At 60.0% G+C, this 121896-nt stretch overlaps 9 protein-coding genes across 14 annotated transcripts; 5 read left to right on the top strand and 4 right to left on the bottom strand.

Annotated features, from left to right (window-relative positions):
* Positions 1-346: 346 nt before the first annotated feature.
* NPLOC4 (NPL4 homolog, ubiquitin recognition factor) lies at positions 347-55204 on the bottom strand. 2 transcript variants are annotated; one of them, XM_044247230.1, is made up of 17 exons: positions 55125-55204; positions 51356-51436; positions 41543-41655; positions 37972-38148; positions 35621-35669; positions 34762-34856; positions 32927-33050; positions 31917-32096; positions 28737-28823; positions 26106-26177; positions 25385-25511; positions 19886-20046; positions 8438-8509; positions 5689-5784; positions 4142-4258; positions 2719-2821; positions 347-1093 (listed from the first exon to the last, which is right to left on the bottom strand). In XM_044247230.1, the coding sequence occupies exons 1-17, from the start codon at positions 55137-55139 to the stop codon at positions 936-938; spliced, it is 1827 nt and encodes a 608-aa protein (XP_044103165.1). In that variant the 5' UTR covers positions 55140-55204; the 3' UTR covers positions 347-935. The 2 variants fall into 2 exon arrangements, with proteins under 2 accessions (XP_044103165.1, XP_044103164.1); XM_044247229.1 differs by lacking the exon at positions 55125-55204 and adding an exon at positions 53783-54034.
* On the top strand, positions 55138-64636 carry TSPAN10 (tetraspanin 10). Its single transcript, XM_044250194.1, has 3 exons — positions 55138-55660; positions 61747-62443; positions 63790-64636. The coding sequence occupies exons 1-3, from the start codon at positions 55138-55140 to the stop codon at positions 64145-64147; spliced, it is 1578 nt and encodes a 525-aa protein (XP_044106129.1). The 3' UTR covers positions 64148-64636.
* An 838-nt stretch (positions 64637-65474) lies between these two features.
* Positions 65475-68520, bottom strand: PDE6G (phosphodiesterase 6G). Its single transcript, XM_044250328.1, has 4 exons — positions 68484-68520; positions 66902-67193; positions 66507-66547; positions 65475-66076 (listed from the first exon to the last, which is right to left on the bottom strand). Exons 2-4 carry the CDS (start codon positions 67045-67047, stop codon positions 66000-66002), a joined length of 264 nt encoding a protein of 87 aa, XP_044106263.1. The 5' UTR covers positions 67048-67193; positions 68484-68520; the 3' UTR covers positions 65475-65999.
* A 2037-nt stretch (positions 68521-70557) lies between these two features.
* OXLD1 (oxidoreductase like domain containing 1) lies at positions 70558-71951 on the bottom strand. The gene is made up of 2 exons (XM_044247224.1): positions 71867-71951; positions 70558-71136 (listed from the first exon to the last, which is right to left on the bottom strand). Exons 1-2 carry the CDS (start codon positions 71924-71926, stop codon positions 70717-70719), a joined length of 480 nt encoding a protein of 159 aa, XP_044103159.1. The 5' UTR covers positions 71927-71951; the 3' UTR covers positions 70558-70716.
* A 144-nt stretch (positions 71952-72095) lies between these two features.
* Positions 72096-77097, top strand: CCDC137 (coiled-coil domain containing 137). Its single transcript, XM_044250193.1, has 7 exons — positions 72096-72295; positions 72627-72760; positions 74027-74249; positions 75604-75686; positions 75786-75865; positions 76032-76256; positions 76554-77097. The coding sequence occupies exons 1-7, from the start codon at positions 72096-72098 to the stop codon at positions 76557-76559; spliced, it is 951 nt and encodes a 316-aa protein (XP_044106128.1). The 3' UTR covers positions 76560-77097.
* A 2120-nt stretch (positions 77098-79217) lies between these two features.
* On the bottom strand, positions 79218-81386 carry ARL16 (ADP ribosylation factor like GTPase 16). 2 transcript variants are annotated; one of them, XM_044247222.1, is made up of 5 exons: positions 81311-81386; positions 81087-81145; positions 80574-80687; positions 79953-80074; positions 79218-79817 (listed from the first exon to the last, which is right to left on the bottom strand). In XM_044247222.1, exons 1-5 carry the CDS (start codon positions 81369-81371, stop codon positions 79646-79648), a joined length of 528 nt encoding a protein of 175 aa, XP_044103157.1. In that variant the 5' UTR covers positions 81372-81386; the 3' UTR covers positions 79218-79645. The 2 variants fall into 2 exon arrangements, with proteins under 2 accessions (XP_044103157.1, XP_044103158.1); XM_044247223.1 differs by having other exon boundaries at positions 79959-80074.
* Positions 81387-81591: 205 nt separating this feature from the next.
* Positions 81592-95835, top strand: HGS (hepatocyte growth factor-regulated tyrosine kinase substrate). 3 transcript variants are annotated; one of them, XM_044247220.1, is made up of 22 exons: positions 81592-81696; positions 83101-83185; positions 83508-83583; positions 83980-84072; positions 85666-85789; positions 86813-86865; positions 87361-87429; positions 88143-88267; positions 89316-89394; positions 89462-89560; positions 89687-89788; positions 90367-90405; positions 90481-90624; positions 90724-90783; positions 91271-91481; positions 91835-92007; positions 92084-92224; positions 92351-92528; positions 93931-94064; positions 94139-94258; positions 94657-94746; positions 95145-95835. In XM_044247220.1, the coding sequence occupies exons 1-22, from the start codon at positions 81660-81662 to the stop codon at positions 95253-95255; spliced, it is 2343 nt and encodes a 780-aa protein (XP_044103155.1). In that variant the 5' UTR covers positions 81592-81659; the 3' UTR covers positions 95256-95835. The 3 variants fall into 3 exon arrangements, with proteins under 3 accessions (XP_044103155.1, XP_044103156.1, XP_044103154.1); XM_044247221.1 differs by having other exon boundaries at positions 91268-91481; positions 94154-94258; XM_044247219.1 differs by having other exon boundaries at positions 91268-91481.
* A 1634-nt stretch (positions 95836-97469) lies between these two features.
* Positions 97470-100879, top strand: MRPL12 (mitochondrial ribosomal protein L12). The gene is made up of 5 exons (XM_044247218.1): positions 97470-97609; positions 98195-98381; positions 98516-98602; positions 100242-100376; positions 100504-100879. The coding sequence occupies exons 1-5, from the start codon at positions 97536-97538 to the stop codon at positions 100618-100620; spliced, it is 600 nt and encodes a 199-aa protein (XP_044103153.1). The 5' UTR covers positions 97470-97535; the 3' UTR covers positions 100621-100879.
* A 2053-nt stretch (positions 100880-102932) lies between these two features.
* Positions 102933-110272, top strand: SLC25A10 (solute carrier family 25 member 10). Of its 2 annotated transcripts, none has more exons than XM_044247217.1 (11): positions 102933-103166; positions 106804-106923; positions 107179-107293; positions 107379-107427; positions 107677-107718; positions 108357-108400; positions 108530-108600; positions 108892-108984; positions 109116-109193; positions 109932-109988; positions 110072-110272. In XM_044247217.1, the coding sequence occupies exons 2-11, from the start codon at positions 106840-106842 to the stop codon at positions 110171-110173; spliced, it is 735 nt and encodes a 244-aa protein (XP_044103152.1). In that variant the 5' UTR covers positions 102933-103166; positions 106804-106839; the 3' UTR covers positions 110174-110272. The 2 variants fall into 2 exon arrangements, with proteins under 2 accessions (XP_044103152.1, XP_044103151.1); XM_044247216.1 differs by lacking the exon at positions 102933-103166 and adding an exon at positions 103842-103978.
* Positions 110273-121896: the final 11624 nt, after the last annotated feature.

Raw genomic sequence — 121896 nt, 5'->3', positions numbered from 1 at the left:
CAGGGCAAAAGGGGCCAGAGCTTCGGGTCCCAGGCAACCCAGCTCACCGCAGGCCGGCCTGGCCCTTTCGCAGGGGCCGATGCTTGCCAGCAGCGACCACCGCCCTCCTGCTGGACCACCAAGTGTGCCGCTGCGGCAGGCGTGTGGCTTGGCAGGAAGTCTCAGGCACTGAGGTTTACTTCCAAGAAGAACTGACTGCGGGTCCCCGTCCACCTTCGCCCACCCCGTGTCCACCCTGCAGCCACTCCCAGGGACTCACTAGGGGAGGGAAGGAAGTGGGAACTAGTGTCTCTCAGTCCCCCTTGTATGGAGTTTTTACCTTACAAAGAAATAAATAAGTCTCCTGGGCAGAAGTTACTGATAACTGTTATTACAACCAACGCAGACTTGAAAAATCCCACCTAGATGTCGGGTGAGAGCAAGGAGGAGGGCGGGCAGCAAATTAACCTGCAGGTCAAGCAGAAGGGAGGCCAGCAACCCTGGGCCCACTGTGATTCCGCCAGATGATGGCCACTGGCAGGGGAAAAGGCGGCCCTCACAGGCAGGGTCTGCCCAGAGCAACAGGGTACGCCGATGCTCCCACCCACAACCACGGGAAGGGGAAGAACAAGAACCAAGAGAAAGGGAAGAGAAAGCGGATGGCGGCAGTCAGCCCTCTCTGCCCCCCACCCCGGGAGATGGCTCCGGGGTGCCCAGGTCCTTCCAGCACCTCGGAGGCTGGCCCCAGGCGTGCGGGGGGACCGTATGCCGCCCCATTAGGAGGCTGATGTGCGCCCGCAGAGCACCAGCCTGGCTCTCCCTCCAGGTCAGCCTGGTGCTGAGAAGCTTTGTGGGCCAGTGACCCGAGGGCAGCCACCCTGCCCCGCCCTCCAGGGCTGCCCAGCATGGGGCCGTGGTGACAATGACCCCAGCTTCAGGGAGGGCTGGGCGGGCCCCTAGGTCCTCGGGAGGCTACACATCTCGCAGTGGCCGGTGCCCGGCTGGTTCATGAAGGTGCAGTGCTGACATGCCCACACGGCCGCCGTGGCGGTGTGCGTGGAGCCCCCGACAGCTCCGTACTCCTGGAGGCCCGGAAGCTGCACTCCAACGGTGCCTGCGGGACGGCAAGAGAGGCTGTTGGCGGCCATTCGTGGCTCCTACCCTGCCCCCGAGAGCTCAACCTTACTGTGCGGCCGAGGACAAGGCGGCTCGAAGACGAGCAGCCACAGGCACGGACAGACGGGGCTCTCGGAACACACGGAGCCCCCCACGCGCACCCACGCCTGCGCGCAGAGCTGCTGCACAAGCGTGAGCAGCTAAGCCCCAGCGCCGCGCTCAGGCGTGCCGGGAGGAGTATGGGTGCCCGGCGAGAGCAGCGCCTCTGGCTGCCCGTCAGGGTGGCTGGCAGTTTGGAGCCGTCAGCGGCACAGCTGCCACCGACACGCCCGCACAGATCTCCGCGTGGCCTGTTTTCACGTCTCGGGGAAAAGCCCAGGAGCCGGCTTCCTGGACCGAGAGGAAGCGGCTGTTTCTACAAGGCCGCCGGCAGCTGTCACGCGGTCAATGGTGCGTGTGAGGGCACGAAGGTGTGCGGGGTTCTCGCCGAGGGTAAATTCCACGTCCTGCTCACGGACGCTGCTCTCTTTGCGTCAACAGTCTAAGTCACCAGGTTCTTTTTAATCCAAGTGCAGCTGACACAGGATGCTTAACTCTGGGGACCGGTCAGTCCTGGCCGGGGCCCAGCGCCCCTCAGCCTGCACTGCTGCAGCCGGCATCCCTGCAGGGAGAAGGCGGCACGGGGCACACCGCACCCCCGGCCACCCGAGGACGCGAGGTTGCGGTCTTCCTCTTAGGGAACTGGGCGGCCACGACCAGTCCGCTGCGTTAGAACGGACAGGCCCGCCGAACGTGAGGGCAAGAGCACGCAGCACGTCGGCCAGCCCCATCACCGCTCGGCTGGCAGCCGTGCAGAAAGGAAAATGTGACCCGAAGCACAACCAACACCGAGGCGCTTCAGACCACAGGCCCTGGGGGACGGGCACCCCCCCCCCCGAGAGAACGACGTGTCCCCTCGGCTCCCTCGCGGCTTAGGCTGCACCGAGGTTTTCCTTGGCTAGTTCTGGCTCTAGCATCTAACTCACTAGTTTGACAAAATGGTGTAAACACTTTTTGTATGTATTTTAAAGCTGTCTGAAGAGGGCATTCCAGTATTTCTCAAAGCCACAGGGAAAGGGGCCGCGCCCGCAGCCTGCCACCTGGAGCTCCTGGGACTGAAGACCAAGGCTCCGTTTGGGCAACAAGGGGACTCGGGGTCCTGGGCAGTCTGTTCTGTAGGGTCTGTCCTCCCTACCCTTCACGGAAGCTCTGAGGGCCAGTACAAAGAAGGGACAAAGAAAAACCTGAGGAGACCAAAGGTTTCTGACTTTTTGGCGCTGCGGCGAACGTAAGGTTTCTGTTTCCCTAAAACAAGGACGTTCAAATTGCCCCTATGACGCCGGAGGACTGGCGTACCCTCCACGTCCTCGAAGCTGCGGAGCTGTGCCCACAGATCTGTGTGGCCTCGAGAGCACGCCTGGCGCAGCGGAGAGAAAGTGTGTGTCCCCGAAGGGCCGCCCGCAACACCCCCGGAACGCGTCTGGGGTCTGAGAGGCTCTGCAGAGCACGTGTCTGGCTCCCTGCGCTCCGGCGGTGGGGTGCGAGGGCAGGACCCTCAGGGCCGAGGAAGGGGAGGACACTTACTGCACAGCTGCTCGATGGTGGCCCACTGCTCAGACTTCTTCCACGTCTGGGCAAGCTCCTCGTTCCCAGTCCTCACGGCCTCCAGCAGCAAGCTGATGCTGTCCTGCAAGAGGCCAAGCGTGAGCCCCGTGCGCCGCACGCCGGGACAGAGTCTCCCCTTCCCGCAGCAGCACACATGCCTCACAAGTAAGTGAACCACCTCACAGACCGCCCCCTTGAAACACCAAACGCCACACACTTCGGTCTACAAAACCAAGTGCTAAATTTTAGAGCTGAGCTGAAGTTCTTCCCAGATAGCCATTCCGCGCGGCTGTCGCGAGCGGACCCGTGTGCTCAACCGCCAAGCACCAGAGGGCTGGGTGCACGGACAGGGCCTGCGCTCCTGGGGCCCGTCCCCCGCCTCACGCTCTCCCTGCTCTCGACCACGTCTCTAGGTGTGAGGCCTCCACGGTCAAAGTGCAGGGAATTAAAAGAGTTTATCTAATGAGAAACTAAGCCTTCGGGGGCTGTCAGGGGCTCCCCAGAACACGTTTTCTACCAGGTGACTGTCAGTGCGTGGCCACCGGTGCGGAGGCCTCGTGTGAAGAGCCCAGGTGCCAGTCACCTGTCCCACTGGACGGGCAGCGGCTGCACTGGGGCCGAGGGGCCACCCTCTGGGCTTAACAAGGCAGGTGAGGCCAGACGGAAGTCTCAGGATGCCTGATGTCAGACGCCAAAAGTGGGTAGTCTGGGGACGAAACACAGACAGCAGCTAAACGCAGCGGGATGCGAGAACAGGCACAGGCCGCCGGCGCGGGGCCGCAGTGGGGTCGGAGGGACCTCTCCCCTCGATTCGGTCACCTTCAAGAACGTGTCGAGCCAGAGGCTCAGAAAGAAGTCATTCCCCTCTCTCTGCTGCCTCCTTGGGTCTCAGGCAGGAAAAAAAGGCACAAAGTGAGAGCGTCCTGGCTGGACCAGTGGCCCCCACACGGCTCGGGGACAGCCGCTGTCAGTGACACCTGGCCTTTTCTCCCCAACGGCGCATCTTAAAAACGCCCACTCTGCAGCCGAGCACTCCGGGCCTGCTGCGCTACGGCGGTAAACGGAGGCGGATTCGGGAGGGAAGAGATGGGAATGCGCAGAGGCTGTGGCGCTCGCCCGCAGGCAGCTCTGTGCATCGCGGGGTGCTGACGCCCCGTGCCGGAGGGCTCCGAGCTCCCTATGAACTGAAACAAACGCCACCGTCCTGGTCCTGGGGACAGACACTGACGAAGCGGTGTCAGTGCAAACTCCATCTCCTATCGATAACCTCGCGGAAGAGCCACTGCCCGGCTCCGCAGCCCTGCTCTGACCTGTGAGGAAAGGCAGCATCTCTCTGCAGGGAACCCCCACCCGGGGCCCACCAAAGCCAGGGGCGCAGCGGCCAACACACTCAGGCCTGTACCTGCAGGGGCATGACCTCATTGGTGACCAGAAACAGCAGGAGGTGGAAATCCGAGATGGTGTCCAGGAACACGGATGAGGTATTCTGGGACAGATAGGTGGCCAAACTGTGGAAGTCCTACAGGGGCGGAGCAGAAGGAAGTGAGTGAGCACGAGCGTCCCAGGACAGCCCCCGTGCTGAGCCCAGAGAGCCATCTGTCCCCTCCTGAGTCCCGGCTGGATGCAGAGTGCGGACACACATCTCTCTCCAGCTGCTTCTCAGGCACCAACGGGGACCCGGGCCAGAGGAACACGCAGCTACAACACGTGCTCTGGCCTGTCCTCCCGGAAGGTGCTCTCCACACGTGTGACTCATGGACGTGTGTGTGTGTGAGAGAGAGAGAGAGAGGGTGTAGGTAAAGCTGGGCCTGCTGCAGACACACTCAGAAAGCCCAAAAATGCCCCCGCCGCTCCAGGAGGAGAGTGGGCTGTGAGAAGGCCTCATTCTGGGGCTAGAAAACCTGTGTGAACTCACTGTCCCGCTGCGCTGCTGGTGTGTGTGTGTGTGTGTGTGTGTTGGGGGGAAGATGGAACACACCCACCTTCAGCAAAACGAACCCAGGAGGTCAAGAGCCCCGCCCAGGAAGTGAGTGGCTCTGCACCTCTACAAGCACCCCGAGGCCCCGCACAGAGGGGCCGTGAGGACAGCAAAGCATCAGAGTGCACCACACTTCCCAAGAACTCTCTACTCGTTCCTGCAACACCTGTAACAACTAGAACCGAAGACGAAATGCGTGTCCCAGACGGCCCGTGCGGCAGTGTGAGGCAAGTGGGCAGCCGTGAGCAGGGCCCGCCACAAAGGACGTGCTGCGTGGGGTCCGCACTGCGCGCTGGAAAGCCCAAGTGTCCAGGCCGCACGAGGCCCACGGCCCAGTCCACGCATGAGAAATGCAGCAGCAAGTGGGTGCCTCGGGGACTTCGTTGATAAGTGTCTGCCTTCGGCTCAGGTCATGGTCCCAGGGTCCTGGGATCAAGCCCCGCACTGGGCTCCCTGCCAAGCGGGGAGCCTGCTTCTCCCTCCCTCTCTCCCCCTGCTCCTGTTCCCTCTCTCACTGTGTTTCTCTCTATCAAATAAACACATAAAATCTTAAAAAAAAAAAAAAAAAACTATGCAGAAGGTGACAGGGCGGGAAGCCAAATCAAACATCAAGGTGCAACGTCTCCACAAGGAGATGATGCTTGTTAACGAACAAACACTAAAGAAGTTGTTGGCAGAGGACACAAGTGACAAACACATTTGAGTAAGGAAGACGTCAGCTGAGAACAGCCCGTTGGCAGATCCACGGCCCCGAGGCCTTACGGGGGTTTGCCGCTGCGGTTATCTGTCAGCCCCGGCCCGGAGAGGATGTCACGGTGGCCAACTGAGTGTCAGAAAATGTCCTAGCTGGGCTTCGTCAACAAGAATCCATCAGGAGAGTTTGAAAGCTTGGTACTTTCTAGAAAAACATCACTGACACTAGATAAACAAGCAGGAGTCATGTTAAATCACATCTGTAAAGACGAGCTTACCTGTGTCTCACCCAGGACGTCCCGGTTTTCAATAGGAAACGGACTTTGTGAAATGGAGAAAGTATGAACTGGGTCCTTGGGGAAGGTTGTTGTGATCTAGCGAACAAACACAAGCCTTGATAAATCGTGCTGCAAGCAGGGGAGAGGGCAGCCCCGAGCGCGGTACCCTCCCCGAGCTCCGGCCTCAGAGTCCTGTTCCCCACTGGACATCCACGTTGTGAATGACACCCACAACGAAAGCCCTGACACTGGTCCCGGAAGCCAACAGAAGGATCACTGTTCACACGCTCGAGGACGGGGCCATCCGCAGGCCATCCGAGTGTGCGGGCCTCCGCAACACCTAACTCGGGGCTCCGTCGGCCGAGCCGCTCCCACGGAGGCCCTCGCCCGGGGAGGAGCCAGAGGGTGAGCCGTGGGGACACGACGGATGAGGCCAGAACTCTCAGGTCAGCCGGGACAGTCTGGGAGATGCAGCGACCTCCAGAGAGCCTGCTGAGGCCCCTCGGGACGTCCGGCCCCACCACGTGGACGCAGCAAGAGAAGCCACGCTTCTGACGTGCGGCTCAGGGCACGCCTGCTCTCCCCGCAGACGGGCTGCGGTCAAGAGCTTGAGTCCAAAGGGGCACCTAAGCCCTTCACCTGGCTCAGACGCGCTTTAGGAACAAGAGAAGGCGTTTTACATCGAACGCTGCACCAACAGAAACCACAGGGGCAGTGGCAAGTGTGCAAGAACCCATGCGGGTACAGGTCTGCTCCCCGGCAGACGCGCCTCCCCACAGAGGCACCCAAGCGTGAGCCGTCAACAGCCTTGGGCTGACCCAGCCTCTCCTCCCCGGCAGGACACTAGCGCCAGCAGATCACACCTCGTCCACACTTAGCAGAGCTATTCCGGTTCCTCTGGGACTATGGGTAAGAGTGAAGACGCGCTGTCCCGGTCTGTTCTCTGCATCAGCGACGGCCGCGGGCCGCGTCGGGCCGACTGGCCCGGGATCCGGGCAACTGCACCAGCACGCTGGGGGACGGCTGAGCCGGCAGCGGCGTGGGACACCTGACCCTGCTGCTCTTCTAAAGGTGTTATTTTTAAGTCCTGTCTGCACCCAGTGTGGAGCTTGAACTCACAACCCCGAGATCGAGTCACACACTCCAGCGACTGAGGCCGTAGCCAGGCGCCGCTCCCGCTGGTGTTTACTGACGAGACCGTGCAGCCCGCAGACTCCGGCCACCATGCCGTGTACGGCTGTGTGGCCTCTGTCAGCCACAGAGCCTAAGCCTCTGCCTGTTCCTTTAGAGCCAGAGCCGCCCCGGGGAGCCAGCATCCACCGAGGCTCAGACGCACACGCCCTTACCGGGGCCAGCGGCTGCCACGGTTCCACACAGGGCGGGAGAGCGACCCGCGCCGGGGAGACGAAGGCCTGTGGACGGCACAGCACCTCCACTCCGGGAAGGCAGACTCGGCCGGGGGCCAGCAGCAGCAGACACCCAGCGGGCAATCGGTGTGGAACGAAGAGACGTCTCTGCCCGGCCGGTAACCTCCCCTTCACGCAGGACAGCGCGAGGTCACCAGGCAGACTGTGACTGCCGCAGACCCCACGGAGGGGCGCAGGGCGCCCGGCACCTAAACCACAGCCCCCAAGCCTGTCTCAGGTCATGTAGCCGATGCCCAGACACCCCCAACCGCACCACCACAGCTGCCCAGGGACAGCGGCTCACGCCTTCTCCTGCCGGAGCCTGCTCACGAGGCTCGACGAGGGGCTGAGCACACCGGGCCGGACAGCTGCTCTCAAGGACCGCTCCAAGCTCGTTCCGCAACGGAGCGCGTGGCCGTCACGAGGCGGGATGTTCCTTCACGACCAAACTCTACTGACCCAGCACACTAAGCAAGAACTCGGCTCTTTTGTGAAAAGAAAGGGGTGGGGAGGCCACGGGGAGAGAAGACCTCAGAAAGCTGCCTTTAAATCACGCCGACTCCTCCTAAGTGCACGTTCCATCAATCTGTTTTCATCTTAATTACACCCTGGGTAGTCTAAAACACAGATGCCTTCACGGCCGAGGTAATAAATATGTTCTCAGAAGCTGCCAACTGGAATGGCGCACCGATGGGCTTGGCTCCCGGGGACCCGTTGCTCCAAACGCAAAGATATTTTACAGCCTGAATCATGTGCCCTTCCTGAGCCCAAACGTGGCCCGGAGAGAACCGGGCAGGTCACAGTTAGGAAATGAGCAGCCGCCCGTCCCCGTGGGACAGAGCTGACTTCTGCGAATGGGCTGCGTTCACGCTGGAGCCCGCTGCCACCCTCTGGCCTGGGGCCGCACCTCCACGCGCAGAGCACGCCTCCAGAAAGGAGACGAGACTGGGACGGGGCCTCGCAGCCAGCTGCCTGCAAGCGAGCACACAATCCCTTCACTCAAAGACGGTCGTGGCTGCCCCACGGCGAGCCCGGCTCTGGCAGATGAGCTGTGACCAGGGTGGCACCTGCACATCTGACCTGCGGAGACTGCCTGACCAGGTCGGTGGTCCTGCACTTTAGTTCGGAAGAAGGTAAACCCTAAGTTGTTTTTAAGGAGATAAACTGAAACTAGAAGAAAAAGCCCCTAGAATCGCCCACTCTTCAGGGATGACAGGAGCTCAATGAGGCACCTACTTCCAGGGTGCCTGTCCCGGGCCAAGCAGAGGAGCAACTGTCCAAGCCACCGCCGCCCACACCCTGCATCTGGATGCCCAGGGAGGTGGTGTGTGTCGCACACTTACGTCTATGATCAGATACTCCACGGGCAGGGGCCGGGCCAGCTGGGTGATCTCATTGCCGAACTTGTCTATGTCCTGAAACGGAATCAGAAGTGAGCGGGGTGAGGGAAGGTGTGCCGACCAGAGACGCGCTTCGTCTTTCGCAGGCTTGTCGTCCTACCTTCTCAACGATTCTAAGTCTCGCTGAAGTGCAGGGAAGGCAGAGAGGAGCAGTGCGTGTTTTTGCCACAAAGCCACCTGCCGTCACTTCCCAAGGCTCGGCACGGTGGCCACACCATGAAAAGCGGCCCTGCTCTGGGCTAATGGGACGTCTCCACTGGGAGCGAGCGTCACGGCCCCTGACCCAGCACACTCTCCCGCCCAGGGCTCCTCCCGCTGCCGCCCACTACACCCACCCGCTGCCTCCCACCCACGCGGCCCTCCCTCGGTCTTGGGTCTGAGCCAGTGATCCCACGCGCACCCCTGAAGCCCGACTTCATCCCGAACATCAGGAAAACAAATAATACGCAAATGAGCGTGCACATAAATGCGCAGGCGGGGAAACCCCCACCACCAATCTGTCAAAGTCTGAACTTGTTTTGCTTTGTCAGATGCACAGAACATAAAGTTTAATTATGGGGGAAAACGGCCAGCATATGTTCATTAATCATAAAATGACAATTATATCTGATTTATGTCAAACACGCTGAGTTCAAACAGAGCTCTAGAAATAAATTCATAAGAACCCACACTTTTCATTAAAGATTCTGTGAGAGGGGGTCATATTTTCTATCTAAATCATCACTTAACATCATATAAATCATTCACGGAGTCATATATAAATCATACATCCATAACTTCCAATTATGGGGCCTTCCATAAAAGTTTACATTTATTAGAGCCCTCAGACCCAATGGATGCCAAGCAGACCCCCCTGAGGCTCACGGGCCACTGCCAGGCTGCCGCAGCACATCCCACCCTGCCGGGGACCGCAGAGACGCACACCGTCTTTCGAAACAACCTGCACAGGCGTTCCTAAGTTGAAGCACGTCCGTCACCCCCACGGCAAGCCCAGAGGTCTTATCTGGCCCAGACTCTACGGTTGAGAAATTAAGACTCCGGGGCGCCTGGGTGGCTCCGTGGGTTGGGCCGCTGCCTTCGGCTCAGGTCATGATCTCGGGGTCCTGGGATCGAGTCCTGCATCGGGCTCTCTGCTCCGCAGGGAGCCTGCTTCCCTCTCTCTCTCTCTGCCTGCCTCTCTGCCTACTTATGATTTCTCTCTGTAAATAAATAAAATCTTAAAAAAAAAAAAAAAGAAATTAAGATTCCTGGTCTGCAATATATCTGTTTACCCGTGCCTTCCGGACCTTTCCTTGATTCACAACGTAAGGGAGCTGCCAACCAGAACCTGCTCCTCTGCTCTCCCAGAAAGCGGTCCGAATCTGCTAACCAGCTAGCCGCACAGGCAGCATTCCGCGTCCCCATCAAAGGACGCATTCCTGGAAAACAACACACTGCTTTGTCTGTCTGCCTTCCTTTGAAGTTGGAATTAATTTCCAGTCCATGTGACAGGTGGCCGCCCTGCGCTGCTTTCTGCGGCCATCAGGCTGGGCCCAGCTTTCTCAGGCTCTACCGGCTTGGATGGGGACAGCCCGACACACAGGCCGGCTGAGTGGGTCCTGGGGCCCCGGAAGTGGCGTTGCCCAGTGGAGGAGATACGGTAGGAGGCAGGAGCCAAATCCAATCCAACTAAATCACCACTTCCAAAAGTACACGCTTGCCCCTACCAGAAACAACCTGCAACAACTCATCCATAATTAGCCGTCTGGAATTCATCTTCCGATCTAACCCAGCTCGAACATGCAGACCCATTCTTCCAGCACCTGTTCGCTTTCATCTTCCCCTCTAGGGAACTTCCTTGTTGAACGCCCCTCTACTTTTCTCTGTATCATGCTATTCTCTTTCAAATTTAACTACCCAACTGTACCTTTCTGCTCCCCAAGAAAATAAAGGTGTTGTATCCCTCTCTGTTCCCCAGGGGGCAAACAGGGAACTTCTATCTCTCCCCCTGCCTCCACACCGACGTTTCTGCCAGCCAGACCCGGCCCTACACAGCATCTCAAAAGCAATTACTTTTTACGGGCGTCAGCAGATGTCGGGCTGGGAGAGGCGGCCCCTTAATTCCCAGGGTGGCAGCTGACAAAGTGTCAGCGGATTCATTTCCACAGGGAGAGGCGGAGGCTGAGGTCCCCGGTGCCCCGGCCCCTGCCTCGGCCATGCCTGCAGACCACGGCACCACCGCCACGTTACCGCGGAGTCGTCCAGGGAGCTCCGTGCTCGCGCCAGGACAAGGGCAAGTGCCACTGACCAGAGCGCCATCTTGCCTGGAAAAGGCAAACGAGGGGCGCCTGGGTGGCTCAGTGGGTTGAGCGGCTGCCTTCGGTGCAGGTCATGACCTCAAGGTCCTGGGATCGAGCCCCGCATTGGGCTCTCTGCTCAGTAGGGAGCTGCTTCACCTTCTGCCTGCTCTGCCTGCCTCTCCCTCCCTCACTCTCTCTGTGTCAAATAAATCTTAAAAAACCTTTAAAAAAGAAAAAAAAAGGCAAATGGAATCTCTACTGTGTGACTCTTCTCTTGAAAGAACTGGCAGCACCCCATTCTCGACTTGTCAGCGCCACGGGACAAGGAAACGCTTTCTCTGCTTGGCTTCCAGGTGCCGCCCGGCACCCTGAGGGGCACAGTCAGTCTGCTGCGGCCCACCGGTCCGCGCCGAAGGCCCTTCTGGCCCTGGACGCTCCTCTCCACTTTATGCCCCGGGGACTACAGCCAGGCCACAGCGCCGAACACCGCACACCACCCCTGCACACCCACCTCCGAGTACACCCCACTCTCCGAGCTACGCACTCGGCCACCCCCAAGCGTGGGGGCACCGGCGCACGCCAGGAGCCTCCCCAAACCAGGGACAGACGGCCGCAGTGGCTGTCAGTCCTCAAACACGCTGCGGTTCCGCCGCATCCGCAGCAGCGTGCTCCACGGTCTCTACAATCACCATTCACACAACCGACCGAAAACGACAGGAAAGAAGGAGGTATGCCAGATGCAAACAGGGCTCACGCTCACCAGGCCTGCCTCGTACCTTTCCGCAGGGATCAAGTGTGCGACCACAAACGCAGAAACTCTTGCTCTAAATTATAAAAGGAACCCACGGTAGAGCAACGCAGCGCAGAGAGAAAGGAGAAGCCACGGTCCCCCCCGCCCCCGCATTCCCCCAAGATAACCCGCGCCAAACGCTGACTCGGGAAAAGCACCTTTACAAGCAGCAGGCCCCAGCTGTCCCTGCGGGCCTCCCGTCCGCTCCTTCCCCAGTGTCACAGCGTCTCTAGGTGACATCTCAGCCCTCTCTCCCCTGCCATGCTTTTATGGCTGCACAGGACCCAGAAGGACATAGAATCCAGAGCTGTGGACAAGCACCGACCCCCCTCCCAAGGACCCCCAAGCTCTGCAGGCCCGTCCTCCGTACACGCGCACAGCAGAGTGCACATCCGCAGCCACACGCAGATCTCTGCGCTGCATACGCAGGTGTATGTATGCTTTTACGTTATGAGTTTTATCCCAGACCTTTTTTAACTTAAATTCAATTAATTTACACCGAGTGAACTGTTAGTTTCAGGGACAGAGGTGAGTGACGCGTCGGCTGCTCACGACGCACGGTGCTCGTCACATCCCGAGTCCCCCTCGGTGCCCGTCACCAGTGCCCCCGGCCCCCAGCCCCGGCCCCCCAGCCACCCTCGGTCTGTTTCCAATGGGTAAAGGTCTCTTACGGTTTGTCTCCCCCTGATTTCGTCTTGTTTTGTTTTTCCGTCCCTTCCCCTCGGCTGCTCTGTCTCGTTTCTCGAACTCCCCGTGTCAGTAAGGTCGTGTGGTAACTGTCTTTCTCTGACTGACTGACTTCGCTCAGCCTAACAGCCTCTAGTTCCATCTGCGTCTTTGCAAATGGCAAGATTTCGTCTGTGTCGATGGCTGCGTAGTAGTCCACGTGCAGATATACCACATCTTCTCTATCCTTCCATCTGCCGAAGGACATCTGGCTACGGGGGCTTCGCGGCTATAAATCCTGGGGTGCAGGTGCTGCTTCGGATCACTACGTTTGTATGTTTGTATCCCAGATCTCTGAGTAATTTTCAAGCTCACAGCTTCAGTGACCACGTACTGTTCTACCCCAGAGGTGTATTCTAACTTGGTGCCCCATCACCGAACTTTTAGAGAGTTTCCCGGTCTTGCTTTCACAGACGACATGACAGGTAGCCTTCGATGAACCTCGGGGCGCGTCCCATTTGCAAGGCGGACTCTCAGCCTAGCCACAGCCCACAGGAGGACCAGGAGGATTACTTCCATGTTTGCCTTCAGAGGTCTCTTTGCTCAAACTGGTTTTCCCAAAACGTGTGAGAAATGATTGTCTCAAATCCCACAAGGCTACAAAGACGACAGGAAGCACTGCTAGCTGCAACAGGGGAGCAAGCGGTCCCAGAAAGCCACAGCCCGCCTAGCGCAACAGCACAAGCTCCGTGACCACGGGGGCGGCTCAGCGGGCTAAGGGTCTGGCTGCAGCTCAGGCTGTCATCTCCGGGTCCTGGGGTCAAATCCTGCGATGGGCTCCCTGCTGAGCAGGGAGTTTGCTGAATCTCTCTCTACCCCTCTCCCCCCCTCTTGTACGCTCTCCCTGGCAAATAAATAAAGTCTTAAAAAAAAGGGAGGGGGGGAAGCTCACTTCTTCAGTGCCAGAAATTGACAAGACATGGAAGACGCAAACTGCCAACGTGATGAAGGGTATTAGCAAACACACCCTCCACACTCAGAGCTAACGATGAACTCCTGAAAGCACTTCCTTTATAGCTAAAAATAAGAGACGGCGCTGGTCAATGGACACGGTTCTGGAAGGCCTACCCGCGGGAGCCGAGGTGAGCAGGGAGAGAAAGACAGCTGCCATCCCTGCACGACACGCTCACGCGTGCGAAAACCCAGAAGAACACACGTGTACATAACAGACAGCAAAGTTGCCAAACAACAGTCTGAAAACGTCATTTTAAAAAGACACTATTTACGTTACACAGAGATAATAAAGGACCTAGGAACCACCTGACAGGTGACTGACTGACAGGACCCCGACGCAGACGACCCTAACCCCTGAGAGACACCGGGGGACCCGGAACAGGTGCGGCACCCCCACATTCGCAGGGGAACTCAGTGCAGAAAAGAGGCAATGAAATCCTTGCAACACAACGACGGAGCACGTGAAGTCCGAGGCGCGGCGGACACCTGCACGCAGTGGGGGGACCATCCTGGGGGCGGGGGCAGCAAGTCTCTGCCAACCGCAACAGCACACAAGTCGCCTGGTTTAGGAAAACAAGCACAGGGGGAACAGCTAGGGAGAGAAACAGGAAGTCGCAGCTCAACACCACAGTGGTCCCCTTTAGAGAAAGAGGAGGAGGGACCCGGGAATGTTCCGGTCCTTAAACTCTATGTTGGAGGCTTGATATTATGTGATGTTTTAGTTCTTTTTCTTTTCTTTTTTTTTAAAGATTTTATTATATTTATTTGGCAGACAGAGATCACAAGCAGGCGGAGAGGCAGGCAGAGAGAGAGGAGGAAGCAGGCTCCCTGCTGAGCAGAGAGCCCGATGCGGGGCTCGATCCCAGGACCCTGAGATCATGACCTGAGCCGAAGGCCGAGGCTTAACCCTCTGAGCCACCCAGGTGCCCCGTGATGTTTTATTTCTTAAACACATTTTACAAATAATCTTTCCTATTTGGTATTTAATTTCAAGAACTTCAAAAAAAGAAACAGATGGCAGTCTGATCATCTCATGCACTTAAGGGCTTCTTGTGCGGGGGCGGGGCCAGGGGTCAGCACCAGCGCTAAAGGCACAGAGAGCCTGGGTGAGGAAGCTCCAATGCAGGACACCCCGAGCTCTTCAATGAGGACAGCAGGTGCTGCTGTCGCCCACAGAGCCACCAGCTTTCCTAAAAAGGGTTAAATGAAGTTACTGTCCAAATGCTCAAAACGGCAGCCTCAGTCCTAAAAATGAGTCAAAACGCTGATTCTTCATGATAAAACATCACAGCACAAATGCATCTTTGTACAGTACGAACTTTAAGGCAGGCCAATAACGAACACTCCGATTCTCCATATGGGATCCCAGCACATGCGGTCTCGTGCGAACATTTAGTTACGGTTTAAAACTGAAGGACCTGCTCCACACACAGGGGCTAAGGGCGAGGTCTATGCAGTCGAGGCTGACGGTTTATTAACCAACATGGGACAGGGCACCTGGGGGGCTCAGTGGTTAAGTGTTTGCCTTCGGCTCAGGTCATGATCCCAGGGTCCTGGGATCCAGTCCCACATCCGGCTCCCTGCTCGGCGGGAAGCCTGCTTCTCCCTCTCCCACTCCCCCTGCTTGTGTTCCCTCTCGCTGTTTCTGTCAAATAAATAAAATCTTTTAAAAAAGAAATAAAACTAAATAAAGAAACAAACACCATACGGGACGGGGAGGAAGAGGAGAGGAAGCCCTACACAGGGGCTAGGGGCCTCTTGCTCGCTCCTGTCCCCTGGTAAGGGACAGGCCCTCCCCACGAGTTCTCTTAGGCCCAGACCTGAGAGGCGGCCCAGTGCGCAGTCGCTCAGTCGCGGCAGTCTGGAAGGGGCATTCTGGAAGGGGCATTCTGGAAGGGGCCGGAGCAGCAGAGCCAATGTCCTGGGCACCGCAGGCCTTTGCAGAGAGCAGTGGATGTGAGCACACCTCAGGCGTCTGCCGGCCGCCCCAGGACTCCCGCGGACCCTGCAGCACCTTCAGCCGCAGCCGCGGAGCTGAGCCAGAGTCAGAAGGGACAGAGCCGAGCAGGGGCCAGGAGGCAGCACTTGGGCACGGCTGGGCGACCCCCACTCGCTGCCCCGTCCCGTCCCCCCCCCCCACCCCCCCCCCCCCCCGCTGGCCCCTGCCCGTCAGCCATTAACACAGACGATGCAATTCTGAGCCGCACCCCCGGCCTCTACTTTTCCTGACAGGTGAGGAAGTGAATCCTTTGTTACGAGGGCGTCATCCCCAGCTTCAAAAGTTCCTCTTCAGGGCGAGGCCCAAAGCCTCCTGGCTTCTGGGCATCCAGCCCGCCCTGGGAGTCAGCACCCTCCGCACCAAATGACGTCCAGAAGACAGACTGAAGACACGGCCACGGACGTGGCTAGACCCAAAGACCTCAGGAAAGTGGCAAACAGGCCCGTCACAGCCGAGCCCACGGGGCGAGATCGCGTCAGGCACTCGCACAGACAGAAAGCGGATGCATGAGCGCCAGGAGGCCCGGGACGGGCGGCGAAGGCGCGCGGGGTCTCCGTTTGGGGGACGAAAGTGTTCTAAAATCAGACGCGGGCTCGTGAACATGGGTGAGTCGTACCGGACGTTTGAGTCACACCTCAGAAACCACTGAAAGGTCACACCTCACACCACTGAAACACCTGCCTCGAGGGGCACCTGGGCGGCAGAGTCGGCTGAGCGTGCAGCTCAGTCACGGTCTCGGGGCCATGGCATCAAGCCCCGAATGGGGTTCCAACTCGGGAGGCGGAGTCTGCTTGGGATTCTCTCTCCCTCTGCCTCCAGTCCCTCCCTCAAATAAATAAACCTTTAAAAAAATATTTAGCCTGATTGTTGATTGAAGAAGTCCGTGAAAAAGGCACCACGTGACCATACCTGGTGAGGGTGAGGGCATGGGAACACGGACACTCCCTGACTGCATCTGGTGGGAAGAAACCCCCAGGTCCCACCGCCTCCCAGTTCCACGCCTTGGCGCCTGCCCGCCTTCCAGGACCCAAAGGTGTTCACACACGCACACCAGGATTCGGGGACCAGAGCTTGACAGCTGAGCGACTCGCAGAAGCAAAACCCTGCAGACCACCGGGGGCCCCAGCAAGGGGCGCAGCTTCCCATCGGCGGAAACAAACACGCTCGGACTGTGCACTGCCAGGGGCGCAGCGCGGGAACGTGAGGGGCAGCCGCACACCCTGCCGGCCCCACTGCCACACGCCGACACAGGGGCACATGAGGAGACGCACAAGCGGTAGGAGTAAGAAAAACCAAAGGATGATGAGCCTGTCAGGGGGGCTCCCTAGGACTCCTATAGCACTGATAATTGCCTCTTTTCTCCTTCTGTCGGATTTTATTTATTTGAGAGACTGTGCGCGCCCACGCATGTGCACTAGCCTGGGGAGGGGCTGAAGGAGACGGACAAACAGGCCCCCCACTACAGGGAAGTCAGACTCGCGGACTCAGGGCTCAACCCAGGACCCGGGGATCCTGACCTGAGCCGCCCAGGCGCCCTACCAGCTGCATTTTAAAAGCTGTTAGAGGGCGTCTGGGTGCTCCGTCCATGAAGCGTCTGTTTTCACCTCAGGTCATGATCCCAGAATTCTGGGGTCGAGCCCCGCATCGGGCTCTCTGCTCAGCGGGGAGTCTGCTTCCCCCCTCCCCCTGCTTATGTTCCCTCTCTCAGTGTCTCTGTCAAATAAGTAAATAACATCTTTAAAAAATAAAAAAATATATGGGGCACCTCGGTGGCTCCGTGGGTTGAGCCTCTGCCTTCGGCTCAGGTTATGATCCCAGAGTCGAGCCCCGCATCGGGCTCTCTGCTCAGCGGGGAGCCTGCTTCCTCCTCTCTCTGCCTGCCTCTCTGCCTACTTGTGATCTCTGTCAAATTCATGAATAAAATCTTTAAAATAAATAAAGCAAACAAAAGCCACGGAGAACTGTGGGTGTGAGGGCCGCAAGGCTGCAGCGCCGAAACCCCAGGGGCTGTCTTCGGGCACCCACCTCGGAGTGGAGCCACCGTGGGAGGGCGCGGGTGGAGCCTCGCTCGCGGGCATGCGCGGGGCCGCCCCACAGGCGCGGGGCATGCAGCGGCCTGCGGTCTCCCGGAGCAGGCGCCCCGGTTGTGCAGCCTTGCTGGGGCTTCTCGAGCGCGAGCAATCCCAGGCACGGGCTCGTGCGGCCCAGTGGAACGTGGCGACGTGGTGCCGCTTTCACAACGGCGCGTGCTTACTGCGGGTCGGGTCTCTGGGCCCCGTGCTGGGGATTCCTGCATCATTTCCACCTTGTTACGACCCTCGCCGGGTGGCCTGGGAGCAGCGATCTCTGATGTTCCGTAGACCGGCCGACGAGGGAGCAGCAGGGCTGGAGGACGGATTCTGGAAGAAGCTCTCCAGCGGGTGCCCTGCCCTCCGCGCCCAAGGCTACAGAGGACTCCGTGGTGAAAGGAACAGGCGATGCAGCAAACGTCACCACCGTCGCAGTGTAAGAGCCTGCCGGGGCCACGCCAGCCTTCCGCGGGAGCCGCGCCGCTCAGTCAGCAGTCGCCCACGGCGAGGCCAAAAAACGGACATCCTGAAAGCTCAGATGACGCGTAACGTTTCTCGGCACTGAAGTATTTTTACGTGAAGGCACGCACGTGGCTGCTCAGACATCCCTACGGCACGCGTGGCTTCTGCCGGCCCTGGGAAACCAAACAAATGCACCGGACCCGCTGCACTGCCGTATCCGCGTCCTGGTGGCCTGGAAGGGAGCCTGCGGCATCTCTAGAGCAGGCCTGCACCTCGGGCACAAAGCAGTGTGGGCAGAAGGGCCTAGAAGCCACAGGGCTGGGCAGCGAAAACCCAGACTGAGTGCCGAGTGACACTGAGGCTCTTCCCCACTGCAGAGAGCATGAGGGGCTGCGAGTACCAGGTCCCTCCCTGGTGGGGCCACTGCTGCAGACACAGACCCCTCTGCACAGGGCTGGGGTTTCAAACACACAGCCACTCTCCCTGTCGGAGGATGCACAATTCCTGCGGTACACGGGGTGGAACGTCCACGTGTTTCAACTGCACGGGGCGGCAGTCAAGCCGGAGACTTCTTAAGACAAACAATGAATCTCCCAGCCTTTCAGGGACAAGGAGACAAAAGTGCAAAGTCTGGAGGCTACACTCTAGAGAAAGGCAAGAGTCAGCAGCAGACAGAGTCCCACACAGACGTGAGTCAGACCTGACCCAGCTAAGTAACCCGCCGATGCAGCGGGCATCCCATCAACCATGGCCCCACCGAAGAAGGGGTGGCCCGCTCTGGCCGCAAGGTCCTCCCAGGCCTGTGGCTTTTTAATATGCCATGACCAGCACACACCAAAAACTTCCCAAAGCCGCCCCCCCCAAAAAAAACACAAAAACTTCCCAAACCCCTGAAGAAAAGACAAACAATACAAAGGGAAAACAGGCAATAGCTGCAAACCCACAGATGATCCAAGTGCTGGACACAAGGGTCTCGAAACACCAGGAGCACAGACCGTCGTCAGAAGGGAACAAATTGACCCATCGAAACTGACCCAGATATGACGGACCGACCTACAGAGGGGGACGTTCATCTTAACCGACCCGCACATGTGCTCGCGGTCGAGTGCAGACACGTGAGCACCGGGTAAAAGCCACGGCAGCGACAGCCTCAGCGCCCAGGCCACAAGGGCCCAGGGCCAGCAGCGGTCACAGCCCAGACCGCACACAAGTCAGGACCACACAAGTCGGGACGTACAGGCTGCAAACCTCCGCGATGCAGACTACTCAAAAAAGAAAAAAAAAAATGACAAGAAGCCAGAGCGGCTTCAGTGAAGCGTCTGCCTTCGGCTAAGTCATGACCCAGCATCCTGGGATCCAGCCCTGCGCTGGGTCCCCTGCTCAGTGGAGAGCCTGCTTCTCTCCCTCTGCTGCTCCCCTGCTTCTGCTCTCTCTTCTCTCAAATACATACACAAAATCTTTTTTTTTTTTTTTTAAAGATTTTATTTATTTATTTGACAGACAGAGATCACAAGTAGGCAGAGAGGCAGGCAGAGAGAGAGGAGGAAGCACGCTCCGTGCTGAGCAGAGAGCCCGATGCGGGACTCGATCCCAGGACCCTGAGATCATGACCTGAGCCGAAGGCAGCGGCCCAACCCACTGAGCCACCCAGGTGCTCCATACACAAAATCTTAAAAACAGCACCACCACACACAGACTGAAGCCAAGTGGACGGACCATCAGCGAGCGGCAGGACAGCCTCAAGCAGCCGAACACACGGAGTCCCCGGAGGAGGAGGAGGAGGACAAGCCCACCGAAACCAAACACCAAAAAGATACTGAACCCGGCACCCTCAGAATTCGAAACACGGTCCTGGAACACCTCCCGGCCTCCTCCCTAGGACCGGGGGTAAGACGGGAACTCATGAGAAAACCACCGGAAACGGTGTCTGTGCCGCAACGGCCGAGCCGGCGTCCCAGCCCCAGCCCCAGCCCCGCGGCCGCTGCGGGGGAGAAGCCGCACACACGCGCTGGAAGGACCTCGCCCGTGAGGCGTGCTCGGAGCCGCAGAGCCGCACCCCGGTCAGCGCTGGCTCCATTCTCCGGCCGCGGCTCTCGCCCCGCGGCGTCTCACCTTATAGAACACGTCGGGCACGTACTGCTCGCTGCTGGACTCCTTGGCGTAGCCGAGCTCGGGGGCGTCCTTGCAGGGCAGCAGGCACTCGTCGCGGACCAGCGCCATGCACTGATTGGACACCTGGTACCCCTCGAAGTGCACCTGGTTGTCGGGACCACCTGCGCGAGAGAGACCTTCATGGAGGGAGGCCGCCAGAGGAGGTTCGAGTCAGGTCTGTCTGTTACTCGTCCCCTCGGACCCACAGAACAAAGGACCTCGCAGGAGTCTGCCCTGGGTAAGAGCTCGAAGGCCTCCGACGGCCGCCTGACGAGTGGCCTCAGCACCCAGCCGGGGGGGGGCGGGGCAGGGGGACGCGCCTGCGGCCCCGCCAGCGCCGGACACCAGCCCTGCCAGCGCGCCGAGCAGCGGAGCACCAGGGGCGGAGTGGCAGGCAGAGCCACACGTCCCAACAACCTCTGTTCTGGAGCGGATGGAGCGGGGCGATGGCGATGCGCGGGACAAATGGCGAAAAGGAGGCCAGCCTTTGCACCGCGGCCTCTACCCCGCAGCCGCCCCACGGCCGCCGCCCCCCCCCCCGACCCGGGCGCTGCAGACTCTGTCCAGAGCGCCTTTCACCCCAAGCTCTGTCGTCGCGCCACAAAAGCTCCAACGGGACTTCAGATGAGGGACACGGACAGGGCCAAAGCTGCTAAGAGGGAACCACCCAGAAAGTTCAACGGAGCAGGCACCCGGCTGAGACGGGTCCTGAGAGGAGGGCGGCCCCTGGGGACCGCGGGCCCCGAGCCTCCGCAAGAGGGAAGACCACACGGTGCGGGCGGACGGCGGACTTCCTCCGCCACCTGCGCCGACAACGCTAACGGCTGCCATCATCTCCGCCCTGAGAGAAGGAAGAAAACCTCACGTCTCGACTTGAGCTTCTTTAACAAAAACAAAACACTGATCAGGGAATAGACATTTCTTCTGGCTTTCAAACACGTACCAGAAAGCAGACCTGGCGGCCACACAGAGAATGTGGAAGACGGGGACAGAAGAGCCCAAGAGGGGACAAGCCAGAGGCCTGCCCTCTGCTTCGCGCACTGGGGACCAACCGTGGCCGGCTTCCAGAAGCGCAAGCGGGCTCCAGAGACTCACTGGACAAGCAAGCTCAGGGTCTCTGGCCCTCACGCACATGCTCAGGGGAGCTGGCCACGACCACTGTCTAACGTAGAAGCTGCGGATGCAGGGGGCCTCTCTCTGCTGTGCTTGGGGTTAGGGACATGTCACGTACCACAGAGGAGCACACTGGGTGCGAAGGAGCAGGGGAAGTGGGGGGAAGGAGTCCTGTGGGGCTGCCCATCCCTCCAAGTGTACATCTGGCTCTTGTTTGACTTTAGGTGTTGTAAATTTGCACCGGCTTTTATTTTTTTAAGAGATTTTATTTATTCAGTTGACAGAGACACCGTGAAAGAAGGAACACAGCAGAGGAAGTGGGAGAGGGAGAAGCAGGCCTCCTGCCAAGCAGAGAGCCCGATGCAGGGCCCCATCCCAGGACCCTGGAATCATGACCTGAGCCGAAGGCAGACGCTTACAACTGAGCCCTCCAGGCGCCCCTGCCCTGGCTTTTAGATTTAGCATTAAAGTGTGATGGGTCATAAGAGAAAAACACTCGGCCTTTGAAAAACAGAGAAAAACAGAAAACAGTAACTGTAAAATAGAAGGCTGGTTTAAAAAAAACAACAACAAACCAGTAGGGGTCCCTGAGGGAAGTGTCTGACTCTTGGTTTCAGCGCAGGTCATGATCGCAGGGCCGTGGAATCCGCTGGAATTTCGCTCTCTTCCCTCTGCCCGTCCCCACACGTGCTCTCTCACTCTCTCAAATGTTTTTTTTTTAGAGCAAAATTAATCCAAATGGATAGTCTCCAGAGGTAGATTCAGTGGGAGGAACCGTAAGCCGCCCTTTCCTGGTGGAGAAGCAGGACAGCAAGCCGTCCTGGGTTTCTTTATCCTTTCCAGAAACCCCACACTGGCCGGGCTGTCGAGGCAGTGGGACAAGCTAACAACAGGACTGTTCCCTTCTCAAGTCGTCAATCTGCCGAGGAAAGCCACACGTGGGAGGAAAGGGCCTGTGGCAGAAGCACATGGGGCCTGGGACGCCGCCTCAGGAGGGGATGCTCTGGGCCCAGAGACGCGGGTGGCCCGCCCGCCGAGACAGAGAGGCCAGCTCCAGGGCAGGGAATTTAAACGTAGGCTCCATAATGCACTCCCCTTCCCCCGACCCTTCCAGCTCCTCCTCCACAGGTCTCAGGCTAGAGCTGCCCTTGGCAGGGAGAGGCGGGGCTGCGGCTCCCGCAGCAGCTCAGGGAGCTGTGCGCACGGCGCCTGCAGAAGTACCGTAAACCCCGCATGCAGCAGTCAGTCTCCTGGGAGCGGGCCACACACACGCAGGCCTGCTCCCTCCCAGCCCAGCAGGGACTCAGGGACGGCACGGCAAGCACAGTTCAAACAGCTCCGTGGGGCAGGGGCACGCTCCTGGCCAAGAACCACTGACACAGGGGCAGCACACTGTGTCTGGAAGTTCAAGATGTGCGACGCTGTGGACGGCCGCCCCTCCTCTGGCCGCCCCCGGGAGCCCAGGAGAACTGCGAGCCTGAGCTCATCACAGGCCTCCATGAGGGGGGACGTCAGCAGAGAAACGCAGGGACCCCAATGGCACATCTTACGGTAAATTAATCACTGTCTGTGGTTCTGAAGCCTTTCAGTGAAGTGGCGACTCTGAAGGAAAAACTTCACAGATGATCTACACTCTCCAACCTCCCAGCAAGAGGTATGAATCAGTGACTGACGGAATGGGCAGCCCCAAGCAGAAACTATTTATAATCCTAAAAACGTGCCAGTTCCTTTGGCCCCACAGACAAAGTACTTAAAAGGTCTAGGTCACCATGCGAGCCCAACCCAAGACAGCAGTTCAGGAATCCGTGGAAGTAATTTTTGATTGCCCTCAATGATGGGGCCCTGGGCCACGGGTGTGGGAGGGAGCTGCCAGCCGGACTGCAAGAGGTCAGACTCCACTGTGTTTGGGGGAATCCCATACAACGAAGGACCATTCCACGTCCCACACAACCTTGAATGTGCCTGCATGCTCTTATGGGCAAAACCCCCCATTTGTGAACTCGGATTAGAATCAACTGTGTTTTAGGGACACCTGGGTGGCTCAGCGAAGCGTCTGCCTTTGGCTCGGGTCACAATCCCAGAGTCCTGGGACTGAGCCCCACATCAGGCTCCATGCTCAGTGTACAGCCTGTTTCTCCTTCTCCCTCTGCCTGCCACTCCCCCTACCTGGGCTCCCTCTCTCTTAAATTAATAAATAAAATCTTGGGACGCCTGGGTGGCTCAGTTGGTTGGACGACTGCCTTCGGCTCAGGGCGTGATCCTGGAGTCCCGGGATCGAGTCCCACATCGGGCTCCCAGCTCCATGGGGAGTCTGCTTCGCTCTCTGACCTTCTCCTCGCTCGTGCTCTCTCTCACTGTCTCTCTCTCTCAAATAAATAAATAAAATCTTTTTAATAAATAAATAAATAAATAAATAAAATCTTTAAAACAAAAACAAGGGGCGCCTGGGCGGCTCAGTGGGTTAAAGCCTCTGCCTTCAGCTCAGGTCGTGATCTCAGGGTCCTGGGATCGAGCCCCACATCGGTCTCTCCGCCCAGCAGGGAGCCTGTTTCCCTTCCTCTCTCTCTGCCTGCCTCTCTGCCTACTTGTGATCTCTCTCTGTCAAATAAATAAACAAAATCTTTAAAAAAACAAAACAAAACAAAAACAAAAAAGGATTGTGATCTCAGGGTCCTGGGATCAGTCCTGTGTCATCGGGGAGGCTGCTTCTCCCTCTCCCTCATGAGTTCTCTCTAATAAGTAAAATCGTTACAACAAAGAAGAAGAATCAGCCATTTTTCCTACGTGAGCACAAACACCAGTGCACAGTTTGAATCCGCAGTTTGAAGTCTCTAGGAGATACCAAGCTGGCGGACGGAAGGAGGCATGTTGACCTCAGAGATTCCCGGAGGCTCGATACGCGTCTCAGGAAAGCCTGGCACTGGCCCCAGGGAGGCCGGCACGCAGCTGGCCGCTCCAGGCGGCCTGTCTGTCCCAGTGGGCTTCAGTCCCCGGGCCCTGGTGAGCGGAAGCAGGCTGGTCTGTGCTGCGGCTGGGTGGCCCCTCTGTTCCGCTGCTCCGTTCACACAAGCAGGGAGGCGTGTCATCTGTGAGTTTCCCTCTCCAGACAGTAAAGGGCACATCCCCAACAAGGGGGGTTCTGAAGGGGGCGTCTGACAGGTTTGAGCACCGCCAGTCTAAACAACCGTACCCAGAACATGTGCCTCCTGGGCTGCAGGAAGTAAAAAGGGAACGCGTTTCTCCCTCCGTCACGTACAGAGCAGGTGCAGCGAATTCCGAACGCCGCGACAAGCACTCTTCCCTGTCCCCTCCCCGACGTCCAGGCCAAGCTGCTCTCCCCAGCTGACCTCACAGAACGACCCCACGCCGAGGAACTACTTTCCCGGAACCCTGGTCAACACTCCTATCCACTCCCCTAAGGACTGGGCCCGACAGCGGTGCCAGGAAAACCGACCGACGCGATGGCCTCACACGGGCCCGGGAGAGATGCTGCCGCCGCCTCTCCCGCCTCAGAAGTGCGCGCGTTTCAAAACGAAAGGGACCGACCGTCCGAGTGGGTCTTGTGAATTCAGGCGGTGTTTCTCTTCCTGGTTCTCATGACAGTCCCCTCGACGGCATGGAGGGGGATCCAGGCTCTTACTGACGTGTCTGGGCTCCCTGCGGACTAGTGTTAAAGCGGGGGAGCTTTCTACAGACCTGGGGAAGGACAGCGACCGTGAACACACTAGATCTCCGGCTCAGTGGGAGCAGAAACCAGGTCCTCACAGGACCCAAGTTAGTGTTTACTTTAAAAAAATAGCAAATAGACAATGATTTCACAAGTTGGTTCTCTGAGTTGAAAACTGTAAAGTCCTACAACCAGTGTATTTCTAGGATAACAGGCCAAGCATATTATGAATGATTTGATGGCACCTTCTTACAGGCCACAATTTTTTACGATGTATTTATAACGTACATGACATGGAATCCAAAACAGTGTCCTCTCTCCCCACACACACACACTCAGAAATGGTCTTAAAAGGACTCCCACTCATAATGTCAAAAATAAGGAACAAACAGTGAATCCTTTCCTCCTACAGAGCCAGAGAGTCGTCTTCAGTTCCTGGAAAGGGAGAAGACAGCCCCGAGCTAAGATCCAGAATCAAGCTGACTTCGACTTAGAACGTGAATGGATGAGGGAAGGGCTATACTGAGCCCGATTCTAGTGGTTTTGCGGGCGATACAGCGAGTTCCGGATTTTTACCGTAAAACAGAAAGAGGAATCCGTGTCCCAGGGCACGGATTTTAAGAAAATCTCTAGTAGCTAAGTTCAGAATGAAACTACCAAAAGAGGACCAGAGCGCATACCTGTAGCCACCGCAGTGACGAACTTGGAGCCGAAATGTCCGTCTGGAGAGAGTCGACATATGTTAGGGTGCTTATTCTGGAAGTCTCCTGCAGTGATACATTCTTCCGAACTCAGGAAATAGGTGTCCTAGGAAAAGAGAGCGGGCCTGTCAAGTTTTACAGCATCACGTGGAGACAGACTCCTATTTCTTCTTTAGAAAACACCAAGGACTGAACTGTGCCCTGTCGACACCGCACGAAACAGACTCCTACCGTGCCTAGCTGTCCCGGGCCCTCCTCGCCCACCACAAATAACAAGACCAGAACCACCCGGCATCCACCCCCATGGGCTGACCTCCAAAAAACACCAGCGGGAGAAGGCCAGGGGGTGAGGGTTGCTGCTCTACGAGTCGCAATCAACAGACCCACCCTTTATTTATCAAGAACCCAGTGTAGAAAATAATTCCACCTAAAAGCCAGGATGAGGGACACCTGGGTGGCTCAGTCGTTAAGCGTCTGCCTTCGGCTCAGGTCATGATCCCAGGGTCCTGGGATCGAGCCCCGCACTGGGCTCCCTTTGCTGCTCCCCTTACTTGTGCGTGCACGCATGCTCTCCCTCCCTCCCTCTGTGTCAAATAAATAAATAAAATCTTTAAAAAAAAAAAAAAAAAAGCCAGGTTGAGCTTTAGAACCAAGCTGCAGGCTGAGCTAAGTGGGCACTGGGCACTCCGTCCGATCTAACCTTATTGCGGCTGTATCTGACGGTGCCCTTCCGGGTGTCTTCTGAGACGAGGTCTGTAAATATCCAGCCAACCTGCAGGAAAAGGAAAGCATCCTCTGGCCTCTCTCTGAAGCAGGTGATGAACACTTTCTGGCCTCTGCTCAGAGGCCTTAAGAGCATTTCTGTACGAGACTCCTGTGACCCAATTCTTTCTAGGCGAGTCAGATCCTCTGCTAAGCCACCAGGGCTTTCAAAGTCCACGGGGCTGCAAACGGCCACCGGCCTCCTGCGCTGCTGGACGCCGGCGCTGGTGCACGAGCGGAGCTCCTCACATTGTTAGAAGCCCCATGGCAGCCACTCTGTAGCCAGCAGTGGGGTTCAGGGGGAACCCCAGGGCGAACAAGATTAACAGAATCCCTACACCCCAAAGAGGAAGACAGACAACGAGCAAGCCAAGAGAGACGATCTATTTCAGACGCTAAGATCTTACCCATGAGGTAAGAAAACGGACTCCCTAGAAGACACGGAAAATAAGGACGACGGCCACGGAGTCCTCACCCAGTGGCTCCTCTGCGCTCCACTACAGGACTGAGGAGAGCAGGCGCGGGCACAAGGAGCTGAAAGCCCATCGCTACGGCACCCTTAATGCCAGGCCCCGGCAGCCGTCTCTCTGGCGCTCTGCGGCCCTAGCCCTCCTGAACCAGGACCGGGCTGCGAGGTCGATGAGGGGGGCTGGACCCCAGGGACACGTCCTTTGGAGAAGCGACGTGCTTCCCATGACCTGTCCGGCATAACCTTGATACAAAAGTCTTCAAATCCATCTGTGGCACACAAGACCACCCCAACCACGCCAAAAATACCCAAGCAAACAAAAAGCCCACAGAGGATGCAGCGAAGAAACAGAGACCTGCGGCGTGAACGGGCGGAAGCGGCGAGCAGAGCAGAGCCAGGCCTCACCCACGTGGAGATCTAGAACAACTACAGCGATCGTAAACCGTACGTTTAAAACGAAGGTCCAAAAGTTATACTGACTTCCCTTTTGAACAACAGAAACATCAAAAACTTAAACCAAAATATGACCCTAAATCAAGACACTGACTCCTGGGGCACCTGGTGGCTCAGTCGGTTAAGTCTCTGACTCTTGACCTCAGCTCAGGTCATGACCTCATGGAGTGTGAATCCAACCCCCACGATGGGCTCCGCCTCGGGCTCCCAGTGTGGCACCTACTTTAAAAAAAAAAAGATGCTGATTCCTTACTAGAAACAATAGGACTGTGTTTCTTAAATCTTTTGTTAAAATGACTTTTCTCTACAAGCCCCCAGGCTTACAAACACATTCCCTATTTTCCGTGTTTATCTGTAGGGAGTTCATTTCTCACTAAGCTGATTAACAAGTAAAGGATAAAACTCATGGGGCACCTGGGTGGCTCAGTCAGTTAAGCGTCTGCCTTCACTTCTCTCTCTCCCTCTGCCTGCTGCTCCCCCGGCTTTTGCTCTCTCTGTCCAATAAATAAATAAAATCTTCTGTTAAAAATAGGATAAAACTTGCATAGGGGGTGCCGGGGTGGCTCAGTGGGTTAAGCCTCTGCCCTCGGCTCAGGTCATGATCAGGGTCCCGGGATCAAGCCCCACATCGGCTCTCTCTGCTCAGCAAGGAGCCTGCTTCCCCCTCTCTGCCTACTTGTAATCTCTGTCAAATAAACAAACAAAATCTTAAAAAAAAAAAAAAAACCTTGCATAGCTATGAACATCGAAATTTTAAGAGGTATTCAAATTCACATTCCAGGGGCGCCTGGGTGGCTCAGTGGGTTAAGCCTCTGCCTTCGGCTGTCATGATCTCGGGGTCCTGGAATCGAGCCCCACATGGGGCTCTGCTCAGCGGGGAGCCTGCTTCCGCCCACCCATGCCTGCCTCTCTACTTGTGATCTATTTGTCAAACACATAAATAAAATCTTAAAAAAAAAAAAAAAAAAAACCAAATTCACATTCCGTATTTACCTGTAGAAACCCTTCTGTGAAGTTCCTGGGAGCTCCACCAAGGACATGACACAAACCAGATCAACAGACTCAAAACAAAAGGTCTTCCCTGTCTCCTAACTGCCCAGTAAAACTAGGAAACCTCCCAGGCTCAGACACCTAAATTAGCAACAGGAAATCCAGAGTTGATGGAAGAGGGAGCGCCAGAGGTTCCAAGCACCTGAAGCTAAAAAATGACGGGGCGACAAGGACACATGAAGGGAGGCTCCCACTAAGAGGCTGCGCCTGGTCCTGTGGGCAGGACACACGACCCAGCAGCAAGGCTCCTTCCTGGACAGGACAAAGGGGTCTGGCTCCTGCTGCCTCTTTCTTTCACCCGCTGAAGCCATCCTCAGGAAGTGTGCCCAGCAGATTTCAACACTACAGCCCCAGCACAGGGATCATTTGTTTTCATTTTACTTTGAATCAGAGAAATATTTGAGTTCAAATCCGAGGAACCTAAGAGCTATGGCATCCAGAAAACACAAGCAGGCTTTACAATATGCTGGGCCTGCACCTGACCTCAAGCAGCTGGGAGTTCAGTCGCAGGCGAGGCCTGGCCATGCCACCCACCTGGATGTCCCCAAGAGAGAGCCCTGGTCCCCCCCTTCAAAGGCCAGCAGAATGCCTCAGTACCTTCCTCAGGCCAAGCTTGGCAGCAATTTCATCCACCACCTCGGCTTTCGGGTCTTCCAGAAGCTCCAGGCTGTTCTGTGTGCCAATCTGTTAGGGCAGGAAAGGAAGAAGACTCAGAGGAGCCCAGAGCCACCCCACTCCAATTCTGGCACGGCTCTACCCCTTGCTAAAAAGGAGAGTGATGCCAGCAGAAAAAGGCTGACATCCGGATAAAACACAGCCGAGCCCTGCAAGCTTTGCCCCTCCTCAGGCTGCCTCATGCTTTCCAATCAAGACTCAGAGGACCCGGGGCGCCTGGGTGGCTCAGTGGGTTAAACCTCTGCCTTCGGCTCAGGTCATGATCCCAGGATCCTGGGATCGAGCCCCTTGTCGAGCTCTCTGCTGGGCGGGGAGCCTGCTTCCCTTCCTCTCTCTCTGCCTGCCTCTCTGCCTCCTTGTGATCTCTGTCAAATAAATAAATAAAATCTTTAAAAAAAAAAGACTCAGAGAACTGAACGTTGGTGACGCTCAGGCCGGCTCACATCAGAGTCTCTCGTCAGGTGTATGGTCGCTCTCAAAACTGAGGAAGGCCGTTCACACAATTTTTTGGTGGGTTGCTTCACTGGGGAAAGTCCGTTTCAAAACACCTTTGAGTAAACAGTTCCTTCCAAAGAGGTTCGGGTACGTGAGGCAAGAGTCCAGGGGCGAGGTGAGCCCAGTCTCCGGGAAACAGGCTATCGGAGCACGCATGCGGCTCCCATGGGGGGAGCGCCAGGCTTCCCAGGCGAGGCACTGAGCGGGGGACAGGGGGGTGCAGAGGAACGGAAAAGGCCCCTGCGGTCAGCCTCCTTCGTGCAAGTTGGCGGGCAGAGCACGATGCTCAGGGCGGCAGGTGGGCTTGGACTCTGGCTCGTCTGCGGCCTAAACCGGCCCCAGGGCCCCGACTCCCCGCAGCGGACGGAGCAGGCTGGAGTCCTTCACCTGCCCCGAAACGCAGCTCGAGGGTCACTGACAGAACCCCCCCGGCAGAAACCCCAGCCACAGGGACAGGAAGACGAAGGTAATCCCAAACCAAGCTATCCTAATTGGGTATATCCTCACAAATGAGTCAAATTCTGGCAAAACAACCCGAGAACTTTCTGCTGTGGGGTATTGGCGCTATGCAGATGGGCAGAGCTCAGGTCGCATCATGAACGGAGAACCAGTCTAAGGGTCTGCTTTCAGGACCGGCAGCGGCAGGAGCCTCAACTCCGAATAACCTGTGGGTTCCTCAGGTCAGTGGTTTCAACCTTCAGGAGGCCCGTGTCGGGAGCTCCGGGGATGCTGTTTGCAGTCTGGATGCCAGAGGTTTCTGCCTCCGCGTTTCATTCGCTCATGCTCCGGACACGACCGCTGAAACCCCTCCTGAGAGACCCCCTCTCCAAAACTGAATCCGAACACACTGCGCGGGGGCCGAGAGCCGCCCCCCCGCTTACCGAGTGCACCCGGCGCCCCTGGCTCATGGGGTCTCCATCAACACCTGGTGTCTCCGTTTCAATGAACCCCCACAGGAGGCCCCCCGCCCCGCAGACACCTCCCCGCAGCTCTCGGGCAATACGGAAACTGGCAGAGGGCCGCACGCTGCGCTCAGAGTCCGCACAAAGGCGGCCAGAGAGACCGCAGCACGCGGGAGAGCCACGGACCGGCAGACCCTGGCTTTCCTAAGAAGGCGGCTACTCAGGGGCTGAGTCGCCACGGGCAGTGGGCAGGGCACACAGCCAAAGCAAGAAGGGGAGGGGTGTGACCACCTGTGTATCTGCTTATACTTTGAAAGCTCAAACTTCTGACGTCCACCCAAAGGTGCCGGAAGAGAGGGAGAGGAGAAAGGGGGCACCTTATTCGGAGATCCGACTTTGGAAGCATGCCAATTCTTTTTTCTTTTCCAATTTTAACTACAAATTTCAAACACAGCAAAATTTAAAGAATTTCACAGTGATGACCCACATACCTGCTATCTAGTTTCGGCCCAAACACTTACTCAACTCTCTCCGCCTCCCTCATCGACTCACGCGCTCTTGGTTCTCTGCTGTCCGTCACAGTGAACTGCACACCCAAGCACCCCTCCCGGGTATGTCACCCCCACATCACCGACCAGAAATCGGTGCTTATGGGGATGCCCGGCGGGGGGCTCAGTCATTAAGCGCCTGCCTTCGGCTCAGGTCATGATCCCAGGGTGCTGGGATCGAGCCCCGCATCTGGCTCCCTGCTCAGCGGGGAGCCTGCTTCTCCCTCTCCCTCTGCTGCTCCCCCTGCTTGTGTTCCCTCCCTTGCTCTCTGTCAAACAAAAAAAATCTTAAAAAAAACGAATCATACTGTATAAATATTTCACAGAATCATACAACAAAAATCCATATAGAAAATCAAGCCTGGGACACGTGAGGGCTCAGTCGGCTAGAGAGTCTGCCTTTGGCTCAGGTCATGATGCCAGACTCCTGGGATCAAGTCCGTGTGGGGACTCCTTGCTCAGTGGAGAGGCTCTTCTCCCTGCCTGCAACTCCCCCTGCTTGTGCATGCGCTCTCTCTCCCTCTGTATCAAATATATAAATAAAATCTTAAAAAAAAATCGTTAAATGCCGAAAATAAAACATAAACGTGTTCCCCAGGTAGCAGCACCGCCCTAGGAGCCCCTTCTGAGTGGCTCTCACAGCAGGGCCGCTGGTCACTCATCAGACACAGCCCAAGGATCCTCCTTTTTCCACCAAAGACCCCCCAGAACGCCTGAACTGTTCCCAGTCCTACCTGGTGGCCGTTCTAAGACGGCTGTGTGTGGCGCGGGTAAAGGACATGAGCGACCCTATGACCCTCTGGCTCCATTATTTCTGGGCCAGCTGACCACAGATGTGGCTGAAGGAGACACTGCAAGGGAGGGCGCGCTGGGCAACGGCCAGCGGTGGGACGCAGCCGACAGATTGGGTTCAATTTACTGACACTGACGGAGTCCTTACTGGCAGGTGAGACAACGTCCTTCTGCTCTGGAGATGCACACGGAAATACGCAGGGGCTTACCCTCCAAGAATGTGCGTGTGTGCGCCCATGTGGACAGAGACAGACAGACACGGCAAATGACAAAGCAGAGGAAGGGAAATGAAGTCTGAAAGCAGAGGCCCGCACGACCTTCGGCGCTGGGCAACACAAAGGCCCGCGAGGCCGGTGCTCGCCTACCTGCGGAGGCTCGTAAATGGCGGCTACTTCGGCCCTGATGCCGAGAGGAATGTCTTTGTGCTCGGTATACCGTCCGTACAGATACCCGAAATGCTGGTTCCCGGTCTTCCTCCAGAAGTCAAGGAAGCGATCGGCAACCGTGTGGTTCTCAAACATGATATTGTCCACGTGTCTGTATTTCTGTCGAGCAAGCAACAGGCTGATGAGCGTACTGTCGGGAATAACGCGTTTCTCTAGCATAAGCCTCTCGTTGGTCTGCACCTAGCTCTTCACACGCTCACACACTCATTTTAAAATGTGCTCTGCCCTTAAGACCGTGTCAGATTCTGGGGGGGAGTGGCGGTGGGAGTCCTCAATAAATTAATTGAAATTAATCTTACAGGACTTCACCTAAAATGCAGGTTTTCACAATCTCTGGCACAAAAATTAGATCTCAAAAAGAGCGAGCAGGAAGAGAAGAGAAAGGGAACAGTTCCCAAGCAGTCCCACGATGGCGGAGAGCAGCCTACAGAGCCGGCGCGGGCCGGCGAGCCAGAGGTGGTGAGCGGACGGACCCTCAAGGGCACAGAGGGCAGAGGGGAAGAGGCCAGAGTACTGCACGCGCCTTTCCCTGGTCTCCCCCTCCTTGCAGAGCCCAGCTTCCTTCTCTACCTGGCCTGGACAGGTGCTCTGAGGGGCTCCAGGACACTGTGGCTGCCAGTTTCCAGGGCCACTTAGAAGGAGAAGTGTAAACCCCGGAGCATTTTCAACAGTCACCAAGAAAGTCCTGCCTCCACAGAACCGACAAAAGTGAAAACCAAAGACCCCCCTCCACACGGGCAACACCTAGTGATCTCAGCAGCAGCGTCTCCAGCACACGATCTGGAAACACACTCGGACGCACCACACCCAGGGCACTTGGCCAGCGGCAGCGCCCCCCAAGGAGGGCCTTGTCTGCAGATGTTCATTTCTGAGCCACGAGCCAAGTGTACGGCTCCCCGCGGTCTGGACGGCCACAGCGAACGTCTCACCTGTCTGTTGAGTGTGATGGCACTCGGCTGGCACTTGGTGCAGATGCCGTTAGGCCACGGAAGGTGACCCTCGCACCCTGATTTAATCTTGCAACTGATGTTCTCCAGGGCGACAAACTTCCCCCTGAATAGAAGAGGCAGCTTAATTAACTCAATATTCCAACAGTGAAAACTTCAGCAGGAGACTGGAAATCGCATGTGAAACGTCTTCTACCTCCAGAACAGAGCTCTGGAGAGCTAAGCACGTGGAGGACAGCAGCGGGGGGACGTGCTGAGAACCGCTGTCACAGAGTCCCAGCTTCTGTCCTGCACGCAGAGACTACAGAAATACCTAACTGCTTCCCTATAAAAAGTCTCCATGTTCGATGTCTGTCGCTAACACCCATGAAAATTTTCAAGGATACTATTAAACACCTATTAATCTAACCTGAGCCACTGACAGGAAACAAAATCTTGTTTTTAAGTTTCATTAACTTATCAGCCAACACCTGCATCGCGAGTCCAGGACTTAGCTGTCTGTAAGAAACTCTGAATCAAGGTAGAAAGCCTGAGGAGGTCACTGCACAAAGGCATCCTCCCTGGCTTCTGGCTGAAATTCAGTCGGTCCAGCAAGGAAGCCGGGGCCCCACCAACGTGTGGGCTGGGTGCGCACAGGCGCCTTCAGCCTCTGCCAGTTTCCCACTCAAACGATAGTCCAGGAACTCGATTCTGTCTTCACAGGCCACTAGCACGCCGGCCTGAGGGCCCCTGGCAAGCAGTGACGGCCACCAGCCCACACGGGACCAAGAGCTGCCAATGTGGCCCCATGGGATACTGCAGACTAGACCCAGACTGCTGGAAGGCTGACGGGTTTCAGCACAACGAATCTCTACTCGTTCCCTAGTCCAGAAAGCTCCATGGCTTACCCCACTGACAGGCAAGAATGGGTCTCTGGTAGGATTTCTTTCTCGTGGTCTAATTTTTAAAAAGCCATTTCGGGATGTCAGCAGGTTGTCAGAGAAAAACTATCATCAGGCCAATGTGACATTCTGCACAAATGGTGCTGACTCGGGTTCAGCCGTCTCTCCCGCTGCACTGACGGGAATCATAAAATCCGGGCATGAAGTCCCCTGCCTTCTGGGCAGGTGAACATGCAGTCGTACAGTCAACAGAAAGGCTCACACGCGAAGTACCCGACGTGGGTTAAGAGAAATGAAACGCTCTCAGTCACCCCCTCTCCGGCCGCTATCACAGCTCGCACGTGGGGAGCTGAGAGACGCCCCCTGCACTGGCCGCCGGGCCGAGCCCGCAGACCGACCCGCTGAGGTGCCCGAGCCCCAGGCATGGGTGGTTGTGAAACCACCCGATAAAGAGGCAGGCTCCAGGGCAAACAGCTGGCGGGGGGGGGGCGGGGGACACACACACACACACGACAGGACTGTGGGACAAGTGGGCGAAGCTAACAGCGGTGGTTCAGTTGTGCCGAAAAGCAGGGCACGAGCTCTGACCCCCGTCACCCCTGACCTCCCCCGCCGGCACACACAGCTAAGCTGCCAGAGCACCACATCGCTGCGGGAAGGCCGGGAATACTCCCCGGGGGCCTCCCCAGCGGCCAGGGCCAGCCTGGCACCGGCCCAGTGCCCTGGGCGTGTGCATGACAAAAGGGCGTCAGTCTCCACCCCTCTTCTCTAGAATCGGAGCACAAGTCACGAACCCAAATGCTCTGAGCCCGGACCCCGCCCGTAGCTCTTCTCACTCCCGGGCTCAGAGGCTTTAAGCAACACCTGCAGACACACGAGGACTTGGGCCCGCCACAGCCACAGCAGCACAGCCCGACCGCGCTCCCGCTGGCTTACTTGTCGGCCCCCCCGGTCAGCTTGCGGATGTAGGCGTGGAAGGACATGTGCTTCACAGGAGGTTCGAGATGGTTCAGGTAGTCCTCGTCAAACGGCTGCCAAAACACACACAGTCCGGTCAGCTCCGGCTGGCGGCTCGAGGCCCGGAGAGGCGGGCAGCCACGCTTCGGCCGCGCGCAGGGAGAGACCAAGCCAGGACCCGTGCAGGGCGAGGAGGGAGGGCGGGCGCTCGGTTCCCCCTCCTCACTCTAGGTCAGAACCGAAGGCTTCTTTGGGCACCAGTTAGCCTTCCAAGATTAAAATGGATCTCAACTAGACACAACATGCTCTAGGTCAAATAAGAACTAGGAACGTTTCGGGGGCGAAGAAAAGCAGCCCGTAAGACGAAGAGGAGGCTCGTGAAGAAACTCAGGTCGGCCGCGCTGCTGCGGCCCCGCACCGACCCGTGACCAGTCAGCGCCATTACGGTGACTCTCCGCCTCACCACGACCCGTCAGGAGGAGGACGTGACTCGGGGAAAAGTAAATCGGAACAATGACGAGCACAGAAACCGGCAGCGCCGGCTGTGTCAGGTTTACAGGGACCGGCCAGGGAGCCCACTGCCAGCGCTGCCCTGGTCACGGCGAAACCAATGCTGCAGCTGACCGTCACCTACCCGGAAGGTCACTCCCATAAGCGAAGACCCGTCCTCCTCCAGCAGCGTGCACCCGTGGGCACGCGGGGCCCAGGGCGACGAACGAGGAGCTTTTTTTTCCCCACGCCCGACCCGACGCCCTGGCACAGGTGCAGGGCACGTGCAGTCGCGCCCTGGGGGGCAGCCCCTCCCGCAGCCCCGAACTTCCGCCGCGCGGACTCTCACCTCTAGCGGAACACAGTGCACGCATTTCCCCAGGGGGCCGTGTCGGCACCTGACAGCACAGGGCAAGAGAAACAGCCATTAGTGTGCCCGCTCTCCCGCCACCGCCCCGCCCCGGCACGGAGCACGTCCGCCGCAATCGAGGACTGCCCTGCCTGTGTGGGGCCACTGCACCCATTTTTAAGTCAACTCACGCCCAACGTGGGGCTTGAACTCACAAGCCCAAATCAGGAGTCCATGCTCTGTGACAGCCCACCAGATGCCCCATATGGAATTGTTTTTGATGGTATGTGAGCATTTTTTATTTTAATATCGTTGAGTATCTGGGGCGCCTGGGTGGCTCAGTAGGTTAAGGCTCTGCCTTCGGCTCAGGTCATGATCTCAGGGTCCTGGGATCGAGCCCCGCATCGGGCTCTGCCCAGCAGGGAGCCTGCTTCCTCCTCCCCCTCTGCCTGTCTCTCTGCCTACTTGTGATCTCTGTCAAATAAATTAAATCTTAATATATATATATATACACACACAGTTTATGAACGATTTTGACTTGCGTCAGAAAAACTGCCCAGCATGTCACACCTGTGATTCCATGATACTAACTGCTTCAGGCAACACTAAATAAAAGGAAAAGTGAACGGACTTAAAAACGGGTTTAAATCCATGTTAAGTCAACACTAAGGAGGCTGGGATGTGGATATGGCAAAGAACCCGTCGGCAGGACAGAAGTAAGTCCAGCTGGGAAAGCCCCCACATTGCGCACGTTTGGGTAAAAGCAGGAAGTGGCAGGCTCTCCGGGCCACCAAGACTGGTGACTTCAGAAGAGAAGCCGCAGGAGTGCCCCACGTACGAGGGGGCAGCACGACGTGCCCCGATGAGGGCGGTGACCCTGGCGGGAAAGCTGAGCGGCCGTCCCTCCGGGCTGGACAGGACCCTTCTCTAAACGGGGTCGCAACGCTCGGGCCCGTGCGCGTCCGACACTCGGAGTCTCCGAACGGGCAGGCTCTCACTGGCGGCAGCCGGATCGCACGCGCGCACACCCTGAAAGATTCCTAACAAAGCCTCAAAGACACCGATCGCGGGGGTCGGTGGGGAGCCAGCTCGGGTTCCCGGGGAGGAAACGCAAATGCGGGCTGGCGGCTGGCGGCCGGCCGCAGAGGGGCCGCGGAGGGGCTCCGTGCCAGCGCCGTCTGGGGCTCCTGAAACGAAGACATACAAGCGGCTAGCGCAGCAGGCGGAACCCCGATCCCGCAACATCAGCGCCCCGCTGGGTTTACAGAGCGACGTGGTTACGAGGCCCTACCGCAGACACAAGCCGCCTGCGCTCAGGCATTTCACGTCACTGAGCGTAAACTCCGGTGTTTCCACCCAGTTTCTTTAAGAAGAATCACAGGCGCGCCGGGTGCCTCAGTCGGTAAAGCATCTGACTCTCGATTTCGGCTCAGCACATGACCTCAGGTCACGGGATCAAGCCCTGCACCCCACTCCATGGTCAGTGGGGGGTCTGCTCCAGATTCTCTCCCCCTCTGCCCCGCCCCGCAACATGTACCGTGTGTACCCTCTAAGACAAAGAAGTCTTCAAAAAATTTAAAATTTTTTAAAAGATTTTTCTTATTTTTTAGAGAGAGAGAGTACAAGTACGGGAGTGGCAGAGAGAGGGAGAAGCAGGCTTCCTGGAGAGCAGGAAGCCCGACGTGGGGCTCGATCCCAGGACTCTGGGATCATGACCTGACCCAAAGGCAGAGGTTTAACCCACTGAGCCCCCCAGGTGTCCCTAAAACTTTTTTAAAAAATAAAGAGAACTACGAAAGACCACCAATACATAAACGGAGCTGAGCATAACCGTTCCACAAAGTCTAGGTGGAGGGAAACATTCGAGGAGGACCAGCATGTTGCTCACGAAGCTTCCACTGGAAGGAATGGGAAGGAGGCGCCGTGTGCATGATGCTGACGTTTCCCGACTGTGTCCCGCACGACAGCCCGAGCTACACCCTGCGCTGGTTGGTGCCCAGCGTCCCCCCTTCCCTGCTTCCTAATCCCAGCCCCGAACATGCGCTGAAGCCCAGCACGCTGCACGGCGGGCAGGAACGTCAGGAGTGCAGCGAGGTCAAGGCCTGGTTTCAGTTCCCTTCTTTCAAATCTTAGTTCCAAACACCTGAAAACTTCTGAAAGGACACATGGCACAAACATGGAGCTTCATGCAACAAGAAAAAGCTTGAAAAATAACATGCAGTGAAATTTTATCTGAACGGAGGTGATCCAACCGAGAACGCGTGTTCCTTCAGCAGATCTGGCTACAAACATCTCCCCTCCTGAGCCGCTAAAGGCAGCACAGCGGGGACGGGAGCCCCACAGACACTTACAGCTGCGGGTCGCGGCTTCTGTAAATCTTCCCGTCCTGCTTGCTGAGGTACTGGTCGATCTCGTCCTCCACCACGCTGGGAGCACCACAGGCCTTCAGCCCCAGCGGGGCCGATGTCTCCATCTCCGAGGAGGGCCCAGCGAGGCCGGAGGGGAACAGGAACAGCAGATCTCCGTGCCTGCCGGACGACAAACACAGGGCAGGGCCTTCTATCCTCCCACAGCCGGGACTGCACAGAAGAGCTGCTCACCCTCACGGGAGGGCCTCTGCATCCCAGAGGCAAACGCCAACGTCTGAGGTGAGACCTCGAATTGTAAGAGGCCAGAATTCTCCCTTTGCATCTCTCCTACGCTCCCTCATGTTCTAAAGGTCAGAGCAGGTTCTCTGCAACTGTGACACACTTTCTTCTGCGACTGTAGAACATCCGTGTGCCCACTGCACTCCTCACAGATAAAGTGGAGCCGCAACAAACACACTCAGCCTGGGGGCGGCCTTCGTCCTGCTCCTCACTCCGGGACTGGCTCCCGCTTCTTGCTCCCCGGTTACCGTCACCATTCTAGGCCCCGACGCACCACCTACCTGGTACACAGCCCCTCTCCCCGCGCTCGCACGCACCCCCCACACGAGTGCGCAGACATCGCGGGACACTGCTTGACAAATACGAGACTGTCACAGACACACGGTCTGCACCTGCTTTTCTCATTCAACAACACCTTGCTCCGGATCCCCCCCAACACGGGGTCTGGATCTCATCACTGCTTTTGATGGTGGCACCACGCTCCTGACAAGCCCGACTCGCCACTCACACCCGCGTCCGCTCGCTGACGGCCACGCGTGCTACCCACGGGCCTCGGCCACCAAGAACGGCGTTCAAGGAAAGGCGCAAGGACAGGCGGCTGTGCGGTTTTCCTTCTACGGGGCGCACTTCCAGGAGTGGCCCTGCTAGAACAAAGGTTTGGTTTGTGATGTTGCCAGTGGGCTGCTTTCGAAACAGGCTGCCCGATTCACAGCTCGAACGGCAGCGCTGGATGCTCTACCATTTCCACGCAGTCCGCGCTCTCCTGCTCACTCACGCGGCTGACTCACTGTGGGGCCCGCTTCGCGCAGCCAGACCAACGAGAGCCACGTGAGATGCTCCCACCTCCATGTGCTGGGCAGAAGCGACGTGGGCTCCGCGCCCGGGGAGAGGGTCTACAACACCAGCTTCAACCTCAGGCCCGGAGAAGCTGCGGCTCTGCCACGCGGGTAGCACTCAGAGCCGCCAGCGAGACCCGCACGCGGGGCCTGCTGCGGCCCTGGCCCGACCGACCGCAGGTGGCAGGCGGCAGGCCTGGAGAGCGAACACCACAGACACGGGACACGGAGAGGCGTGGCTGTGGCTCTTCACCAGGCCTGTTCTCTCATCTTCCTTCCATAACTTAGGGTGATAAAACTGCCAGACTTTAACTCCTGTTTCTCACAAGGGACCAGACATTCCTGAACACCCTCCTGCGACACAATACTCAGCTCGGGGCTGCACCAGGTCGAGCAGATGTGCTCTACCACGCACCGCGGAGCCCTAACGAAGGACAGAGCGCCCCACGGGCCCCACAACCCAGAGGAGCGCCCACAGGAAAGGCCCGAGAACAATGCCCTACAGGAGCCCTGAGCTTAGCTTCCACGGTCCTCCTCCAGGCAACAGGCGTCAAGGCCGTGAGCCTGCCAGAGCTGAAGCAGCCGCTGAGCCTGAAACACCACGTGAGGCCAGTCTCAGGCGCTGGGAAGAACCACCAGCCGAAAAGAGGAACCGCGGAGCAGTCCTGTCTTCCCGCCCCTCCTCTGCAGTAGAGAGAACAGCCACCTCGGAGAGTCTGCGACCACAGGGCAGCTCCGCCCGCCTCCAGGCTAGAATCAGGGATGCTACTTGGTTCCAGAAGCCCAAAGCCAAAAATTAACTGGAGGGAGTGCCAGGTCCACAGAGCCCCTCAGGCCAACAGAAGCAAGCGCAAGCTTCCCCGGCAGAAAACCCTCTGGCCTGCCCGGGCCTCCCCACCACCAGGTCTGGTCAATTATGAGCTCTCAAATGCACGAGAGACCACGCTCAAGAGTGGGCACACGCAACAGGAACAGAACTGGACAGCCCCGGATTCCGGATTTGGAACTGCAAGACACGGAACATAAACGTCTACAGAATGTTCAATGAAAACGGGCTGGAAAAAGCACAAGCAACGAGAGGCCGCCCAAAAGGACAGAGGCTTCTGGGGAGCAGTGTGGCAGGGGCCACAGATCTGGGTCAGTCTTCCCAAATCCCCCTCAGACGGTCAGGCCAGACAAGCCACAGATAGCTGTGATGCCACCTTGGGGAGACTGACCACCTCAGACACCCTGAGGTGTGACGGGCCAAGGCAGAACCCCAAGGAGCCCAGTGGTCTCAGTGGAAGCCTGGAGGGCCAGTGTGACAGCAACGCAGCCCCCAGAGCTAACAGAGCTAACAGCTGGTTTGAAAAGAAATCAAGTCAGATATTTTAAAATGGAAAAATATAATCCCTGAAACAACAAGAGAACTTCCCTCTTCCTCCACCTGCCTCTCTCCCTACTTGTGATCTCTGTCAAATAAATAAATAAAATCTTAAAAAAAAAAAGGATACAAAAGCTCTTTACAAGGAAAGGAAGGCTATACCTCAGCCACATGGAAAGCAGACGACATTAACATGACGAAAAGCTTTGGCTAATTAGACACAGGCAAGGTGCCCAACAAGTATTTGCTGAGAAGCAAATGAATAAACACTAAGACTGCATATTTTTTCCTAGATGTACTAATTTGTTAACCTAAAAACGATCACACCAATGGTCAAGACAGGTCAACAGGCACAGGGCCAGCCGCCAGCAAAGCCCAGCCCAGTCAGCCCGCAGCGGCCACAGCAGCCACGCTGCGTCCGCCCCGACAGGAGCGCTCCCGGCTCGCTACTGGGGCCCAGAATCATGGATGCACCAGCAGCTGTGCCCAGACAGGTCAGACAGGAGTCAGGAAGCTTCTTCTGTAAAGAGCCCAGCATAAACATCCCCGGCTCTGCAGGCCATGCCGTCTGGGCCACAACCGCTCGGCCCCACGCTCGCGGCAGGAACGTGCGCCTGAGTGACGTGGCCGCACACCAGCGAGACAAGGAGAGCGGGCAGCGGCTGTGGGCAGACGGCTGGACCTCCTGGAAACGCCACTGACATGACCAACTGCCGCGGAGGAGCTCAGGGGACCCCGCCACCAAGAAACGTCGCGTGGGCACCAGCCCCTCCCGGCCAGCCAGCAGCCCCGGGGCAGACCCACACGCAGCTCCGTTCAAGGTCCCCCCCGCAGAGGAGGAGCTGAGTGTGCAGCAGCGGCCGCCCGCGCCCGGCACCCGGCACCCTCTCCTCTCAGGGACACGCGGCCCCGGCTGCGAGTCCATGAGCTCGGCACAGAAGGAGCGGCACCTTCGGCGCGCCAGCGGACGACCCCCCAAGAAACATGGCGGCATCGAGGGGAACCCGCAGCGCCGAGCGGCCGCGCGGGGCCCTGCGGTCGTCCCCCCGCTCCGTCGTCCCTTCCCAGCACTTACTGGATTTTGAGCAGACTGAGGGATTTGGTCGACGACGCTGTGATCTCTCCAGTCTTGTTTCTATTGATGTAAACTGAGAAGCCATTATTTTGGAAACCAAACTCCTTTGCGACCTAAAACAAAGCCCCAAAAAACACATGTTGAGACAAATATTTGAGTATCACTACTCTGGCCACACATGCACCAGACGATACTAGAACAACGCTCACTAAATTTAGAACAGCTCCTCGGGAACCAAATTCCTCTTGTGATTTTGGTCGCTTGTGAGGAATCCGTACTGCCCACACAGATGTCAAGTAAAATGAGAAAAGTGGCCAAACGGAAGCAAAGCTCTGTGAAAATGAGAAGGCTACAGGACACATGGAAGAGTCTGAGGCAAGCAGAAGTCATGGCTGCATCTGGCAAGTTTAACTTCTACTTCTGAAATCAATTGTAAAAACCCAGTTCCAGGGGCGCCTGGGGGGCTCAGTCAGTGAAGCGTCTGCCTTCGGCTCAGGTCATGATCTCTGGGTCCTGGGATCGAGTCCTGTGCTGGGCTCCCTGCTCAACGGGGAGCCTGCTTCTCCCTCTAACCATTCTCCTGCTCATGTTCTCTCTTTCAAATAAATAAATCTAAAAAAAAAAAAGGAAAAAAAGAAAAAAAATTCCAATTTTGAAACCAAAGAGAAGAAAAACAGGCAAAGAATGGTGCCTCCCGGCCAGTGCTAACCACGGGCTCCCACACCAGGCCCTGCGCCAGGGGCTGCGAATGCTCGCGCCCTCACTTCCCGAACAGTAAGCAGTCCCAAGAGCCTGCTCCTTTCTGGATGCTCAGAACACAACAATGAATGAATACAGACCAGGTTCCTGCCATCGAGGACCTCAGCATCAAAGCGGGGAGAAAGCTAAGAGACAAGAACCCCAGGTGCGGACCAGCAGCAGGTGACAAAGGAAGAGAGGGCAGCAGAGGAGAGGCCACCCCAGGCAGCAGGACAGAGAAGCAGAGAAGGCCTCTGAGGAACACGTCTGAGCAGAACCCCGGGGAAGGGACTCCAGCCGTACTCAGAGCCGAGAAAGAGCAGCGCGGGCAAGAGGAGAAGCATGAGGGCTGAGTGGTGGGGAGGGGCTGGAAGAGAGAGGCCGGTCGGGCCAGAGCCCAGCAGGCACAAAGGACACGGTAAGAGACAAGCAGGGCAAGGCAGACGGGACGCGTGGGCTCGGAGGGGTCTGTATTCCAGCCCAGGGGCCGGGGAAGCCACAGGAGCTGAGAGCAGGGGGTGGCCAAGCCGTGAGGCTTACTTCTCATGGATACTCTGCTGGAGGTGGGAAGAGGCAACAGGAGAGCCGGCTGCCGGGCCCAGAGGAGCCGGGCTCGGTCAAGGCCAGGACAAGGGAGATCGAGGGAGAAGCACACCTTCCAACCATCACAATCTACAGCCCGTGCTCATGTGGGAACGGGGCAGATCGGAGTGAGGGAAAGGGAGGGCATCAGCACGGTGTTCAGACTTCTGGCTTGAGAACTGGGGGGACAGGAGGAAGACTACACCGGCAAGGAGGCACGGAAGAGGGGCGCCTGGGTGGCTCAGTGGGTTAAGCCGCTGCCTTCGGCTCAGGTCATGATCTCAGGGTCCTGGGATCGAGTCCCGCATCAGGCTCTCTGCTCAGCAGGGAGCCTGGTTCCTCCTCTCTCTCTCTCTCTGCCTGCCTCTCTGCCTACTTGTGATCTCTCTCTGTCAAATAAATAAATAAAATCTTTAAAAAAAAAAAAAAAAAAAAAGGAGGCACGGAAGAGGGTGCAGGAGAAGGAAGACTGAAGGAAAAGACAGGTCTTCAGGGCGCCTGGTTGGCTCAGTGGTTAAGTCTTTGCCTTCGGCTCAGGTCATGATCCCAGGGTCCTGGGATCGAGCCCCACATCTGGCTCCCTGCTCTGCGGGAAGCCTGCTTCTCCCTCTCCCACTCCCCCTGCTTGTGTTTCCTCTCTTGCTGTGTCTCTCTCTGTCAAATAAATGAATAAAACCTTTAAAAAAAAAAAAAAAAAGACAGGTCTTCCCTTTAACGCCGAGACTGAGGGGGTACCCAGCCAGGCATCAGCAGCCCGTCAGCACTGGAGTCTGGGGCCAGGAGAGCAGTCCAAGTTGTACCTCAACGCACAGGGGTCAACAGAGTAGAGGCAAACACAGGAAAAGACCAGGAGTCTCAGCAGAGAATCAAATAATCAAGTGGAATGAAATGGAAGTTCCACAACAGAAAACAGTAACTGGAACGGGAAATGCTGGCCGGGCCGGTCAGCGGAAGGGAGACGCGGCAGTAGGAGGCAATCAGCCTGCAGACAAACTTCAGGAATCTGCACAGTCTGAAGACGGAGATTTTAAAGAAAAATGACGAGAACCTTATGAACTCCCAGGACATCAAACGATCCTAAGGACGATAAAATAAGGAAAGGCCTGAAAAGTATTTGAAGAACAAATGGCTGAAAACCTCAAAGGTGATGACAAGTACAGAGTAACAAATCAGAAAGTTCAGCAACCCCCAAGCGGGCACATAATAAACGGCCGCTTGGTGCCTGCATCAGGGTCACACCGCTGACAGCCGGAGATCAATGGAGACCAGAGGACAATAGAATGACACCTTCAAAGTGCTGAGAGGGAATAAAAATCTGTCAACTCAGATTTCTGTATCTGGCAAAAACACCCTCTGCATACGAAAGCGAACTGAAAATGCTGTCGGGCCAACAAAACGTGAGGGGGTGTCAGCAGCAAGCCCCTCGCCGGGACTCCAGGCTGAAGAGCGGGACAGCAGATCGGGTCAGACCAGAGAAAAAACCGGAAGGACACGTAAGACAGAGACTAGGACGAGAGCTTCGACTACACAATCTGAAACGTCCTGTGATCGGCTTTCAAAAGAGAACCGCAGCCAACTACGTTTGAATAATTAATAGAGAAACAAATTAAGGGGGGCGGCCACGAGAATTTTGACAGAGACAGTGCAGGTCAGGGACGAGACCAGAGAGGAGTTCTGCGCATTTCCCTGAGTCAGAGAAAGACCATTTCTGCCTAGTCCAACCTGCTCCTTTCCAGCCAATTTCTCCTTTGACATGGAATTATTGGTAAGACCTACTACTTACTCACTATGAGAAAAAACACTTGATTTAATGATTAGCTTTACATACTAACCTCATTTCCTACAGATTTTAAATACATGAATTACAAGTAACTCCATCTTCTCATTCTGAAATTCTCAAAGTGATAATAAGAAATGGTCCTTAAGGGGCACCCGGGGGAGCTCAGTCATTAGGCATCTGCCTTCGGCTCAGGTCATGATTGCGGAGTCCTGGGATGGAGCCCCGACCGCATCTGTCTCCCTCCTCCGCAGGAAGCCTGCTTCTCCCTCCCCATTGCCCTGCCTGTGTTCCCTCCTGCTGTATCTCTGTGTCAAATTATTTTTTTTTAATCAAAAAAGGGGGAGGCACCTGGGTGGATCGGTGGGTTAAGCCTCTGCCTTCGGGGTCAGGTCATGATCTCAGGGTCCTGGGATGGAGTCCCACATCCCTAAGGTATTTTTTAAAAAAAAGAAAAGAGGGGCGCCTGGGTGGCTCAGTGGGTTAAGCCACTGCCTTCAGCTCAGGTCATGATCTCAGGGTCCTGGGATCGAGTCCCGCATCAGGCTCTCTGCTCAGCAGGGAACCTGCTTCCCCCTCTCTCTCCGCCTGCCTCTGCCTACTTGTGATCTGTCAAATAAAATAAATTTTTTTAAAAATTTTAAAAAATAAATTAAATTAAAAATTAAAAAAAGAAAAGAAAGCATCAGCAAATTAAGACCATGAAATTTATATTCCCAACTGCAATAAAAGTTAAGACAAAAGACTGAAAATAATGACATTGACTCTTCTCTGCAACAGCTTCGATATAAACTGAAATGAACTGTGGCAGCTATTCCGCAAACCCATCATGCTTCTCTGTACCCAACACCCTCCAAGCGATTTCCAAAACAAGAAAGCTTTCGCCACAAGTTTGAGCTTCCCGAAAGCTACCATACTACTCCCAGGATGAAAAGGAGTATCCAAAATGGGGCAGGGGCTGTTGTGGGGCAGCCCTCTGGATAAAGGTAAGTCCCCTGGGACCGCATGACCAGCGTTTACACTCCCCATAAGGACGGAGATAAAGCTGTCTTTTTTTATTTTTAAGATTTGTTTATCTTAGAGCGCACGGGAGGGCACGGGGGAGGGGCAGAGGGAGAGACAACCTCCAGCAGACTGCACGCCGGACGCAGAGCCCAATGCCGGGCTCAGTCTCCCGACCAGGAGAGCGTGACCTGAGCCGAAAGCAGTCAGCCACTTGACCGACTGTACCGCCCAGGCGCCTCCAACTGCCTCTTCAACTACGACAGTGGCGCAGTGCGTCCACGGGGAGTCCCACCTCTGAGACGCAGAAACCGATGTATCGCTTGTTAAGCTACTCCCGCGAACAGAACTGCTTCTACCAACTTCCGAGTTTGGTTTCTTTTCTTTTTAAATAATTTGTTCATCTGACTGAGAGACACAGTGAGAGAAGGAGAAGCAGGCTTCCCGCTGAGCAGGGACCCCGACGCGGGGCTCCATCCCAGGACCCCAGATCATGACCTGAGTGGAAGGAAGACATGCTTAACGACTGAGCCCCCCAGGCACTCCTGAATTTTGAGTCCTTTACCCAAAGATACAGAAATCTAACACAGGGACCAACCACTTAAAAAAGTGTTTATCAGGGGCGCCTGGGTGGCTCAGTGGGTTAGGCCGCTGCCTTCGGCTCAGGTCATGATCTCAGGGTCCTGGGATCGAGTCCCGCATCGGGCTCTCTGCTCAGCAGGGATCCTGCTTCCTCCTCTCTCTCTGCCTGCCTCTGCCTACTTGTGATCTCTGTCTCTGTCAAATAAATTAAAAAAAAAAAAAAACTTAAAAAAAAATGTTTATCAGAGTCTCATAAAAGCATCGTTAAAATCTTAACAACCGCGCGCTTGGGCGGCACAGTCCGTTGAGCGCCCGACTCAGTGTCAGCTCAGGTCATGGTCTCGGGGTCCGGAGACGAAGACCCGCAGAGTCTGTTGAAGACTCTCTCCCCCTCCATCTGCGCCCCCACCCCCACCCTCATCGCAGCACACTCTCTCGGTCTCTCACTCTCTCTCAAAAAAAAAATAAATAGATCTTTAAAATCTTAAAAATGTTCTATGCACACCCGAGGTGAACTCTGTGTAAAACCGCTGTCGTAAAAGCAGACGCGCAGTACGGAGTCAAACCCCCACGCTCAGAACCGGAGGAGACGAGAAGGAACCACAGCAGGACCCACTCACGTCAAAACCCAGCAGAACCGCAGTGCAGGGTCGAGGAGCGCACGCCGAGGGGGCACAACGCAGGAAAGGGGAAGCCGTCCCCATGGGCGCCGGAGGCGTCAGGGAGCGGGGCAGACCGTGACCCTGCAGCACCGGCCGCACCCCCCCTTCACCATCAGTCATTCGTCCGTATTTGCCAACCGTTTCTTAGTATGTGGTTTACTTCATGGTTAAAAACAACAACAACAAGGACAAAGGAGGTCACAGACGGCGGAGGTCAATTAGGACGGGCTAGAGCCGTCCTCCAGCCCACGCAGGGGAGGGACAGCAGCAGCCCCACAGTGACCGGAGGCAGGGGTGCTGCTGCTGAGCCAGACAGCCTGGAGGAGCCGCCCGGGGAGGCTCGCGGTCTGAGGAGCCACGGCAGGAGCGGCGCTGGGCGGCCTCAAGACAACCCGCGACTCTCGGACCCTGGGAGGCAGTCTCGGCGGCATCCACCGCCTCCCACCCGCGAACGGCAGCGCCCGGGGGCTGAACGCCGCCATCGAGGCGCTCAGTGTGCAGAACGGCGAGCTGAGCCAGCCGCGTCCGCAGCGGTCTGCAGCCTCGTCAGAGGGAACGGGGGTGGGGGGGGGGCACCACGAGCCCCCGTGCGCACCCACAGCCAGTTACGAACTTCCGACGATGAACGCGATCCGGGTGGGAAACGCTGGAAGGGGTCCGGAAGACACAAAACGGGACGGCAGAAACCACGGACTGGGGCGGGGGATAAGGGAGGGCCGCTGTTGAACACACACAGTTTCAGATCTGCAAGATGCAAAAGTTCTGGCAATGGATGGTCCTAACGACCACGTGAATTACTTCACAGGAGGGAACCGCGGGCGAAGAGACGGTTTAGGCCTCGGGCACCGGCTGGCTCAGGTGGAGAAGCAACTCTTAATCTCAGGGTCACAAGTTCAAGCCTCAGGGTGGGTAAAGACATTACTTTAAAAATTGGTTTCGGGGCGCCTGGGTGGCTCAGTGGGTTAAGCAACTGCCTTTGGCTCAGGTCACGATCCCAGAGACCTGGGATCAAGTCCCACATCAGGCTCGCAGCTCCACAGAGAGCCTGTTTCTCCCTCCAACCTTCTCCCCTCTCATGCTCTCTCTCAAATAAATAATATCTTTGAAAAAAAAATGGTTTCGATGACAAATTTTATGTTATACTTTTTTTTAAAATTTTAAATAATCTCTACACCCGATGTGGGGCTCAAACCCACCAGCCCAAGACCAAGAGTCACACCCTCCACCAACTAAGCCAGCCTGGCACCCCGTTATGTGTTATTTATTTCTTCTGGGAAAAAGCGAGCAAGAGCGGGATGGGGTGCGGGTGGCAAAGGGAAAGGCACAGGATCTCAAGCCGACTCCACACCCAGCTTGGCCGCCAACTCGGGGCTCAAGGTCACAACCCTGAGATCATGACCTGAGCCGAAAGCAAGAGCAGGATGCTTAACCAAGTAAGATACCCAGGCTTCCCTGTTACGTGTTATTTTTAAAATGATACAAATCTCCATTTATAGACATAAAACCATTCCTTAATTTATTGTCAAGTAAAAAAACACGGGGACTACAAATTGTCCTAACACCCCTGGAAAAGATGCACCTTGGGAACAATACGTGCCCCAGTGCCTGCCTGTGCGGCCGCAGGGTGCACAGGTGACTGCCTGGGCTCCTGGGAACCTGCCATCCACACGGCACAGCTGGACAACTGTCATCCCGCAACATTTCGGTCAAACAAGCCACTTAATGCTCAATCAAGAAAAAAATGGAGGATTTAGGGCTGTCATGCCCTGCTAGTAACCCAGAGAGAAACCCAGCACGTGCACCTGGAGAACAGGTGTCGGCGGCCGGCACCGAGCCTCCCGACAGAGGACTGATTTCATTTAGACTTCACTTAGACGTTCCTTCTCATGGATGCACAAGAATAACACATGATTAAAATAAATTTCCAAGTAAGTCTAAAGAAACTTTACGTAAGTATAAAATCTAAATGACAAAGAAAACAGGTGGGAAAGTATTTTTTTCTTTCCAAATCACACATAAACACGGCTTCTTAAACTCAATAATGTCTTAGATTTGACAAAGTACGTTCACGGCACAGCACAATCCCATTTTAGCAAAAGTCTGTACACGTAAGTATGTGTGTACAGACATGTGGGCTCTAAAGACACGCTATGGTTTGGGTTTTTTTTTTAAAGAGAGCGCGCATGGCAGAAGCAGGGGAGGTGGCAGGCAGAGGAAGAAGCAGGCTCCCCACCGAGCAAGGAGCCCGAAGTGGACTTGATCCCAGGACCTCGGGATCATGATCTGAGCTGAAGGCTCAGACGCTTCACCGACTGAGCCACTGAGACACCCCAAAACATGCCATGTTAATGGTTATTTCTGAGCAGTAAAATTTCAACTGATTCTTACTTTTTATACTTTTCTGAATTGTTTTAGCCTTTCAGAATAAATGCTTATTATCCCAGTAATCAGAAGAAAGGATCTTCATTTGAGGGGAAACAATTTCAGAGTAATACACGTTTGTTTGTGAGGATTCCCCTCCTCTAAGCACTCATTACTGCGGTGGGGACGGCTCCAGAGACCAAGTGGCCAAAACCAAACTACACGGCCGCCTGGGGGCTCAGTCAGTGAAGCGTCTGCCTTAGGCTCAGGGTCAGGATCCAGGGGTCCTTGCTCAACAGGGAGCTTCTCCCTCTGCCTGCTGCGCTCCTGCTGGCGCCCTCTCTCGCTCTGAGAAGTCAATAAATTAAATCTTTAAAAACAAGACAAACTAAACTCCCAAGCCCAGCCCTCCCCGTGACCGGCTGTCACGCTGTGTCTCCCTGGGCCAGGCAGCCATGAACTGTCCGGGAGGAAATACAAGCATTTCAGGAATACTACTGCTGCAAATAAAAGTGAGAACCACAAGGTCCTGCTGTTATCTCGGAAACCTTCTGAATTTAACCTGACAACTCCACATTTGGTATCAAGCACGAACGCCTCAAGTTAAAAACAAAATCATATTCCTACGCGGTTATTACAAATTTAAGTTTAAGAAATTTCCCTGTTAGGGGCACCCAGGTGCCTCAGCTCTGCCTTCGGCTCAGGTCAAAACCTTTAAAAAAAATTGGGACGCCTGGGTGGCTCAGTTGGTTAAGCGGCTGCCTTCGGCTCAGGTCATGATCCCAGCGTTCTGGGATCGAGTCCCACATCGGGCTCCTTGCTCGGCAGGGAGCCTGCTTCTCCCTCTGCCTCTGCCTGCCTCTCTGTCTCCCTGTGCTCACTTGCTCTCTCTCCCTCTGTCTCTGACAAATAAATATATGAATAAAATCTTAAAAAAAAAAAAAAAAAAAACTTTAAAAAAAATAAATAAAATTTAAAAATTAAAAAAAAAAAAAAACTTTATTTACAAAAATAGGGGCACCTGAGTGGCTGAGTCAGTTAAGCAACCAACTCTTGGTTTCAGCTCAGGTCGTGATCTCAGTCAGGGTCAAGGGACTGAGCCCCACATGGGCTCTATGCTTAGCTCAGAGTCTTCTGGAGATTCTTTCTCCCGCCTCTCTCCCTCTGCCCCTCCCCCTGCTCCTGTGACTAACTAAATAAATAAAATCTTTAAAAAAAAAAGCAAGTCAGGGAAAGGAAATCCGTACGCCAAGGGGAAAAAGAACAGGAGGTCACGCCATGGGACACAGTCTGCTCACGCCTGCCGTGAAGCATCAATCACAAGCCGCTCCTGACTGCAGGGCTCTCCTCTCAGGGGACCCTTCTGAAGCCTGGCTGCGCTTTCACATTTGCGCTCTATGAACTCATAACCGATCTACGTATGTGGCCCTCACTTTCTTTCTATTTATTTGAGAGAGAGAAAGAGGAAAAAGGAGAGAAGCAGACTCTGTGCGAACCAGGGAGCCTGAAGTGGGGATCGATGCCTGGACCCTGAGATCATGACCCGAGCTGAGATGAGGAGTCAGGAGCGTAACTGACTGAGGCACGGCAGGCGCCCCCTGTGCCTCTGATCTTCTAATGAAGTGGGACTGGGGCGCAGGGGTGGCTCAGATGGTCAGGTGTCTGCCTTCAGCTCAGCGGGGAGTCTGGGGAGTCTGCTTCTCCCTCTGCCTCCGCCTCTCTCCCCTGCTCACCTTCTCTGTCGCTCTCTCAAATGAATAGGTAGAATCTTTAAATTAAAAAATAAAATAAAGTGGGAATTATTCTGTACATGTTTTTAACAATTTTCCTTTAACAGACAATTCAAGTCTTTCACTTTCTAATCTTTCCAATTTTTCACTCTCCTAAGTACTAGTCTTGTGAAATACTTTAACACGCACCCTTGGACTCTCTTCGGCCACCATGGCAGTAAGCCATGGTCAGTGATGCAATGTGCCCTGGATCAATCCAGTCACGGTGGAGAAGAGCAAGTCAGAGACTGTGACCAGGGAGTGGGCGAGTCAGGACGGGTCTAGATGGGGAGGGAGCAGCAGGGGAGGATGGGAGGGCGCAAACCCACGCCACCGCTACCTTTTTCAAAAATGCTGCCGCTGTTTCTCTCTTGGTGGCTGTGATCCGCTTCACCCCGTCTGGGGACTGGACACGAATTATCTGTCACAAACGAAACAAGGCGGTTACTGCACAGACTAGTAAGTTCCTGATCTGACTGAGACTAACACCCGCGGTCTTTCAGCATCTGGGTCACCGAAACTTAGAGCCAAACCTCTCCCTTCCCCGAGCAACACCAGGTGCTTCGACAAGAGCAGCAGAGGCACGAGATTCTCAACCCACGCAAGGACTTCCTGACAGGACGTCCCTGACTCTCAACTCTGGTCATTTCACTCAGAAAAATGTTTAACCATTATTTCTTTTTGGATTTACAGAAACAATAATACAACAGCAAAACAACAACAACAACAACACCCTTTATGAATCATGAATGACTGGGTTCATTAAAAAAGATCTCTTTGGGGGGCGCCTGGGTGGCTCAGTGGATTAAAGCCTCTGTCTTCGGCTCAGGTCGTGATCCCAGGGTCCTGGGATCGAGCCCCACATTGGGCTCTCTGCTCAACGGGGAGCCTGCTTCCTCCTCTCTCTCTGCCTGCCTCTCTGCCTACTTGTGATCTCTGTCAAATAAATAAATAAAATCTTAAAAAGAAAAAAAAATCTCTTTGGGGGCTCCTGGCTTGCTTAGTCGGTGAAGCATCCAACTCTGGATCTCAGGGTTTTGAGTTCAAGTCCCACATTAGGTGTAGAGACAACTTTAAAAATAAGTAAAAAAATTTGGGGCGCCTGAGTGGCTCAGTGGGTTAAGCTGCTGCCTTCGGCTCAGGTCATGATCTCAGGGTCCTGGGATTGAGCCCTGCGTCGGGCTCTCTGCTCGGCAGGGAGCCTGCTTCCCCTCTCTCTCTGCTGCTTCTCTGCCTACTTGTGATCTGTCTGTCAAATAAATAAATAAAATCTTAAAAAAAAATAAAATAAAATAAAAATAGGTAAAAAATTTGGGGCGCCTGAGTGGCTCAGTGGGTTAAGCCGCTGCCTTCGGCTCAGGTCATGATCTCAGGGTCCTGGGATCGAGCCCCGCATCGGGCTCTCTGCTCACAGGGAGCCTGCTTCCCTCTCTCTCTCTCTGCCTGCCTCTCTGCCTACTTGTGATCTCTGTCTGTCAAATAAACAAATAAAATCTTTAAAAAAAAATAAAATAAAAAAATAAAAATAAGTAAAAAATTTAAAACACATCGGATTAAAAAAGTAATAAAAATTTAAAAAAAGAGAACAAAATGAGTGTTGTTCTAAAATCTACATGCAAAGATCAGAATGATCTGAAAGAATCATAGAGTATCTTCTAATTTGTTATTTACCTTTAATAGAAAAACTGAAAGAAATAAAGGTGTTTAACATCATGGTAAACATACCAGGGTTTTAAAAAAATACTTTTATGGCAACCCTGAAACGGCTGGCAGGCCTGGAACACGGCACACAGAGCACCACCTTCTAGGACTTGATTTTTATACAGATCAAAGTCCTTCTGACGGTGGGTGAGTTACTCTGGCCAACTGCACAAGTTCCTGCTTTCATCGGGGAGCGTGAAAAGGCATGCCCTGCCGAAAACAGGGCAGAGGATGCGCCAACCACCCGAGGGGAAGAAAGTCAGTCAGGAACACACCACCACCACCAAGTGAGCACGGCGGCGTCTCGTTTCAGCCATTACTGCACTGTGCGCTGCACTGAAAACAAACACTTTAAAAAAAACAAATACCCTTTACATATGAAAAATGTCTTAAGCCATTGTTTTTTAAAAGATTTTCAGGGGCGCCTGGGCGGCTCAGTAGGTTAAGCCGCTGCCGTCAGCTCAGGTCATGATCTCAGGGTCATGGGATTGAGCCCTGCGTCGGGCTCTCTGCTCGGCAGGGAGCCTGCTTCCCCTCTCTCTCTGCTGCTTCTCTGCCTACTTGTGATCTGTCTGTCAAATAAATAAAATCTTAAAAAAAAATAAAATAAATTTTAAAAAGAGATTTCACTGAAACAGGATAAAATGCCGCAATGGCTTTGATCAACTGTCCACTTTTATCAAACAAAGTAAGATTAATCTAGATTTTCCTAAAATAGTTTGATTTTCTCATTTTCTACTTTCACGTTACTGAGAAGGCTTTACCCTGATTCTGCTCTCAATTTTTAAGATTGTCTTGGATAATCCTTATGAAATCCCTTTTTTTTTTTTTTTAAGATTTTATTTATTTGACAGAGAGAGACACAGCAAGAGAGGGAACACAAGCAGGGGGAGTGGGAGAGGGAGAAGCAGGCTCTCCGACGAGCAGGGAGCCCGCTGCGGGACTCGATCTCAGGACCCTGGGATCATGACCTGAGCGGAAGGCAGACGCTTAAGGACTGAGCCGCCCACGGCCCGACCTCCCAACTGTTAAGGCCCGAAGCATCTTCTGTCTTTCCGCTGCTCACTGGCTCATCGGTGCGGACGCAAACGCGAACTCTTCTGCCGTCGCTGCACTCAACACCTAGAATCGCGTCTTCAGAACACGCAGCAGGGCCCCAGCCCGCTCCGGCCCGTCTTTCCGGACATCTGCCTCCCACACTGCGGCCGGTTAAGAGCTTGGTTTCTCTGTGGGAGACTCTGTGACCGTCCCTCTGTGCACGTGGGAACGAGGGCCGGACCCTGCAGGCCCTGAGTCTCTGCATCGCCAGGAGCCCTCCTCCCCGGCCACCTGCAGCGGCGCGGCGGGGAGCGCAGGGAAGTTCTGGCTCGGAGGCCGCCGCAGGCCGCGAGATCCAGAAGAGGCAGCCCCGGCACCGCAGACGCCCAGCCTCCTGGCTGCGCGGGTTTTCACGGCTCGGACGAAAGGGGCCCGGAGTACGTCGTGGGAGAGTGGAGCAGCCGGCGGGACCCGAGGCAGGTGCGGCCGCCCGAAGCCGAGCGGGGCGGCGCCCACGGACACACCGGCCGGAGCGCGGCCGCGGCCCCCCCGAGCGGGCCCCCCTGCGCTCCGGCTCTGCTCCCTTCCTCGAAGGCAGCGCGTCAGGGAGTCCCGCTCGAGGGGCGGTCAGCGTCTTCAGTTTGCCCCGGGCCGCGGGGAGACAGGAGGAGGAGCGGGAAGCCTTCGCCCCCAGCAGACCCAGGCCGCCCCGGCCAAACGCAGACGCCAGCGGCCGGGAACGCGCGGTGGGACCCGCTCCCCAGCGCGCCTCTGCTCTCCCCGGGAGCCCCACCTGCCTAACGCTCACGCAGGCCGCGCCGCCTGCCCTGCGGACCGCGTCCCAGACCCACGCGCTCGCGAGGGGAAGCCGCGGCCGGACACCCGGGGCGGCTTGGGCTCCGGGTTTGCTTTTCTCACTTTCGCCGGCTTTTTACGGCGCGGGCGCGGGGCGCGGGCACGGGCAACTCCCGACCGCACGGAAGCGCCTCCTTCCCCAACAGGTGGCTGTCACCGCGTCCCTGCGCGCCCAGACCGACCGCCGCCGCCGCCGGGGTCCCGTCCTCGCAGCCCCCGCGGCCGCAGCGCCCTCCCCGCGGGGCCTCGAGCCCAGGCTGGGGCGCGCCCCTCTTCCGATGGCCGCCCCGCACCCGGCCCCGCACCCGGCCCGGCCGCCCCGCACCAGCCCCGCACCAGCCCCGCACCCGGCCCGGCGGAGCCCGCGGAGCCGGCGGTCGCGGAGCGGCGGGACCGGAGGCCGCGAGCCCGGGCCGGGAGGCGGAAGCGGCCGGTGCTGGCCGCCGCCCCACAGGCCGCGCCGGTAAATCTGCTGCCTCATCCCGGCGCCCCGCTCCCGCCCCCGCCCCACTCACGATGCTCTCGGCCATGGCGGCCGCTCCTGTCTCCGGGCTCGAGCCCCGGGCCGCCGCCGCCGCCGCCTGCCGCCCCGCGGGCCTCGAAGCCTCGGCCCCGGCCTCAGCCCCGGCCTCCCGCCGCCGCCGCCACCGCCGCTCCAGCTTCGCCGCCGGCCGCCACCGCCGCGCGACGTCCGGCGCCTCGTCCAACGCGCTCCGCCGGCCGCGCAGCCCGGAAACCGAGTTCCGGCCCTCCAACGGCCCGCGCATGCGCAAACGGGGCGGCCGCGGGCCCGGGGCGGGGCGGGGCGGGGTGGTTGGGGGCGCGCGCGAGGGGCGGCGGGGGCGCGCGCGGGCTCCTGAGCTCGGGGAAGGACGGCTTTGCTCGTGGCGCGCGCTCCTTTCTGCAAACGCAGGCGGGGCAGGAAGGTCCGAGAAGAAGCAAGAGCGAGCGTGCGCCGTCGCCCCGAAATCGTCGTGCTGGGCCACAGTGCGGGGCCTCGAAGCCCTAGGTCCGGCGGGTCGCCTGCGCGGGGACGGAGCGTGTCAGCCCGGTGACGTCACACCGTCCTGGCAGGAAAAGGAAAGCAGCGTCTCGGTGGACCTAACCTAACGGAGGCAACAACCGGACTCAGCCTGCGTCTCCCGGGGCCCGCCGCCCGCCCGCGGCCTGGGTGCAGGGCTGGGTGCAGGGCTTGCAGGGGTGCAGGGCTCAGGGAGCTCCCCGTCCTCGTGCCGCACCGGGCCCTGCCAATTCTGTAGCGGACCTGACCTTGCCCGTGACTGTGCGGGAAAGTTACCAAAACGTGTAAAATCCGGTTTTTTTAACCCCATGGCTCCACTCCAGGTTGTATTTATGTATTTCCTGGGCTGAAAAAGTCACCCTCATTTCCTCCCCCTCCCGACCCCTCAGCTTCCCGGGTTCCAACACCTCAGCTAGTCACCTAGCTGAGGTGGTCACCTACCGGTCCATCCACCCCCCTCCCCGACCCCCGCAAGGACCTACGAGGCTTCTGCGGGGCAAGCGGCAGGTCCCGCGCTGGGGGAAACAGGAGAGATTCCCACCCTGATGGGATCCACCAGCAGGAGGCAGCTTGCAAACACATCAGCTATGCAGGCATGCAGTGTCCCTAAGTGGACAGTCACATCGGGGGAAGGGATGGAGGATGATGGAGGCTATTTTACATATGATGGTCCAGAAAGATCTCTCTGAGGAGATGGGATGCGATCAGGTCCCAGATAAAGCATCTGAGGGAAGAGTGAACTAGGAAAGCCTGTGCAAAGGTCCTGGGACCTGGGAAGTGCTGGGTGCTCCAGGAACAACAAGGCGGCTGGCGTGGATGGGGGTCCTGAGTGAGGGCAGAGGAGGGCTGGGTCAGGAAGAACCATGTGAGACATGGAAAGGCTTTTAGATTCTATTCTTTTTAAAAAAAATTTATTTATTTATTCTACAGAGAGAGACACAGTGAGACAGGGAGCACAAGCAAGGGGATTGTGAGAGGGAGAAGCAGGCTCCCCAATGAGCAGGGAGCCCGATGCAGGGCTGGATCCCAGGACCCAGGCATCCCGGATTCTATTCTTAAGTGTGTTCGGTTAGAAAGCCTTTGAAGGACGAGACCAAAGGAGGCGTCCTCTCCTGATGCCTGGGGGGCTCAGCCAGTGAAGTGACTGCCTTCGGCTCAGAGCATGAGCCCAAGGTCCTGGGATCGAGCCCCACATTGGGCTCCCTGCTTGGTGGGAGACTACTTTTCCCTCTGCTTGTGCTCACTCTCTCTATGAAATGAATAAATAAAATCTTTTTTAAAAAATAAAAAAAATAGGGGTGCCCAGGGGGCTCAGTGGGTTAAGCGTCTGCCTTCGGTCCAGGTCATGGTCTCAGGGTCCTGGAATCGAGCCCCACATCGGGCTCTCTGCTCAGCGGGGAGCCTGCCCCCCCACCACCGCCCCGGCCTGCCTTTCTGCCTACTTGTGATCTCTCTCAGTGTCAAATAAATAAATCTTTTTAAAAAATAAAATAAAATAAAAAATAAAAAAACAAAGGCTCTACCTTTGTCATATCACTTTGCAAGGACTGCCTTAGCAAAATTCCACAGACTGTATAACTTAAATGTATTTTCTCCCAGATCCAGAGTCTGGAAGTCGGAGATCAAGGTGACAGCCCGTCGGGGTCTTCTGAGGCTGCTCTCCTTGGCTGGCAGACCTCTGTATCTTTCCTCTGTGCTCAGGCATCCCCGGTGTCTCTGTGTGTCCCAATTTCCTCTCTGTATGAAGACACTGGCCTCATTTTAAGTTGATTACCTCTTTAAGGGCCGTCCCTCCAAGTCCTCTTCTGAGGTTCTGGGGGTTGGGACCCCAAGATATGGATTTGAGGGAAATGCAATTCATCCCCTCGCTGTGAGGGCCACTGGAATTTCACTTAGCCTTGCCCAGTGTCAGGACAGGAGGGAGACAGAGCTGGAGAGGGGATTGTCGGGGTGAGAGCCGGGCCTGGGAGCCTGATGCCGGATGCCGCACGCAGCTGGAGGGGGTCCTGGTCTGTCACTTCCGGGGAAGCGCACTTGGCTGCGCTGGGTCAAATCTGCAGCCTTCTTCTCCCCCAGACTACAGCCCCCACCCAGCAGCCTGAGCACCCCCTTCTCAGTGGGGGTCGGGTCCAGATCCTGCTCCACCCCACCCCCTCTCCCTCGGAGAGGACCCCACTGGAGTGGACCGACCCGGCTCCATCCCTCCCTCCCCCACGTTTCTCCTCCTCCTCCTCTTTTATTTAAATTGAGATGAAATTCACAGGGCAAGCAGTCAACCATTTCTCAGTGAACAGTTCCGTGGCACTTAGTGCTCTCAAGACCTATGACTACCTCCTGTGTCTACTTTCCAAGCGTTTCTGTCACCCCCAGAAGGAAACCGCGCCCCCGTTCAGCAGCAGCCCCCCATTCCCCTCCCCCAGCCCCCGGCAACCACCCATCTACAGACTCACCTATTCTGAGTATTTCATGCGAATGGAGTGACAGGGACGTGGACTTGAGCGTCTGGCTTCTTTCGCTGAGATTTTCCAGCTCCGTCCCTGTCGTCGCAGGTGTCAGAACCCCTCTTTACGGCCGAGTAGTAGTCCACGGGGTGCGTGGAGCACATTTTGATAATCCACTCTTCGTCGATTGCTGTCCGGGTTGTTTCCACCTTTCGGCAACTGTGGATAGCGCCGCCGTGAATATGCGTGTCTGTGTATTTGTGTGAGTCTCTGTTTTCAGTTCTTTGGGGGTACAGTGAGGCCCTCCCTGATCAACTGACATAAGAGCCCCCTGACTCTTCACCCTCCTTTCATGGCTTCATACCTCTGACAACCGTGTAGAATCACATATATTCGGGGACGCCTGGGGGGCTCAGTCGTTAAGCGTCTGCCTTGGGCTCTGGTCATGATCTGGAAGTCAGGGGATAGAGCCCTGCCTCGGGCTCCCTGCTCAGCAGGAAGCCTGCTTCTCCATACCCCACTCCTCCTGCTTGTGTTCTCTTTCTCACTGTGTCTGTCTCTGTCAAAAAAAAAAAAAAAGAATGACATGTGTTCACCTGTTTACCCCCTTGCTTTGTGACGTCCCCTTCACCGGAGGGGACCTCATGCTCACTAGGGCGTTGCAGGTTTTCCCACTGCCGCATCCCCAGGATGCAGGACGCTCCCTGACTTGGATCAGTGGCCTGCTGTCCCAGCTATGTGTGGCACATCTGTGTCTCTACTGTAAATCTTTTGTCACGACGATGCTGTGAAATGAACTCTCCCGAAACGCAGTGGCTTCACCCAACAGCCATTTACCATCCTCTGGGTCCTGCAGGTCAGGAATGGGGATGGGGCTCTGTTGGGGGATTGTCGTGCAGGAAGCTGGGGGTGGGGCATGAAGCAAGAACGCCAATAACTACAAAACGAAGTGAACAGTGTCCCGAAAGACGGGGGGAGGCCTCTGCCTGCAGGGTGGGGTGTGGGATGGAGCTAGACCCAGGGAGGAATTTCAGGGGCAGCAACGGCGGAGGGCACACGCGTGCTGGGCCGTCCACCGCCGGCAAGCACCCCGGACTGCAAGCGGGTGGGTCAAGTGAGGAAGGGTGGCTGCGGTCCCAACCCCAAACAAAAGAAGCCAGGGAGCAGCATGGCAGAGGACAGTAAAGACAGGCTGGGCACGGGGCCTTGCCCAGGAGGCCACCCCCTTCTCCTACCGTGCAAACACGTGTGCAGAGCACACCCCCACACACCTCTAGAGGTCCCCACAAGCCAGAAACTGACATTCGTTTTGTGACCTCCCGCGTCACAAAGGCACAGGGGAGGCGTGGAGAGCCATGTGCCCGTGTCCTCAGAGCCTTGGCAGTGGGTGGGGACCCGCTCCGAGCCTTCCTCCCCATGCCACACAAGCCGAGGATAGAGGACAGGACAAGGTCAGAGGGCCTCGGGCGCCCCAGTGTGCGGGGCAGCTGCGTGGCCCGGGGCCTTCCAAGCTCTGGGCACAACGCGGACTGTGACAGAGGCCAACCCCGACAGGAGAAGCTCAGCACAACGAAGGAGCCCGCGTCCCTCAAAACCAAGAAGATGTGATCTGGCCAGTGGAGACCGGCTCGTTCTCAAAGAGAGTAAATTGGGGGTCACCCGGCAGATCTGGCCGGTCTCCCAGGATCGTTTCCCTGAGCCAGTTCTCAGGGCTCTCCTGTCCCGGGGGAGGTGGGGGAGCAGCCGCCAGGCCCACCAGACCGAGGCCCACATGGCACCCCTGTCGTGGTGGCCACGGGGTGGGGAGGACAGCCCCGCCGCCCACGTCAGGCCTGCCCAGAACTCCGGGGAATCCCCCAGGGAGGCTGTGGCTCTGCCCTCTGGGGGATGCTCTGGGTCTCCACGGGCAGGGGCTGTCTTAAGCCCTACAGTGTGATGCCTCACATGACCTGGCCATGACTGTGGCATCCTAGCTCGGCTCACAGCTCACCCGGCCCTGGGCTGCAGAGCTCGCGGGACTGCTGAGGGCACCAGCTCCAGCGTCCGAGCTAGAGACGCCTGGCCGAGGACCAGCACACCTGTCCGGGGACCAGCACACCTGTCCCGGTGCAGAATGGAGGCGGGGGAAAGGCGCCCCCTGCTGTCCCAGGTAAGCCAGTGCCCTGGTGGCCTCCGCTCCCCACCCCTTTGGCAATGTCTCCACCCTGAAGGCCCTGGGGAGGACCTCAGGCCCGTTCTCACCCACCCTGGCCCCAAGCCCCACCCTGAGCCTTGGCCTGTGCTGGGCTGGCCGGTCGGTGCCCCCCTCTGCCCACCAAGGAGGTAAGATTAGGGCGGGGGGGGGGTCTCACTAATCCGGACCTTTATCCTCACCCAGCACCTTGCCACAACTCCTTCCCCTTGTGTGTGTGAGGGGGTGTGGGGTACGCACACTCTGAGAAAAGCACACACCCGGGTGATGTGCCCACGGGGCCTTCGGCGCCTCTCTTGCCACCCCCCTCTGCCCATGACCTCTCCGCCTTCTCGCTGGTTGGCCCCTTCCCCACTGCGGCCTATGGTTCTGGAAGCAAGACAGTGAGCTCAGGCTTGGGAGGGGCCATCCCAACACCCCTCCGGGGCATCTGGCAGGGCGGTAACCTTGTGGCCCCCGCCCACCACCTCTGGCGAACCCAGCCCCCCCACCCCTCCACCCCCGCCTGGCCCAGCAGCCTGTCCTTTTGCTCCCACTGACTGTTGGGGTCTGGGGGGCTGATCAATGCCCCTTTCCTCGCCTCCAAGTTCACAGTGAGTGAGGTTTCAAGGCAAAATCAGATGTCGGGAGCAGAGGGCAGCGTCGTCCTGGTACACTGGTGTGGAAGGGAGGCCCTGCCTAGGTGTGGCCCAGGAGACTGTCTTTTCCGCAGGGGCCACAGCTTCCTAATCCTCCCAGATTTCAAGGGCAGACTGTCCCTCTCCCTCCAGCAGGGAGCGAACAGAAGTGCGTCCCACATGGGGGGGTGGGGGCAGGCAGATTTGAAATTGAGACAAAGGGGGGCAGAGTCAGCAGCTTCTCTAATCATCCACTGCACTAGCCACTCCTCTGGGAAGGGGGGGATGGGTCAGCACTTCTCTACTTCCCACACTTGGTGTGACCAGTGCCCAGGGCGTGGCTGAGCTTCCCGCTGGAGGGCAAGGCAAGGGAGGCCCCGACTCCCACAGAGCCCCGGTCTCCTGGCCCTCCTTCTCCCTGCCCTGGGAGCCTGGCTGGCCTGGCTCTGTTCTCAGAGAGTGGGGTCCTGCGATGCTAGGGCTGGTCTGAGTTGGGGAAGAGGAAAGGACAGTCCCCTGGGCCAGCCCTTCTGCCTGGGGGGCCTCCACCTCCTGGGCCCGGTGGGAAAGCCCTTCTCTGGACTGCATAGACAGCCCAACCCACGTAGATGCTGTTCAGACCGCCTGCCACGTGCCTGAGCTGCGGGGCCCACGTCCTCCCTCACACAGAGGGGATCGAGGAACGCCTGCTTCCCGGGATTGCCTCACTTTGTCTCCCACGAGCTAGCGGGGTACAGCCCTCCATTCTGCAGGAGACAAGCCTTCCCATCTCCTGGCTGCCCCGCCGGGAGACAAGCCTGGAGGCCGGCGCGTCCGTCCCCGGCCATCTCGGGTCTGGGAGCCTTCCCTTCTCTGTCCACTGTCCAGCCTCTTCCCCGCTGCCAGGCTCTGACCCCAGCCTCGAAGACGTGACCCTCCCTGTTGATTATCCCATCCTGCCAGTGAGGTCTCCCCGTGTGCTCCCCCTTCCTCCACAGGACGCCAGCGGCCAGGAGGAGGCCCTCCCCGTAAGCAGCCCACTCACCGCAAGCCGTCAGGCGCCCCAAGAGGACCAGCTCTGGAGGGCAGGCCTCGGGGGAGACCGGGCCTCCTCTCTCCCCTTGGGAAGCAGCTGCCTGAAATACCTTATCTTCCTGTTCAACTTCCTCTTCTCTCTGCTTGGTGCACTGGCCCTGGCCTTCGGGCTCTGGGGCTTGGCGGTCAAGGGGTCTCTGCGGGGGAGCGGGGGAGCGGCCCTGCCCGAAGACGCCTTGCTGGGACTGGCGCTGGGGGGGCTGGCGGTCAGTGCCGTGAGCCTGGCGGGCTGCCTGGGCGCCTTCTGCGAGAACGCTTGCCTGCTGCGCTGCTTCTCCGGGGGTCTCATTGCCTTCCTGGCGCTGGAGGCGGTGGTGGGGTCCCTGCTGGTGGCCCTCTGGGGCCCGCTGCAGGACGGCCTGGAGCCCACGCTGCGTGCAGCCATCACCCACTATCAGGACGACGCGGACCTGCGCTTCCTCATTGACCAGGTCCAGCTGGGGCTGCAGTGCTGCGGGGTGTCTTCCTACCGGGACTGGACGCGGAACCCGTGAGTCCCAGAGCCCACAGGGCAGGGGGGCGGCCCCGGCGGCCAGCCGACCGGACCGCACGGACATACTCGCACACGTGCTCACTTGTACACGCACACGAGTGTGCACACATGCCCGTGCACACACGCGAGCCCCCCGCGTGTTTCTGCCCCCTCCAACCGGGGACCAGGTGGACAGGGATCATAGCGGAGAAGCTGAGCCGTCAGACTCAGAGACTCAGCTTGGGGAGTGTTTTGTGTAAGGTCATCACACTGACGTCTCACCGTCACATGCACTTAAGTTAAATGGGGACATTGTTCTGGACTCCACAGTTCTCCCTCCATAGCGTGTGTGTGTGTAAGCGTCTCTGTGTATACACGCGTGTGCTTGCTTGTGTATGTGTGCGCGCGCATGTGTCTATTCTGTGTGCACGCATGTGCGTGTGCGTGCTTGTCTGTGTGTGTCTGTGTGTGTGCATGTGTCTGCACGTGTGTCTCGTGTGTCTGTCGGTGCGAGCCTATGTGTGACTGTATCTGTGTGTGCATGTGTGTACGTGTGCATGCTTGTGTGTCCGCATGTGTGTGTCTCTGCATGTCTGTGCTTGTGTCCGCATGTGTGTGTGCACGTTTGTCTGTGTGTCTGCGTGTCTGTTTCTGTGTGCGTGTCCGTGTGTGTCTCCGCATGTGTCTGTGTGCGTGTCCGCGTGTGCATGCATGTCTCCACATGTGTATGTGTGCACATGTGCACGTCCACGTGTGTGTGTCTGCGGACATGTTTGTCTGCATGTGTGTGTCTCTGTGTGCATGTGTGTCTCTGTGTGTCCGCACGTATGTGCGTCTGCATGCATGTGTTGTGTGTGCGCGCGTCCGTATCTGTGTGCACGTCTGCGTGTGTCCATGTGTGTCTCCACATGTGTCTATATGCGTCTGTGTGTGTCCGTGTCCGTGTGTGTCTGTGTCTCTGCGTGTGTCCACATGTGTGTGTGCACGTGTGTGTGTGTGTGTGTGTGTAAGTGTTGTCTATTTAGGGACACCAGGCAGGGATCGTCTAGTTCTGCTGGAGGACAACTGACCACGACCGATGGTCACGAAGAGGCTTGAAAACTGGCCTCTTGCACCCAGCAGTCACTGAAGCCAGCGTTCTAGAAGCATCCCCATGGGTGCTCTTGTTCGGGGGCTGAGTGTGACTTTGGACTGGTGATTCCCCCTGAATCACTGGAAGCTGGCTGTTGTGTATGCACAAGTGTGTGTGTGTGTCTGTGTGTGGCCATGGACGTTGGGAGGGTCGGTGAGAGACCTTTCCTCAGCACCGGGGCCCGGAATGGTGGGCTCTGCCCTCTGGACCGATGCCCCATGTTCCCTTGCAGGTCCTTTAACTGCAGCTCCGCAGGGGCCCAGGCCTGCGGCCTCCCTGCCTCCTGCTGCATCAGTCCCAGGGGAGACGGAGTAGTCGGCCACGACCCGTGCGGCTTTGGAGCTCTGGGCCCAGATGAGGCCGTTCAGAGGCGGGTGCACCTGGAGGGCTGCGGTCTTGCGCTCCGTGGGTGGCTGCGCGCCAACGTCCGGGCTGCCGGGGCCTGGGCCATCGCCACTGTGGTCGTCCAGGGCCTGGAGCTTCTGCTGGCGGCCCGGCTGGTGAGGGCCCTGGCTGTCCGCCAGGGGGTGGCAGGGAGCCCCAGAACCGTGGGGACAGAAAGGTCCCCCGCCAAACTGGCCCAGGGCTGACAGCCCCGTGGGACCCCCAGGGAAGGTGTCCGAGCAAGCGTTCTGCATCTCAGACACTCTGGCCTCTCCCCCTGCTGGGTCTCCCGCCCCCCAGGGGTCCCTTTCCCGGAGGGTAGGGCATGTCCACCTCCTTCCCAGTTCTGTTTGGGCCTGCGAGAACGAGTCCCTGCACCGCCACCTGACCTCACTCTCTCTCGGAGACTTTTACCCTTGGCCACGGAGCACTTGCCAACCCCGCGTGGCCTGCGTGAGCCGCACCTGCCAGCGCCTACCTCCTACAGAGGATGCGAAGGCTGCCCAGGGCATACGGGGCTCTCGGGGCCGGATGCAAGCCTGCTGTCGAGCCCCCAACTCCAACTCACACCCCTGACCGTCGCCTGCAACCTCCGGCTCCGCACACCTGGGCTCCCTACCTCCGACCCCATCCTGACCCAGCCTCTGAGTGCCCCCCCCAACCCCACTCCCTTCCTGCTGCCCAGCCCTCTCCGTCCTCTGTGGTGGCCGACGGCGGGGCCCTGACGGGAATAAATTTTGGAGCTGCGTCATTTACGGAAAATGGCATCCTCCTCAGTGGGCAGCGTGAAGAAGCCTTGCGTCCGCGCGCCCACACGGACCCCCGGCCAGGCAAGGAGCCGGCCACGGCTGCTTCGCCCCCTGCCCACGGGCACCCTGAGCGGCCTTCATTGCCTCGGGTTACCGTGGCTTTTTCTGGCTCCCACGTGAACAGGAATCCATCCGGTCGCTGCCGTGTGAACAGGCCCCACAGAGGCACCTGGTCCCCGCGGACACCCTCGGCGGGCTCCAGACAGCGACGGCTGCTAGCGACCGTTTCGCCAGGCCGCCCGGCTGTGGCGTCCAGTGGGGACACCACTGCTGGCTCACCAGTGGGCACCTGGCCAGCGGTAGAGGACAGCTAAGGACAGGCTGGCTGGGCCACCAAGCGAATTCCCTGATCTCTCCGCCCATTTCCTCCCATGAGGCTGAGCTGAGCACACCCTTATGGCGTGAGCCGCTGCTGGGCCTCGTCTGCCTCCTTGGTGAGGCCTGCTCCGGGGGCTGGCTGTGCACGCGGCTGCCTCCCAGCCTGGCTGGCCGGGCCGCACGGACCCCCAGCCTCCACGGGCCCAGACTCAGCGACTAGTGGGTTTCCTTCCCTCTCAGCCTGGCCAGGCCCCTGCTGCCCCCACCACCCTGCTCCTCCGTCCTTCCACCCCTGCTGGAGACCCATGCCCTCGGACCCTGCCCCCACCCACCACCCTCTCCAGACCCTCACTCTCGGACCCTGCCCCCACCCACCACCCACTCCAGCCGAGTGAACGGGGGACACGCGAATTTTATTTTGAAACCAGGACAGCATGCGTGGGCTACGTTGGGTAGGACGCTTCCTGCCGGTGAGGGTTTGGAGAGTGTTGGTCAGGCACCGCCAGGACTCCCCCGAGGCATCCCCAACCCAAGGGCAGCAGCTGGGAAGGGCTAGTGAGGGGAGCTTATTCTCATCACCAGACACCAGACACAGGAGTGGCCTGTGACGAACATTCTTGGGAGACCCTGCTCTGGCTTTCCAGCCCTAAGAGAAGGTCTGTGGGCCAATGCTTCTGGAGGCTCTGTTTCAGCAGAGCCTGCCCGGCCCTGAGGTGTCTGGCAGGGAGCTGGTGCACTTCTGGTAACTTCTGGTAACTTCTGGTAACTGGCATCGGGGGGCCTGAGGTTGCCACCCTGCAGGGGTCTCCAGACACAAACCGGGCAATCTGGACACCCTTGGTGGGGAAGGGGCTCCTCACAGGAATCCTGAGCAGGGGTCGCAGCGGGCAGCAGGGGAGACGGCCCTGAGGCTCTGGGTCAGGCTCTGGTGCTAGATGATGCCGTACTGGGCCAGTTCATGGAGCTCCAGGTGGTTGAACGCCTCCCACGGGCAGATGACCGTGATGTCTGCAGGAGAAGGAACAGTGGCACCGGAAGGCTCCTGGCCCCAGGGGCTCCCCCCCCAGACCCTGTCATTTGCACCCCAAGTGGTGAGGGCAGAAGTCCCGGGTGGAGAGCCCTCCCCACCAGGGCATGCCAGCTTGAGGGTGTCAAGTGCTAGAAGGTGGGTGTAGCACACCAGGGAGACAGAGGGGTCAGCAAGGCCTCCTTGTCACTTTCCAGTCCCTCCAAGTATCCAGTAAACCCACTGAATGCGAGCAGCCCCACCTCGGGGAGGCCCAAAGCTCGATGTTGGGGCAGAGAAAGAAGGACAGGCTTGGGGTGGTGCTCCAGGTGAGCTCTGGCTGGAAAAACCGGAGGGAGGATGGGGCCCAGGCACACGGACAGGCAGGAGAGTTGTGGGGGGGACCCGGGAAGAACCTGGCGGCCGTCATACCTGTTCCCAGACCTTCCATTCCAGGGATGTCGTCCCCAAACCTGCGGGACAGGGTGGTCAGGGCCAGTGGCGGGGAAGAGGGGAGTGGGGGTGCGTGGGGGCACACCTGTGCTTGAGTGTCTGCCAGTGTGCCCTAGCTGTGCGTGTGCATGCAGGGACGCACATGGGTGCGAGGGCTGTGGTTGTGGCCTAAGTGGCCGTGAGCGTGGTCTCCAGGTCCATTCGGCAGCAACAGGTAGAGGGTGACAGGAGTTCCTAAGCCCTCCCACCGCCCATGCTGAGGAATGGGGGACCCTCAGGACCCCGGCTAAGAAAGGGTGGCCAAGCCCCCTGCTGTCGGTCAGCCCCCCACTTCCTGTGTAGCCTGCGGGGCACCCTCCACCAGCTCTGCTTACCCTTGGACACCTTTCTTGGGGGGCTTGCTCTTGAATTGTCTGGTTTGCCGCTGCTTAAATTTGGGGGGCCCTTTTCTGGGAGTGACGGGCCCCCCTGTCACCCTGGTGGCCGAGCGGATCTCGGCCTTGGGTGGCTCCAGGTTCATGGCCAGGCTGAGCAAGACCCCACGGCAAACTCCGGCTTCTAGACTCCCTCACGCCGTGGGCTGGGGACACACCGGGGGGGGGTCTCGGTCAGCCCCCTTGCTTCTGCCTCCCTTGCAGCTCTCAATCCAGTAGAACAGAGAAAGTCCTGAAACAGGAAACCCGGGGGTCCTGAGCACGACCTCAGTGGTGGCCCCCCCGCCATCTCCACGTGGGGCTCCACCAGGGGTCGGGCAGGAGGACCCCGTGCACCCGCTCAGCTGTCTCCCCTTCTGCAACCCCACCCCAATCCCTGGGGGTAGCGACCCTCGGCCTCATTCCTGGCAGCACGCCAGGCATCCAGCTGGGCCAACGAGGGGTGACAGAGAAATGGAGGGCACGGTGCCCGGCAGGAAGGGCCCTGTCTCAGAAGTTCGAGCTGAGCTGAGCAACCGCCACCTCCCGCAGTTTCCTCCCTCTGCTGGTAAATACCCCAGCCACTCGCTGTGCTAAGAGGCTGCCCGGGCACCAACGTCACCTGCTGGTGTCCATGAACCCACTGCACAGGGCGACCCCCCTCTGCTTCTCCCTGGATGTCCTAAGCCCCACTGACCCTGCCCAAGGGCAACCCGGCTTCCCCTAAGCCTATTAGCCCCAGAGGGTGACTCTAATCCCTCCGGGCCGCCGTGAGTCTAGAAGGTTCTGGGGTTAAACCACAGGATGCAGACAGGAGCCCCCGACACCACCCCGTGGGCCCCCTTTGCCACTCCGGTCCTGTGGGCTGTAGTGCCTGAGGCCAGCCTTGGGCTGCCACCAGCTGCAGGCTAGAGCCTCATGGCTGAGACCGACGGGCAGGCGAAGCAGGCTGGGGGTGGGAGTGGGTGCCCAGCACCAGGCACACCCCACCACGGATCTTTCCTAACGTTCATGCCCCTTGCCAGAAACTGCACCAGCCCAGGAGGACATACACGGGGTCCAAGCTGACCTGCGGCAGGCCTGGTGGTCCTGGCTGTTCAGGCCCCATCACGCCCACCCCCCACAGCTTAGATGGTGTAGGCTGCCCAGTCCCAGGTCCTGGGCCCAGTGTGCACAGCCCCGACCCAGACGGAACTCCTTGTCAGACGCTAGCCTCATGGAAACCACAGGCCAAGCTCTCCCAGCGGCCCCCGCCGCGGTCCCGTCTACGGCTCAGGACCACTCAAGTTGGCTGAGAGTGCGTGGCCCAAGGTCCACTAGACCACTGCTGGCCTCGGGGACCGCCTGCAACCATCCTTAGATAGGGGGGAGCTGAGAGTGACCAGGTGGGGAGCCCCTCTGACTAGGACAGCAGACAGACTCCTGCGGCTCCAGCCATCAGCACGGCGGTGAGAAGCCCACCAACTCCCCAACGTCTGCACAGGCACCCCCCCCCCCGGGTAAGTGGCCACCAAGAAAGTGGCTGAGGAAGGTCAGGACTCACCAAGGTCTGGGCAGGTCTCGGGAGGCCGCGGGTGTGAGTGTCCAGGCATCCCCCGGCAGGGGGCCGGCTGGGCATTTATCCTGCCTCTGGGTAAGCGGATTGGGATGACCCCCGACACAGCACTAATGAGATTGGTAGGGCCACTCAGGAGGGTGGTGGGAGGGCCCCAGCCCTGAGGGCTCCGGGAGATGAGGGAAGGGCCGAGGATGGGACCGGGACGGGGACAGGACGTGCCATCACGGACTGCTGGGCAGACAAGCTGCTTGTCTTGGAAATGAAGAAACTGTCCTGGCTGAGGTCTTGGGTATCCCCACTTTAAGTTCTCTGACCTCTAAAGCATCCACCTTCACGGCCCCCAAAGTCCCATGTAGTCTGGCCACGGTCTACCTCTTGGACCTCCTTCCATGCCTCTGCCTCGTTCTCCATGCTCCCGGCCCCTTCTTCCACCCCAGGATCTTTGCACCTGCTGCTCCGTTGGCATGAGGTGCACCTCTCCTCACTTGCTCTGCTCCCTCTTCCCAGGACTTCAGAGCCCTGCCCCAGGGTCATTTCCTCAGGGTGACCCCCCAGGATAGAGCAGGATGGCTTTCATAGGACCCCACGGCAGCTAGAACTCGTCCACGCTCCTAGAGTTGTGCATCCAGATAATGATCACGTTAAACTCCATCTTCTGTGTTGGAGTGGAACACAGCAGAGATTTCTGCTGGACCGCAGCTTCTAGCCCAGGTCCAGACACATCACAGATGGCCAGCCAGTGCCTGTGAAACCAACCAACGGGCAGCCAGGACCTGCAGCTTCGTGACTGGGCTGGTGCTGCACAAGCGTCCCTGACTGCCGTGGGCTGCGCGGAGGAGGAGCCCGCCTTGCCAGAGGGAGCAAGGCCAGCGGCTGCCCCGGGACGGGACTTCGCTGTGACTCCGTCATTCCGCAGTAGCGCTAACTCAGTAGGATCCTTCAGATGTGTATGGTTACGTGTACCCAGCTACATACAGACAACATCCTATAAATCTGCATTTTGGAAAAAATATGGAAAACCTCCACATCTCTGCGATAAGCCACCCTTCATGGAGCCTCAGAGCCTGCCAAGCTTTGCCGTCGTCCTTGGAGAAAAGCTTTCTCTTTCTGGGACGTTTTTGAATCTGTATGAGGCTGTGTTAAACGAGATGCTCTGTGAGATACAGCCCAGTAGGTAAGGGGCACCATAAACCCTGTTCCTGGAAGGCACACAGCCATCCACAAAGATGGCCTGAGCCACAGATGTCTAACTAGGCCCTGCGTTTTGCTTCCATTCTCGCCCACACATCTCTAGTGACTTGCCAGCTTTACGTTAAAGGCTCCTACCTGGGAAGCCTGTTTATCAGCTCGAACCCCTCCTGAGATCATCCTGCAATCTTAGTGTTTTCTTTAAATGAGGAGAGAGAAAACACAAAGTCCCTTCAACTCCTTCCCCATCCAGGCTACTGGTATGGGCACTTGGAATTGTTGGGGCACGGAGGTAAGTTGGGACCATGTCCATGATGGGGGTGAGCAGGAGACGGGGATTGGCAGTGAGGGCGCTAAGAAAAAGCTCTTCCCGGGCGGAGTGGTCCGGCAGCCAGGTCTGCAGCTGCGGACTGCCTTCCTTCTTCACTCCCACTTGGCTAGCGCTGGGAGGCTGATTCTAGGGCTGGTGCTGGAGGCCCTAGGTCAGTTGCCTGGGTCATTGTGTCTAAGTGGGTTGCAAGGACTGGAGGCTCAGGCCCCCGAGGGCTGATCACCAGCCTTCTAGCTGGCTGGTGGGTAGGCATCTCCCCAGGGAGCCCGGCAGCTAGAAGGACAGGGCCTTCCCAGGCTGCCGTGTCCAGGCCCGCCAAGGGCTTTGCCAACAGCAACTTCATGGGCCCAGGCAGTCCTCTCTCTGCCACTGAGAATAACCACAGCGGACCTTGGGGCAGGAGTTCTGGGTGCTGGGACATGGAAGGGGACTCCGGGGGCGGTCATCATGTGGCTCGTCAAAGACATGGACCTTACTTCGCCCTTACAGTTGCCACACCTGCAGGATCTCAATGAAAGTTCAAAGGCAAGCCGCACACGCTTTCTTTGACAACCTCACATAAGGCTTATTTATTCTCAGATCAAGTCAATCGGTAATTCCTCCTAGTCCAGCCTGACATGAAGGGCCACGCAAGCTCCTTGATGCTTCCTGAGGAGGGAAGAGGAGGCTGGAGCCGGTGTGGGTGCTGGGCCCGTAGGCTTAGCCTCCGCCCCTCACTCGGAGCTGGATCTCCATCCTGAGGAAGGCCTTGAGGTTTTCATCGGCCACGTGCTCCTCGAGGGCAGCCAGGGCTCGCTCCCCGCCATCCTGGTAGTGCCGCAGCAGCGCATCCGCATACTCCACCCACACGCAGCTGGGGCAGCCGCTCATGCAGCAGTTTGTGGGGGGCTGGAGGTCAGGCGGTGGGGGGTACAGGGGCTCAGGGGCGGCCCTGCCAGGCATGGACGACTTGGGTGGCCTGCTGCCCTCAGCACCTGCCTGAGAGCCCTCCTCTGCAGGGTCCTTCCGGAAATCTCTGTGGCCTTCACAGGCGTGGACGGAGACACGCGGCCTGCTAAGAATGCTGCCGCCTCCAGGAAGCCTTTGGCACCGGTCCCAGTTGGAGAATCCACGCGGCCCCTGAGAAGACACACGCTGGTGAGCCCTGCCCGCCCCCAGCTCCCGGGAAATTTCAGCCCGAGTCGCTGGCGGGGGCTGCAAGCGCCCCCCCATTCCTCACTGCCGGGAGATCTTGGACGAGTTACTTCATCTGCAGACTCGGGTTCCAGTCTGCAAAGTGGACACAGGCCTGGAGAAATGCTGGGTTCAGGGACAGGCACTGGGCGTGCACTCCAGCAGATGGGGAGTTGGGGGCGCCCTGGCACCCCTCCTCCTTGGGCAGAAGTGTGGGCGGGTGGAAGCCCGAGGGCTGCGGTCACACAGCGGCGGCTCCCTCCGACCCGTGCTGCGGCGCGCCGCGCCTCTGACCATCCTGCCTGACGCACCGCCCCTCCTTCCCTGTCCTCCTCCAGCTCACCCCGCAAAGATCGCGAGGGCAGCCTCCCCACTTCTCCAGCCCCGGCCCCAGCGTCCGGTCCCCTGCTCGCTGGTGTCCGGGGCGCTCCACACTGACTGCCCCCGCCCTGCCTTCCTTATTCACTGCAACTCCGGCGAGGAGCACCAGCTCCTCGTCCACTGCGGCTCTCCCGAGGGACTGGACACAGCCCGGCCCGCGCGGGGCGGCGCTGCCCGCGGACCCGGGGCTGGGACAGAACGACAGCAGGCGGCGCGGACCCGGACTCTCTGTCCCTACCGGGCCCCCGCCCCCCCGAACGCGCCCCGCCCCGGCGCCCGCCTCGCCGGTACTTGCCGGACCGCGGGCAGCGGCGGCCACCGTCCGGCCTCCCGAAACCAACCTCCCGAGCAGCATCACCCGGGGCCCGGCCCGGGCGCACGCGCGCCGCAGCCCGAGGCCCCGCCCCCGCCCCCGCCCCCGAGCGCGTGAGGGGCGGCCACTCTGGCCAATCCCGGCTCGCCCGAGAGCAGCACCGCCCCAATGGTCGCGGAGCTGAGCGCAGAGCTGAGCGCAGGAAGCGGAAATGGCGGTCGTGGGGCGGGACTGTGCGGAAGGGCGGAAGTGGCTTACTGTGGGAGCACCAGGCGTGCGGATGGCGCGACTCGGGCGCCGCAGTGCTGCGCCCGTGGGGCCGGGGGTGCCTGGGGGTCCTGGGCGGCCGCGGGGGCGGCAGCAGCAGGTGCGGGGGACGCCGCGCTCAGCGCCGTGGCCCGGACCGCGCAGGTGGGTCTTACTGCCCCGCCGTCCCTACCTTGCTCCGTCCGGCCGTGGCTGCTGGGAGGATCGCCGGGTGAGCGGAGGCGCGAGGGTCCCCGGCGCGGCACTGGCCCCCTTCCGGGGTGCGGTCCCTGCCCTCCTGCGGCTCCGGGAGCGCCCCTCAGCCCAGCGTCCTGCGAGAACCCAGCTCGGGCGGTCTCCGGGGAGGATGCTCCCTCGCCTGGCCCTGGCAGCCAGGCCGGCCCCCCAGGTTCGCTTTCCAGGCCCAGCTGCGGTGTCTCGGGTTCTGCTTCGGCCGAGCCAGGGGCGCGTCTCACCCTCCTGTTCTCGCTCCCAGCAAAGAAAAGAAGCAGGTGAATTGCAAGCCCCGGAACCAGGATGAGCAGGAAATCCCCTTCCGGCTGCGGGAGATCATGAGGAGCCGCCAGGAGATGGGAAGTCGCGTCAGTAACCGAGAGCGGAGGAGACAAGGTAAGCGCGGGCTCGTCCGGGGCGGCGCAGCTTCGGGTGCCCCGTCCGCTGAGCCGCCGAAGTGTTGAATGGCCTCTGGACAGCAGCCATCCGCCCGCGCCCAGTGGTCCGAAGGTGCGGGAGCTGTGGAGTGCTGACCAAGCCTGGTGTCACCGGGGCCACCGCGGGGCTGGCAGAGGGCAGTGTGGTTTCACGGCCTCCTGTGAGCATTGCTGGTTCCCCTCCAAGCCGTGGAGCTCCATCAGAAGGGATGGTGGGTTCAGACTGGCTTTGAGAAAAGATCCCCGTGGAACGATTTGAGGGAGTGGACAGGGCAGGCCAGGGAAGCTCTTGCAAGTGAGAAACGGCCGTTTCTTGGACGGGAGTGCAGAACAGTGGCGGAGAGAAGTGGATGTTTTCTGGAGGTTAAGGAGGGACTTGATCAAACAGCCCCCCCCCCACCCCCCGCCTGGAACAGCTCACCTTTCCGACCCCTCGCCCAGAGGCCAGGTTGGGTGCCCACCTGTCAGCCTGTGTCCGAGATAACAGTTGGGTCATTTGGGGGAGGGGAGTCTGGCATGTTGGTGTTTCGCGTATACACATGCCTTCCCACATACAAGTTTTATCATTTCTTTGTAAACCTCACGCTTTTCTTGGGGGGCTATACGCCCGCCGAAGACATAGAGACAGAGAGAGGCAGGAAGGTGAGAGGAGAGGGTGCACACTGGCCCCGGTTTGAACTGTGCGTTCCTGGGCTGGCTCTTGCTTTTGGATGTTTAATACAAACACATACGTGGTGAAGCAAGCGGGGGTGGAAGGTATGAGGTACGGTATAGCCTCTCTCCCTGTCTCTGGAGCCTCCTCTTCCGCCTTGAAAGAAAGCTCTTCCTTTTCTGCCGTGCCTGCCGGAGAGGAACATCCTGTTCGTTTTCACGATGAGAACGCTACACGTTCCTTCTGTGCCGTGCTTAACGTCCTGGCTTTGCACAGTGAAATCTTCACATGGACGTAGACTAGTTACTCACCAGTCCTCCGTGGGTGATTAAATAACGTTTAGGTTCTTCTCGGTTTTCTTTCTTGGCCGAGCCACGGTGGACATCTATGATGTGCAGCGGTGGGCTGGGGGGCTCCCACCCACACGGGTGCCTGAGCTGGGCATCGTGAACGTTCAGTGGCTGTCGCTGGGCTGCCCTGACTTGAGTCTGGTCTTCCTTCCCTGTGGCCCTGGGCAAGGAACTGAGCCAGCCAGCCTGGCGCCACACCTCTGACCTCTCCCTTTGTTCTCAGCCCAGGTGGCCTTCAAGAAGACATTGGAGAAGGAAGCAAAGGGAGCGGAGCCAGACATCGCTGTCCCCAAATTCAAGCAGAAGAAGTGGGAGTCTGACGGGGCCTACATCCAGCGAATGGAGCAGGAGGCCCAGCACGTGCTCTTCCTCAGCAAAAACCAGGTGGCCCGACAGCCCGAGGTGCAGGCGGCTCCCAAGAAGGAGAAGTCAGAGCGGAAGAAAGCGTGAGTGGGGTGGGCTAACAGCCCCGTGACTGTTCTCTGCAGCGGTAGTGTTTTCTCGCTGGGGGAGTGCCACCCCGTGATTCAGGGGAGCATAGAAGTGAAAACTTGGTCCGTTGCTGAGTGTTTTTCTCTGCGTCAGAGCTTTTCAACCTTGGGGGTCAGGGAGTCTCTGAGCCCACGGAACTCTGAAGGCCTAGCTCCATCTTTCTCTTTCTCTGGAAAAGCATCCAGGGGGCCCAAGAGCCAGGTGAGGTCAAGGGCCTGTTGTCCACCCTGGCTAGTTGTAACAGAAAGGGGGAAAAAGACAAGGCTGGTGGTCCCTCAGGAGGGCTTGCTGGCCCCTGGGGAACGCCACGCAGCTGTGGGGCTCCCCCCGCTTCTGACTGGCTGATGCCACCTCCTCTCTGAGGACCTGGACTGGGATCGTGGCCCTGAAAGAAGTTTGAGGCCTTCAGCTGTGCCGCACACCCGAGTCCTGCGACCATTCAGCCCCGGGCCTCATCTGTAAAGTGGGGAAACTGCCATCTCCAGCGGGGCCTAATGAGGTCCTTGCAGGGGTCCTGACGGTGGCATACGGCACCAGGAAGGAGCCCGCTGCCAGCTGTAGTGCCCCTGCCCCCAGCCCTGAATTCTGGGAAGGAAGCCCTGTACCACCTCCCTGGGCCTGTGGGCAGGGGCGGGGAGGTGGTTTCAACAAACAAGGGTTTTTCGAGATGTTTCTGCCACAACTGCAGTGTTTGAGATGAGCGGATCCCAGCTTTCATCGGAAGTTTCTGTCCCAGCTGGGGGAGCTGGAGCTGGTCAGCAGCCCCACGGTGCTGCCCGCGTCTGAGCGCCCTGTGCTTGTGGTCAGGCCAAGTGACAACAAGCAGGTCACAGGGAAGTGGAAGCACGCACTAGAGCCACAGCCGTCTCTCAAACACAGCGCTGCCCTGAGAGGCCCGTCAGAAGCAGCGGCCCAGTCGACAACGTGGGGCCAGTGACTGTCCGCAGCAGGGCCATTCCTTGCGGCACAGGGTGTGGGACGACAGCTGGGCCTCTAGCCTCTATCCGAGATGCCAGGAGCACTCCGACCCCCCCCTCCAGCTGTTGTGACAACCCAGAGTGTCTCCAGACACTGTCAGAGGTGCTCGGGGGGCACCATCGTCCCCCAAGCACACAGCCGTGGGACCCAATGGGCCCTGTTGTTCTGCATGCACAGTTGTGGGGGGAGGTGGTCACCAGACTGGGGACTTGGCAGCAGCCTGCCAGCCTGTGCTGTGGGGCACCTTCCTGGGCAGGGGTGACCTCCGCCTTCTGAGTCCTGTGAGATGAGACTTGGGGAATCTGAACGGCATTGTGCTTTCTTCCCCAGGTTCCAGAAACGGAGGCTGGAGAGAATCCGACGGCGAAGGGAAGAGAAGGCAGCAGAGAGGCTGGAGCAGGAGCTGCTCCGAGGTAGGTCTTCCAGGAGCCATCGTGTGGGCCCTAAGCACCTGGGTTCCTGTGGGAACCGCCATGGCCAGAGGCATCAGTTTTGCCCCTCTGCCCCTCCAGACACAGTGAAGTTTGGCGAGGTTGCTCTACAGCCCCCGGAGCTGACCGCCCAGCCCAGGACAAGCACAAGCCGGGACCAGGTAAGTGGGGGCAGCTGCCCTGGGTGTCCCCCAGGGCCACCTGGTCCAGGGCCTACACGCGGAGTCCCACATTCTCACCGGGCATCCAGCTGTTGGACCAACGTGGGCCCTTTGTTACCCCTCCTCCTTCCTGAACTGAGCCTCAGTCTCCGTCTCTGTTCTTCAGCCTGGGAAGAAATCGCTGATGCTTAGGAGGCTTCTGAGCCCTGGCGGCGTGTCCCAGCCGCTGAGCACGTCACTGGCCCGACAGCGGATTATCAGGGAGGAGAGAGAGCGGGCCGTGCAAGCCTACCGGGCACTGAAGCAGCAGCGGCGGCCGGGGCTCAGTGAGCACAGCCGGCCTGCTCCCCGCACCTCACTTACGGGAAGAAGGCAGGACGCATCTGTGACGGTGAGAGCGGGGCCTCCTCCCCTGGGCTCAGGGAGGACAGCTGGATGGACGCAGCACACGCTGGCACTCCTTCGCCCCCAGGTGCTGGCTCTCCAGTGCAGAAGAGGGTTTCGGGTCTTGGGCCTCTCATTTTTTCTCCCTAAGATGGCTTTTTTGTGAGTGACCCTTTGCCGGGCTGTCTCACACAGGGCATTATCTGTCCCAAGTGTCCGTAGAGTGGCCAGCACCCGTTTGGGATGGACACAGCCGGTCAGGCACACCTGGATCACTCATCACAGCTTTGTTCTGGACACACAGGTCTAGGCTCCGCTACCCCTGCTTTAGGGAGAAAGGATGATGCCACAGTCCGTCATTCAGCGCCAGTCCATGGGAGACACTGCAGACTCGATGGGCTGAATCCATAACGGAAGCTCGGTGTGGTTCAACGGCACAGGACGGCTGGGAGCACAGGCCAGAGCGGGGGCGGGGAGGGCCAGGGTTGGCATCCAGCCCACCGAGGCTCGATCCTGGTGCCTTGTCCCTGGAGGCAGGTGGAGTCCACCCACGCTCTCACTGGGTATGGAGACAGGACAGCCCCCACGCAATGTGGGTTTGCCAGGGGGTTTGTGTTCTCAAGATCTTTGGGGAAAGAAGAGCAGGTCTGAAGCAGCTTGAGGGCAAGGACAGGACACTGGCCCAGGACTTCCCCATGGCTAAAAGGGCTGTGTGGGGAATTCCTGCCAACGGTAGGGCCTAGCAAGGTTTGAACCTTCCAGCAGAACCTAAGGAGGGGCGGGCGCCTGGGTGGCTCAGTGGGTTAAGCCGCTGCCTTCGGCTCAGGTCATGATCTCAGGATCCTGGGATCGAGTCCCACATCGGGCTCTCTGCTCAACAGGGAGCCTGCTTCCTCCTCTCTCTCTGCCTGCCTCTCTGCCTACTTCTGAGCTCTCTCTGTCAAATTAAATAAATAAATAAATAAGAGCCTAAGGAGGGAATGCCCAGATGTACGGCACAGACCTCTCGGCAGTCGAACACAAAGGGGGAGTCCTACTGCCCACATCCTTGTGAGGCAGCACCGGTCCCCTTCTTTGGGCTTGAACAGCTTGGGAACAGCTCCGTCTCAGGCTTGGCCGGGGTGGCCCTACAGAATGTGGGATAGTGTGCTTCTGTGGGATCCTTCTTTGTTTTTCCCTGTTTGCATCATTTATAATGTGTTGTAGTTGTTTTCTGGCTTTGTTTTTGTTTTTCAAATTAAAACCTGAGTTGGGGGCACCTGGGTGCTCAGTGGGTTAAAGCTTCTGCCTTTGGCTCAGGTCATGATTTCAGGGCCCTGGGGTCGAGTTCTGCATCGGGCTCTCTGCTCGGCAGGGAGCCTTGCTTCTCCCCCTTCCCTCTCCCTGCCTGCCTCTTTGCCTACTTGGGATCTCTGTCAAATAAAATCTTCAAAAAAAAAAAAAAAAAAAACAAAAACCTTTCTGCGTTGAAGTGGTTTCTGTGACCAGGGCTAGTGTCCCAGGGCTCTTTGTGTGTGGCATAGGCCTCGTCCCCGACATCGGGTACCCAGGAGCGCTGGCTCCACCATGGGGACAGATACGGGTGGCGGTGGTGGGGCGGGCGGCGAGCTGCTCCCTCAGTGGTTGGCACCCTTCCGCGCTAGGATTCCAGGACGGGGGCAGGGTGGCAAGACCAGGGGTGAACACAGTCCTGGAGAGAACCCATGCTCCTGGACACATCGCCAAGCGTGGCGTGAAAGCAAGAAGGTGGGAATGGGTTGTGGCTGGAGGTTTGCCTTTCAAAACCAGGTTCGGCTCAGCCACAGGATGCAGTCACCTCGGGCCCGTCAGTGTCCCAAGAACTCACCAACTCAGCCCAGGCTGGCTTTATCATGGGTGACCAGGCCCAAATCAGAGATGGACCCCAGCTTGGGGTCACCCTTAGAGATGGAGCCAGGTGCTTGTCTCCTGAGCGTGTGCTGTGCTCTTAAGCTGTCTGAAGGGGGGTGGACAGCCAGTTATGCAGGTACCAAACTGAAATGCACGAGGACTGCGTGGCGGAGGCCACCAGCATGCTCGGCTGTGTGGTGTGACTCGGAGGGCGGTGACAGCCGCGCACAGCAGTAGCAGACCTTCCCAGAGAGGAGAGCTTCCACACGGTGGCAGGGGGACTGGAGCCCCAGCGGCCGGTGGTCTCTGCCAGAGCTCCTCCGAGGCACTGTCTGCAGCCCCTGCCCACAATACACCCTGCCCCCCGCAACGCGGCCGACTGCAGACCACCCCGGTGGGGCCCAGGCCGCCACTCTGCTCTGCACGACGGGGCTCCTTCCCAGCCCAGCTAGCCTCCACTGCCAGCCGGCACGGAGAAGGTCCTTTGTGGGAAACGCACCACCACACCCAGGAGAAGAGGGCTTCTCATCCAACCGCAGCGGCCTAACACCTCTCCCTGGAGCCCTGGAAGCAGGGGCACAGGACACTATTTCCAAAAAAAGTCTTTACAGATGTAACTACAGATCTCGAGATCATCCTAGATTTAGAGTGGACCCTAAATCCAGTGACCGGTGTCCCTATAAGGAGAAAAAAGCACACGAAAACAGACGCAGGGATTCCAGGTCTGCAAGTCCCAAGCTGAGTTATATCAAGAATGGCCGGCAGCTGCTGGAGGCCAGAAGGGAAGCGAGGAACGCATTCTCCTTCGGGGTCTCCAGAAGGAACCAACCGTGCGATCAGTGTTTGACCTCCAGAACTGCGAGTGTAAATCTGGGTGGTTTTAAACCACCAAGTTTGTGGCAATTTGTGACGGAGCCCCCAGGACATGAATACACCCTTATTTTCCTGCAGGCCCCGTTGGCGGGAATCAGGATGAGCTTGCCGGGTCCTCCTACGATCTATCAGAGCTGCCCCCCACCCTCGCCTACCTGCAGGACCACTACGCCCTCCTCCGCGACGACCGACCGTGCACTGAGCAGAAGAACCAGCGAGAACACCATTCTCGTTCCGACTGCATGCTCAGATCTTTCTGACAACAGGCTCATACACTGGGGGTCGTGTTGTCAGCCTGTCACAGGCTCAACAGGTACAGCCAGTACCACATTAAGAGACTGTGTCTGTGGGGCTGTACAGTCCAAACAGCTCTGGGAAAGGGAATACACCCCGGGAGCGTCAGCCCAGCATGGTCATAGAACACCCTGTCCACCTTCCAGCCCTGGGGACGATCTGTTTCAGAGGCCAGCGGTCTAGAGTTTCTGGAACCAGGGTTCCTCCGTTTACACAGCACGGCAACTTGGGCCAGAAGCCCATCCCCTAGACTTCTGTGGAGCCGTCCTGCCCCTGTAAGAACAGACTGACGGAGACCAAGCCGAGCTGTTCTCGGCCTCCTCCCCAGGGCCGGGCGGCGGCGCTACTCCTGGCAGTGGGTCAACCGTCGGCTCTGTGGGTGTCCTGGAGCCAGCGCAGCACTGCCGCCAAGCCAGTGCCCCTGCGGGCGCTGATCTCCACCGTGCTGACGTTCTGCCTGGCAGAAGCAATGATGTCTGGGAGCCTCATCAAGGACTTCATCTCCTCCACGGTCATGTAGCAGGGCAGATCACTGGAGCAGAAAAAGCGCCCTGTCCGGGTGAGCTACCACAGGCCCATCCCAAACCCCACTAAATGCCCCCCTCCATGGCTATGCTCCGAGGGACCTCCTCGCCGGGGCACCCCAACGCTCTCCAGGATGACAGACCCGTACATCTTATTGAAGAGTATCAAGACCGACGCTCCTGCGAGTTCTTCTGCAGACAGGAGACCCAGGAGCTGCACGCAGGACGCAGACAGCTGAGTGGGGTTAGCGGCGTCCACCATGAACTAGGGAAGAAAAATGCAGAGCAGGACCACCCGGTGAGGGAGACAGTCCTTCCCGAACCCCCTTCCTTGAGCATCATAATCTGGCTCAGAAAAGCAAAATGACTTTGAACAAGGGGGTCTGGGGTCAGTGGAGGTAAAGAGAAACGAGCTGCACGAGAGTGACCCGTGGCCTCTTGTTTCCGCCCACGTGGGACTCTCCCTACTTACGTGGCATCAGTTCTCCCGGGCAGGGCCGGGATCTGGGGACTGGGCACACAGAACACGGGCAGGGGAGCAGTGCAGAGAGCAAGCTCGCTCCGGGCAGAGAAGGACCCCTGCTGCCCGCAAGCCCCACGTGGGCGGTCAGGTCGGCGCTCCGACTGGGCGCCAGGGGTCCAGCTGGATTTCCAAAAGGAAGCCGGAGACCAGCACAACTGCCCGGGAACCCAAACTCCAGCCGGTGGGGAGTGCGGTCCGGCACCAGCCTGTGGCTGAACAAGTTCTCGGGGTCGTGACCTACCAGGAGGCAACGGCAACTTCCGTAGTAGCTGGGCCAGATGGGTCCCATGCAGCCCCCCAGCTCCCGAACGGTGATCCTTCTCGGCACCACGATGTCCGTCAGGTCGGTGCCCACCTGTGGAAAAGCCCCGGAGCACGACTGGCCAAGCGCTTCCCCACTGGGAACTCCTGGGGAGGAGCGCGCGCCGCCCTCCACGCTGGTCCGAACCCCTCGGTGCCCGTTCTCGAGGGCCGAGACCCTGCAGTCCCCCGCCAGCAAGGCCGAAGCGGCCTCCAGAGGTCCAGGCCCAATGCCCCAGAGCGGGCTGCGGCCGCAGCTCCGACCCCCATCCGTGGGGGTCGCCTCTGGGGCGCGCAGGGGAAGCAGTGCGACCAGGGGCGCGGGGCGGGCGCTCGGGGCTCCGCCAGGCGCCCACCCACGTCCGCCGCAGCCGGGCCCCGGGAGGCAGGACGCCCCGCTCGACGACCGCCCCTGAAACCCGCCCGCCGCACCTGCGGGAGCGCGGAGGCCTACCGTGGGCCGCGTCGGCGGCGGGTCGCCGAGGTCGCCCTTCCCATCCCCGGAGCTCAGCTGTGCGGGCAGTCAAGGATCCCGAGCCGGGAGGGGAAGGCGGGCGGCGGCCGCACCCCGCCCCGGGCCCCAGCCCCGCGCTCCCGGGAGCACCCGACGCCCGCACCAGCCGCCCGGCCCCGCGCCCGCCCGGCCCCCGCCCGGCCCCCGCCGGCGCGGAAGGATAGTCAGCAGCCTCTTCACCAACAGCGTCTTCCCGACGCCCGAGGGCCCCAGCAGCAGACACATCACGGTCGCCGACCCCAGCCGGCCCCCGTAGCTCGGCGCAAGTCCGCCCTCCGCCCCGCTCTCATTGGCTAGGCCTCACGTCCGAGCTGTTCATTGGTTCTCGGCGCCCAATCGGCGCACTGCGTCTGGGGCCAGTAGAAAAGCCCGCCTCCTCGCGGCTCCCGGCTCGCGGCCCGCCCCGGTGACGCGCGTGTGCGCGCGCCCGAGGGAAAGGCGGAAGCGGAAGTCGGGGGCGCGCCGGTTCGCAGCGGAGAGCGCAGCGGCGTCGGGTCGGGGTCCAGGGTCGCCATGGGGCGCGGTAGCGGCACCTTCGAGCGTCTCCTAGGTAACGCGGCCTCCGCCCCTCGAGGCTGGCGAGCATCCCGGGAGCGGAGCCCGGGGACGGCCGCCGAGCGACCCGGGCCCCCGGGGTGTGGGTGGGCGCGCCGGCGGTGCGGGGACCCGGCCGTCCAGGGCTCTGGGCGCGGGCCGCGACCCGAATGTGTGAGGGTCCGCGGAGGAGGCCGGGCCCGCGCTCGCGGCGACTGTGCTGGGGGCTCCGCTCCTGGGCCAGAGGCGGCCAGGGCGCCGGGGCAATGATCGGTCCCGGGGCCCTCGGGCATCTGACTGAGCGGGCCACGAGTCCTGAGTCACGAAAAGGGGCGACGGAGTCCGATAGGCCCCCTCCCCCCAGATCCTAGGTTGCAGGGGAACCGAGGGTGCCCCAAACATCGGGCTCCGAAGGGTGGAGCCGGTAGTGTCCTCCCGGGACCTGCCGCGCTCTTAGAGCGCTGCTTCCCTGGGAGGCAGGCCAGCCCTGTCTGTCCCCGCCGGGCTTCCGGGAGGCCTCTGTCAGGGGTGGACGGCCGATCCTCTCTGAGCGTCCTGGAGGTCATCAGTTTTAGCCAAAGGAAAGAGATGTTTGGGGGCACGTGAAACGGTGGGCTCTCTCGGAGTGGGTGTCCTGGGTGCTCGGCAGTGGGCCGGAGCCTGCCTTTTTCCCTGGACGTGGCCTTGGAGGAGACCTCAGATGAGGCACCTTTCTTGTCATGAGAACGTGCAGGCTGAGGGGTGGTTCAGCCTTCCAAAGCGCAGTCCAGAAGTCACTACTGGATCAGAGCTGGGTGTGCACGCACCTTATTAGCCACCCCCCGCCCCGCCCCCCGTGTCCCGGGAGGAGAGCAGCAGGGCAGGGGGAGCAGAGCGTGTGTGCGCGTGAGGCAGCTGTGATGGGCAGAGCGTACAGGTGTTAGCTGAAAAATACTTCCCGGAGGTCAGTCCTGGCTCTGTCCTGGCCCCAGCTGCGATCTCATCGGGCAGGTTCAACGTGGGGAAAACGGGGGACTGGGGCTTGAGGCGGCGGAGTGTTGTGTGAAAGCCCGCCCGGCTCAGACCGGCAAGTGGGGTGACTTTGGGCAGTGACCTCCGTTTTCGGCTTCGTTGTGTTTGTGGGTAAAGACGGCGGAGAAAGGACGGTGCTCAGGAGGCGGTGTGGGAACTCTGGGATCACCGGAGTGTTTGGATCAGGTGCGCAGCAGGCGTGCTGGTAGCGTTTCCTAAGCTGTTTGCCTTGTTTCTTGGAAGGAGAGCACTCGTGATTGTTGGGCACCAAGAGGATTTTCGTGTGGTTTTCCATTCCGTGTGAATGTTTTAAGCGGGAAGCAGGCGGTTCTTTCTCTGTTGCTGAGCGGTGGGGCTGGCCAGGGATTCAGAGAGGATAAGCCCCGGTAACGGTGTGATTTTGCCATAGACAAAGCCACCAGCCAGCTTCTGTTGGAGACCGACTGGGAGTCCATCCTCCAGATCTGTGACCTCATCCGCCAGGGGGACACACAGTAAGTGAGGAGGGTCTGTGCCTGCTCAGAAGCAGGAAGGGCGGCAGCATGGCGCTCCCGGCTCCTGACGCTCCACCATCCCGCCGCGTCCTGCCGCGATGGATGTCGAGGAGGACGCTAGGCCTTAGGCGGAGAATCGCGCGGTCTCCATGCTGGGGTTTTGGGGATCCGGGGACAAGGGAAGGGTTTTCTCTGTACCGCCTGCAGACGCTTAACATTTGCTTGGGGATTTGGAAGATCAGAGGATGGAGGTTTTTCAACTCAGCTTCTAAGAGGCTTTTTCTTTTCTTTCTTCTCTTTTATCAACACCCTTTTCTTTCAGAGCCAAATATGCCGTGAGTTCCATCAAAAAGAAAGTCAACGACAAGAATCCTCACGTGGCCTTGTACGCCCTGGAGGTAACTTGACCCCCGCATGCTGGCCCCCTCCAGAGTCGCCACCCCAGTCTCCAGAGGGCAGGGACCGCGTGACCCTGGGGCCTCACCCGCCTGCCTGGGGCGTGAGGGCAGGTCAGAGCGGCCCTGACAGAGGGCAGTGCCTTGCCCACCCCACCTGAACCTGGCAGACTTAGGACGCTAAGATGGATTCTCATCTCTGCCCCTGGGGGTACGAAACGGAGTCAGAAGGAGCACGTGTAGCGTCACTTACTGCCTGACTCGGAGCTGCCACGGGGACTCTTCTGGTGGGCTTGGTTGCCCGAGGGGCCTGTCTTCTCCTCGGGAGGTGGACCTGTCCAAGGCAGCTGTCCCTGGCCTAAGCGGTGGCTCAAGCCTGTCCTCCCTTGGGTCCCCCAGGTCATGGAGTCTGTGGTGAAGAACTGCGGCCAGACGGTCCATGACGAGGTGGCCAACAAGCAGACGATGGAAGAGCTGAAGGAGCTGCTGAAGGTGGGCCCTGGCGGCGCGGGGAGCCCGCGTACCCGAGGCCGCGCCCGTGCCTCTGGGGCTTGGCCAGCACCTGGAGCAGCCGCAGGGCCAGGCAGAACCGGGGACAGGAAGGCGAGCGTTGGTGGTCCCCGCACCTGGGGAACCCCAGCTTGATGACGTTGGGGCTTTACTGGAAGCACACGGGGACGCAGGGGAGACCCCACTCTTCCTGGCGGGGAATCAAGGGCATCTTCTCAGGGGCAGGGCTCGGAGCCTCGCTGGGTGGTGGAGGAGGAGGGGAAGGAGCTGTGTGTGTGTGTGTGTGTGTGTGTGTGGCTGTGAGCGCCGTGTGCGGGCAGAGGCCTGGGGGGAGCCCCAAACGGCGCCTGGGGGAGTCCCCCCCAGCTTCCAAGCAGGGAGGTGTGCGTGTCCAACATGTCTGTACGGGGAGGTTGGGGGACGCGGCACAGCAGGGACTCCTTGGGAGTGGGTCTCACACCCTCCATTTGTAGGGGAGGGACGGGTCTCCAGAGCCGCGAGAGAGAATGCACACAGGCCACCGCCCAGGGCCCCACAGGCCGCCGCTGCCCACCTGCAGGGATTGTGATGTGGGTGGTGACACCGGCGGGTCGTGTGATGCAGGCGGTACAGGGGTGCGTCCCTCCCACAGGGGTGAGGTGACTGGGGCAGTGGCCAAAGAGCGTAGCCCCGGACACTGTCTCTCCTACCGTTGGTGGGCAGGGCCTCAGCTTCCTGGCCCATATGGGTGCCCGTGGCCTCACGTGGCCGAGAGCCCATCTGGGACCTGAGCTGGGCCGCAACTAGTGACCTAGCTAGTCCTTGCTGTGGCAGAAAGAGCAGAAGGGTCAGACCCTGCACTTACCATGTTCCAAGGTCGCGTCCTGCTCGTGGTGCAAGTGATCTGAGCCCATTAGTGCCCCCGTGGAGAAAGGGAGGGACCCGGTAGGAAATGGACCTACTGACGGATGCAGATTACAGGGGATCACTGGAAACCTAGTGGGTGAATGTGGTTGGCATCCCAGGAGCGGCTTTCTGCTGCCATGTTCCTGAGTGTCCCCCAGAGAGCCCTAGGAACGTGACCGATGGTGGGCTCAGTTGGCGGAAGTGGTGGCTCTGCACGCGGGGCAGCTCCTGGGGTGCCTGCCCCCCATCCCCCAGGCTGGCCACGAGCAGAGGAGAGGCGGCCGGCTTCACATCTGCTCCCTCAGCGCGGGGCTGGTGGGCGCTGCCTGGTGGAGCCTGGGGTTTGCGGGAGCCACACTGGTTTTCAGACTCGGGCCTCTAACAGCCAAGCTCCTGGGGGCAGGAGAGGAAGAAGCAGGTGGTTACAGGGTAGTGGGGCTGGGGAGCCAGGCTTCAGGGACTCCCCAGCTTTGCCCAGGGCATTAAGGAAGAGTCAGGCCCTGAGCGGGCACACCGCTGTGATGAGTGTGTCCTTAGGGACGGGGCTTCGTGGCGGAGGGCTGGCCCCGCCTCTGCCTCCCCGCACGCTCAGAGTGGCGGTCTTCCTGCCACTTCTCACACAGACGTCACTGGTGCTTGTGTCCCCCACCACCGTCCTCACTGTCCTTCTTTTTCTTCTTTCCTGTGCAGAGGCAGGTGGAAGTAAACGTCCGAAACAAGATTCTGTATTTGATCCAGGCCTGGGCGCACGCCTTCCGGAATGAGCCCAAGTACAAGGTGGTCCAGGACACGTACCAGATCATGAAGGTGGAAGGTGTGTGGGGCGAGGTCTGTTGGGTCCCAGGCTCGCCACGCCACCTCTCATGAGCTGAGGGGCTGCTTTGCCCCAGGCAGAGCCAAGGAAGGCTGTGTGCGCCCTGCCCAGGGCGGGGGGACAGCACCACAGTGTGTGACCGGTGGCGGTGGCAGCGTGCTCTGGGCTCTGGAGCCCCTACGTTTCGTGACCTCACGCCTGGTCGGGGCAGGGCAAGGGCCTGTGGTGGATCACAGCCAAGCGAGTAGATTGAGCCGAGGAGCTACTTCCCGCGCGTTGGGTCCTAGGAAGGAAGTGGAGCCGGGGACCCTGGCCTCTGGGGGCTGACTCAGCACGAGGGGTGGGAAAGTCCTGGAGAGAGGGGCTTGACAAGGAAGGCCGTGGCCTGTGCTCGCACGGGGCAGTGAGTTGGGACTAGGGCGGCCCCCACCTGTGTGGAGGCCCTGAGATAAGGCACGGAGCAGGGGTAGCGTTTGGTGGCTACGAGCGAGTAGGACCCCGTGGAGACTGTGACGAGGGTCCTGTCCGCGTCTGTGAGCTGGTCTCAGGCCCTGAATCCCGGGCACGTGGTGGTGGGGGAATGCTTGCGTTCGCTTTTCTGGGGAGACAGCCCCAAACTTTATGGCGTCCTTGAGGGGTCTGTGGCTCCATAAAAAGCTGGGGCGTCTATTTTAAGAGTCCTGAGAGGTACAGGGAGCTGGGGTGTGGGGCCGGGAGAGGGACAGGAGGTTCAGGGAAGCTCTGTGAGGCCTCGATGTGGTGCGAGTGAGGCCAGGCCCCAAGCCCTGGGACGGGGCGGCCCCTCACGCAGCCGGGCGCCCTCGCCTGGTGCTGGGTCACTGCACTTGCTGCCCAGGGGCTCTGGGCCTCCTCCTGTAGGTCTGCTTGGGGAGGTGGGTGCCTGGAGCTAGGACATGGCTCCTGAAGGTCTTGGCGCAGATGAGGCAAGGACAGCTGAGGCTGTCAGGGCCTCACGTGCCGGGGTGGCACTGGCGGTGATCATGGATGGTCTCCTCTCTCCAGGACACGTCTTCCCAGAGTTCAAGGAGAGCGATGCTATGTTTGCTGCAGAGAGAGTGAGTTCCGGGTGCTGGGTGTCGGGAATTGGCTGTCTCTCTCTCTTTTTATTCTAAGTAATCCCTGCGCCCAGCGCGGGGCTCAAACTCGTGCCTCCGAGCTCGAGAGCCCCGCGCTCTTCCAGCTAAGCCAGCCAGGCGCCCCAGGGGTCCGGCTGCTTTAAGGAAGCAGAAGTGAGGTCCCGGGGTCCCAGCTTGTGCGGGGGAACGTCCGTGGCTGAGCTGCCGTTTTGTCTGAGAAACGACGCGTGGGCGGGGCAGCCGCGCCTCCGTGGGCTCCGTTTGGATCGCAGCTCCCCGGGCGGGCTCGTGTGGCTCGGGCGGATACTGCCCCCCAGCCGCAGGGAGTCCGCGCTCACGCCTGTACAGAGGAGCGCCCGTTTGGGGTGGGCTCCGGCCTCGCAGACTGGGCCCTCAGCCCCTGAGCCCACAATGGGGTCTTGGCCGGGACGGGGGCCCGTGCGATCCTGAGTCTGCCTGTCCCCCCGCCCCCAGGCCCCTGACTGGGTGGACGCCGAGGAATGCCACCGCTGTAGAGTGCAGTTCGGGGTGGTGACCCGCAAGGTGAGTGTGCCTGCCCCAGGGCCGACGCCACGGCCCCCACTGTCCCCACGAGGCCACTGGAGCCACTTGGGGTCCTTTTCCTCTTGGCTTGACCCTGTGGGGCGTGGAGCAGATCCAGCCCCTAGCTCTGTGGTGAGCGTGCCACCAGGGGCCCCGAGTCCGATGGTCTGTGCTGCCCAATGAAGCTTGGACACGGCTTTGTCCCCCAGGGGACAGGAGTGCTGCAGGCTTGGGGCTTCGAGAGGCTCGGGCATGTGTTCCCTGGGCCTCCCGCGGCCCCTTCCAGCCTCCCGCAGCTCCCATCTGGCCTCCCGCGGCCCCTTCCGGCCTCCTGCGGCTCCCACAGTGTGCTCCGGGCCTCCAGCCGCCGTTCTCCTCCCTCCTGAGGCACTGGCCGTGATGGTGAAGGCCGAGGCAGGGCGTCTGAGCAGACTCCCTGGGCCACCGTCAGCAAAGCCTCTTCCCTCCCGGCCCAACTTGTGCACGATTCTTACGAACTTTTCTTTTTAATTTGACTTTTTTTCCCCCAAACGGTGGCTGCAGTTGAGAGCCTGGAAACATGCCATTTCCCTAGGGTCTGGGTGGCCTCTCTCCTCTGCCCACCCTGGGAGGCCTGGCCTGACACCCCGTGGGGCAGGCAGCAGTGAATGGGGTGGGTGCCAGCGGTCAGCGGCTCAGCCCCAGGCCGCACCCTGACCCGCCCCGTGTCACAGCACCACTGCCGGGCGTGCGGCCAGATCTTCTGTGGCAAGTGCTCATCCAAGTACTCGACCATCCCCAAGTTTGGCATCGAGAAGGAGGTGCGCGTGTGCGAGCCGTGCTACGAGCAGCTGAACAAGTGAGTCCTCGCCCGGTGCCCGGGGTCGGCTCTGCTCCCGGGGGCCGGGCTGTGCTCCCGGGGGCCGGGCTGTGCTCCCGGGGGCCGGCTGTGCTCCTGGGGGCTGGCTGTGCTCCTTGGGGCCGGGCTGTGCTCCCGGGGGCAGGGCTGAGCTCCCGCAGGCTGGCTGTGCTCCCGCAGGCCGGCTGTGCTCCGGGGGCTGGCTGTGCTCCTTGGGGCCGGGCTGTGCTCCCGCGGATCGGCTGTGCTCCGGGGGCCGGGCTGAGCTCCCGCAGGCTGGCTATGCTCCCGTAGGCCGGGCTGCTTTTCCTGACTTGGGTCTGTCTGTCAGTTTGTCTGCTTTGTAGCTTAGTAGCTCGGACGTCAAACAGGGAAAAGATACGGGCGCGGGAAGCCGACCCCACAGGGCATGGGCTCCTCCCAGGTTCCTCAGTTAACGGCGCGGTCTCCCTTCCCCATCTGCTCGGGTGTCCTGCGTGTGTGTCCATTCTGAAGCTCTGAGAGCGACCGGTCCCAGTCAGGTCCTGTGCCAGTTTTGTCCCCGTCAGGCCCACCCGGGCCCCCAGCACACAGCAGGGGCCGTCGCGGCGGCTCCGCTCCTGTGACGCGGGGCTGCTTACGGCCTCTTTGTCCTGACTTGTGCGTCTCTCAAGGGCCTGGGTTGGTGTGGTGCCCCCCTTGGTTTGGGTCTGGGGTCTCGTGTACCCTCCCTGTGTGATTCCAGAATGAGGCTGTTCCTCTCCGTGCAGCCGTCCTGGGGGCCCGTGCTGTCCGTCTCCCAGCATCGGCGATGGGATCTCCTTCCTTGGTTAGCTGCTGCCTGCAGGCAGGCTACTGTTTTGGAAAGTTCCTTTCCTGTGTTTGAGCCTTATTTCCAGGAAAGGAGCCTGGGGCTTAGGCTGGGGTCCCGTGTCCCAGCGGCGGCACAGCTGGTTTGACGCGGCAGTTTTTCCCCAGAGCATTGCCCGTGGCCCTGCTGTCGCCATTCTGCGGGCCTGCTGGGGGCCGGGCAGTGGTGCTCAGCCACCCAGTGTTGTCTCTCCTCCAGGAAGGCGGAAGGAAAGGCCTCGTCCACAACGGAGCTGCCCCCCGAGTACCTGACCAGTCCCCTGTCCCAGCAGTCCCAGGTACTGGCTGCGGGTCCCTGGGGGTGCCTCGCTCCTGGGCCCCGCTCACCAGCCCGTGTATCCCCAGCTGCCCCCCAAGCGGGACGAGACGGCGCTGCAGGAGGAGGAGGAGCTGCAGCTGGCCCTGGCTCTGTCGCAGTCGGAGGCCGAGGAGAAGGAGAGGATGGTGAGCCGCAGTGGGGCTCCCCTGGTGCGGGGGCGCCGGGGGAGGGGTGCCCCTGGGTGTTTGGGGAAGGCAGAGGAGAATGGGGTTGGCCCATGTGCACGGGGACCCTTCCTGTCTCTCCCCCAGAGACAGAAGTCGGCTTACGCCGCTGCCACGTACCCTAAGGCCGAGCCGGCGCCCGTGGCCTCGTCGGCTCCCCCCGCCAGCAGCCTGTACTCTTCGCCCGTGGTGAGCGCCTGCATGCTGGGCCACACTTCCCGTGCGAGAGGGGGGGCGGGCTGCCCCAGAAAGGATGGTCTGATCAAGCCAATGAGGGTCGTGGTCCAGCCTGGCCCTCACCAGCTCTGCGTTCCTGGTCAGGGGTTCCCTGTGGGGGAGGAGGACACTGGGGAGACGGAGGACCTCCCCAGAGTGAGAGGAGGCAGCACACCCTGGGGTCGAAGGTGGCCTGCCTCTTCTGGCCTTGCCTCCCTGTTTGAATAGGGGTGGGTGGCAGGCTGGATGGAAGGTTCAGGAAGCCAGGGCAAGCTCTGTGGGGCTCTGGGTGGGGCCAGGTGGGAGGGCGCACAGACAGCTGTGCGGTCCACCGTCGGGACCGGCGCTGTCGTTGCTGGGAAGGCTGGGGGGTTACTGCCCTGCGCCTTGTTCAGTCACAGAGGCCCTGGGGGCCCCTCGGACGGACCGGCCGGTGCCTGGGGTCTACTGTCACCACGGTGGCATCCCAGCCTCCCAAGCAGCAGCCTGGGAGGAGCTGGGAATGTGTTGGAGCCCGTGGGTCACGGCTGCTCTGGCCTATGTCTCCCCAGACCTCATCGGCGCCGCTGGCTGAGGACATCGACCCTGAGGTGAGGGCGTCCCCACGTGCAGTGCCCTCCCCTGCCATCCCCGGCCCGTGGGGGTGACAGTCGTTGTGTGCACAGCTCGCCCGGTACCTCAACCGGAACTACTGGGAGAAGAAGCAGGAGGAGGCCCGCAAGAGCCCGACCCCGTCCGCGCCCGCGCCCCTGACGGAGCCGGCCGCCCCGCCTGCGGAGGGCCACGCCGTCCCTGCCAGCGCACTGGAGGTGGGTGGCGCTCAGCGCTCCGGGCCCACAGTCCTGGGCTGGGCGGGGGGTGCCCTGCGACTGGCCAACGGACCCCTCATCTCCTCTGCCTCCTTCCAGACTCCCCTCCCGGAGACAGATGCTCAGCCCGTAGCTCCGTCCAGTGGCCCCTTCGGCGAGGTAAGCTGTGGCTCCCTCACAGGCCCCACACGGGCACCCTCTCCTGACAGGGCCGAGCCCTGCCCACAGTGACCTCTCAGGGGCAAGCCATTCCAACCCAGAGCTCTCGATGGAACCCAGAACAGGGCCACTTGCTGCCTAGAAGGGATCAGAATATTCTAGGGCAGCCCGGAACTACCCCGCTGAGTCCTCGCTCTGTCCTGGAGCTTCCGGGCTCCGTTGGTCCCTAGATGAAGGGACCAGGGTCTCTTGAAGGGAGGCAGGCCCCGCATGGAGCAGGGGCAGAGGGGCTGCAAGCCAGGCTGCCAGAGCTCCAGCCAGCTCTGCCCCGGCCAGCGCCACGCCCCAGTGCGCGAGCTGAGCCTCCTTGGGTCCCAGTGTTTGCGTGTGTGCTAACGGGGTCCTCTCGCAGCACCCCTGGGGGGATGGGGCCCCCGCGCCTGGGGTTGGGGGCAGCTCCGCGAGAGCCCGCGTGTGTCCCCAGCAGCAGTACCAGAACGGGGAGTCGGAGGAGAGCCACGCCCAGTTCCTGAAGGCCCTGCAGAACGCCGTCACCACCTTCGTCAACCGCATGAAGAGCAACCACGTGCGGGGCCGCAGCATCACCAACGACTCGGCTGTGCTGTCCCTCTTCCAGTCCATCAACGGCATGCACCCGCGGCTGCTGGAGCTGCTCAACCAGCTGGACGAGCGCCGGCGTAGGTGTCGCCGCTCCCGGGGGCCCCTCGGCGTGGTGTCATGGGAGCGCTCCGTGCGGGCCGCTCGCGACGGCTGTGGGGACGGGTCCTCGGGCGGGAACCCTCCGGGACAGCAGCTTCTTGAGAGCGCGTCTCTGGGCTGCGGGCAACGCGGGAGGTCCCAGCGGTGGGAGGCGGCCTGGCCAGTGTAGCACCGTCCACTCCAGGAAGAATCCCGGCCGGGCCCTGACCTTGGGACCCTGGAGGCCGGTGGTGCCCCGCGCGTCGGCGCTTGGCCGGGCGAGGGTGAGGCGCTGGGCTGCGGGCGCTCCCCTCCCGCGCCACACACTCGCGGCGCGGCCCTCTCCCCGCAGTCTACTACGAGGGGCTGCAGGACAAGCTGGCGCAGATCCGCGACGCCCGGGGGGCGCTGAGTGCCCTGCGGGAGGAGCACCGGGAGAAGCTTCGCCGCGCGGCCGAGGAGGCCGAGCGCCAGCGCCAGATCCAGCTGGCCCAGAAACTGGAGATCATGCGGCAGAAAAAGCAGGTGGGGTGTCCGGCCCCGCTGGCGGGGGGGTGGCCAGGCTCAGGGGCCGCGCTGACGGCTACCCCATGGCCCGCAGGAGTACCTGGAGGTGCAGCGGCAGCTGGCCGTGCAGCGGCTGCGGGAGCAGGAGCAGGAGCGGCAGCTGCGCCTAGAGCAGCAGAAGCAGACCGTCCAGATGCGCGCCCAGATGCCTGCCTTCTCCCTGCCCTACGCCCAGGTACGCAGCGCCCCCCCCCACCCACTTTGCCCCCTCATGACCCCCAGACACGTGCTGCCCTGCCCCTAGCTGGGGGCTCCTGCCGCTGCCCAGGGCCGCTCTGACCGCCTCTCTCTCTGTCCCCAGCTTCAGGCCATGCCCACGGCTGGGGGTGTGCTGTACCAGCCCTCGGGTCCGACAAGCTTCCCAGGCACCTTCAGCCCCGCTGGCTCCGTGGAGGGCTCCCCCATGCACACAGTGTATATGAGCCAGCCGGCCGCCGCCGCCAGCACCCCCTACCCCAGCATGCCCGCGGCCGCCACAGGTAACGGGGCCGGAGCAGGTGCCCGCCGGCCAAGATGCGCGCCAGACCGCTAGCGTTTCCTTCTTTGTTCTTGATTTGCTCTGGTTTCAGTTTTCCAGAGAAGTTAAATGGTCAAAGGGTTTTCTAGATTTCCCAGACGTTAACGTTGTGTTACATTGCTCTGTGTCTTCCTACGTGCACACGTGGACTTTTCTCCTGAACCTTTTTAGACTGGGTGGCGGGCTCGACGCCCTTCGCTCCCAGCGCGGTCAGCGTGCATTTCCTAAACACGGGGACGCGCCGCTGTGGCCTGGGCACAGAGGCCAGGTGGAGAGCCGCGGAGGCGGTGGTGTGACCTCATCCAGGGTCGGGTTCGGCTCTCCCACACCGTCCGGGGAACGCCCCTTGCGCTGATAGGAAACCCCATGGCTGTTGCCTTTAGCGGTTTGGCTGCTTTTCATCTCTGATCGAGAATGTTATTCTGCCTCTGTGTTCATGACACTGACTTCTCAAAGAGCACTGGTCAGCTGTGTTGCAGACCACCCCACGGTGGTTGTGTCTGGTCTTCGTGGCCGGGTTTTGGCTGGTGTTCTGGGCTCTGGAGCGCTGAGCAGGAAGGCGCAGCCGGCGCTGGCCGTGAGGTGTGCGGGCAGGGCTCCTCCTCGCCGAGGCCCAGCTGTCCCACGGCAGTTAGCAGCTCAGTGGAGATGGGCTTGCACCCTTGCTCCTCCGAAGCGGTCCCCGCTAGTTTTAGTGTCTCCATTGTGTCTAAGGCTGTTGTAACGTTTGTCGGCCAGTGATTTTCTCATCTCGTTCTCCTGCTGTCGGTCCGTTGTCTTTCCACTGTAAGGAGGCACTTCTCTTTGTTCTCGGTCATTCCCATCCACGTGGATCCGTCTTATTCAAAGTTCACAATCGGTCTCGTCGCTCAGACGGTCCCGGGTGTGGCTCCTGGGCTGTCTCCCCACGTTCCGTGTTCACGTTGTCGCTGCTCAGCCCTGGAGGCAGCCCCGGTCCTGGCAAGGGGTGTGCTTAGCGTGCCAGGCCCTCTCAGCAGACCTGGACTTAGAGATGCGGTGTGGGGCTCGCCCCGCTCCCTGCTCCATTCATTCCTGGCTGCACAGAAAGTGGTTTCAGCGGTGCCAGCCTGAGCCCCTGGGCAGAGGCCCACCTGACCAGGCTCACTCGGTCTGTCGTCTTCTGTCTTGAGGCCCTGATTTCCAGAACGTGGAAGAGTTCATTTCCCCACCCCTCCCAGGCCGCCGTTACACCGCACCCGTACTGTTGGGTTCGTTTCTTCTGACTACGTTCAGCACCAGAGCTCCTTTCCTGTCCTTGCTGATTTTGTTTCCTTTTGCGACAGTGGGAACTTGGTTCCACAAGTCCCCTGCAGGGAACTGAGCTCACTCCTCTCTCTCCACAGATCCCGGCATGGTGGGTGCCTACATGTACCCAGCAGGGGCCACCAGTGCACAGGCGGCCCCCCAGGGCCCCGCCGGACCCACCGCCAGCCCAGCCTACTCGTCCTACCAGCCCACGCCGACACAGGCTTATCAGGTAGGTGGGCTGGGCTGCTCCCCCTCCCGGCGAGGGCCCGCAGCCCTTGTCCCATCACACTGTTCCCTCTACAGAATGTGGCCTCCCAGGCCCCCCAGAGCCTCCCGGCCATGTCCCAGCCTCCGCAGTCTGGCGCCATGGGCTACATGGGGAGTCAGTCGGTGTCTATCGGTTACCAGCCTTACGGCATGCAGGTGAGAGCCCGCGGGGGGTCCACGTGGAGAAGGGGACGCCCCCCCCCAACTGGGCAGGCCCCGCCCTGCCACCCACCACTCCCTTCCCTGCCTTTAGGCTCCTAGCTGGTGGCCGTTTGATTTTCAAGTCAGAACCGCCTCCCCTGGGGTGCCTGGGTGACTCAGTGGGTTAAGCCTCTGCCTTCGGCTCGGGTCATGATCTCAGGTCCTGGGATCCAGCCCCATATCGGGCGCTCTGCTCGGCAGGAAGCCTGCTTCTCTCCCTCTCTCTGCCTCTCTGCCTACTTGTGATCTTTGTCTGTCCAATAAATAAAATCTTCAAAAAAAAAGAAAAGAAAAGAAAAAGAAACGCCTCCCCTTTACTGGCCTTCTTCACATGGGGTTCGCTTCATTTTCAGAGTCTCATGAACACCCTCCCCAGCCAGGACGCGCCTCTGCCACCCCCGCAGCAGCCCTACATTGCAGGGCAGCAGCCCCTGTACCAGCAGGTGAGCCCCTCCCCAGGCTGCCCCCAAGCTTGGCTTGCGGAAGATGGTAGGGCTGTCCCAGGAGGAGGAGATGGTGTGGGCCGGACTGCTGCCCAGCAGAGTGAGGACAGAAACACAGCCCACATGCATGCACACAGCAACGCAGTGTCCATGCGCGTACTCAACCCTATGGACACTGGCCGGGCACCCCTGGGGTCTCTGCAAGAGCAGGACAACAGGCAACCCGCGATAAGCTGGGAGGAGGCAGGCCTGGCACGGACTGGGCTCTGCTGGCACCGAGCACCCGGGCTGAGATGAGGGTGGAATGTTCTAGAGAAAAGCTGCTAGACTGGGGGTCAGTGGGGGGAAGGCCGGGGTCTGGGGAGGGAGGACTGATGGTTCCTGTGCCCGCCCCCCAGATGGCGCCTTCTGGAGGACCGCCCCAACAGCCGCCTGCAGTGGCCCAGCCGCCACCTGCCCAGGGCCCTCCGGCACAGGGCAGTGAAGCCCAGCTCATCTCGTTCGACTGATGGCAGCTGGGAGCATGCCGTCCAGAACAACACTACGGTTCTCTGAACCACTGCCTCCGTCTCTAACTAGCCTCGTCCTCTTGCCTCGCTTTCTTCTTCCCGCCATGCTGTGACCCTGCTGATGCAGGGGCGGCCCTGCACCCCCGCCCTCTGTCCCCTCCTGCTGACTCCTTATGCCCCCCGGCTCCATCCTCCTCCCCATCTCCCCGAGTTGGTCTTGGGCTTCTTTCCCCAGGGCTGGGCCTCGGAGGGTGGGAGGAAAGGACCTTGTCCGAGAGGGAGCCTTCAGCCCAGTGCGTCAGGTCCCGTGAGGGCCGGCCGGAGTGGGGCTCCTCTCCCTGTGCAGCCCGGGCCTCCCATCTGCACCCGGGACACCGCACAGCCTGTGGTCCGACTAGCGTGTGTGCTCCCCAGAGCCCTCCCGCCTGGCTGCCGGCGGTCCGCAGGCCCTCCTTGGCCCTCCTCGGCCCTCACGGGAGGGTGGGGGCTGTCTCCAGCTTCTCCGCTTCTGAGCTGCCATCTCATCCAGTGCCCCGAGTAGACGGAGTGGAACACTGATAATAAAATGTCTTTCAACAAGTATCAGTGTCTGTTCAGGAGGAAGGTAGCAGGCAGCTGGGCCAGCTCGACAGGGGCAAGTAGGCACATGTCTGGGGCTGGCCTGGTTCCCAGGACAGTCTCCAGGACTGGGCACTACTCTGGCAGCAGCTGCAGACCTGCTCCCTCCCTGAGACAGCCTCCCCTGGAGCTGTGCCCCTGGGGAGCCCAGCAGCTGTCCTCCCCGTGACTCCTCTGCCCTGACTCCTTGAAGACTTGCAAAGCCCAAGGAAGGAGTGTGATTCATACAGCAGAGCTGTGGTCTGGAAGAAAATACCTTAAGATAGGGGCACCTGGGTGGCTCAGTGGGTTAAAGCCTCTGCCTTCGGCTCAGGTCGTGATCTCAGGGTCTGGGGATCAAGCCCCACATGGAGCCCTGCATCGCACTGGGCTCTCTGCTCAGCGGGGAGCCTGCTTACCCCCCACCCCCAACAGCCTCTTTGCTTGTGGTCAAATAAATAAAATCTTAAAAAAAAAAAAGAAAAAGCCGTAAGATACTGTAGGCCCAGCCCCTGGCACCCAGAGTTCGGACCGTGTCCCACACCGTAAACACCTCTGAGGTGACCCAGCATTTGCTCTTCTATGGAGAAGCGGACTAATAGGCCATCGGAGCTCAGACCAGAGGCAGGGCCGGGAGAGCTCGGCCTTCCTGATTTGGTAAGTGCTGCTCGGCGTCGGCTCACAGAACGGCGGCTGGGAGAGGAGACTGACCAGCAGGGCAGGCGAAGGGCTGGGCTGAAGGCCCCCGCGCCCCACCCGTGCGGAGTGTTTGAGCGCCGCAAGGGAAGGACGGCGGGACTTGGGGGGGGGGTTCAGGCCGCTGGATGCGCAGCCAGGGCGAACGCGGTCCCTTCCCCCAGGTGAACCGCCAGCCCTCTCGCCCGCGACCCCAGCCCCCAACCCTTCCAGGCTCCATCACAACCCTAGGGTCGCTGTCAGCAGAGAACCCCGAGTTCAACCGCCCAGACGCGCGGGCCCAGGACGCGGCCTGGCTCCGTGGCTCCGTGGCGGCGTGACCCGAGAGAAAACGTGCTCCCGCGCTGGCGCCAAGGGCCGCCCTCCAGGGGGAGGAGGACGCGGAGGGCTGCCCAGAGGGCAGCGGAGCTCCCGGCGCTAGGTGACCCCGGCTGCGGGCGGCCAGGGCGGGCGTGGCCCCCACCACGGGGCCTGCCGAGAAGGGCACTGGGGACCCTCACGCCCGCCCCGCAGCGGAGCCGAAACGCTGGGTCAGCCGGCGCGAGGGTCCGGCGGGTGTCGGGGAGTAGGGGTCACTGCACTGTCCTCCCTGGCCGGACTGCTCCGGGGCCCGGACCACCTCCCCGAGCCTCGGCCTTCTCGGCCTTGGTCCCCCTTGGGAGAAGAGGGCACCAGCGACTCAGCGTCCCGCCCCAGGACCCCGACCCCAACTCCCAGCCGCCACCAACAAGCCTCCGCGCCTGCGCGGCTCGTCGCCCTGCGGGTAACCACAGAGAGCGAGGGGAAGCCCGCACGAGGTGCGGCTAGAGCGTCCTCTCCAACTTGTTTCCCCGGCGGCCTCGTGGGCAAGAGCGTCCTCACGCAGCTCGAATGCTCGGCGGCCCCGGCGGCTAGAGCGTCCTCACTCACCTCGAATGCTCCGCGGCCCCGGCGGCTAGAGCGTCCTCCTCCCGGGGAGCCGCGTGTGACCTTCCCGCCCGCGGACCGATGCTGTCCGCAGCCGCTCGCCCCATTTGGGGGCCGTGTCTCAGGCTTCAGGGCGCTGCGCTCCGTCTCGCCAGGTATCTCCGAGGGCTGGCGGGGTGGCAAGGTCGGGGGCCTCGGCCGGCAACTGAGGGTGCAGGCTGGGGGCGGCGTCGGGCGGGAGGCCACCCCGACTCGCGGGTCCCGACGGCGGTGCGGGGTCGCGAGGGACCCCCTCCGCCCACTCCCTACCCTCGCGGGCGGCTGAGTGTGCTCGGGGTGGCTCCAGATGACCGTGCGCAGGTCCCTGCCCCTCCCCGAGCCTCAGTTTCCCCCGCAGCCCCAAGGCCGTGGTAGGGCTTCCGTCGGCGCGTGGGCGTCGAGCCGCCCGAGGGCCCCAGCGTCGGAGCGGCGATCCGAGACCGGACGCGTTCAGGTCCCCGTCCTGCTCCCGCGGGCCGGTAGTGCGTCCACCCGGAAACTAACGCACCTGCAAGTCCGTGCGCGGGTTTCTGAGACTCGGGGAAGAACTGAGGGAGGCCCGGAGCCCCCTCGTCCGCCTGCACCCCGCATCCGAGAACCCTGGTCTGGGACCAAGGAGCTAGACCTGAGCTGCTGCGACCCCCGCCCCCGTCCGGGCCCCCGCCTGGGCCCGGCTGACGGCCGTGTTGGTGGGGGGCTAGGCAACAGGTGCCGCGCGTCTGCGCTGTGCGGCTGATGAGATGCAGCAGCCGTCGGAGGGGGGAGGCCCTCGCCGGTGCCCCGCTGGATAACGCGCCCAAGGAGTACCCCCCCAAGATCCAGCAGCTGGTCCGGGACATCGCCAGCCTGACGCTCCTGGAGATCTCCGATCTCAACGAGCTTCTGAAGGTATCACGGCCTGGCCCCTGCCCTGTGTACGCTCTATGTGGGGAGCGTCATGTCCGAAGCGGCTCCCCAAGTGCAAGGGCCGCGCTGGGCTTGTGGTGTGGGTGTGTTTGAACTGCTGTCCCTTCTCCCTGCAGAAAACGCTGAAGATCCAGGATGTCGGACTCATGCCGATGGGCGGCGCGATGCCTGGAGCTGCCCCGGCTGCGGCAGCAACCCCCGAGGTGAGCACAGGCCAGGGGCCCCCACAAAAGGGTGCCACCACGTCACGTGGCCACATTTCTCTCATTGCCCCTCATCTTGGGCCTGCATCAGCCGACCCATCCCACAAAGTTGTGTTCTCCCTGTGGGCCCCCTGCAGCCTGCTTGGGACGCCTTCCCTGCCAAGGACATGCAGGTCCCTGCCCACACGGAGACCGTGCTTCTTGTTCAATGAAATAAGAGGAGAAAGAAAAATTTTGTTGCATAGCAGAGCATCATAAGTGCGGGGGGAAAAGGTAGGGAAGATCACGGGAGGGTTACAGCTTCAAGGAAGGCTATAAGAAGGTGGTGACCCCGTGGGGGAGATGTGAGGCATTACGGGAAGAGAGCAGAGTTCCCGGCAGAGGGCCAGCGTCCACGAGTCGTGGGGCACCGTCAGGGCTGAACCAGAGATTGGGGGGTGGAGGTGGGCAGGTTTGGTTCTCCATGAAGAAACCAGACCTGAAGTCACACACTTTTGTTGTGGTTTTTGTTTCATGGGGGGGATGTTGCAATTGGGGTGGGGGAGATTCCAAAGTTATCAACAAGTACAAAGAACAACCCATATACTTACCATCCCGCCCCAGTAGCAATAAGGTTTTTCCATATTTACCTCGCTTTTCCCTTGGTGTTTAAGGCGCGTGTCTGGTCTGTCCTTTCTCTGTGTGCTCCAGCCCATGTCTCTCAAACCGAGGTGTTTTCTTAATGAAGCCACAAGCCGTGTGTGCAACAAACGTCATTAACGGTGATTTTCTAGCTCAGACATCCAGACCCGCTGACGGTCCCAGACTCCGCAGCAGTTGGTCTACCCCAGCCTAAGTACGGTCTGTCTGGTCGCATCTGGTCCCTGGGTCTGTGAAGTCTGGCTCCTGTCCTCAGTCTGCATTCCATGGCCATCCCCTAGGTCAGGGGTCCTGTAGAGGGTCCCCCGTCCCAGATGTGTCTGAGGGTTCCAGTGGCATCAGCCCCGCTCCCCCCATCTGCTGTGAACTGGCGGCTTTACAGGCTGATAAGATTCAGGCTGAGCATTTGGGGCAAGGAGTGACAGAATTACTGTGGAATTTACTGTCTGGGCTGGAACGTTCCTGAGAATGAAAGGACACCGTTAACAACCCGGGGGCAAATCCAGACCACACTGCCCGGGGCTGCGGGGCCCCGCGGCGGTGCTACCCCTGCGCCTGTGACAGCAGCGGCTCCTCCCACCCTCCCCTCCAGGGTCCCTTGGGGAAGGTGGAGTGCAGCTGCCTGTCACTTTGTCCCCCATGAGGGATTGGGGTTTGGCTGAGGACGGGAATGCTGCTGTTTTCCTGACACGCTGCTGAATAAGAGCTGTGGGTGGCCCCTGCCTGTCCCCCACATTCCAGCTTTGGCAGGATGAGGGAACTTGAGCGGGTGGCAAGGGGGAGGCAGAGTCTGAACAGCCTCCGGGAGAAGGCAGCCTTCCCAGCGAGGGAGCCGGGTCTCAGCCGGGGGGTGTGTGAGGGAGGGAAGGCTCTGGCTGGTTCGCCTCCTGTGGGAACGGCAGGCCTTGCTGGCCTGGCTTTGGGGCCTGGGGTTACAGGACAGGACCGCCCAGGAGCAGATGTGCCAGTTTACCCGGTGCTTGCTCTCTCCCTCCCCGAGGTGGCAGAAGATGATGTCCCGGCACAGAAAGAACAGACGCACTTCACCGTCCGCTTGACAGAGGCAAAGCCTGTGGACAAAGTGAAGCTGATCAAGGAAATCAAGAACTACATCCAGGGCATAAACCTCGTTCAGGTGAGCCTGCATGCTGCACGGGCCCCCCCAGCTGTCCCTAACACGCGAATGGCACCGGGACTGGCTCCTTCTGGGGCAGGTCAGTTGCAGTCACCCAGGCCCCATTTCTGACTTTGCTCTGTGGCAGGCAAAGAAGCTGGTGGAGTCCCTGCCCCAGGAAATCAAAGCCAATGTCGCCAAGGCCGAGGCAGAGAAGATCAAGGCAGCCCTGGAGGCGGTGGGCGGCACTGTGGTTCTGGAGTAGGCCAGCTCTGAGGACTGGTGGACAGGGGTGCCTGGGACCTGGGTGAGGCCCCAGCATCTGGGCCCCGCTGGGGGGAGCGGCCTCCGGACAGGACGGCACTGGTGCCTATGGGCCGACTCCGTCAGGCGGATGGACCTACCGAGCCTGGAGGCACGGCTCCTGTGTGAGCGAGCGCCAGGGAGACGGACTCTAGAACATATCGCGGTCAACGCGCACCCCCTGGTGGCCACTGAGAAAAATACATTGTTCGGGCGCGGTGTGTGCAGAGTGATGTGTCTGGGTGGGCCAGGCTGAGCTGGCTAAGGTGGCCCCCTCATTGCCCAGCAGGACATGTGGGGGTCACCGGCGGTCTTTGGATCCTTTGTGTGCAGGGGCCTGACCTCCCAGGGCTGGCAGGAGCACACCATGGGGTGTGTGCGATGTCCGCCCTGCCTGGGGGGTGTCAGCCAGCATGTGGCTGATGGCAGATCATCCCCCAGGAAGTGGGCGTGGGGCACCTGTGGGGGTCTTTAGCAGACCGAGAATGGCAGACCCCTGTATCCCCTTCCTGGCCACACTGGAAGAATGATCTTCAAGGACAGGGCTGCGGGACCAAAAGGGGACATCACGTTGGGAGAGAACCCCTCAGGACAGGCGTGGGGGAGGCGTGCCCAGCACCCAGAGAACATGCTTCCTGCTGAACGCTTTATAAGAAGGCTGCTCCCTGACCCCAAGAACCCCACTGGCCCAGTCTGTGGCCCCAGCTGGCCTGGAGAGTTAATGATTCACCATCAGCAGATCTGGTGGGCCCATCCCTCAACCGGCACCTACTAGGCCACTTGGAGCGGGTATGGCTGGCCCTGCACCCTGCAAACCCAGCTGCGTCTTCTGGGGGAAGGGAGTGGTCTGAATTCAGAGACAGTCCTCAGCCGGCCTTGGCAGGTCACATGCAGAGTCTGCGTGTTCTCTGAGCCCCCTTGCCTTTGCAGAGGAGTTGGGGTGATGGTGGGGACTCCCTCCTCCTGCTCTATGCTGGCTGGACTGGGGATGGCTGCTCGGAAGAGCAGGTGTTGCTGAACCAGGGCCATGGGGCTCTCAGGCCAGCCCCATTCCGTCTGCCTGACACTGGGCTCGGGCTGTGCTCACGAGTTCTTCGCTTGGGGCTATCCACCTGACCTCGTGGTCCTGGCTGGTCCTACCCCCATCCCTCCTGCTCTGCTCTGCAGTTGGCCGATCAAGTTGTGTCTCCGACCCGGCAATAGGTGGGTGCGCCCTGAATCCCTGGGAGGTCATGTGACCTTGGCCCCTGGGCTCAGCAGAGGGGTGGGTCTGCTGTGCGTCCTGAGTCGCAGTGAAAGCACCCACACAAAACCTTACAGGTCCCATCAGATCCTGGTGGAAGTGCTAGGTTCGTGAAACACGGAAAAGATCTGGAGCTCTTGCCCATTCCAGGGACTCCGGTGTCTGCCTGGCCCCCCACGTGGCCCCATCAGTCCTCCCTAAGCAGCGTGAGGACGAGGGAGTGCAGCAGCGCAGACGGGCCCCACCTGAGAGGTCTGGCCAGGCAGCCTTGTTTTCAAGACCTCACCTGATCTCCCCATCTAAGACCTTGGGTTCATGAACAAGTCATTAGAATCCATTTGAGAATTTATCTGGGGATCCTTGAGTTCGCTGATGTACAGCTTGCAAAATGCCACCTTTTTCTTAAAAAGGTTCCCCATACTTGGTGCATTTTCCATTTCCCAGCATTCCTCCACCCCTGGACTGCTCTCCCCAAGCCTTGCCAGGCCTCGAGGGAGTTCCAGGCTGCGCGGTGCTGGGGTGCTGGGCTGCTCTTGAGGTTTTCAGTGTTCAGGTCTCTTCAGGTCACTCCCTGCAGCCCACTGATCTGGCGTGTGACCTGTCTCTAAGAACAAAAGCCGTAGGTGTGGAAGCCGCCTCGTTCCATGACTCACTTTTTGTTGCAGAGCTTTTGGTGTGTGTCTCACACCTTCTGTTTTTGGTTTTGGGGTGTTTTTTTGATGGAATTGCTTTTCCTAACTTAATTTCACTTTATTGCTGATACGTAGAAATACAACTGAGTTTTTTTGTCCAATGAGGGGCTTGAACGCAGAACCCCAAGAACAAAAGTCACATGCTCTTGGAACTGAGCCAGCCAGATGCCTCCTCTCTGGCTTCCGGGAAATTGCTGTGACCCTCCGCCCACTGTGCCCACCCCCGCCCTGACCCGCATCTTCCTGTAGGATGGGTCTCCGGCTCGGTCTCCTCTGGGTCCTTGTGCCCGGCCGGAAGGTGACCCCGCGGTGCAGATTTCCTCCTTGCCCAGCAGATGCGTCTTTAGCCTAGAGCACACTCGCGCCTCCTATTTGCTGGCTGGTGGAATGAGAGTGGGGACCTGCGCACAGGTGGCTGTCTCCTGGGGGCACGCAGACTCCCACTACCACCTCCCAGAAGCCGGCACCCACCATGGCTCAGAACTTCCCGTCTCCTGGTCCCCTCCAGGACGGCTGCCTGGGACTGTCTGGTCAGAGCACACCTGAGGCTGCACTTGGCTGGGAGCAACGGAGGTCGGCTAGTCCCGAACTGTCCTTTGCCCCTAGTTTCCCTGTAATCCGCAGACTGGCTCCAGGAAGGCTTTCTGCCACCCGCGTTGCGCATGCACGTGTCCCAGGGCTGACCCCTAGGGCCTGCGTGGTGGGGCTGGGACGCTGGGTGCAAGGTCAGGGCCGTGGCTGGGGCGGGCTGTTTGCAGGAGGCTGGCCTTCGGGTGTGTCAGGGACTGGCCGGGCGCCGAGGCCGCTCCTCCGGGTTGACCTTCGGAGACCTGCCCTAGGCGTGGGGGTGACCCTGCAGGGGCGGAGGGGGGCGGGGGTCGCCGGGTTCCCGGGGGCAGTGGAGCGGGCCCACCCAGCAGACTCCCAGGAGTTGGTGCAGGGGCGGGGGGCCGGCCACGCCCCCACCCCTCGGGTACGGCGGCCGGCAGCTCCGCGGTACCCAGTCGACTCCGCTGCCGGGACGCGGCCGCTTTAAGACGCGCGCGGTCCGCCCCGCCCCCGGCTCGAGGCGGGGTCTAGCCGGCCCCGCCCCCTGGGCCGCGCGGGCGCATTGGCTGCGCGGGGCGCGGGTGGCGGGTGGCGCTTTGAACTCGGCGCGGGCGGCGGTGCGGGCCGGGGTCCGGGGCGGCAGTCGGGGCCGGGGCGCGGCCGGGCGGAGGCCGGGGCCGGGCTGCGGGCAGCAGGAGCCGCGAGCGAGCCGCCGGCGCTCCCGGGCGTCCGCGGCGCGGGCCATGGCGGCGGAGGCGCGCGTGTCGCGCTGGTACTTCGGGGGACTGGCCTCCTGCGGGGCCGCCTGCTGCACGCACCCGTTAGACCTGCTCAAGGTGAGGCCGGCGCGGCGCGGCGCGGGCGGGGGCGGGCGGGGGGGAGGCGCGGGGGGCCGCCCGCCCCTGGCCGCTGACCCGCCTCGCCCCGCACCGGCCCGGGAGGGCCTGAGACTTGGGGCCGCCTTGCGGTTCTCTGCGCCCGCCGGAGACCTGCCCACTCCGCGGCGGAGGTGCCCCTTGTCGGGGACCGCGGGTCGCGTCCAGCGTCGGTCGTGCCCCATACCACCTGTGTGACCTTGGGCCGGCCGCTTGGCCTCTCTGAGTCCGTTTCCATCCCGCAGCTCCGAGGACAGGAGTCCGCCGGGTTTGGAGTCGAGGGGGTGGTTCTGTGGGGTGCGCGCTGGGTGGCTCCAGCACCCCCAGCGCGTGGGCCAGGTGGCCTCCCCGGCCGGTGGGTACCCAGCGCACAATGAGGGAATGCGACCCGTCCCTGCAGGTCCCTGCCCCGGGCTGCTTCCTCCTGGACTGGGAGGGCACCTGGAAGCCGCAGACCCTGTGCCCACGCAGGTCCTGCTCTGGGGGCGGGCAGGAAGCATTCACACTCATTTTACTTTTTTTAGGAAAAGTGCTTGTGGGGCAGTAGGAGACAGAGCTGCTCTTGTCTCCCGGGGCCAGCCAAGGGGGGTTTGTTTTCTGTCCCTTTCTCACTACAAAGAACAAAGAAGAAAGGGCCAATGATGCAAAGCCTGGTCTGCCCAGGAGGCCCTGCCCTGGGGAACCTGGGGCCAGGGGGCAGCTCCCTGGCCACCTCCTTCCCTCCCCACCCCCTGCAAAGCAGCCTGACCCCCATACTCACTCCCTGGGAGGGACTGGCGCCTGTGGCCCTGTTCACCCAGACCTCAGCCTCCTGCCAGGCAGCACCCCCACCCCCGCGGCCCTCCTCCACCTGAGGACCTGTTTCTTCCAGCAGCCTTTGTTCTAAATGGAGGGGATGGACTTCCCCAGTGAATACGCAAACCAAACCAACAGTCCGGGCAGGACTAGCCACTAGCCGACGTGGGGGCTGGAGGTGGTGGCCCCACTGGCGCACCTGACACCTGGCTTGTCCTGCGAGAGGCCTGAGAGGCGGCGGGGGGAACAGGGCCAGGCCCCGGGGGATGCAGTGACCACCGAGAGAGGAGGTGACCGTGAACAGAAAGCTGCTTTTTGGTTTGAGAACGGAGAAACCTCCTCGTGTCTGTTTTGCTTTGCTTTCCCGTTGCCCACGCGGACCTGCGCCACCCTAGGGTTTGGCTGTGTCTGACTATGGGGGCCGCAGCTTCCAAGGGCCCTGTCCACTGTCCGAGGCTCCTTGGGGCTTCGCTGTCCCATGCCCTGCCCCGCTGGTGCTGTTTTGCTGCAGAAGGCCGCCAGGAGGGAGGTTAAGGGAGGCAGGCAGCCACAGGACTCTGACTGCTGTCTGGCCCGGGGAGGACGCAGCCCTCTGCGGGGGGGGGGGGGGGGGCAGCAGGCAGCGTGGCAGCCTTGGAGGCTGGCCTCCCTGGCTGAGCTGGTTGCCTCTCGACGGGTGGCCACTGGAGAAATGACTTTACAGCTCTTTGAACTCTCCTTTTGCCCCGTGCCCTGGCTCAGTGGCACAGCTGCTTCTGGCCTGGACAAGGGCTGCTTTCCGCGTGGACACCTTGCCTCCAGGCCCCGTGCCCTCTGTCCTGTCCAACCAGCCGATGCGGCTGAGCGGAGCACAAAACACTCTCCACCCCTCCCCACCTTCGCTGCCCCACCAGCCAGACACCCCAGCTAGAGCAGGCATTGGCTCCAGTCCAGGCGTAAAATGGGGCCCACACCCAAGGCCCTGGGAAGGGAAGAGAAAAAGGAAGGGAAAGGTACACCCACCAGCTACTTAATCCTCATAGCACACTGAGGGAAACTGAGGCAGGAGGGTCCATAACCTCCCCGAGTAGGCCCAGCCAGAACGTGATTGGGGCCGGGCAGAGTGGGGCGTAGGACAGACTCTGGGAAGGCCGTGCCCCAGCCCTCCAGGAGCGTCCTTTCCCGTCTCCCCCACTGGACCCCCAGCATGTCTTCCAAGCCCTTCATGTTTCTTCAGCCTGTCTCTGAGGCCCCCTAACATTTTTTTTTTTTACAATTATATTTATTTGACTAAGACTGTGAGAGAGGGAACACAAGCAGGGGGAGTGGGAGAGGGGGAGCCCGATGAAGGGCTCGATCCCAGGACCTCGGGATCACGACCTGAGCCAAAGGCAGCCGCTTAACAGCTGAGCCCCCCAGGCACCCCGTCCCCATAATTTTTGATCCCTCTTGAGAAGTAGCATGGCTAAGAAATGGGGCTCTGGAGGGGCGCCTGGGTGGCTCAGTGGGTTAAGCCTCTGCCTTCAGCTCAGGTCATGATCTCGGGGTCCTGGGATCGAGTCCCGCATCGGGATCTCTGCCCAGCAGGGAGCCTGCTTCCCCCCCCCACCCCTGCGTGCCTCTCTGCCAGCTTGTGATCTCTGTCTGTCAAATCAATCAATCAATCAATCTTGGGAAAAAAAAAAAACACGGGGCTCTGGAGTCCCCTAGCCGGGGTCTGCATCCTGCCTCAGTGTCCTCATCGGCGTGGGACTGAGGACCCCACTCCTGCCGCGCGCTGTGAGGGCCGGACGCGTGTGTGGACTGTTCCTCGCAGGCCGGGCGCGTTCCCCGCTGTTGTCGCTCCTAAGGCAGAATAGGGTGGAATGGAGGTTGGGGCCCGTAGGCCGGGTCCCAGCGGGGCCCCCGTAGGCGACCTCTGTGTCTCTCCGTGCCCCGGTTTCCCGTCTGAGCTGCATCTCCGTGTGGCTGAGGGCAGCTCCGGAGCGGCGGGTGCGCGGCTGTCCCCACAGGTGCACCTGCAGACGCAGCAGCAGGTGAAGCTGCGCATGACGGGCCTGGCGCTGCGGGTAGTGCGCTCCGACGGCCTGCTGGCGCTCTACAACGGCCTCAGCGCCTCCCTGTGCCGACAGGTGCTCGGGCTGCCCCTCCCGGGACGCTGGGTGGGCAGGGCTCCCGCTCTCAGCGCTGGCTCGGGACCTCCCCTGAGAGGTGGGGAGACTGAGCCCAGGGAGGGAAACCCGGGTTTGAGCATCGGCTCAGTCCCGCGCCGACCCAGTCACTTGCTGACCTTGGGGCCTTGGGAGGGTCCTTCCCTGACCCCTGGCCCATGATGGGGGGGGGACGGGCTGCGCCTCCTGTACCCTCTGAGCACCCTGTTCCCCCAGATGACCTACTCCCTGACTCGGTTCGCCATCTATGAGACCGTGCGGGACCACGTGACCAAGGGCAGCGAGGGGCCCCTGCCCTTCCACAAGAAGGTGTTGCTGGGCGCCATCAGCGGTGAGTTGCCCGCCGGGCCGGGGGCGGGGGGGCGCAGGTGGGCAACGCCCGAGTCCCATGTTGGCTCTGGGGTCTGTCGTCCCAGGTTGCATTGGCGGCTTCGTGGGGACGCCCGCGGATATGGTCAATGTCAGGTCAGTGTGTGCCCCGCCCCCGCCAAGGTCAGGGTCTTTCCTGACTCCTGACAGGGCGGGGGGGGGCTTACTCGCTGGTGTCCACAGTGTGTTCAGCTTGGGACAAGCGCTTGGACCTTGGGGTCCTGGACCCAGGAGTGGGAGGAGGGGGCGGGGCGAGCCCCGCAGCGCGCGGGCCTCTGTGTGGGGCGTACCTGGCCCCTTCCGCCCCTGGCCCCTTCCGCCCCTGAGCCGGTGTGGTGGTTTCAGGATGCAGAACGACGTGAAGCTGCCCCCGAGTCAGCGTCGCAAGTGAGTGGCCGGGCCGGGCTCTACTCTGGTTTGTGGGGGCTGCCGGGAGCAATGGGCAGGGAGACCTGAGCAGCTCTGCGGGCCCCAGCTGGGAGTCCCAACGGGCCCTGCTGCGTGTGGCGTCCCCGGGAGCGGCAGAGACGGCTGACCCCGCGCCCATCCGCCCTGAGTCAGGAGGGCTTCTGGGTCCTTTCCAGAGGCCGGGGTAGGGGCTGGCTGCGTTCCCCTGCCTGTCTGGTGTCTCGTACTTGTTCACAGGAAGGACCGTTTATAAGTTTAAGTGACTTTGGGCCTTTAAACAAGTTTGGGAGCTGGGGTTTTTTGTTTTTTGTTTTTTAACAGTAAAAATATCATTCTTCAAAGTCTGAGATCCTGTTGATCCCAAGGCTGTTACAGACTGACACCCCAGCTAGAGTAGGCATTGGCTCCAGTCCAGGGGCAAAACGGGGCTCCAGGCTGGCCCCCCACCCTCTCACCCTAAGGAACAGCCACAGCCAGGCCCAGCCTTGGGGGGGTCTTCAGGCACTGTCGTCCCCTGCCCCCAGTGGGAGCTGCGTGGCTCTCCCCATGGAGGGCCCTCCCGTGGGGGCCAGTGGGCAGGGAAAGCCTCACACGGGCCCCTGGTCTGTCCCTGGCAGCTATGCCCACGCCGTGGATGGCTTGTACCGCGTGGCCCGGGAAGGTAAGAGGAGCAGGCCCTGTGTTTGGGGGGGGGGGTCCAAGGAGGCAGAAGGGCCTGGGAGTGTCGCGCAGGACCTGGGGGGAGGCCGGGGGGCACTGGGCTGGGCGCCTGACCTCCGTTCTCCGGCAGAGGGTCTGAAGAAGCTGTTCTCGGGCGCCAGCATGGCATCCAGCCGAGGGTTGCTTGTCACCGTGGGCCAGGTGGGGCTCCTGCTGGTCGGGGGGCTCTCGGGGCAGCATCTGGGGGACCCGCCCTCGGCCCCTGGAGAGGTGGTGGAGGAAGGCCGTGGGCTCGGACCACACCCGGGGGCTGGGGAGGTGGGTAGGCCCCTCCCGGTCGGGCCTCCCCCATCTGCCTGGTCACAGTGACCGTGGAGACGTGCCTCAGAGCAGGCGCCTGGTCGGTCCCCGTGACGTCCCTGTGGGCCCCTGTCTGCTCCCCCTGGGGCTGGGAGCCATCCCACAGACCTGCTCACCGCCGCACCCCTGCAGCTGTCCTGCTACGATCAGGCCAAGCAGCTGGTGCTCAGCACCGGGCACCTGCCTGACGGCGTCCTCACTCACCTGGTCGCCAGCTCCATCGCGGTGAGTGCCGGGCCTGGCCGTTGGGGGCCTGGGGCCGACCAGCCTCGGGAGCTGAGGGTGCCCAGGACGAGGCCGGGGCTCAGAAGGCAGGAGGCTATGGGCAGGCCCATCGGTGCTACGCTCCCCCGTAGGGTGGGTGTGCCACGATCCTGTGCCAGCCCCTGGATGTCCTGAAGACGCGTCTCATGAACTCCAAGGGCGAGTACCAGGTGAGTCGCGGCTGCAGGCACCATCCCCCTCGACGGTACAGGCGTGTGGGCGGGGACGGGGGACCCGGGAGGGGTCCCCACACTGCCACCCTCGGCCTCCGTGGCTGGGTGCACCCGTGTCCTCATCCTGGCACGTGGCTGAGGCTTTCTCTCCCGCCGCTGTTCCAGCCAGCTGTGCAGCAGCCTCGGCCCTGTGTGTATTTAACCCGATTCCTTGCTGTGTCACAGGGCTGGCTGGTTCGCTGAAGTCAGTGAAAGTCCGTGGGGGCCGCAATCAAGCTGGCTGGCCAGACCCCGGGGCCCCTGCGTGGCCTCATCAGTGTCCTTACTGGGCCCTATGCCTCTTGCCAGATGCCCCCCCCCACTGTGTGGGGCCGCCATACGCTGTGGGTGCCCAGAGGGTCACCTGTGCCTGGTTCTGCTGTGTCAGCAGGGCTGGTAGCCAATGACCTTGCCTGCCTGCCGTCACGACCTTTGATGCCCGGCCGCTCACTGCGCAGGGCCCCTGGCCAGTGCTGGGGACGGGGCTGTCATGTGTGCCTTGAGAAAAAGCAGCTCTCTGTCTTTTTTTTTTTTTTTATTTGACAGATCACAAGCAGGCAGAGAGGCAGGCAGAGAGAGGGGGAAGCAGGGACCCTGGGATCATGACCCGAGCTGAAGGCAGAGGCTTTAACCCACTGAGCCACCACGCGCCCCAAAGCAGCTCTTTTTATGGTTTAATTTCTGTGTTTTCTGCAGGGTGTTCTCCACTGCGCAGTAGAGACAGCAAAGCTGGGGCCGCTGGCCTTTTACAAGGTGGGCTATTGATGGGGGCGGGGCCGCGGGGGCGGGACTGCGGGCCCTGGGGCTCCCCTCACTTCCTGCTTCCGGGTCCCCAGGGCCTCCTGCCTGCAGGAATCCGCCTCATGCCGCACACGGTGCTGACGTTTGTGTTCCTGGAGCAGCTCCGCAAGCACTTCGGTGTCAAAGTGCTTTCCTGATGGGCCGGGGCCCTGGCGACCCCGCACCCAGGAGGGTTGGTGGGCTGAGCGCTGCCCGGGTGCCCAGGCCTCCGTCCTCTGAGGCCCCCCACCCTGGCCTGCCCCCATGGGCTCCAGCCGCACCCAGCCTACCTGGGCTGGAGATCCTTCCAGTACCCTCCGTCCCCTCCACTTCCTGCCTGCCCGCCCCAGGCTCTCCCCACCTGGCATTCCGGGGGACCCCCATGTCCCCCCCCCAGGCACAGTAATGACCCAGAGGGGCGGTATCCGGGCCCTAGGTTCGGTTCTCTCCACCCTGAGTAGCCCGCTCACCCTGGAGGTGGGCTGCTCTCCAGTCGGGGGCCTTCAGCAGCAGCTTCCATCCAGGGACGGGAGGCCGCGGAGGGGGTGCCGACCTCCGGCACAGCTCAGCAGACTCGGGGTGCGCACAGTCACTTTTATTTCTGGAGAGGGACCGTAGCTCTTCTGACATTCTCAAAGGCAGCTGTGCCCCCCCAGCACCGGGGCCCCTGGGCAGATGGCGCCGGGCAGAACCACCAAGCCCAGGAGGGGGGGGGCGCATGGCCTGTGGGCACCAGGTTGCTTTAACGAGAAATTTCGCCGAAACCTCTCAGTGCCAGGAGCCTGCTGCCGCCTTCAGAGAGTGGGCAGCGCCCCACACGCTGTCCGCGCCTCCCCCAGCTCCCCATGCAGGGGCCCGCTCTGTGCGGCCAGCGGCTGCCCACGGAGCCCCCCCAGCCTGAGTCTGGCGCCCGGCAGCCTGTCCCCCGACCCCGCAAGGGGATCTCTGCAGGGTGTCAATAAAGGACCGCGCAGTGCTCTGCACCCCGTGTCTGTGTGCAGGCTCCGGCCCACGAGACCCGCTCTGCCCCCTCCAAAGAGACCCTCCGGTTCTGGGGGGCAAGGCTGAGGGCCCAGAGGGAGAAAGAGGCCCCAGCCTAACCGCGTACATCGGGGAGGGCTGTGGGTGAAGGAACTGGGGGGGGGGGACGGGCAGGACGTGCACACTGGGGGTTCAGTTGGATCCAAGTTCCCACGGCCCCTCTGGGCCTCCTCAGCGGGCACCTGGGTGCTATAAGGCACCCCCTGCTCCCCACTGGGTCTGTCCAGCTGCCCTGGGAGCCCTGCTCTGGGCTGTGTGAGGAGCCCCAGAGGCTGGGCACACCCTTGGACAGAGGGGGAGGACGGCGGGGGGGCCCGGGGGCCTTCCAAAGCTGCAGACAGGCGGACAGCACCCTTGGCAGCACCTTGGGACGTCGGGTCCTCGGACGCCTGGCTCTGGAGCGCTGTGGGTGCGTCCGGTGTCCGTGGGAATCTCCGTAGAGCTGCTGAGGCGGCAGGGCTCCCGCCCCACGTCCCCCCAGCTGCGGCAGACGTGTGCACCGGCCCCGCGCCCCCCACGTTATTTGGAAGCAAATTCTGGACGGGAAGACATTTATAGATAAAAGCTTCAGCGCCTGGGGGCACCTGCCTGGGTCAGTGGGTTAACTGACTTCTGGTCTCGGCTCAGGCCATGATCTCAGGGTCGTGGAATCGAGCCCCGTGTCAGGCTCTGCTCGGCACAGCGTCAGCTTGGGAATCCATCTCAAGTGCTTAGAAATAGTCTCAAAAAATGCGACCGTTACCCAGTAGTAACTCGTGTAGGAACAGGAACGTCGGTCTTTATCCTCAAATTTCCAGTTACACCTTGAAAGAGCTAGTTTCCTGGGACTCGGTCCAGGCCTGCGTGTGTCCCTCCTGCCCCTTCTCTGCCTGTCCTCGGTCCTGCGGCCTGTCCTGGAACTCAGCACCCTTGTCCCTGAGTTTCCTAAAACGCAACAATCTGGATCCAGGTCCCATTTCTGAGCCAAGGACCTGGCGTGGGGGGTGGTTCCTGTGTCCTTGCTAAGGGTCTTGGGGTCTGGCCAGGTTAGGGGGTTGGCACAAAGCAGCCATGCACCTAGGGTTGCGGAAGGCGACACGCAGTTTCGGGGCGAGCGGTCTTGGGCGGGAGGACAGGTTGTTGGCCAAGGGTGGGGCCTGTGGGGCACGGCACGGGGGCACGGGTGGGGGGGGCGGGGCAGGGCGGGCGGACCAGGACCTGGCTGGGTGCGTCGTCCAAAGAGCGCCCAGGGCCAGGCCCAACTCTGGCAGTTTGGGGCTTGCCGACGACGACTCCGGGTCAGAAGCCCCACTGAGACGGCTAGAACCACAGCCCAGCAGGACAACGGGCCGGCGGGGCCTGGGAAAGCTGCTTCGCTTGGGCCGCAGACCCCACTTGAGCCTGGTGTTGGGGGCGGGCGCGGGGCGGGGGGGGGAGCCAGGAGTCCTCTTACCCTGCATGCATAACCTGTCCCTCCCAGGACCAAGGGGAGAAAGTGCCCCGACTGGTTCGGCGGGGACAGCCTGGCCAGGACCTAGTGGTGTGGCTGGGAGGGATGCAGGCTTTCCTGGGACAGGGACGCGGGGAGCGTGGGGAGCGTGGGGACGGGGTGGTGTGGAGACAGGCGGCAGGCAGAGCCTCCACAGGCCACGGTTTCCCGCTTCCCAGAGCCCGCGCTCAGCATGGAAGGGCAGCGGGAAGGTCCTGCTGGTCCAGGGGCCCCGTGTTGCTCCTCCGACGCTGAAAGCCAGCAGCCCCCCGGGGCCACTGCCTGCTCCTGCAGTCCCTGGGGCCCCAAGCCGATTACTGGCCCACGGGGACGGGGGCAGGAGAGCTCACAGCAGCCCTCCCCAGGCGGCCCGGCCTTTTTTTCTTAAAGAAACACTTCACACTTGACAAAAAGCTACATGCGCAGTGTTTGTGGACAAAGGTCAAGGGGGCCCAGAGCGCTCACGGGAGAAAGGACATTCTAGCAGCAGGATGTGCTGGGCTGCCAGACCCCCACTCCCTCAGCAGAGCCTGGCGGGCCTGGCGGGTGCAGCCCAGGACGCGGTGGGGCTGGTGCGGGTGTCTCCGCCGCTCCTGCGGGGGAAGCTGGGCCCCAGAGGAGAGTGTGACAGCGGGTGAGAAGCGTGTCCCCACGACACCTGGGCAGGGACGACCCCAAGTCCACTACCCGGCGACTGGACCACCAGCACGTGGCCTGTCTGTACGACGCAGGATTTCTCGGCCATAAAAAGGAGTGGACAGCCGGAAGGCAGCAGGGGCGCCCCCACATCTGAGGACCGGCAAGGTCTCGCTGCCCGGACCCCACACCCCCAGCCTCCCGCCAAACCGCCACGGCAGCACAGAGATCCACGGCCTCTCCTCCGCCAGCGCCGCCGTCGGCCAGGGAAGGAGGCCGTCTGCGACATGGGATCGCACCTAATGTATAGAGAAACGGTAGTTCCGTTTCCTATTTTGCTTAGAAGGGAGATCATTCTATGGAACTTTGAAAAGAGAATTTTGTTTTAAAGATTTTAAGTCCCCTCTACACCAAACATGGGGCTTGAACCCACAGCCTAGAGATCGAGGGGTGCTCGCTGCCCTAAGCCACCCGGGGCCCCTGCAGGAGCTGACTCCAGGATCACGTTGAAGGAGGAGGGAGCTGGGGGCAGGAGGGGACGTGGGCAGGGCAGCCTGTGGTGTGAGAATTCTGGATCCTTGAGGCTGGGGTCCTCTGGGGCTGCTGGGGACAAGGAGGGGGGCGCCAGTGACCTCCTGGCCCTGGGTCATCGCCAGCCGCCGCCCCGCCCCACTCCATCCAGCCGGGATGGGACGAGCTCATCTCTTCATAAACAGCCGGGGTCTGGTTTGGTTTGGTTTTTAAGGAACCCGCAGACCCCAGCACAAACAAACTCGCAGGCTAGGGAAGGCTTCTGGGGAACAGCGCGCCTCCCCCCAAACAGACTCTCCCCCGGAGACAGCCCGGCCCGCCAGACCCGGGTACCCCCCCCCCACCCGGACGGCGCCGGCAGGAGAGCGAGCGAGGACGCGGCGGGGAAACCACTGGTCGGGGGAGGACTTTCCGGAGGAGCTTGAGTTCCCGAGAGAGGATGGCGCACGGGCAAGTGGAGTCACGGGCTTTTTCTCCTCCCTTCCCCACCCTTCCTCCCTCCCCTCCCTATCCTCCCCCTCCTGCCCCCTCCCCCTTCCCCCAGGAGGCTGCTACTCCAAGGCCCGACCACCCAACCACCTGGCTTCAGGGGTCCGTCCGCTTGTTCTGCTGTGCTGTAAGCCTGAGGGATCTGTCCCCGGCTGAGGTCCATACTATGAGACCGACCGGCCCTTTGTGGGGGTGGGGGTCCCCTTTCCTTGCCCGTCCTGTGCTGCCCTGTGCTCCTGGCTCCCCAGCTGCCCCTGCTGGGCTCCATCTTGACCCTGCCGTCCAGCCCTGGCCGTGTGCCCTCCCGCGCTCAGGACCTAGGTCTCTGGAGAGGGTGGATAAGCAGAGGGGAGATGTTGCTCTGTGCCTGGTCCTGGGGTTGTGCCCCAGGGCTGGGAAGTGCTGGGCTCCTCCCCATTCCACTGGCTGTCCAGCCAGACATCCACTGCCCAGGGCAGAGACCTCCCCACACTTGCACACCTATTAGTGCTGGCCAAGGCGCTCCCGCCGCTGGACCTGGTCCAGAGGTGACAGTCGTGACCGTGGCGCCCACGGCTGGGCCTCTGAGGGTTGGGAGGCCCTGGGGCTGTTGACCAGAGTGCCCACAAGTGGCCTCCGGGGACTCGGGTTTATCACGACACAGCCACCAGGTTCCAAGAGGGACCATCCCCAAAGCCAGTGTTCCAGAAGACCCCTTGAGGTTGCTTTTTAAAGTTTATTTATTTCTTTTTTAGTAATCTCTACACCTAACATGAGGCTCCAGGTCCTGAGCCCAAGACCAAGAGTCCCTCACCGTTCTGACCGAGCCGGCCGGCGTCCCCCGCTGGGGTCCACGAGCAGCCTTAGCCCGCCGAGGTGTCAGTGATGCGCCAGGAAGCTCGCAGTTGCGCAGGACCTGGTCTCCAAGCCTGGATGCCTCCGTACACTCTTGAAACCATCACCCCAGGCAAGATGCTGGGTACAGCCAACACCCCAGAGGTTTCCTCCCGCCCCTCCCATCCTGGGAAACCACCGATCTTTCATCACTGCAGGTTTCTGTGATTCTATGTAGCTAAAGCCATATAACATGTATCCTTCGGTTGTTTTAAATGAGCTCCGCACCCAGTGTGGGCTCGAGCTCCTGACCCCCAGATCAAGGGTTGCACGCCCTGCGACGGAGCCGGCCAGGCGCCCTGATCATTTCAAATTTGTGATCTCCTCTTTTACTCCAGAGTTATTTAGAAAAACAGACAAATCCGTTATTACAGTTGGAGACTGGACCACCCGCCCTCATGACAGCACAAGTGGATAGAAAATCCCGGGGATGCGGAAGACCTGGTCAGCACCCACCCACAGGGCCTGGCCGACACCCACGCGGCATTCCACGCTCAGCAGCGGAGCCCAGGGAGACCACGGTGGATCATTTCCTGAGCCCGAAAACAAACCCCAACAAATTTAAAAGACGTGAAACCATACAAATTGCATCACCAGCCGCAATGAAATCAAGCTGGACGTCAGTGGCAGAAAGATGACACTTGGAAACCATCTCTGGATCCAGAGGACAGAGGACACCTCACGGAAAACTGGGAAAAAAAGGAAAAGGAAAGCTGAAGGGGCCCGTGGGTGGCTCAATGGCTTAAAGCCTCTGCCTTCGGCTCAGGTCATGGTACCAGAGTCCTGGGATCGAGTCCCGCATCGGGCTCTCTGCTCAGCAGGGAGCCTGCTTCCCCCCTCCTCTGCCTGCCTCTCTGCCTGCTTGTGATCGTGATCGCTGTCTGTCAAATAAATAAAATCTTTTAAAAAAGAGAATCTCTTAGTAATGCAGGAGTAGAAAACATTTCCTTGATCTGATAAAGGGCATTTCCTTAAGAATATAGAGAAAAATTAAAATATTTAGAAGGATAAACCTTTGATTATTTAACAATTTTAAAAATTATGCATGATAGGGGCGCCTGGGTGGCTCAGTGGGTTAAGCCACTGCCTTCGGCTCAGGTCATGATCTCAGGGTCCTGGGATCGAGTCCCGCATCGGGCTCTCTGCTCAGCAGGGAGCCTGCTTCCCTCTCTCTCTCTCTGCCTGCCTCTCAGTCTACTTGTGATTTCTCTCTGTCAAATAAATAAATAAAATCTTTAAAAATAAATAAATAAATAAATATTATGCATGATAAAAATTTCATAAACAAAAATATACACACACACACAAATTACAAACCAGAGACAACATTTACAAAGTATGTGATAAAAGCTTCCTAATATACTAATTGCTCCTACAAATCACTATACTAAAAAACCTGAGAGAAAAATAGGCTAAGATTGTTAATCTTTTGTGGGCCACACCTTGCATTAACTGCGAGTCTTCTGATCATATGGTACAGAAACAAGGTTCAAAATGACTTGTACAAAACAAAATGTTTCAGCTTACGTAACTGAAAAGCCTGGGTGTTAGCTTTCAGGTGTGGCTCGATCCGGTTGCTTCACCCATTCCTCCTCTGCCTCAGTCCAGCTTTCCTCTGCATGACTTCATTGTCAGGCAGCCTCTCCTCAAAAGGGGACCACATTGCAGCAGTTCAGATCCCCCATGAAGAGGGGAGAGCAAAGATCCGGATGAGCTCTCCCAGACCCCACCAGAGTCAACTCCAAACTCGGGCGTCCCAGGACAGGCCGAGCCGCCAAACTTGAGTGTCCAGGCTCTGTAGCCCAAGAGTGCGGAGAGGGTCCCCAAAGGGAAAACAAGCTGCAGTTCACAGAAAAGTATGAAGAGACTGGCCGATGTCCCACAGACGGAAGTTCTGCTCCTCACAATCCTACCTAGAAATTAAAAGAGCACAGGCGTGTCACTCCTCCGCCCAGAATGCGGTCCTGTCGCTGCCGGACGTGGGCGCGCAGCTGGACGGTGTCACACCAGCCCGCGAGACAAACACCGTATGCTTTCAGCCAAGTGTGCAGTTTAGGAAACAAACATGCAAAGGGTAAAAAGACAAGCCGGGAAACAGACTCCTCTCTGGAGAGTTCCCTGATGGTCGGGGCGGGCAGGCAACGGGGACTCAGAGGACACTTGTCCAGCGGCTGGCTCACGTCTGGAAGTGCTGAGTCACTGCCTCTTACCCGCCAGACTGCTCTTACCCCGACTTAAATAACCAGATTAAAACAAACAAACAGGGACGCCTGGGTGGCGCAGTTGGTTGGACGACTGCCTTCGGCTCAGGGCGTGATCCTGGAGTCCCGGGATCGAGTCCCACATCAGGCTCCCAGCTCCATGGGGAGTCTGCTTCGCTCTCTGACCTTCTCCTCGCTCATGCTCTCTCTCACTGTCTCTCTCTCAAATAAATAAATAAAATCTTTGAAACAAACAAACAAACAAACTTGGAACTACAAAAAGAAAGAAAAAAGGAAATGGACGCCTGGGTGGCTCAGTGGGTTAAGCTGCTGCCTTCGGTTCAGGTCATGATCTCAGGGTCCTGGGATCGAGTCCCGCATCGGCTCCCCCTCCCCCGCCCCCAGCCTGCCTCTCTGCCTACTTGTGATCTCTGTCAAATAAATAAGTAAAATCTTTAAAAAAAAGAGGGAGAGAGAAAAATTAAGACAGCTCGGGATCCTGGCCTCGGAGAATGTGTTCTCCCCCAGGGCTCGCGGAGCAGCCGTGATGCGCTTCAGGACACAGCGGGGACGGGGGACGCCGGGGCACTCTGTGGATCAAGGGTCTGACACGGGATTTGGGCGGAGGTCCGATCTCAGGCTCCAGGCAGTGGGGGGTCTGCTTCTCCCTCCGAGCCCCCCTCCACCCCTGCTCGCCCGGTCTCCCTCTGTCACAAACAACAAAAAGAACAGTCACGCTCCGGAGGCCTCCAGCCCGACACTAACCCACAGGTCGCACAAAGTCTCGGACAGGAGCTCGGAGAGCCTGGACCAGGGTCGAGGGGGAGCAAAGGGAAGTGGGAGAGGCCGGTAGAGCCCCCTGCAGGTGGCGGGCTGGCTGGCAGGGCCGGGGCTCCGGGGCTCCGGGGCCAGGTGCTGTCAGGGGACCTGGGTGAGGCCGGGGGCTCAGTCCCGTGCGGGGAGCACAAGGCTGCCCCTGGCTGGCAGTTCCTCAGGGGACACGAGCTGCCGCTCCTCTTCTCCAGGCTGTCCCAGAGAGATGAGGCCAGTGGCCCTGGGGGGACTCTCCCCACGGGGTTGCCGTTCCCTAACATGCCATTGCCAACATGTGGGGTGGCCCGTGGGCCCCTGAGAGGACAGATGGTTACCCACACGTGGCTGTCTGTCCAGTGGAAGGACATCCTGACACACACGACAGGAGGGGCGGACCGGGAAGACATCCCCCCGCGCCCGGGGGAGCAGAGCCAGACGCAGGAGGGCAAACCCAGCGCGATCCCTCCGGCAGGTGTCCAGGAAGGAACGTGTGCAGCCACGTGAGGCTGGGAGAGGGACGGGGCTCCGGGCCCGGGCAGGAGGGCTCTGAACGTTCCCAGCGCTGTCCTGAACCCCCCAACCTCGTGCTTCAAACGCGTGGACGGGACGGCATGCCAATAAAGCTGTTAAAGAAAAGTGAACTATTGGGCACCTGGGTGGCTCAGTGGGTTAAGCCGCTGCCTTCAGCTCAGGCCGTGATCTCAGGGTCCTGGGATCGAGCCCCGCATGGGGCTCCCAGCTCGGCGGGGAGCCTGCTTCTCTGTTTGACCTTCTCCCTCTCCTGCGCGTGCTCTCTCTCTCTCTCTCTCAAATAAATAAACAAAAATCTTTTAAAAAGTAAAAAAAGATCTAAAATGCCATATAGGACACAAAAAGAAGGAAAAACGTGAAAGAGCTGACGGAGACCACGGGTGGCTGCGAGAAGGGCAGAGGTCCAGCTGGCCCGGGAGCCCCCGAGGAGAGCTGCGTCCCCCCGGGCCTCTGACCCCCTTCCCGCCCCTCTGGGGAGCCCAGCACCCCCACAGGACGGAGGAGAACACGGGCCCCGGGCACAGCGGCAGTGCAACCCGTCCCTGCACCCACCTGCCTGCTGCCCGGTGGTGTTCCTTTATGCTGCGGGTCGGTGTCCTGCTAGAACGGGGTCCCCCGGCCGTCGGGCCAAGGGCTTCCTCTGGCTGTGCCCCCCAGGCAGGCGGCCCACCGGGGCTGGCCGAGCAGAGCCACTGTCATTTGCTGGGTGGACGTGTCTGTGGCTGGAGGAGGAGCTGGGGGTGAGCAGGTCCACCGCCAAGCAGGCCGCCGCCTTGCGGAAAGCCTGTCACCCCCAGGGTGGCCACTGGGTGGCAGTCACGGGGCGCCCGTGGCCAGGAAGACCTCCTAGCAGGAGCAGATAGGGACCGGGGTGGGGGAGGGTGGGGGGGTGGGGGGTGTTAGTGACCCGGAAGGGTGCTGCCCTGCAGGGCCCAGGCCGAGGTTCCTCGTGCCCAACCAGCTGCGGAGGACACGCCTCCCAGGGGACAAGAGGAGCCGGCACAGGAAGAATTGGCAGAAATTATTTCCGGGTTTGCCTGGGAACAATACTGATCTGGAAAATACAAGCCTACCAAACCCGGGGGTCAGAGGTGGTTCCAGCCCCCAGGACTTCCGTGGGGTGGCGGGGCCCAGGGGGACGTGCTTCCTGCACCGGGGTAGGACCCCGGGCCTCTCTGTGGGTCCCACACGGCTGCCAGCACCAGACCACACAGGGGCCCCCGAGAAGGTGACAGGCAGGCCAAGGACATTTGAGGGGCCTGTGCCCAGCTGGGGGAAGAAGGTAGGGGGACATGCTAGACCACACAGCTGGTCTGTCCGGCCAGGACTGTGTCTGTCCTCCCTCCAGACTCCAGCGGGAGACAGTGGCCAGTTTGCAGCAGGAGGGAGATCCCCAAGTTTGAGGCAGAGTGTGGAAGGCAGGCTCTGGCTGCCTTGGGTGAATGGTTTGGGGACTGCAGTCATGGGTCCCATGGGGGCACAGGGCTGTGGGGAAAGGGGGCAGAGGACCACGTAACCCCAGGCCTTGGGGGCAGGTACAGTGCAGGGGCACAGAGAGGGCCTGCTTGTTTCCAGCATGGGCCCCGGGATCACTCCACCACCCCTCCTGCCCTGTGTGCAACCCTCGGGGAAGTGAGTGCAGCTTCCTTTTCCCAGTGAGCCTTGCCAGAAAGACTGGGACCACCATGGGGCTCCCTCTCCCCCCAGCATGATACACCAAGGCCCTCCCATGAGGAGACTCGGAGCACCAGCCACTATGGCCGGCTTTGCCCTCAAAGGACACTGGAGGGGCCACACCTGGCAGTAGACACAAGGCAGGTAATTCGTTCTTGGGGACCCTGGAACCCAACGGGGCCCCACTTCCCATGACAGGTCCCAGCGCCCAGGCTTGGCCCCTGACCCCTGTGTTCCCTGGAGGCCTGGCCTCTGCGGGCTCTGTGGGCCACTTCTGCCTGGGGGGGGGGGTCAGGGTGAGACAGGACTCCAGGGCCCACTGTCTGACCCTGGAAGGCTCAGAGCTCCCCATGCTGGCAGGGCGTAGCTCTGCTCTTTTGGGTGAAGGGTGGTTCCGGGGTGATCTGGGCCCTGGCCAGGCAGCTTAGCTTGTTCCTTTTCCCTGGGTGAGTCAGAGCTGAAGCCACGTGGGACCAGGCACCAGAAAAGCAGCTTAGTCTCCACCAAGGTGCCCACACTTGCTGTGTGTGTCTGAGGCATGTGCATCAGGTGACAAGACCGGTGTGGCAGCCCAAGGATGAAGCCATGGGCAGAACAGACAGTCTCCGAGAGACAGAACCGCAGCCCTGATCAAGCTTCTCCTGAAGCCGACCCCTCTGTCATTCAGTGTGATCCATTTATTCTTCCAGTCAGTTTGAGTTTTCAATGACTTAAAACCAGAAATACCTTCAGTCATGCGGCATATTTCCAAATACTAGACTAGCTTGCGACGGTGGGAGCCGCCTGCTGGCCGGGTGGTACTTATGAAGGGCGGTCCTGCAGCAGCGAGCACGGGCATCTTGCCTCGCAACGAGGACAGAGGCGCGTACCCCGAGTCCACCCCTGAGACCAGAGGGTGCGCCCGGGCTTCCAGGACAGGATCTGGGATCCAGCTGGCCTCCGGCTCAGGCCTGACGGGTATCAATCCCCTGCATCACCTGACAAATCAGCGTGGTAAACGACACGTACCACGAAATGTGCCGTGTTCATGCGGACGGCTCAGTGCCGCTGAGCACGTCCATGTTCTTGTGCCGCCACCGCCACTGCCATCCACCTCCAGAGCTTTCTCATCTTCCCACGCTGGACCTCTGTCCCCGTAAACATTGACCTCCCAGCCCCAGGCACCCCCAGCCCTTCTGTCTCTATGACTGCAAGTCCTCTGTGGGGGGCTCACGTAAGTGGAATGGCGCAGTATTTGCCCCTCTGTGATGGGCTGAGGTCACCGAGCGTGACCTGTAGGTCCGTCCATGTGCAAGCGGGTGCCAGGATGTCCTTTTTAAGACCGACTAATATTCCATCGGTGGACGGACCGGCTACATCCGTTCACACGTCTGCGGACACCGGCTGCTCCAGCTGCTGGCGATCTGAGGCGTCCCGCTGTGGCTGTCCAAGTCCCTGCTCCCACGTCTTCTGGGGACACCCACGAGGCACTCCGTGTTGCCTTTTGGAAGGGCCTGCCTTATGTCTTCGAGGTGGACACCAGTCTCCGCGTCGGCAATCCCCCGCCCCGCAGGGAGGCCCCACGGGTGTCCTGCCTTAGGACTGGCACAGACCCTTATCGACAGTCCTCGAAAGGCCCAAGTGG

This window comes from Neovison vison, chromosome 5 (assembly GCF_020171115.1).
Source record: "Neovison vison isolate M4711 chromosome 5, ASM_NN_V1, whole genome shotgun sequence".
NCBI lineage: Eukaryota > Metazoa > Chordata > Mammalia > Carnivora > Mustelidae > Neogale > Neogale vison.
Note: the sequence above shows the minus strand (reverse complement) of the source record. Positions and strands in the feature narration are given on the sequence as shown.

Coding starts and splice junctions, on each gene's coding strand:
- HGS (XM_044247219.1), top strand. CDS start 81,660: ATGGGGCGCGGTAGCGGCACCTTCGAGCGTCTCCTAG. Junction 84,073..85,665: donor AGCTGAAGGAGCTGCTGAAG/GTGGGCCCTGGC, acceptor TTTCCTGTGCAG/AGGCAGGTGGAAGTAAACGT. Junction 89,395..89,461: donor CCCTGTCCCAGCAGTCCCAG/GTACTGGCTGCG, acceptor GTGTATCCCCAG/CTGCCCCCCAAGCGGGACGA.
- ARL16 (XM_044247222.1), bottom strand. CDS start 81,371: ATGTGTCTGCTGCTGGGGCCCTCGGGCGTCGGGAAGACGCTGTTGGTG. Junction 80,688..81,086: donor CGCCGCCGACGCGGCCCACG/GTAGGCCTCCGC, acceptor GCTTTTCCACAG/GTGGGCACCGACCTGACGGA. Junction 80,075..80,573: donor GAAGTTGCCGTTGCCTCCTG/GTAGGTCACGAC, acceptor TTTCTTCCCTAG/TTCATGGTGGACGCCGCTAA.
- NPLOC4 (XM_044247229.1), bottom strand. CDS start 54,019: ATGCAGAGACTCAGGGCCTGCAGGGTCCGGCCCTCGTTCCCACGTGCA. Junction 34,857..35,620: donor TGCACTGTGTTCCGCTAGAG/GTGAGAGTCCGC, acceptor GTGTTTTGGCAG/CCGTTTGACGAGGACTACCT. Junction 8,510..19,885: donor TGCCCGACGTGTTCTATAAG/GTGAGACGCCGC, acceptor ATTCCGTTTCAG/GACATAGACAAGTTCGGCAA.
- OXLD1 (XM_044247224.1), bottom strand. CDS start 71,926: ATGCTGCTCGGGAGGTTGGTTTCGGGAGGCCGGACGGTGGCCGCCGCT. Junction 71,137..71,866: donor CCGCCGCTGCCCGCGGTCCG/GCAAGTACCGGC, acceptor GTGTCTTCTCAG/GGGCCGCGTGGATTCTCCAA.
- SLC25A10 (XM_044247216.1), top strand. CDS start 103,886: ATGGCGGCGGAGGCGCGCGTGTCGCGCTGGTACTTCGGGGGACTGGCC. Junction 107,294..107,378: donor GTTGCTGGGCGCCATCAGCG/GTGAGTTGCCCG, acceptor CTGTCGTCCCAG/GTTGCATTGGCGGCTTCGTG. Junction 107,719..108,356: donor CCCCCGAGTCAGCGTCGCAA/GTGAGTGGCCGG, acceptor TGTCCCTGGCAG/CTATGCCCACGCCGTGGATG.
- MRPL12 (XM_044247218.1), top strand. CDS start 97,536: ATGCTGTCCGCAGCCGCTCGCCCCATTTGGGGGCCGTGTCTCAGGCTT. Junction 97,610..98,194: donor GCTGCGCTCCGTCTCGCCAG/GTATCTCCGAGG, acceptor GTGGGGGGCTAG/GCAACAGGTGCCGCGCGTCT. Junction 98,603..100,241: donor CTGCGGCAGCAACCCCCGAG/GTGAGCACAGGC, acceptor TCCCTCCCCGAG/GTGGCAGAAGATGATGTCCC.
- PDE6G (XM_044250328.1), bottom strand. CDS start 67,047: ATGAACCTGGAGCCACCCAAGGCCGAGATCCGCTCGGCCACCAGGGTG. Junction 66,548..66,901: donor CCCAAGAAAGGTGTCCAAGG/GTAAGCAGAGCT, acceptor CCTGTCCCGCAG/GTTTGGGGACGACATCCCTG. Junction 66,077..66,506: donor AATGGAAGGTCTGGGAACAG/GTATGACGGCCG, acceptor CTTCTCCTGCAG/ACATCACGGTCATCTGCCCG.
- CCDC137 (XM_044250193.1), top strand. CDS start 72,096: ATGGCGGTCGTGGGGCGGGACTGTGCGGAAGGGCGGAAGTGGCTTACT. Junction 72,296..72,626: donor CCGTGGCCCGGACCGCGCAG/GTGGGTCTTACT, acceptor TCTCGCTCCCAG/CAAAGAAAAGAAGCAGGTGA. Junction 75,866..76,031: donor CAAGCACAAGCCGGGACCAG/GTAAGTGGGGGC, acceptor TCTGTTCTTCAG/CCTGGGAAGAAATCGCTGAT.
- TSPAN10 (XM_044250194.1), top strand. CDS start 55,138: ATGGCGGCCGCTCCTGTCTCCGGGCTCGAGCCCCGGGCCGCCGCCGCC. Junction 55,661..61,746: donor GGACGGAGCGTGTCAGCCCG/GTGACGTCACAC, acceptor TCCACTGTCCAG/CCTCTTCCCCGCTGCCAGGC. Junction 62,444..63,789: donor CGGGACTGGACGCGGAACCC/GTGAGTCCCAGA, acceptor GTTCCCTTGCAG/GTCCTTTAACTGCAGCTCCG.